We start from the raw sequence: 144,179 nt of genomic DNA on the forward strand, positions 1-144,179 counted from the left end.
ACAGGGCACAAAACACTGAGACCGTTCCCCACTCAGGTAGCGGCAAACGGCCGGACTGTCCCAGCGGAGGAAAGAACATGGAGAGACAAAACCACACAATGATAAGACTGTTCTTTAACTTGACATGAAAAGGCTCCAAGCGGCGGCAAGCCCTCAACGTGGCACAAGAACTACAGACAGAGGCTCTAGACTCAATCTGGCGGGTTAACTTGATGGGGATTCTGACGAGGTTACTGATGAGGATGGTCCAGCAAGGAATCACTGGACCCCAGAGCTATTTATTTTGCCGGCCTAAAACGAGAATCAGGTGCCTCAATTAAGGCACCCAATGGAACAAGGGAAAAACAAAATAACTGGAGTACAGAATCCATGGACCGGACCGTGAACCGGAATGCAGACTTCACGAACTGGACTGTGACACCATTAGGTGGGCTATTTCTGCTCTTAAAAGTTTCAATTTTGTTTTTTATTTTCTTCTGCCATATCGGTGTTCTCATTTCGTTACACAGTTTTGAATTTCTGTTAATGTGTACCTCTATTTTTGTAGCCATTGCTCTGCACTGCTGTTAATGCTGCACAGTATGTGTAGTTCTTCAAATGTTTCAAATTTTCCTAAATGTTGTGGTATGATAATGTTGTTGAGTGTACTAACAATTTTTGCAAATTTTGTTTTGGTATGAAGGGTCTTTTAGTTGGGCCAATTCTCATATGTTCTGTTAGTGTAGTGTTAAGTATTAAGATAATTTTGTCTTCATCATCAGCATTCTGTGGAAGCTCTGGAACTGTCTTACTGCTATTAACGTATAATTGTGAAGCAGTTGAAATAATTGTTTTTTCATCAGTGCTTTGGTGGGTTGCATCTTCATTATTTTCCTGTGTATTATTATTACTATTATTTCTTTTTTGTATTTGCACGGCTTGTTTTTTTGCATGTTTATTATTTCTCTATCCTTTTGGGTGCAGTCTTTCATTGATTCTATTGTGTATCTTAGCTTTACTGTGTATGCCTGCAAGAAAACAGATCTCAGGTGTCATACACTGTATGGATTTTGATAATAAATTTACTTTGAACTTTGCACTTTGACAACGACAGTGAATGTTGTCAGTTTGGAGATCCAGCTGTACAGATGCGTTTAGGATTCCATGATGTGGTCAGCCCTACGCAGCACTTTTTAAAATATTAAGGTGTTGCAAGCAAGGTAATAATTTATTGCCTACTTGAATTACAGCAACCTTTGTAGTGAAGGAACTCCCATAAAGTTTTCAAAAAATAAGTTCCAAATTTAGTCCCAGTAAAGATTCAAATTAGAACATAGATAAGTATGGCAGAGAAATGGGTCCCTTTTGGACCATGATGTTGTGCCAATGACACCTCCTCCCTTCTACCAGCACGTGGTCCATTTTCTGCATCACTATCTGCTTTTCGAAGACCGAGAAAGAAGAAATGTACATTTCCAAGTTAGGATGTGTGCAAGATTGTAATTCCTTCCTCACCTCCATCTCACCTGTCACCATTCTTTTTCAAGGACAAGGGTCCAAAATGGAAGGAGATGATTAATAGTTTCTCTGATGGTGCACGCAACAGAAACCTATGTGTTAGAGGGAATGAACACTTGCGTCAGTGGATGGAGTTCCCTCACAAGTACAAGACAGTGTAAACCAAAAGTGTTGTGCGACCTCAGTTACTCAGTTCTATCCAATAACTGCCTAGACTCTTAATTAATTTGGTGGAGGGATTCACAGTTGTTGAATCTCATGGACACTGCAAGCCTGATGAAGACTTCCATGTTGCTGTCATGATGCCATCACCCAGTCTTCCACAAATGCCAGACATAATTACGATTCAGCTGCATTGCCACGTCTGCTTTATCAGGTGGACCCCAATGGTTCATTTCATCCTCTGAAACTACATTCTTTCACTCATTCCTGTAGAAGAATAGCGTCCTTAAATCATGTGGCTTTCAATGAACTACACCAACACAGCCTGACATCACACACAAGGATCACAATCTTCCTTAACGGAATTAGTGAACCAGATAGACCTTTATGACAATTTTGTATTTTCATGTTCACCACTTAATTAGCTTTAATTCACTTGTTACTAAACCGACCCAATTTCAATTGGCCCAACAGACATGGTTAAATTTGATCTTATCACTTTAACTCATTAGATCATGGATTACTGGGCAAGTGCCATCCATCCTTGTCTTTACCAGTTTGAGTCTTTCTGCTTTGCCTTGAGGACTCCAGTAAATGAATAGTATTCCACACAAGTACAGCGGTGACTCATTTTGATGGCAAAACAATGTCTAGAATGGTTCCATTATAAATAGAATCCACAAACGTACAGAGGCAGTATTTAATTTTACATCTGCCACTATGTGTTTCCCTTTCTATCTGTCTGGTCATCAATGTGAAAATTTGTTTCCATATATGTTTTCTGTTGGGTTCCCATGGACTTTTATCCACTGTCTAGCACTCGTTCATCCCTCAGAAGTGCTTGGCATGGAGCATTTCAATGAGCAGGTTGTTACATGGCACGTCTCCATTCAAGTGCTTGAGGTAAAGGTACTCCTCCGCTTGCATGCTGATAGCTCGTATTTCCGGGAGCCGTAGGAGTAACTGCCCGAACTGGTCAACCTGCTGGGGGAAGCGCATGGTGTAGTCCATCAGAGCCCTGTTGACCTTCTCCTGGATACTTTCCACAAAGGGCTGGTTTTCTAGGTTCTTCACATCTGTGTACAGAAGAGTTGACAACTCAGTGGCTAGAAGCTTGTTAGATCTGTCATCCAAACATTCAGAAATCGCAATTTCTTGGCCTCAACAGGCTTACTTTCAAGGAGGAGTATTCAAAGGCCTCGATAGAGTGGATGTGGAGAGGATGTTTCCTATAGTGGAGAGGTCTAGGACTAGAGATAACAGCTTCAGAATAGAAGAACCCCCTTTTAGAACAGAGTTGAGGAGGAATTTTGTTGGTCAGAGTGTGGGAAATCTGTGGAATTCATTGCCACAGGTAGCTGTGAAAGCCAAGTCATTGGGTGAATTTAAAGTGGAGTTTGATAGATTATTGATTAGTCAGGGTGTCAAGGTTACTGGGAGGAAGCAAGGGAATAGGGTTAGGAAGAACAGTAAATCAGGCACAATGGAATGGCAGAACAGACTTGATGGGTGGAATGGCATAATTCTGCTTGTCTGTCTTATGGTCTTTACGCACTACACATCTTACGTTCTCAGTATTATTTTTTTATCTGTACAATTTGTCTTTTTTTTGAAGTTGGTTGTTTTGTCAGTCTTTGTTTATATATAGTTTTTCATTATATGTATTGAATTGTTTTTCTGTTGCATTGTCAATTACAAATTTGTTACATTTCTTTATTTTCCTGTAAGTGCCTGCAAATAAATGAATCTTTAAAGTAAATTTTTTATCTTAGTAATATGTATGTATTGTGACAATAAGTGTACTTTCTACTTAATTGACTTTGATCTCACAAGAAGATATTACCATTTTCTGCTCATTGTGGCCATTGTTCCAGTGACCCATCCGACCCATCCACTCACTGAGGCTCAGTCCCTCATTTCCCTTCAACTGACCTGGTTTTGTTGGTGTCCTTTCCAAGAAACTTAGCTCTTTCTGTTTCCTATACTCTCTTTAAATTAACTGGGTTCATTGAAATATTACTATGATTGCAAACCTTTTAGATTATCAATAAAATAACATCCGATAACGCAGAAAAGTAAAAATAAAAATAGCCCCCAAATTATCAGAGCTTTACTGTAATTGTTTACTGTGTGTTAGTGAGAGGCAATATTCATTGTCAATTCATTCTACTTCAGAAGTAGCTAAGAGTCAAACACAGATGCTGACGTTTAACATGGAGGTTAGCCAAGCAGGGCAAGGATTGCAGATTTGACTCCTGGAAGGACATCAGATCGAGGCACGACTGATGTGGATGTTAGCGAGTTAAAAGGAAGACAATTTTATAGAGTGGGCATCAGAATAGAGGGAGACAGAGTAGGAGGGCTTTGGCTCAATGGCACGTCAGCAATAACGGGTCAAGGCGAGGTAAGTTACCTGTGAAGAATAGAAACAAGAAGTAAGTGTGTCAGGCCGGTGTTCTGTACTGGGTGTCGGATGTGGGATGTCTGGGAGACTCCCAGCCTTCTGGATGGACACATCTGTGCCAGGTGCATCGAGGTGCAGCTCCTTAGGGACCGGGTTAGGGAAGTGGAGATGCAGCTCAATGAGCTTCGTCTGGTCAGGGAGAGTGAGGAGGTGACAGAGAGGAGCTATAGGCAAGTAGTCATACCGGGGCCTTGGGAGACAGATAAGTGAGTAATAGTCAGGAGAGGGAAAGGCAGGAGTCAGATACTAGAGAGTACCCCTGTGGCTGTCCCTCTTAACAATAAATACTCACTCCAGGTGACAGCCTACCTGGGGGAAGCAACAGTGGCCGCACCTCTAGCACAGTCTTTTCAGAGGGGGAGGGAAGGGAAGAGGATGACAGCAGTGATAGGGGACTCTATAGTTAGGGGTCAGACAGGCAGGAAAGAAACATGGATGATCATTTGCCTCTCAGGTGACAGGGTCCAAGATGTTTCTGATCATGTCCACGATATCCTGAAGTGGGAAGGAGAACAGCTAGAGGTTGTGGTACATATTGGTACCAGAAACATAGGTAGGAGAAGGGAGGAGGTCCTGAAAAAAAGACTAGGGAGGTAGGAAGGAAGTGGAGAAGCAGGACCTCAAAGGTAGTAATCTTGGGATTACTGCCTGTGCCACGTGACATTGAGTATGGAATAGAATGAGGTGGAGGATTGGAACGGGAGCAGGGATTCAGGTTTCTGGATCATTGGGACCTCTATTGGGGTAGGCGGGACCTGTACAAAAATGACGTGTTGCACTTGAATACGAGGGGAACCAATATCCTGGCAGGGAGGTTTGCTAAGGCTATTGGGGAGAGTTCAAACTAGAATTGCTGGGGGGTGGGACCCGAACTGAAGAGACAGAGGAAGGGTTGGCTCACAAATAGAGAAAGGTTTGAGACAGTGTGAAAGAGAGGATAGGCAGGTAATAGAGAAGACATGCGCTCAGACCGATGGTTTGAAATGTGTCTATTTTAATGCAAGGAGTAGTATGAACACAGTTTAGAGCGTGGATCAGTACTTGGAACTATGATGTTGTGTCCGTTACAGAGACTTGGATGTCTCGGGGCAGGAATGGTTACTCAAAGTGCCAGGCTTCAGATGTTTCAGGAAGGACAGGGAGGGAGGCAAAAGAGGTGGGACGTAGCATTGCTGATCAGAGATAGTGTCATGGCTGCAGAAAAGGAGGAAGTTATGGAGGGATTTTCTACTGAGTCTCTGTGGGTGGAAATTAGGAATAGGAAGGGGTCAATAACTCTACTGGGTGTTTTTTATAGACCACCCAATAGTATCAGGGACATCGAGAAGCAGATAAGGAGACAGATCTGGAAGTGTAATAATAACAGGGTTGTCGTGGTGGGAGATTTTAATTTCCCAAATATTGATTGGCATCTCCCGAGAGCAAGGGGTTTTTAGATGGGGTGGAGTTTGTGAGGTGTGTTCAGGAAGGTTTCCTGACACAATATGTAGATAAGCCTACAAGAGGAGAGGCTGTACTTGATCTGGTATTGGGAAATGAACCTGGTCTTGTGTCAGATCTCTCAGTGGGAGAGCATTTTGGAGATAGTGATCACAATTCTAGAACATAGAACATAGAATAGTACAGCACAGTACAGGCCCTTCGGCCCAAGAGGTTGTGCCAACCCTTAAAACCTGCCTCCCATGGAACCCCCCACCTGAAATTCCTCCATATGCCTACCTAGTAGTCTTTTAAATTTCACTTGTGTATCTGCCTCCACCACTGACTCAGGCAGTGCATTCCACACACCAACCACTCTCTGAGTAAAAAATCTTCCTCTAATATGTCCCTTGAATGTCCCACACCTTACCTTAAAGCCATGTCCTCTTGTACAGAGCAGTGGTGCCTTGAGAAAGAGGCGCTGGCTGTCCACTCTATCTATTCCTCTTAATATCTTGTATACCTCTATCATGTCTCCTCTCATCCTCCTTCTCTCCAAAGGGTAAAGCCCTAGCTCCTTTAATCTCAGATCATAATGCATACTCTCTAAACCAGGCAGCACCCTGGTAAATCTCCTCTGTACACTTTCCAATGCTTCCACATCCTTCCTATAGTGAGGCGACCAGAACTGGACACAGTACTCCAAGTGTGGCCTAACCAGAGTTTTATAGAGCTGCATCATTACCTCGTGACTCTAAAACCCTATCCCTCGACTTACGAAAGCTAAGCTTTCTTAATGACTACAGGCCTGTTGCCTTGACATCTGTGGTCATGAAGTCCTTTGAGAGATGAGTATTGGCTCACCTGAAGGACATCACAGGCCCTCTGCTGGACCCCCTGCAGTTTGCTTATCGGGCAAATAGGTCAATGGATGATGCAGTCAACATGGGACTGCATTACATACTACAACACCTCGACAACCTAGGAACTTCTGCGAGGGTCCTGTTTGTTGACTTCAGCTCGGCATTCAACACCATCATCCCAGAAATCCTCTGTTCCAAACTCACCCAGCTCACTGTCTCCCCCGCCATCTGTCAGTGGATCACAAGCTTCCTGAATGACAGGGTGCAGCAAGTGAGGCTGGGGAGCATCTCATTTCTAGCACCCGGACAATCAGTACCGGTGCCCCCCAGGGATGTGTGCTCTCCCCACTGCTCTTCTCCCTTTACACTAATGACTGCACCTCACAGGATCCATCTGTTAAACTCCTGAAGTTTGCAGACAACACGACTGTCATTGGCCTTATCCGAGACGGTGATGTGTCTGCATACACACAGGTGGTGGAACGGCTGGCCCTCTGGTGTGGTCAGAACAATCTGGAGCTAAATACGCTCAAGACTGTGGGGATGACAGTGGACTTCAGGAGGAGTCCCCCAATACTCCCCTCACTCACTACACTCAACAGTATTGTGTCTGCTGTGGAGACCTTCAGGTTTCTGAGTGTCACAATCTCCCAGGACCCTGAAGTGGACACCCAACGTGGACACTCTTATCAAAAAGGCTCAGCAGAGGTTGTATTTCCTACGTCAACTCAGGAAGTACAACCTGCCTCATTCTATTCAGGAATAATCCAGTCTGTTCTCTGTTCGTACATCACTGTCTGGTTTGGATCAGCTACCAAACAAGACAAGAATAGACTCCAAAAAACCGTCAGGGCTACGGAAAGGATTATTGGTGTGAAGCTGCCCTCGATCCAGGACTTATATGCATCTAGAGTCAGGAAGCGAGCAAGCAGCATCATTGTAGACTCACCACACCCTGGACATCACCTGTTCCAACTCCTTCCTTCTGGTAGGCACTTTAGATCATTGTATGCCAGGACAAATAGGTACAAGAACAACTTCTTTCTGTATGCCATCGGTCTTATGAACACTCGAATTTAAGTCTATTATAAACCAAGTCCACCTGTACATACACAGGTATACCTCATTGTATATAGTTCACAATTATTTACACTATTGTTTTGTTTGCTTTTTGATTCCGTACAGTGAGAGCTCAGGGAAACTGGCATCAAATTCCCTGTATGTGTCCACATACTTGGCGATAATAAAGGATTCTGATTCTGATTAACTACCCTATTTACCTGTGAGGCAACTTTCAGGGCTCTGTGAATTCTATCTCCTTTACCATATGATTAGAGAGGGATAGGAACAGACAAGTTAGGAAAGCGTTTAATTGGAGTAAGGGGAAATATGAAGCTATCAGGCAGGAACTTGGAAACATAAATTGAGAACGGATGTTCTTGGGGAAATGTACAGCAGAAATGTGGCAAATGTTCAGGGGATATCTGCGTGTCGTTCTCCAAAGGTGCATTCCAATGAGACGGAAAGGATGGTAGGGTACAGGAACCGTGGTGCACAAAGGCTGTTGTAAATTTAGTCAAGAAGAAAAGAAAAGATTCAAAAAACTCGGTAATGATAGAGATCTCGAAGATTATAAGGCTAGCAGGAAGGAGCTGAAGAATGAAATTAGGAGAGCCAGAAGGTGCAGACAGGATTAAGGAAAATCCCAAGGCATTCTCCCACCTGGCCTCTGGTCCACACGTCCCTCCCCACGGATCTCCCACCTGGCCACCACAACAGGGACAGAATTCCCCTTGTCCTCACCTACCACCCCACTAGCCTCCGGATCCAACACATTATCCTCCGCAACTTCCGCCACCTTCAACAGGACCCCACCACTAAGCACATCTTTCCCTCTCCACCCCTCTCCGCCTTCCGCAGGGATCGGTCCCTCCACGACTCTCTGGTCTACACGTCCCTCCCCACGGATCTCCCACCTGGCACTTATCCCTGTAAGTGCAAGTGCTACACCTGTCCCTACACCTCCTCTCTTGCCACCATTCAGGGCCCCAAACAGTCCTTCCAAGTGAGGCAACACTTCACTTGTGAGTCTGTTGGGGTCATCTATTGCATCCGGTGCTCCCGGTGCGGCCTCCTCTACATCGGTGAAACCCGATGCAGATTGGGGGACCGCTTTGTCGAGCACTTCTGCTCCGTTGGCCAAAACAGACAGGATCTCCCAGTAGCCACCCACTTCAACTCTGCTTCCCACTCCCATTCAGATATGTCCATACATGGCCTCCTCTACTGCCATGATGAGGCTAAACTCAGGTTGGAGGAGCAACACCTCATATACCGTCTAGGTAGTCTCCAGCCCCTTGGTATGAACATAGAATTCTCCAATTTCCGGTAATTCCCTCCCCCTCCCTTCCCCTAACCCTATGTCACTCTGCCCCCTCCCCCAGCTGCCTACCTCCTCCCTCTTGGTTCCGCCTCCTTCTACTACCCATTGTGTTTTCCCCTATCGTTTCTTCACCTTTCCTGCCTATCACCACCCTGGCTCCCTTCCCCCACCCCTTTATCTTTCCCCGTACGGTTTTTCACCTGGAACCTACCAGCCTTCTCCTTCCCACCCTCCCCCACCTTCTTTATAGGGCCTCTGCCCCTTCCCCCTACAGTCCTGACAAAGGGTTCCGGCCCGAAACGTCGAATGATCTTTTCCATGGATGCTGCCCGACCTGCTGAGTTCTTCCAGCGTATTGTGAGTGAAGAGCAAGAGGATAAGACGTGAGAGAATAGGACCAATCAAGTGTAACAGTGGAAAGGTGCGTATGGAACCGGAGGAGATAGCAGAGGTACTGAATGAATATTTTGCTTCAGTATTCACTACGGCAAAGGATCTTGGCGATTGTAGGGATGACTTACAGTGGACTGAAAAGCTTGAGCATATAGATATTAAGAAAGAGTTTATGCTGGACCCTTTGGAAAACATCAAGTTGGATAAGTCACCGGGACCTGATGAGATGTACCCCAGGCTACTGTGTGAGGCGAGGAAGAAGATTGCTGAGCCTCTGGTAATGATCTTTGCATCATCACTGGGGACAGAAGAGGTACCGGAGGATTGGAAGATTGCAGATGTTGTTCCCTTATTCAAGAAAGGGAGTAGAGATAGCTTGGGAAATTATAGACCAGTGAATTTTACTTCAGTGGTTGGTAAGTTGATGGAGAAGATCCTGAGAGGCAGAATTTATGGACATTTGGACAGGCGTAATATGATTAGGAATAGTCAGCATGACTTTGTCAAAGGCACATCGTGCTGTAAGAGCCCGATTGAATTTTTTGAGGATGTTTCTGCCAACGTCCTTTTCCAATCAATTTTGGCCGGCTCCTTTCTCATGGCCTATAATTCCCTTTATTCCACTGTAATAGTGATACACCTGAATTTAGTTGCACCTTCTCAAATTTCAGGATGAATTTGATCATATTATAATCACTTGTCCCTAAGGGTTTTTTTTTAAGCTTAAGCTATCTAATCAATTCTGGCTCACTGCACAGCACCCAATCTAGAATAGCTGATCTTCAAGTAGGTTCAACCATGATCTTCTCTAAAAAGCCACCTCATAGACATTCTAGAAATTACCCTCTTGAGATCTGGCACCAACTTGATTTTCCCAATCTAGCTTGTCTGGTTCCCACTGAACCAGACAAGCTGTTAGTAACAATCTCATAGTTTTATGGTTTCCCATTACAGTTACAGCACAATTTAATTAAAATGCCCATAATGGAAAACTGTTCATAGACCGAATTTTTAAACTCCACTGACATTATCGCAGTACCTTAACAATGCTGATGGAGGTTCTCGGCCTGAAAAGGCTACTGTTTATTCATGTCCACAGATGCTGCCTGAGCTGTTGAGTTCCTCCAGCATTTTGTGTGTGTTGTTTTCTATTTTATTCCTAATGTAATTGATTACTTGAAATTCAATTCTCAGTTACTGTGGTGAGAATAAAGCTCTGATCTTCATTTCAATTCCTCAGCAATCCGGACATTCATCCATTAACTGATCTAAAATCTCATCATACCCCACGTACTAGGAAGTTCCAGGGGAACACTGGAGAGCTGTCAACTACCAAGGTTAGTGAAGAGGAAGGAAATATATCTCCTGGATTCTTATGGCTTACCTGGGCTGAAGAGAACCAAGAATTTCAGGCAGACAAACTCATGACGATCTATCTGCAGGGACTGGAGCTTGGCTACCAATTCTTGAGTGCGGTTCACCAGATTATTTAATGTGGCGCCTGATTGTGAAACGATGGTTGAAAGGTCAATCTGAGAGCAGGCAGAGCAGAGTTAATCCATGCAGGAATATTGCAAATCATAAAATGTAAAGTTAAAGTACATGGTCATTTCCCCAAGTTACTTAATTACTCCAAATTTAAAACCCGACCTTCAGCATCTAAGATATTTGAGCTCTGGATTTACTGACATAAGCATTCCTACTTCACCTCTCCTTTAAAGATCCTTCTTATAACCTAAATTTTACACCAGGTTTTGACTTGATGTTGCCTTATTTAGCTCAGTCAATTACTATTTGACTTGATATTGTCTTGTCTGACTCAGTCAATCGTTATTTAATGTCATTCCGGTGAAGATGTTTGGGGGATCTTTTCTATCATAAAGGGATTGTTATTCCTATAAAGCTATTTCAACTGGGAAAAGTAATGCATCTCACTTCCACAGAAAATGCTATTCTTTGGAAAGTATCCTTTTCAATGGGATTCCACCTGGTAGATCTAAGGGAGTTTGTACAACCTGAAAAAATGATATTCCAAAGCAGATAGAAAAGCAAATTGAGAAGATGTTGGATGTTTGAAATAAAGAGACAAGACTCCGGAGATAGTCAGGATGTTTGGCATCATCAGTTGAGAGAGAAACAGATTTGATATCTCAGTTCAATAATTCCCCACCAGACTGGAAAGGTGAGAACACAAGCATGATTTATTGATTTATGTTACTCTGATTCATTGATGTGAGCAAGGGCAGATGACAGAGGAGCTGTGTGGCCTTGGACTAGACCTTAAGCCATGATGTCACCTGTTGTGGTCTATCGTGGTTGACTGCAGATTTCAGTGCCTTCATAAGGACCATAAGATATAGGGGCAGAATTGAATTATTTGGCCCAATCCAACTTCCACCCTGCCCTTAGATTTACCTGGTCCATTTCTGACACCGCCCTCCCTTTCTCAATCTCTCTTTCTTTGTATCTGGAGACAGCAAATCTACAGATGTCTATTATGTGCCAGAGGTCTTTGTGTGTCAGGGAGAAGGAGTGAGTGCCAGTGTTATTATAAAGGAAAACTCTAGTGTGTTAGTGTGGATAGGTTACCTGAACCAGATGGACTACATCCCAGAGTCCTAAGGGAGGTTGCTGAAGAGATAATGTATGCATTGGTCATGATCTTTCAAGAATCACTTGATCCTGGCATGGTCGCGGAAGTCTGGAAGATTGCAAATGACACTCCACTCTTTAAGATGAGGAAAGGCAAAAAAAAGGAAATTGTAGGCCATTTAGCCTAACCTTAGTGGTTGAGAAAGTGTTGGCGTCTATTATCAAGGATTAGGCTTTGAGGTGCTTTGAGACTAATGATAAAATAAGTCAAAGTCAGCATGGCTTCTGTGAAGGGAAATCTTGACTGACAAATCTGTTGGAACTCTTTGAGGAAGTAACAGGCAGGGTGGACAAAGGAGAGGCAGTGGATGTCATTTACTTGGATTTTCAGAAAGCATTTGATAGGATGCTACACATGAGGCTGCTTAACAAGATAAAATGCTATGATGTTACGAGAAAGAAACTGGCATGGATAGAGGAATGGCTGACAAGCAGGAGGCAGTGAGTGGGAATTAATGGGGACCTTTTCTGGTTGCTGCCAATAACTAGTGGTGTTCCTCAGGGGTCAGTGTTGGGACTGCTACTTTTCACATTGTTTGTCAATGATTTGAATAATGGAATTGATGGATTTGTGGCAAAGTTTGCAGATGATACAAAGATCGGCGGAGAAGTAGGTAGTGCTGAGGAAGCAATGCATTAGCTGTAGGACTTAGACAGGTTGGAAGAATGGGCAAAAACATGGCTGATAGAATACAGTGTTAGGAAATGTACAATAATGCACTCTGGTAAAAGAAACAATAGTGCGAACTATTATCTAAGTAGGGAGAATATTCAAAGATTCAGAAGTGCAGTAAACTTAGGAGTTCTCCTGCAAGACTCCCTGAAGGTTAATTTACAGGTTGAATCTATGGTAAAGAAGGCAAATGCAATGTTGGCATTTATTTCAAGAGGAATAGAACATAAAAGTAAGGAGATAATCCTGAGGCTTTATAAGACACTACTCAGGCCACACTTGGAGTATTATGAACAGTTTTGGGCTCCGTATCTCAGAAGAGATGTGTTGTCATTGGAAAGAGTCCAGAGGAGGTTCATGAGAATGATTCCAGGAATGAAGGGGTTAACATATGAGGAGTGTTTGGCAGCTTTGGGCTTGTACTCACCGGAATGTAGAAGAATGCTGTGGGGATCTTATTGAAACCTATCGAATGTTGAAAGGACTAGGTAGGGAGGATGTAGAGAGGATGTTTCCTGGTGGGGGTATCCAGAACTAGAGGGCACAGCCTCAAAACTGAGGGGCAACCCTTTAGAACAGAATTGAGGGGAAATTTTTTAGCCAAAGAGTAGTAAATCTGTGGAATGCTCTGCCACAGACTGTGGTGGTTTCCAAGTCCATTGGTATATTTAAAGCAGAAATTAACTGATTAATTAATTAATCACCAAAGAATATGGCGAGAAACCAGGTGTATGGGATTGAGTGGGATCCGGGATCAGCCATGATGGAATGGCAGAGCAGACTCGATGGGCTGAATGGCCTAATTATGCTCCTATGTCTTCTGGTCATACGTTCTTATAAATCCACTGGGGAGACTGCGTCGGTATTCAAATGGAGTAGCAGCAGTTTTGTGCTACTCTTAGTTTTGTTCCTCTCCCCCTAGTTTAAACTTCGAATTTAAAATTATCATTTGCTGATTCTTGAGGGGGAACAATATGTCTATGTCTACGAGGTGTGGGAAGAACTTGCCTGAACCTAGTGACAAAGGTAATGGGAAAGGAAAGATGGAAAAGGAAAGATCTGATAAAATGCCACCATGGGCTGAAGATATGGTTCGGACACTGAATTCAATTAAAGATCAGAATGGGTCAATTAAAGACCAACTGGAAAAGAATAGTAATGAAATGAAGTCATTTCTGGGAAAACTTAAAGACTTGGAAACTCAAGTTATTACACATGAAGAGGAATTGAAGATAACTAAGCAAAAATTGTTTGAAGCTACAACTCATTTGGAAAGATATCAAAATAAGATTACAGACCTGGAAACTAGGTCTCGCTGAAGGAATATACAAATTGTTGGGCTGCAAGAAGGAGCTGAACCTGGAGATTCAACTGTTTACTTTGGTAAGCTTTTTCATACCTTATCTCCTACCATATTATCACAGCCGCCGACTACAGAAAGAACACACAGAGCTTTTACTTCGAAATTTAAAGATTCAAATAAACCAAGGTCTGTTTTGGTTTATTTTCATCTCTTTAAAATTAAAGATCAAGTAATGCGACAGGCAAGAAAACTGAGAGTTTTTAGATTTAAGGAATCTGAGCTCTGTTTTTGAGGATTATCCAAAGGAGGTAATGGAACAAAGATCAAGATTTGCTCTGGTAATGAAACAGGCATATGATAAGAAACTGTTTCCTTTTTTGCGTTACCCGACAAGAATTAAAGTTTTTCCTCCTAACTCTCCTCCTCGTACATTTTTTGATCCAAAAGCTGCACTGGAGTTTGTTCAGACTATACATGCCGCTGCTACTGAATGAACTGTCTGAAAGGTTGTTTGGTTATCTGTATATTATTGGTATTTCGGAAAGAAGATTTATGAAGGTTACTTAGATATTTCATTGACAGACTAATAAAAGAAGATAAGGAGATTTGTTCATTATTGTATATTACTGGTTTTTTTTTAGAAAGAAGATCTATGGTTAACATGAAACCGGTCCGCACTGCAAAAAAGGTTGGGGACTCCTGGTATAAGGCATTGGTGAGGCCGAATCTGGAGTATTGTGTTCAGTTTTGGTCACCAAATTACAGGAAGGATATAAATAAGGTTGAAAGAGTGCAGAGAAGGTTTACAAGGTTGCTGCCGGGACTTGAGAAACTCAGTTACAGAGAAAGGTTGAATAGGTTAGGACTTTATTCCTTGGAGCGTAGGAGAATGAGGGGAGATTTGATAGAGGTATATAAAATTATGATGGGTATAGATAGAGTGAATGCAAGCAGGCTTTTTCCACTGAGGCAAGGGTAGAATAAAACCAGAGGACATGGGTTAAGGGTGAGGGGGGAAAAGTTTAAAGGGAACATTAGGGGGGGCTTCTTCACACAGAGAGTGGTGGGAGTATGGAATGAGCTGCCAGACGAGGCGGTAAATGCGGGTTCTTTTTTAACATTTAAGAATAAATTGGACAGATACATGGATGGGAGGTGTATGGAGGGATATGGTCCGTGTGCAGGTCAGTGGGACTAGGCAGAAAATGGTTCGGCACAGCCAAGAAGGGCCAAAGGGCCTGTTTCTGTGCTGTAGTTTCTATGGTTTCTATGGTTCAAGTATGACTGTTTAAATGTTTAATCGGACATTCGACTGAGAAAAAGAAGATAAAGGGACTTGTTCCTTTAACTTAATATCTGGTTTGATGTCTTTTTCTGTTTCTTTTTTAATTAATTAATTGGTAGTTTTTCCTACTAATGAGGCTTCTTTTTATATATATATTTAGGGGAGGGTTCAGTTACTTATGATATTACTAATTGGCATTTTTGAAGATTTTGTTGGGTTAAATATGCTATTAACTTTTTTTCTGCTTTATTATAGCATCTTACAACTAAATTTAAAGTTTTTTTTAGGGATTTAACGTTAAATTTTAAAATGGTGCTGTTTTTTTCTTTTTCAGAGGTAACATTATTTTGGTTCTTTCTTGTTTAAAAAAAGATTAAGTATACATATGGGATAGCTTGTAGATGCTGGAATGTAAACACTTTCCTTTGTTGAGACTTTATCGTGCCTCTTACAAGGTCAGTCATTTTTTTTTAACTGGGGGAGTGGGAGAGAATCTTTTTACATTTTTTTCTGCACAGACAGAGCGGTTCCTGGCTTCATAATCTATCATAGGATGCCTGCCTTTTTTCGGGCTTTGGGGGGAGGAGGGTGGGGTTCGAGTTAAGAGTTTTTTCCCATTGGGTGGTTCCGGAGCATGTGTGTTTCCTATGTGGCTGTATTCTTCATCGCCGCCATTTTTGATCATCCTGTATTGGTATGTGCTCTGCGCATGTGTAAAATAGAATAAAATTATGATTTTATTTTAATAATTTTGAAAAAAGATGGGGTTCATTTTGCTCATTATTATTATTTGAGTTCATTGATAGTTTTCCTCCATGATCTAATTATAAATTTTTGGTACATTTTTTTTTTCTTGCTGGCAGTTCGATGTTTATCTTTAGAAGCTTTTTGTATGATGCATGGCTCTGGGGTTGAACACCTAATGGGGTTTTTTCCCCACTTTTTCTTGCTTAGTAGGGTTTTTTTTAATCACCAAAATTTTTTCAATCTTTAAAATAATGTTTTTTTTCTTGAGACATTGTAAGTGTTGCTTACTTCGATGTACTGGTGATAATTTTGGATAATAATAATAAAAAGATTTGAAAAGGAAGAAAGAAATCCACTGACTCTCACAGCTACCTTTTCCCACCCTGTTCCTTGTAAAATGCCATCCCATTCTCTCAGTTCCTCTATCTCTACAGTACCTGTTTTCAGGATGGGGCTTTTCATCCCAGAACTAAGAGATGTCCTCCTTCTTCTAGGAAAGGGGCTTCCCTTCCTCCATCAACACTACCTTCAACCGCTTCTCTTCCATTTCACACACATCTGCTCATATCTCATCCTCACCTACCACCCCACCAGCCACCGCATGCAGCACATAATTCTCCGTAACTTCTGCCATCTCCAATGGGATCCCATCACCAAGCACATCTTCTGCTCTCCCTGACTTTCTGCTTTTCGCAGGAATCACTCCCTTGCCCATTCATCCCTCCCCAGTGATCTCCCTGCTGGCACTTATCCTTGCAAACGGAATTAATGCTGCACTTTCCCCTACACCTCCTCCCTCACTCCCATTCAGAGCCCCAACCAGTCCTTCCAGGTGAGGTGACACTTCAGCTGTGAGTCTGTTGGGGGTCATCTATTGTATCTGGTGCTCCCTTTGTGGCCTTTTGTATATCAGTTTGAGACCCAACGTAGATGGGGAGACTGCTTTGCAGAGCACCTACACTCTATCTAGCAGGATCTCCTACAGGCCACCCATTTTGATTACACTTCCCATTCCAACATGTCAGTCCGTTGCCTCCTCTCCTGCTGCGATGAGGCCACACTCAGGTTGGAGGAGTAACATCTTATATTCCGTCTGGGTAGCCTCCATCCTGATGGCATGAACATCGATTTCTCGAACTTTTGGTAATTTCCCTCTCTCACCTTATCTACTTACCTGCCCATCACCCCCATCCTCCCCCTTTTCTTTCTTCCATGAGCTTCAGTCCTCTCCTGTCAGATTTCCGCTTCTTCAGCCCTGTATCTCTTTCACTCAATTTCTCAGCTCTTTACTTCTCCCCCTCCTGGCTTCACCTATCACACTGTAATTCTTCCTCCACTCCCCTCCGCCTTCTCACTCTGACTCCTCATCTTTTTTTCTCTTGTCCTGATGAAGGGTCTTGGGCTGAAATGTCAACTGTACTCGTTTCCATAGATGCAGCCTGGCCTGCTGAGTTCCTCCAGCATTCTGTGTGTATTGCTTGGATTTCCAGCATCTGTAGATTTTCTCTTGTTTGGGTTTACTGTTCGGGTGTTTTTGATTCACTTCTTCGCTAGAATGGCACAACGTTGTGGGCTGAATAGCCTGTTCCTGTGCCGTACTGTTCTATGTACTCTGCGGACACTCTGCTGGTTGATAGCGCAAACACCACATTTCGCTGTGTATAATATTTTGATGTATAGGTGATAAGTAAATTTGAATATTGCTCTTGAAAAGTTATTCATCAGAAACCCATATGAAGCACAAACATCAACAGTAACCACCTTGGTCCATGATCTGTTCTTTACCTGTTGTCCAGTGATAAGAAGAATACTTGACTCTTTCCCATGAGCCAGCTGCCTGCAGATATGGTCCATGATCAGCAGTTCACTCCAGCAATTCTGAAGAAGTTTCATCTGATCATCAACCTGTTAAATACACAGTAAACAACGTTTCAGCAACATCAATTCAGAGATCAAGATTGAAGCTTCATTCATTCAGTTGTCCACTGCTCCCTAAAATGTGCAACTGGGAACCAACCCTGCCCTCCAAACTGTATTCTCCCAAGCATGGCAAAGAACACAAAAATGTCATGGGCTTGATGTGGTCAAACCCCACGTGTCCGTATTGAATAGGTCAGTGGGTCTTGTGCTGCATATCAGGGGTTTGAACTGTTGTAGAATTATGGGAAATTGATGACGTAGAGGGATTCTATCCCACATTCCAGAATTTTTGGGCAAACACTTCCCCACTTTATGAGGCAGTGAGTTTATATCCTACATCCTCAGGGTTAAATATGTTCTGTTATTGCTACTAAGTATTTTAAATCTATGCTCCATGGATTTTAACACCTTGCTACCCCCTTTATTTTATCTAGGCTCCTCATATTTAATTGATTCTGTCCTTAAACACCAAAGAAAGTAAACCTAAACCATCCAGGCTTTCTTCATACCACTATTTTGCATTTTTGGCAACATCTCCATGTTCCCCTTCCTCCCCTCTTCTCTCTTTTTACTAATCTCCATTCTGGATACTCTCCCACCCCTTTTCTTCTCACCTGCTCATCACATTCTTCTAGTTTCCTTTCTTCCATCAATCACTGCCCTCTTCTAAGAAATTTCTTCTTCTTCAGCCCTTTAACTCTTTCATTTTCTTAATTCATCTTCCAGCCCTACTCATCCACCTTCACCTTGTCTTCCCTATCATCTGGCAGCTTTTATTCCTTTCCCTCCTTCCACCAACTTATTCTGGCTCCTGTCCCCTTCTTTTCCAGTCCAGATAAAGGGGCTTGGCCAAAAACATTATTCTTCCCCTTAGAAGCTGAGAGAGGTAGATAGATGGCTGAAAGGTGAAGGGTAAAGGGTTACCATGAGGTGCAGGATTAAGGTTACTGCTCAAAATCAACATGATCTCATCATCTTATACACTTAATAAGTGTATAAGATAATGAGAGGCATTGATCGTGTGGATAGTCAGAGGCTTTTTTTCCCACAGCTGCAATGGCTTGCACGAGAGGGCACAGTTTTAAGGTGTTTGGAAATAGGTAAGAGGAGATATTGGGGGTAAGTTTTTTATGCAGAGAGTGGTGAGTGCATGGAATGGGCTGCAGGCGATGGTGGTGGAGGTGGATACGATAGGGTCTTTTAAGAGACTCCTGGACAGGTACATGGAGCTCAGAAAAATAGAGGGCTATGAGTAACCCAAGGTAATTTCTAAAGTAAGGACGTGTTCCGCACAGCTTTGTGAGCCAAAGGGCCTGCATTGTGCTGCAGGTGTTCTATGTTTTTATGTTTCTATCTTTCTGAATGGTGGGGTGGGCTTAAGAGTCATGAGGGATTCTCCATCTCCTCCATCTCCCAATACGCATGTTCCTAAGAGTCAGACAGTCACCTGACCTCAGACTGAATGAATAACAAGCTGTCGTCTCCACCTGCCGCATCAGACTCTAATCCCTGTAGGAAGAGTTGCTCACACAACACTACCTACTGTTGAATAATTCTTAAACTGTTGAGGAGGTTTAAGCAGAGAAGTTAGGAGTATCGGTCAAGTGCATCAAGTATTTGCACTCTGGTTGGTCAAAGCATATTGTTAAAGTTATACTGACCCCCCATTCAAGCCAGGAGATCATGGATGAAGAGAGAAACATGCACTGTGAAGCTTTACTTTATGAAGAATAAAATTCCAGCCGGGTACAGGTATCGATTATAATTGGCGTTTCAATGACAAACTCCACCATTGTCATCAGGAATCCTTTTTTCACCGACTATATGAAATTGGACAGTGGGCAGGAGAGCTGAAGGAAGCAGGATGGGATGCTGGCTGATGTATTACAGGGGCTTTTCCTGAATGGCTCTCCCTGGATTAGTAAGGAAGTAAGAGACACGTTCAGGCATCCACACTACACAAGTGTCCCATCAGAAAACGTGGGCATTTTCCTGTCATTTTCCATGCACAGTGTGTTGTGTTTCCATCATCCTGTTTGACACAATCTCTCAAACACATGCAGTTCTAAACAAGAGAGCCAACCAGTCACAGAGAATAATGAGAGTACTGTCAGTAAACAAGCCCTTAATGTTCTAACATGTAACAGTCTGGCAGAACTTTGCAACAGGAAATCAGCACATTGTTTACAGAGAAAGCACGTGTAGAAATGTCGCTGATAAATCTTGTAGCGTTTTGTCCTGTTTCTCCTCTCCCATTCCAACGATAACAATCATTCAGCCTTGAGCATCAATTAACAAAGTAACGTTCACACTCTGCCTGACATATAAAGCAATATTCACTCGTAAAAAGTACTCTTACTCAAGCTCTGGGCAATGCAGGATCTACCGAAAATATCTCCCATCTGCCATGCAGTGAACGACAAAAGTTACTGATCACAGTACTGGCCTCATAGGCAACAGATATGGAGGTTTTATGCAGCACTTTTCTAGACATGAGAAAGGACAATGTCCACTCAGTAGCCACTTTATTAGGTACACGCATACAACTACTATTTATAGAACATAGAACAGTACAGCACAGTGCAGGCCCTTCGGCCCACAATGTTGTGCCGACCCTCAAACCCTGCCTCCCATATAACCCCCCACCTTAAATTCCTCCATATACCTGTCTAGTAGTCTCTTAAATTTCACGAGTGTATCTGCCTCCACCACTGACTCAGGCAGTGCATTCCACGCACCAACCACTCTCTGATTAAAAAACCTTCCTCTAATATCCCCCTTGAACTTCCCACCCCTTACCTTAAAGCCATGTCCTCTTGTATTGAGCAGTGGTGCCCTGGGGAAGAGGCGCTGGCTGTCCACTCTATCTATTATGCAAATATCTAAACAGCATATTATGTGGCAACAACTTAAAGCATAAAAGCTTGCAGACATAGTCAAGAGGTTCAGTTGTTGTTCAGACCAAACATCAGAATAGGGAAGAAATGTGATCTAAGTGAAATTGATCATGGAACAATTGTTGGTGCCAAACAGAGTGGTTTGAATATCACAGAAACTCCTGATCTTGGGGATTTTCACGCAATCTCTGGAGTTTTCAGAGAATGGTGTAAAAAAAATCCAGTGAGCAGCAGTTCTGCGAGTGAAAATACCTTGTCAGAGGAAAACAGCCAGACTATTTCAGGCTGACATAAAGGCAACAGTAGTTCAAATAGCTACGCATTACAACAATAGTGTGCAGAAGAACAATATGCTGAATTTTGAAGTGGATGGGCTACAGCAGCAGAAGACCATGAACATACACTGAGTGGCCACTTTATTAGGTACAGGAGGTGCCTGATAAAAGTAGCTACTGAGTGTAAGTGCTTAATCAACAGTCCAGATTTTCATATTCCAGATGATGATTGCTTAGACAGCACACTGGACAGAACCCAGGGATCTAGATTCTTAAAAAGTGACCACCACCCACTACACAGTTCTGGTACTACATTCCTTTGCTTGGAATAATGAAGACCTGTTGTCCCATGTCCCCTTGCCATCCACAACACAAGGGTAAAATATGTTTCCTTCCTCCCAGTCATTCTCCAATTATACCTGTTACCCTTTCACTCTCTTCTGCAGCTCCGCACAAAGGGTAGGTACTACGTCAGGCTGACACCCGATTTTCTCTTGTGCCTCCTCTTACACTGGAGCTCTCTATTCCCATCTACCCCACAAACTCCTTCTCTTCACTCGCTTCTCCACCACCAACAGAGTGCAAGTGTTCACTTCCAGTGACCTATTTACACCATATTCCCCCTTCACTCTCTCCACCTCTACAGCAGAGGTACAGCACACCTCATATCCTGTCTATCTCACACACATCAACTCTTACTTTTTGTTTTCTCTCATCCCACCCACAAAGTGCACTGGGATGGAGGAAGCTGCAAAGAGTAGTGGACTCAGCCCAATACATCATGGGCACGTCCCTGTCCAACATCGGTCGCATCTTCATGAGGCGCTACCTCATGAATGCAACATCCATCATCAAAGATAGCCACTATCCGGGCCATGCCATCTTCTCACAGATACCATCATACAGGAGGTACAAAAGCCCGACGGTCCACACAACCCTGTTCAAGATCAGTTATTTCCCTTCAACTATTTGGTTCTTGAATCAACTGTCACAAACCTAATTACTACCTCAGTATACTAACATGATGACCACATTTGGCACTACAATGGACTGTTTTTGTTCTAATTGTGTTTCCTCTTTAAAAATTATGTATGACATATGTTTCATTCCTGTTCATTGTGTGACTATTAATTATATGGTGCCATGTACCTGAAATGTTGCAACATGTAATGTCTTTGAACAGAAAATCCTACAAAAGGGAGTAGGTTTCACCCAGCACATCTTGGGTAAAGCCCTCCCGACCACTGAGCACATCTACATGAAGTACTGTTGTAGAAAAGCAGTATCCATATCAAAGATCCTCACCACCCAGGCCATTCTCTTTTCTCGCTGTCTCGCTGCTACCATCAGGTAAAAGGTACAAGAGCCTCAGGACCTGCACCATCAGATTCAAGAACAGTTGCAACCCCTCAACCATCAGGCTCTTAAACAAAAGGGGATAAGTACACATCTATCCCACAACCAATGATTTCATTTTAAGGACTCTATCTTCTTATTTCATGTTCTCGTTATTTCTTGCTATTTATTTATATTTGTATTTGCACAGATTGTTGTCTTCTGCACTATACTTCATCTTTCATTGATCTGATTATAGTTATGAAACCCCTTTTTACCAGGTGTCTGTCAAGGTGCAGCTCCTTAGCCCCTCGCTAACAGCCACCGAACTGAGTTGTGAGAAAACCACCTTTCACAAACTCCATTCATCTAGGGTCGATATGACTTGGGTCCCACCATACCTGGAAGGTTGGGATGTCTCGCCCACCCGAACTCCAAAATGTGTGAATACTGTGTGGTTACTGCCCCATTGGCAAGAAATAACAAACTACACTGCATACAATTATAAATAAAGTATGTTTGCAAATTTCAGATATATCAAACAATTAGTAGGAAAAAGAAAAGAAAAAGAAAAAATAAAAAATAAGAAAAATGAAAAGAAGCCATTACATCTACCAAGGTGTCTAACTCACGCGCTGGATCCACACCACCTTCTGAATGTCACTCAAAATCGATCTCAAACAAAAAGACTTCCCCACGGGAGTATTGGTCCTTCCTCCTTGAACCCATTCATCTGCACCAAGCACCTTGTGCAACAGTGACGGCATCCTCAGCCATCTTCCTTCCTGTCTTCTTCCGGCTCCCGCCAAAAAGACCTCGACCCACACCAGTGTCCGTTCAAAACCCTCTCTGCCCTGCATTCTCTAGAACCTTCTCCCAATTTCACCATCCTGATAGGATGACACTATATTCGTAATAATGAACATCACAACCCTTCATCGTTAGCTCAAGCCCAAACAGGCTGAAGGCAGAACTGCTAAAATGAAATACCTACCGATTGGCAGTAAAAATCTTAACCAAGCTGTTACAGTCAGAGTTCGATAGATTTGTTGAGTAGGTCCACAAGAAAATGAATCTGAGGGTTGTATATGGTGACAGTCAGTTAAGTATTCTTGCCTATCTCAGCATGTGAAGACAGACTCCGGCGGGTTGAGCGGATGAGGCCAATGGAAGGTCCAATGGTCAAGAAGGTGGTCTCTGCAAGCGTCGTGGAACATATAGAGCAGGACAAGACACAGAAGACGCCCTGGTCATCCACTGCACCTAGTCCCATCTTCAGCCGTCTCGCCTCTTGTCTTGCCACTGGATCCAGATGGGAATTGGGAAGAGAGAGTGAGGTTGATGCTGCGCAACTCTCCCTCATTTAAATTCAAATCAAGCGCTAGTCTCGACACCATCAACTCCCAGGCACGCTTTCCATCCGTGCCAGGATGAGTGTCGAGCTAGCAACTCGACCTTGTAAAAAGTACTAATGGTGTCGAGGTCTTCATCGATGACAATGGACGAACCTTATAAGTACTCTGATAACAAATTTACTTTGACTTGATGTAAGTTTTATATTGCACACATACACATGACAATAAGCTCAACTTTGACATTGACTGTAGCAATCCACCCGCTCACACTGACCTTCCCTTCCACTCCCTCCTACTATCATCCTAACATAGCTCAGGTACTTCCCAATGACTCCAGTCACACTCGCTACCCTCTTCACTGTCCCCACACAGCACAAGTATTACATTTCGCTCATCTAGATATTATAGGGCCATGATTATCAAACATTCCACAATATGGCTACACAGTGCTTGGGTGTGGACACAATATGACCCATGATAGATAATCAGAGATTATGCGACCCAAAAACCTGAGGCTATTCACCTTTTCCACTGCTGACCCCTCAATGAGCACTAGTATGTGTTCTCGTGATGCCTCCATTTATTTATCAGGCCTGGGATGACATCTTATTGTTTAAATTCAGCTGTTTGATGAATGGACATTAAACTGTTCTCTAGGTACCTCGACTCCATTGATGTGGGTTCTCAGTGTAAGTCATAGGCCTTGTGTGAACTCTAGTGAATTCCATAGTGGTCATTAGGAATATACTTTGATCAAAGAAGCAAAACCCTGCAGATGTTGTAAATCTGAAACTCAGATAGACATTGCTGGTAATTCATGGGCTTAAAGTGGAAAATATTCCACCATACACGGCCACTGCGCAGATCTGGATTCTGGGACACTTGGAAAATATTCATGGGTGTGAATTCTCAGTCACTGGTCTTCATAGGTTTTACACAGCTCAAAAAATTTCTCTCTCCACAGATGGCATTGTCTTATTTTTGTTTTGGATGTCCATCAATTCCTGGATTCCATAAGAGAAAAGGCTCTTAACTTCAGGAAACTCAGTGAATGTAAAGAACCAATGAAGCCGCTTGTTCTCACTGAACAACAGAAACTAGCATTCCCATAAGCATATCTGTTGCAAGAGTGTATTTGAAGCTGCTGTGCTGCCCAATTACACCCATGTCACCAATGAACCTACAAAAGGTATTTGGAATGGTGTGAGGAAACCCATGTGGTCGTGGAGGGAACCTATAATCTCCTTACAGACAGTGGCAGAATTGAACCTGTGTCACTGATGCTGTAATGCTGTTGCACTTACTGCTAAGCTGCATGCCACCCCGATGATTTGACTCACTTCATGACTAATCAGTCTTTGAACTGAGTTTAAGCCAAATGACACGGTGTGACGGAACACTCTCCCCTCGCCTGGATGAGTGCAACTCCAACAACATTGGAAAAATTCAATAACATCCCAGTATAATGCAGCCCTCTCGCCTGGTTCCCCATTCACTGTATCTTCAGTATCTTCACTGTGGTCACCTGCCAAGGGTTGTTCAACATCACCTTGCAAAACCATCTCTGATCTGAGGAACAACAAAAGATGCAGAAATACCGATGACTTGTCAAGGATCCAAGCGCAGAACCTCAGAACATAGGGGTGTCCATTTAAAACAGAGATGAAGAGAAATTCCTTCAGCTAGAGACTGACGAATCAGTGGAATTTGCTGCACAGCGGTGCAAGCTGTTGGGTGTATTTAAGGCAGGAATTGATAGGTTCTTGATTGGTAAGGGGGTTAAGGGTATGGACAGAAGGCAGGAGAATGTGGATGTAAAAACCAGCCATCACTGAATGACGGAGTAGACTCAATGGATCAAATGGTCTAATTTGGCTTCTGCATCTTATGGCTGAAAATTCACACGCACTATCCTGGCTTGGAAATACACTATTGCTCGTTCAATACCCTTAGATCCAAATGATGGAACTCTCTACCTAATGGCACCATGAAAGCACTTTGATTGGATGAATTGCTGATATTTTGTAGAAGAAAAACCACTGATTTTTTGAGGGATGTGCAGTACTTATGGCCTTGGCAGCAATGACCACATATAGACAATAAATAACCCCCTGATTCCTGGTGAATGTCAGTTAATTCCATCAGTTCTTGTGCATCACTTGGCATGCGGTACATCATAGCTGTCATTAAGCCTGGTATGGAGACTTTAATACACATGATTGCAAGGAGCTGAAGAGGGTTGTAGACACAGCCAATTCCTTAACCAGCCTCCCCTTCATCAAGACATCTTCAAGATGCAATGTCTCAAGAGGCTGGTGTTCATTATTAGGGACACACCATCTAGGACATTTTTCTTCTCAATGCTGCCATCGGGGAGGTGTTACTGGAGCCTGAAGACACACACTTAATGTCTTAAGAACAGCTTATTCCCCTCCGCTATCAGATTACTGAACGGACCATAAATCTGTGGGATCTCTTTCGAGTTCAGTTCTGATTTTTTGTCTCTTTCTGCACATTGTGTGTTCAACAGTCTCCTTGTTTTAATGGGTTCTATGGGTTTTCTTTGTTTTGCGGCTGCCCGTAAGGAGACGAATCTCAAGACTGTATAAAGCAAACATCGATAATAAATGTACTTCGAAATTTGATCTACCTCACTTGTTATTCTCTTTTTGCACTAATTATTTTTATATTTCCTTTTGGTAATTTTTATGTATTGCACTGGAGTGCTGCTGTAAAACAAATTTCATGACATACGGCTGTGAAAATAAAACTTGATTCTGATTCTGATTCAGAGAAGTATACCAGGCAGAAATGGGATCAGTTTTCTCTTCAGTAACGTTTGGAAAAGCGTGCTGTAAACAGTAGCCTTACATTGGGAAGTGCCTTCAGTGGCAGCCTGGTGATAAAAAGACAGCATGAAGCAAAGAGATTCTCCATTCTCGGGAAAAACAGGACCCTACATCCTGTTTATTTGCATTGTAAGGGCAGTTCCTGAGAGGAGACAAGGCACCATCCAGTGCTGCGCAGATGAACCCTCAGCAAGGAATGCACTTCCTGTTATAACTCACTTCCGCAGCTTCCCTACCACATATAACTACTGCTTCCTAACTTCCCAAAAGAACAATGGTTGACAGACGACTGGCTTTTGATTTGGTTTGTTAAGGATATCACTGTTACAGATCACTGACAGCAATAACTTCCATTCATATCACACCTCATGAGTAGCAAAACTCCGTTCACAACGGGTTCATTACTTGGCTCTGAGCCACAGATGATGATTAAGAGCACTACCCTTGGGGCGTTTCAAGCTTGTTTCTGTTTCCATAATATCATAATGTATTTTGTATTCGTCTATGCAAGTAATTAATAAAAATATTGAAAAAGAAAGAACAGCACTACCCAAAAGGTTCGACCAGGGCTAAAGGATCAAGGGAGGTCAGATTGGAGGGGCTTGGGAATTCTGGATGTAGATAAGATTTTTCCTATAGCAGAGCAATCTAGGTCAAGAGGGCATAGCCTCAGAATAGAAGGAAATGCCTTTAGAACAGAGATGAGGAGGAATTTCTTCAGCCAGAGTGTGGTGAATCTGTGGAATTCATTGCCACAGATGACTGTGGAGGCCAAGTTATTGGAAATATTTAAAGCGGAGTTTGATAGGTTCTTGATTAATAAGGATGTCAAAGGACTTGGGGAGAAGGCAGGAGAATGGGGTTGAGAGGGATAATAAATCAGCTGTGACGGAATGTCAAAGCAGTTTCAATGAGCTGAATGGCCTAATTCAGCTCCTATGCCTGATGGTGCCTTGATACAGATTCATATTGAAGTTTATTTATCACGTGTACATCGAAAAATACAGTGAGATGCATTATTTGCAGTAACAACCAGCACATCCAAGGATGTAAGAACATAAGAAATAGGAGCAGGAGTAGAACATCTGACTCGTCAAGCCTGCTCCGCCATTCAATAAGATTATGGCCGATCTGGCTATGGACTCATCTCCACCTACCTGTCTTTTCCCCATAGCCTTTAATTCCCCCTGTGTGCTGGGGGATGCCCACAAGTATTGTCACACATTCCAGTGCAACTATGGCATGTCTCATAATGCTAGGCAGAATAACAAAGGACACACTGAAGCAAAGCATACCAAACAACAAAGCAATAACAGTGAAACAAGTCCCGTTCCTCTCTCATTCCTACCCACCCATGCACACAGCCCTCTAACCCCAGGACACACTGTCTTCAGCCACCAGACTTCAGTGGACTTATGGTTTTGCAGTGTAAAGTCCTTCGTGGAGAGATGTAAATTAAAGACAAGCATGACATTGAAACTGGAGGTAAACAGTGATGGTGGAGATCTAGAGAGTAGAAGTGGGGACAGACTATTCAGCCCTCTGAGTCTGTCCCACTATCTGATATCATTATCCAAATTCCTCCAGTTTTCTACTCTCCCTGGCCAAAAAATATTATTTAACTCCCTTTTGAATGCTTAATGCTCTGACTCGAACATCTTCTGTGGTAGAGTATTCTACGTGTTCACAATGTTCACAATCCTGACTCTGGATTTCTTAACCATCAGGAACATCTTTCCTGCAACAACCATGAAGGTTTATATGGAGGTTACAAGATGGTGGTAGAGGTAGATGTGTGTTGCTGGTGGTAGGGGGAGGTGAGGTGAGCAAATGAATGAAGTTACAAAGTTACTTTTTAAAAATTTTGAGGTGGGAGAGACGACACCTGTGAGAAGCATCTATCAGTAAGGGCCCCCACCATCTAGGCTATGCTCTCTTCTCACTGCTGCCATTGGGTAGAAGGTACAGGAGCCTCATGACTCATACCAGCAGGTTCAGGAACAGCTATTACCCCTCAACCATCCGGCTCCTGAATCAGAATGGATAACTTCACTCTCAACGATGGACTCACTTTCAAGGGCTCTACAAGTTCTCAGTATTATTTATGTACGTACGTATGTATGTATTTATTTATCTGTCCGCCTAGCTATTTACTTACTTACTTGTTTATTTTGTATTTGCATGGTTTGTCTCCTCATGCACATAGGTTGTTTGTCAGTCTTTGTGTGTAGCTTTTCATTAATTCTATTGAATTTTATGAAATAATGTGCACATTTGAAAAAAGTCACATTAACAACTTATCCAAGATATGAGTTCATATGAGCAATATCTGAGTGTTGGAGTTTATATTTTTTTTTACCTAATCTGATCAGAAAGCTTTCACTTTAAAAGGTTGTATTTTCCTGGATGGAGATAAATCAAATGTTCTGGCAATATATTGAAAGTTTGAGTTTGAAGTAATAAGTGGAGATATATGGGCTGTTAAGAGGTAATAAAGAACACTTTCTGAATATTGCATGTATGAATTCCTAAAGGCAAGGCACTGGCAGTTCTAAAGCTCATTAAAATGGATAAACCACTTTTGGCTGACCAACTGCATCATTGGTCCTTTTGGGAATCTAAGGAAGAAATTGCGGAGGTGTATGTGCTTGAGGAGATATTTGCTTCATCGTTAGCCACAGGTGAAGTTGCAGACTGCAGGGTTGCTGAAGTTGTAGTGTTATTTGAAAAGGGCAGCAAAGCAAAGCTAGGGAACTACAGGTCAATCAGGTCGGATGTCATCGGTGGGGATTCTGTAAGACAGAAATTATCAGCATTTGGAGAGACAAGGATTAAATAGGGATAGTCAACATGGCTTTCTGCATAGAAATTGTATCTCACAAATCTGTTGGAGTGTTTTAAAGAGATAGACAAAAGAATTGATGAGGATATTGACTATGTGGACCTTAACAAGGCCTTCGACAAAGGTCTCACTTGGAAGTATATTCTGGACGGTTAGATCTCATAAGATCCAGAGAGACCTAGCTAAGTGAATACATAACTGGCTTGATGGTAGGAAATAGCAGGTGATGGTAGAAAGTTATGACCAGTGGTGTGCTACAGGGATCAGTGCTAGGTCCATTATTGTTCATTTTTTGTATAAATGATTTGGATGATAAAGAGATTAGCTTTATTTGCTACATGTATATCAAAACATACAGTGAAATGCATTATTTGCATCAAATCATATCAGCAAGGGTTGTGCTGGGACAGCCCACAAGTGTCACCACGCTTCCGGTGCCAAGAGAGCATAGCCTCAGCTCACTAACCTTAACTTTGATCGGACGTTTTTGGAATGTGAGAGGAAACAATAGCACTCAGAGGTAACCCACATGGACCTCAGGGAGAAAGTACAAACTCCTCATAGACAGTGGCGGGAATTGAACCTCGATCTTACAGCAGGTGCTGTAAAGCATTGCAGTAATTGGTAGATTACCATGCTGCCCTCAATGTACAATGTACGAGGCATAGTTAATAAATTTGTAGATCCATTAAGACAGATAATATTACAGAAACTGAAGAAGGTTATCTGAAGTAGTAAGGGGACCTAGATCACTGGGTTAAGTGGGCTGGGTGACAAGTGACATTCAATCCAGATAAGTGCAAACTGTTGCATTTTTGGAATTTTGCTGTGAATATAGAACTGTACAGCACTGTACAGGTCCTTTATCCCACCATGTCGTACCAAACTCCTAACCTAGCCAAAATGTTCTATTCAAAAGGTTCAAAGAAACATCTAAACAAGCCTGATGCATTTTTGGACTGATGAATTTAAAATAGAACTTTTTAGCCATAATGAGCAAAGGTGTGTTTGGAGAAAAAAGGGTGCAGAATTTAATGAAAAGAACCCCTCTCCAACTGTTAAGCACGGGGCTGGATCGATCATGTTTTGGGCTTGTGTTGCAGTCAGTGGCACGGGGAACATTTACTGGTAGAGGGAAGAATGAATTCAATTAAATACCAGCAAATTCTGGAAGCAAACATCACACCATCTGTAAAAAAGCCAAAGATGAAAAGAGGATGGCATCTACAACAGGATAATGAACCTAAACACACCTCAAGATCCACAATGGACTACTTCAAGGGGCGCAAGCTGAAGGTTTTGCCATGGCCCTCACAGTCCCCTGACCTAAGCATCATCGAGAATCTGTTGATGGAGCTCAAAAGAGCAGTGCATGCAACAAAGCCCAAGAATCTCACAGAACTAGAAGCCTGTTGCAAGGAAGAATGGGCGAAAATCCCCCAAACAAGAATTGAAGGACTCTTAGCTGGCTACAAAAAGCGTTTACAAGCTGTGATACCTGCCAAGCGGGGTGTTACTAAGTACTGCCGTGCAGGGTGCCCAAACTTTTGCTTCAGGCCCTTTTCCTTTGCTATTTTGAAACTGTACAAGATGGAAATAAAAAAAAGTTTTCTTGCTTAAAATATTAAAGAGATGTGTCATCTTTAACTTTATGTCTTTTGGAAATCAGTTCATCTTTTACTTGCTCAGCTATTCACATTAACACCAAATTTGACCGGGGTGCCCAAACTTTTGCATACCACTGTAGTCTGCTATATATTACTCCAGAAAGGTGTTACCCAGGCAATCATTTCTAGCACAGTTAGGGGTAAACTTCTCCTTGTCAGTAGCCTTTGCATTCGAAGAACAATATGAGGTTAATTTCATGAAAATTCTTCGGGGTTGTGCATTACCTTCAGTTCCTTGAAGTAGATACTACTTCTGGCCCACTCCACCAGGGAGAACAAGGTCTGGTCAGCCATCTTGCACATAATTCCAAAGGTGTTAAGCCTTTCATGCTTTCCTCTGGAGGTCTGCTCTTGCTGCAGATAGTTTAAGATCTTCGCCCGGACCTGTGCCTCATCTGGCTCACATTTCACTAGCTCTTGCATCAACTGGGGGACGGTTGTGCTCGAGTTGGGCCTGTAGGCTATAATGTATGGGTTGCCAAGCAATGACTCCTGGGAGCCTGAGTAACTGGGGTCCATGTGCTCCGACTTGACATGACAGCCCGGGAAGGGGCTGCATAGCTGATACCCTGCAATGGTGCCATGAGCTGCGACTGACATATTGACCGGCAAGGAGCCAATGGGGCTGCCATCCTGGTCTCCCACTGAAGATGATAAGCTGTTGTAGCTTAAGGATAAGCACCTGGATGCTGAGTACAGACTTTCACTGCTGATGGGCCCACTCAGATCTGTCGGAACGCTTTGCATCATGTATGTGGTGGGGTCCAGTTTAACTCTGTTTCCATACACAAGAGCCTTCTTCTGCTGCTTTAACGCTCTGTCTTGCTTGTACAAAGGTCCAAATTTATTGCGGCCACCTCTCATACGATCTGCTCTCACTGCTGTAAGAGGAAGTGTAACCAGTTAGGGCACAGGTAAATACAGTTGTACATAATGTTGCAGCCTTATCTTCAGCTCTCGCTAAGCCCTGTATGGAATTTACATCCTAAACCTCTCCAGTTTCTTTTTCATATTTAACAGTATAGCAGCTAGTGTAACATTATTACAGTGCCAGTGACTAAGATTCAATCCGTCAAGAGTTTGTACGTTCTCCCCATAACCATGAGTTTCCTCTTGCTGCACCAGCGTCCTCCCTCATTCCACAGAGTTAGGAAGCCAATTGGGCACATTGTTGTAATTGAGTGGCATGGGCTTGTTGGACCAGAAAGGCCTACTACTGTGATAGATATAGAGAGATAGATAGATAGAGGCAAACAAACAAGCAAACGTATAAATAAATAAAATACCTCTCTGGTCAACAAGATAAATAGAACAAATTGATTATTTATAAATTAAGGTCATAATGTTTCTCGTAATAGGTTCCACTGAGTTTCCTCTTTCTCCTTTCCTTTCTTCCCATCTTCACTAAATGCTTCCTAGAGAAGGTCAGTGTGCGATAGCTCGTGATGTTTAGAGCCCAATCTAGTCTGTTCCAGATCGTCAGTCTTTAGAGCTAATTCCATCATCCCGTTGGAGGTGGTGGATCAGGTGGGATTGGATGTATGGACTCAGACATTAGATAGGACACTGACCACATCAGTCCAAGGTGGGATTTTGACTAAGAGGTGCTCAATCATGATCCCACGGATGGCAGCTTCAACTATTGGTTCTTCAGGCAAATTTATACCTCAAAAGTCTGAATCTATGTTCCAGTTATATACAGAGCTGGACTGCATCAGTACAACAGCACATTATCAGTAAGGTAAAATGAACCTGTCTCATGGTGGTCTAAAGCAGCCCAGATTCTGTTAGAGAATTACAGAAGGAGAAAGAGGAAAAAGGACATAATCCTACAGACTGTGAGATAAATGAGGAGAAAAATGTTCCCTTAGTTTATGGTTATCCTGTACTATCTAACACTTGAGGCCAAATGTCTGCCTAGCTGTATTATGCTCTTTAACATATGATTACTAAGACTCAGTTTATTCCTTTATAAGTACATAAGTCACCCGAACGAGAGGAACTGCACCCCAGGGTTCTGAAAGAGGTAGTGTTAGAGATTGTGGTGGCATTAAAAATGATCTTTCAAAAATCATTGGACTCTGGTATGGTGCCAGAGGACAGGAAAATTGTAAATATTACTCCACTCTTTAAGAAAGGAGGAAGGCAGCAGAAAGGAAATTATAGACCAGTTAGCCTGACCTCATGGTTGGGAAGATGTTAGAGTCAATTGCTCAGGATAAGGTGATGGAGTACTTGGTGACACAGGACAAGACAGTACGAGGCCAGCATGGTTTCCTTCAGAGAAAATCCTGCCTGATGAACCTTTTGGAATTCTTTGAGGAGATTACAAGTAGGATAGATAAAGGGGATGCAGTGGATGTTGTATATTTGGACTTTCAGAAGGCCTTTGACAAGGTGTCACACATGAAGCTGCTTGCCAAGTTAAGAGCCCGTGGTATTACAGGAACGTTACTAACATGGTTAGAAAAATTGGCTGATTGGTAGAAGGCAGTGAGTGGGAATAAAAGAAACCTTTTCTGGTTGGCTGCCAGTGACTAGCGGTGTTCCGCAGGGGTCAGTGTTGGGACTGCTTCTTTTTATCTGTATATAAACGATATAGGTGATGGAATAGATGGCTTTGTTGCCAAGTTTACAGATGATACAAAGATTGGTGGAGGTTTCAGGTAGTGTTGAATGTGCCGACTATTTTCTAAATGGGGAGAAAATCCAGGAATCTGAGATGCAGAGGGACTTGGGAGTCCTTGTGTAGAACACCCTGAAGGTTAACTTGCAGGTTGAGTCGGTGGTGAGGAAGGCAAATGCCGTGTTAGCATTCATTTCAAGAGGTCTGGAATACAACAGCAAGGATGTGATGCTGAGGCTTTATAAGGCACTGGTGAAGCCTCACCTTGAATATTGTAACAATTTTGGGCCCTTCATTTTAGAAAACATTTGCTGGCATTGGAGAAGGTCCAGAGAAAGTTCACAAGGATGATTCCAGGAATGAAAGGGTTATCATATGAGGAATGTTTGATGGCTCTGGGTCTGTACTTACTGGAATTCAGAAGGATGAGGGGGGATCTCATTGAAACCTTTCGAATGTTGAAAGGCCGAGACAGAGTAGATGTGGAAAGGATGTTTCTCATGATCGGAGAGCTCAGGACAAAAGGGCACAGCCACAAGATAGAGGGGCGCCCTTTCAAAACAGAGATATGGAGAAATTTCTTTAGCAAAAGGGTAGTGAATTTTTGGAGTTTGTTTGCCACAAGCAGCTGTGGAGACCAGGTCATTGGGTGTATTTAAGGCAGAGATTAATAGGTTCTTGATTGGACATGGCATCAAAGGCTACGGAGAGAAGGCCAGGAACTGGGGTTGAGGAGGAATTAAAATAAAATGATCAGCCTTGATTGAATGGCAGAGCAGACTCGATGGACCAGATAGGCTAATTCTGCTCCTATGTCATATGGTCTATGGTCATTACCTTCCAAAAAGGATACAAAGGTATCTTGCTTGCAAAAAGGATTTAGGATTGACCTGTGACTCTCTCTCCTTTCAGCAATCAAGTAGAGTGATAAGGGAAACTAATTTTCACAATGCTATCGCTTAGAGAAGGAATTGCTTCCAATCAGCTGTAATCAAATGGAAAGTCGGCATAGTTTTGGATGCAAATATAGATGGGTTGATTAGTAGATGTCTAAATGGAAAAACTGAGACTGTATAAGGCATTGGTCAGACTGCATGTGGAGCATTGTAAGCAGTTTTGGGCCTCTTATCCTAGAAAGGATATGCTGGCATTGGAAAGGTTCCAGAGGAGGTTTACAAGAATACCCTGGGAAAAAAAGGGTAATGCTTGGTGGCTCTGTGCCTAGGAAGTAAGTAAAATGAAGAGGGAGCTCATTGAAACCTACCTACTATTGAACATCCTGGATAGAATGGATGTGTAGAGGGTCTGTGACAGAAGGCACACCCTCAGAATACAAAACACAGTTGAGGAGGAATTTCCTCAGACAGAGTGTGGTAAATCTGCAGAATTCATTGCCACAGACAGTTGTAGATGACAATCATTGGGTATATTTAAGGCCGAGATTGATAGGTTCTTGATTAGTAATGACATCAAAAAGAAGGCAGGAGAATGGGGTTGAGAAGGATAATAAACCAGCCATGATGGAATGGCAGAGAAAACTTGATGGGCCTTGTAGCCTAATTGCTGTTCCTATGCCTTATGGTCTTATGGACATGAAAATTAGTACTCTTGTGACTAAGGAAGTTTGTCTAAAGCTGTAGCAAGATGTAGATCAGCTGGAAAGTTGGGCAGAATGCTAGCAGAATTAAATTAATCAAAAAGTATTGATTATTTGGGAAATCTAAAAGGAGTAGGGCATACAGAGTGAATGGTAGAGCATTAGGGGACATTAAGGAACACAGTGACCTTGGGATTCAAGCCTATTGTTCTCTGACAGTGACAGCACAGGTCTAAGGGGCAGGGAAGAATATATACAGCATGCTTAGCTTCATAGGTCATGGCATAGAACATAATGAGGCTCAGTGCTGGGATCCCAGTTGTTTACAATATATATTAATGACTTGGATGAGGGAATTAAGTGCAGCATCTCCAAGTTTGCGGATGACACGAAGCTGGGCGGCAGTGTTAGCTGTGAGGAGGATGCTAAGAGGATGCAGAGTGACTTGGATAGGTTGGGTGAGTGGGCAAATTCATGGCAGATGCAATTTAATGTGGATAAATGTGAAGTTATCCACTTTGGTGGCAAAAATAGGAAAACAGATTATTATCTGAATGGTGGCCGATTAGGAAAAGGGGAGGTGCAGCGAGACCTGGGTGTCATTATATACCAGTCATTGAAAGTGGGCATGCAGGTACAGCAGGCGGTGAAAAAGGCGAATGGTATGCTGGCATTTATAGCGAGAGGATTCGAGTACAGGAGCAGAGAGGTACTACTTCAGTTGTACAAGGCCTTGGTGAGACCACACCTGGAGTATTGTGTGCAGTTTTGGTCCCCTAATCTGAGGAAAGACATCCTTGCCATAGAGGGAGTACAAAGAAGGTTCACCAGATCGATTCCTGGGATGGCAGGACTTTCATATGAAGAAAGACTGGATGAACTGGGCTTGTACTCGTTGGAATTTAGAAGATTGAGGGGGGATCTGATTGAAACGTATAAAATTCTAAAGGGATTGGACAGGCTAGATGCAGGAAGATTGTTCCCGATGTTGGGGAAGTCCAGAACAAGGGGTCACAGTTTGAGGATAAAGGGGAAGCCTTTTAGGACTGAGATGAGGAAAAACTTCACACAGAGAGTGGTGAATCTGTGGAATTCTCTGCCACAGGAAGCAGTTAAGGCCAGTACATTGGCTATATTTAAGAGGGAGTTAGATATAGCCCTTGTGGCTACGGGGATCAGGGGGTATGGAGGGAAGGCTGGGGCGAGGTTCTGAGTTGGATGATCAACCATGATCATAATAAATGGCGGTGCAGGCTTGAAGGGCCGAATGGCCTACTCCTGCACCTATTTTCTATGTTTCTATAATCACTGGGACATCATGGTGCAAGTTTACAAAACACTGGTTGGACCAGCCTTGGGGTCTGGAATGTAGTTCTGATTGGACCACGTTTAGGGTCTGGAATATTGTTCTAGTTGGGCCCTCTTTGGGGTCTGGAACGTAGTTCTGGTTGTCACACTGAAGGAAGGATGTGATTGCATAGGGGGAGTGCAGAGAAGATTACTAGCAGGGGAGGACTTCAGTTATTGGGAAAGTTTGGATAGGTTGGGCAAAAAAGGCTTAGGAATGACCAGATTATGGAATATGTGATTATGCGATGCATATATAGGTATATATGATTATGGAATGCATATATAGGGGAGATATTCCCTATGGCAGTAGTACCAAAAGGGTATCTGAGGGTTGTTTTTTTTTTGCACGAAGAGTAGTTCATATTTAGAACACATTTCCAGGGGAGATTTTAGAATCAGGTACATAAAATTACCATATTTAAAAGACATTTGGGCAGATACTTAAGGGCAAGAGATAGAAGGATACAAACCTATTGAAGGAAAATGTGACTAATGTAGCTGGACAAGAGGGTCAGTAGGGAAGTGAAGGGGCAGGAGACCTGGTTCTGCTCTGCACAAACTCCATGTTGATAAATATGGCAAATTTCCTGGGAATTTTAACCAAATAATCCCATACCAATTAAAGGTTGAAAGAATTGTTTTTTGACATTAACTTCCAGATTTATTTAATTACTGGAGTTTAAATTTCCCAGTGATTCAGATCGCTGACTGTGTCAATGGTCCAGGACTATTGCTACTGGTCTGGCACCTAACTAATATGCCACCATATCACCGGTTACTGGTCTTCACAAAAACAAGAGTGAAATACATAAATACCTTCCAGCTTCATCCCCACAGTCAGACACTTCTGAAATCGACAGTAAGGACAACGTTTCCTCTGGGCTTTGTCAATCTGACAGTTCTGGTTTTCCACACAGGTGTAGTGTTTGTTGTTCTGAACTGTGCGCTTAAAGAAGCCCTAAAAATAGAAGAATACACATGGCTTCTTAATTTAGTTAATCGACAACATTTCCTTTGCGATGCCAGAGGCAGCTGCCTTTACAAGGCATGAATCAGGCAAGGAAGTTGTGCTCTGACCTCTCACTTCCAGCCGGAGATTCTGACTGCATCTGATGACCCATCATGGGGCATGACATAATTATTGGCCAAATCCTATGTGCTGATTTCTGCTCATAACCTCTCTACTCCCTACATTACCTGTAGGTGGTTGAATTAGAAACAATCAGCCATGGGTCTGTAGTAGATCACAATATAGGCCTTGCTTTCTTGGGATTAAATCATGCCTTAATTTGTGATAAATAGATAGATAGATAGATAGATAGACAGACAGATACTTTATTAATCCCAAAGGAAATTACAATGTCACAGTAGCATTACAAGAGTATGGATATAGAAATAGTAAAAAAATAAGCTTGCTTAAATATAAGAGGTACAAGATTTGTGAGTCAAAGATTACAAGATTTACAAATTCACTTTGATAAGGTAGCAATGCAAGAATTACTGTAATATTATACAGTAATGGGTGCACCTTCACACCTTCCAGATAAGAAGTGATGATGGTATTGCACAGGGTGTCCGTGATAGCAGGGTGTGGAAAACAGAGCTAAATAGAGCTTAAACAGATCTGTAGTAAACAGAAGTTAACAGGAGGGAGGTCATCACTTCCCCGGCTATAGATTGACTTATTATAGAGTCTAATGGCTGAGGGTAAGAATGACCCCATATAGCGCTCTTTGGAGCAGCACAGTTATCTTAGTCTATTACTGAAAGTGCTCCTCTATTCACCTAAGGTGGCATGCAGAGGGTGAGAAACATTGTCCAGAATTGCCAGGATTTTCCGTAGGGTCCTTTGTTCTACCACAGCCCCCAGCATGTCCAGTTTGACTCCTATAAGAGAGCCAGCCTTTCTAATCGGTTTATTGAGCCTGTCAGCCTCATCCATGTTGATGCCATTAACCCAGCACACCAATGCACCGAGAATTGTACTGGTGACAACAGACTGGTAGAACATGTGAAGTAGAGGCCTGCATACTCCAAGGGAGCTCAGTCTCCACAGGAAGTAGTGGCAACTCTGGCCCTTCCTGTACACACATTTGTGTTGGTGCTCCACTTAAGTCTGTCATCCAGGTGCACCCCCAGGTATTTGTAGGTCCTCTCCACATCCACATCCTCACTATCAGTAGTAACAGCAAGCAGTGCAGGCTTGATCTTTCTAAAGTCCTTACCATCTCCTTTGTCTTACTGATGTTGAGCTGCAGATGACTCAACCTGCAACATTTGAAAAAGTCCTCCACCAGGGCCCTATATTCATCCGCCTGTCCTCCCTTTATACACCCAACTATTGCTGAGTCATCAGAAAATTTCTGCAGATGACATGACTCAGTGTTTTGTCTAAAGTACAAGGCATACACAGTAAACAGGAAGGGAGACAATACTGTCCCCTGTGGGGCCCCTGTCTGACACGCAGCTCTCTGGCCATACAAACTGTGGATACAGCATTTCGGAGAAGAGAACTCAGAATCGGGTTTACTAACACCTGCTTTTGACGTGAAATTTGTTAACTTAGCAGACTCTGTTATTTTGTTATATTGATACGTTATATTCTTATTTCATGTTTATTTGTTGCTATTTATTCATATCTGTATTTTTACAGTTTGTTTACAGTGAACAGTTCCTGATGTTTACAGCTTACAGTCATTGTTCTATAGATTTGTTAAATATGACCGCAGAAAAAGAATCTCAGATTGTATGTGGTGACAAGTGTGTACTACTCTGATAATAAGTTTTACTTTGAACTTTGTAGCTGCTCTAACATCTCACTTTGCACTTTTTTTTACTGCCTTTGATAACTCCATGGTTCCATGGTTCAATTTAATATCAGAGAATGTATACAGAATACAACCTGAAATTCTTACTCTTCACAGACATCTATGAAACAGAACAATCCCCAAAGAATGAATGACAGAAACATCAGAACCCCAACGCCCCGCTCTTCCATCCCATGCTCAAGTAGCAGCACAATCATCGCCCCTCCTCCCACTTGCACCAGAAAAAATTATATATTATTCATGTTTTTTAAATATATCTGCTGGTAATGGTGCTGCAAGCAATGTTTCCATTACCCCATCCCCTGCCATACTTCTGCCTATAAAAATAAACTCAATCCTAATTGGCGGGAGGAAAGCGAAGCAGCACGCCGTGCGTGCGCAGCCCTTCGATAAAAAATGCTATCGTATGTATTAAATAGGGGCAGTGGACAATTCTGATTCGATGGAGATGGACGTGAAAGCACAGAGGAACATCCGGAAAAATTTCTGAAAAGCTCATTCGCTGCTGTCGTTACTGCGCGGTCCGGAATCTTTCAGAGGGAAGGCCTCAAAATCCCCAGCTTTGCCTGCTGTTGGCGATCGAGATGGAGGTCGAATCGCTCGGATAGAGATGGCACTCAGTACTCGGTGTCGGAGAGCTGATCAGAGCTCGAAGTTCTCAGATGACTCAGAGTCGGACCGTGGTCGGGTATGGCAGGGAAAGTTTTTCTTCCTTCTCCCGTTTGCATGAGATGTGGGACATTTGAGAGATTTGAACTTTTACTGTGCTCATGGACTTCTTCATCAAGTTATGGTATTGTTGCACTGTTGTAACTATATGTTATAATTATGTGGTTTTGTTAGTTTTTTTCAGTCTTGGTCTGTCCTGTGTTTTGTGATATCACACCGGAGGAAATATTGTATCATTTCTTAATGCATGTATTACTAAATGACAATAAAAGAGGACTGCGTGTCTTCATAACCTAATCTAATTGGCCACTGAACCATTTGGCTTTCTACACAAAATCACAGGGCAATTACGAATGTATCATGTTACACCATGTCCAGAGTCACATATAAATCAAGTAGACCAGCAGTTTTATTCCTCTCAAGCACAAACATAAATCAGCGATATTTGACAAACCATAATGATTACACCTTCTCTTCAGCTTCTTCAGATACATAAAGTGTAAAAGAGAGGCGAGAGTGGATATTGGACTCCTGGAAAATGATGCTGGAGAGGTAGCAATGAGGGACAAGGAAATGGTAGATGAACTGAATAAGTATTTTGCATCAGTCTTCACTGTGGAAGACACTAGCAGTATGGTGGAAGTTCCAGGTGTCAGGGGTCATGAAGTTACCATTAATAGAGAGAAGGTACTTGGGAAATGGAAAGGTCTGAAGGTAAATAAGTCACCTGGACCAGATGGTGTACATCTCAGGGTTCTGAAGGAGGTGGCTCAAGAGATTGTGGAGGCAGTGATAATGATCTTTCAAGAATCACTATTTTCTGGAAGATGGAAAATTGCAAATGTCACTCCAGTCTTTGAGAAGGGAAAGAGGCTGAAAAAAGAAAATGAGAGGCCAGTTAGATTGACTCAATGGTTGGGAAGATGTGCAAGTCGATTATCAAGAATGAGTTCTCAGGATACTTCGAGGCACATGGTAAAATAAGCTGTAATCAGCTTGGCTTCCTAAAGAAAAAATCTTGCCTGATAAATCCTTTGGAATTCTTTGAAGAAACAACAAGCAGGATAGACAAAGGAGAATCGGTTGATACTGTGTACTTGGATTTTCAGAAAGCCTTTGACAAGTTTACACACATGAGGCTGCTTAACAAGCTATGAGCCCATGGTATTACATGACTGATTGGCAGGAGGCAAAGCAGTGGGAATAAAGCAAATATTTTCTGGCCGGCTGCCGGCGACCAGTTGTGTTCCACAGGCTCTGTGGTGGTATTGATTCTTTTTAAGTTATATGTCAATGAGTTGGGTGATGGTGATTGATGGTTTTGTTGTGAAGTTTGCAGACAGGTGAAGAGGCAGGCAGTAGAGAGAAAGTAGAGAGGCTACAGAAGACAGGCGGATTCAGAGAATTGGCAAATAAATGGCAGATTGAATACAGTGTCAGAAAGTGTATGGTCATGAACTTTGGTAGAAGGATGCGCTGAAACTGGAATGGGTTCAAAGGAAGTTCATGAAAATGATTCCAGGATTAAACGGATTGAGTGGTGAAAGGCCTTGATAGAGTGGATGTGGGAGGATGTTTCCTATGATGGGAAAGTCTAAGACCAGAGGACACAGCTCAGAATAGAGGAGCATCCCTTTAGAATGAAGATGAGGAGGAATTTCTTTAGCTAGAGAATGGTGAATCTGTGGAATTTGTTGTTACAAACAGCTGTGGAGGCCAAGTCTTTATGCATATTTAATACAAAGGTGGATAGATTCTTGATTAGTCAGAGCATGAAGTGATACGGTGAGAGGGAAGGAGACTGGGACTGAAAGGAGAATTGAATCAGCCATGATGAAATAGTGGAGCAAACTTGATGGTCTAAATGGCCTAATTCTGCTCCTATTTCTTATGGTCTTATGGTCGAATATCTTTTATAATTCTAATTTAACAAAATTTTGAGGTGCCACAGTTAGATTTGAACTCCTGGACTCCAGACGGTCTGTTCGATCTTCTATTAATCGAGCACAATAGTCACAGAGCTTTTCAACATAGAAACAAGCATATTGGCCTAACTCATCCAAACAACAAAGCTGCCTACCTGTGGTGGTCCCATTTACCTGCATTTCGGCAATATTCCTGTAAACCTTTCTTAACCATATACCCGTACAAATGATTCACTAACACGCCGAATGGTAAACTTTCCACCTCCTGCTCTCTGATTTGGTTTCCATAACTCTAACCTCATTGTACTGTCTTGGTCCTGAATCATCTAAGGAACATTTCTGGAAGGATACAAGATCTAAATTCCTCTTGGGATCTTGAAGCCTTGTAAAAAAAATCATTTCAGCAGATATCTAAACGGTTGCCAATATGTTATTGCCTCATGAGTTTTTTTTTAAATGACCAAACTTGTTGATTCTCTGTTATTGTGGCAGTTTTTGTCACCCCATTATGGGAGGGATGTTTAAAGTCCATCACAGGAAAAGACTTCCCCACCATTAAGCATATCTACAAGGGGAACTCCCATGAGAAAGCAGCACATCATCCATCATAAGACCATAAAACATGGGAGCAAAATTAGGCTACTTGGCCCATTGTGTACGCCCTGCTTTCCTTCATGGCTGATTTATTATCTCTCTCAACTCCATTCTCTTGCCTTCTCCCTATAACCTTTCATGCCCTGACTAATCAAGAACCTATCAACTTCCAACTTAAATATACTCAAAGACTTGGCCTTTATAGCTGTGACAATGAATTCCACAGACTCACTGGAATTCCACTGGCTAGAGAAATTCCTTCTGATCTCTGTTTTAAATGGATGTCCCTCTGTTCTGAGGCTGTGCCCTCTGGTCCTAGACTCATCCACTGAAGGAAATATCCTCTCTATCTCCACTCTGATTAGGGCTTCCAAAATTCTATAGCTTTCAAAGAGACTCTGCCCACTCCCCCACCAACCTGCCCGATGCATTCTTCTAAACTCCAGAGAATACAGGCCCAGAGCTATCAAACACTCCTTATACATTAACCCTTGCATTCCTGGAATTATTCTCGAGAATCTCCTCCAAACTCTCTTCAAGGTGGTCTGACCAATGCTTTATAAAGCTTCAGCATCACATCAAAACTCTTTTATTCTATCCTCCCAAAATTAACGCTAACAGTGGATTTGCCTCCCTTACTGCTGGCTCATCCTGCAAATTAACCTTTGAGGAATCCTGTACAAGGACTCCAAAGTCCCTTTGCACCTCTATTTTTTTAATTTTTTGCCTATTTAGAAAATACGATAAATAATCTTCAAAGACACCCATAATCCAGGCCAGGCTTTGTTCTTGAAGCTGCCTTCAGGAAGGATGTACAGGGACCCTGGGTCTCACAATACTAGGTTGAGGAACTGTTATGAACCTTCAGCCATCAGGCTCCTGAACCAGCATAGATGACTTCTCTCACCTCAACAATGTATTGATTCCACAACCTGTGGACTCATCTTCAAGGACTTTACAACTTATATTGTCAGCATTAAATATTTATCTCTCTATTTATTTAGTATTTCCTTTTTTGTATTTGCATAGTTTGTTTGCTTCTTCAGGGTCTTGGCCTGAAACATCAACTGTTTACTCTTTTCCATAGATGCTGCCTCACTGTTGAGTACCTCTAGAATTTTGTGTGTATTATTTTTGTCTTCATTGTCATGGGTTCCTCACATCAGCAGCAGCAGATGTGACCCAAGGCCCAGTGTTGGAGCCTGACATCCAATAACCTGCAATATGGGGGTTCATGGGTGACACCTCAGTAACTACTGTAACCCATGTCCAAGCAAGATGGGTATGGAAACCCTGGACAATGTAGCTACCTGGGTGGGATGACCTTCAAGGCCAGGAAATCAAAATGCATGGTGATCAAAAAGGGCAAGGCTACTAGCAAGTTCAGTCTTCAGGTACAGGGAGAAGTCATTCCATCCATAGAGGACAACCCAGTAAAGTGTATTGGAAAGTGGTTTAATGCAGCAATGATGGACAACACCAACATTATCGACACTGTAAAGCAGACTGAAGAGTGGCTGAAGAAGATTGACAAAAATGGACTCCATGGTAAACTTAAGACATGGCTGTATCAACATGGTCTTCTACCAAGTCTGCTCTGGCTTTTCGCAGAGTACGAGTCCCCCGTCACCACTGTAGAAGGCATCGAGAGGAAAGTTAACAAGTGCCTCTGGAGGTGGTTGGGGATTCCCTCCAATTTTTCTTCAGTGGGGCTCTACATAAGATCAGGCTAGCTACAGCTCCCACTGTCATCGGTAGTGGAGGAGTTTGAGGTGACAAAGTGTAGAGTTGTGTTAACACTGAGGGGCTCCAATGACAAACTAATAAAACAAGCAGGAGTCACAACAAGATTGGGCTAAAAGTGGGACGCCAGCTCAGCCACAGATCAGGCTGTGAGCTCCCTGCAATTGAGAGACACCACTGGCAACCCATGCCTGGGACGACAAGGCCTCAGCTCGGCACACTTCCAGTGATGGACCAGTGTAAGTGCAAGGAATAGGCGTGACATGGTCCAGACAGAGGCACATAACCGTGAGGATGAAAGGCAGGTGCCTGGATGAAATAGGATCTTCCTAAGTGCAAGATTACTTGGGCAGAGCTTTAGCGACTGAAGCCCTTCTGCATTTCTTTCCTCCTGTGGTCTGTGTATGACACTCTCCCTGCACCATCACAGCTCCACACATGGGGGCTGAGAGAGGACCCTAACTGCAAGCTTTGTGGTCAGCGGGGTTCACTGGCATGCGTACTGTCTGGACGCAAAACAGCTTTAACACAAGGACGGTATAGGTGGCACTATGACAAGGTCCTGCTGTCCCTTGCTGACACAGTGGAGCAACAGAGGTGTAGAAAGAGACCAGCTGGCAGAGGGGTTAACAAAGCATCAAGGAGAGGGCCACGCCAGTCATAGTAACCAGGCTGAAATCCAGTCTGCTGCAAACTGCCAAATCATAGGAGATGAGGGTCGATGTGGGGAGGAAGCTGCAGTTGCCGGAGGTGATGCAAACCGCACTTCAACCAGACATCATACTATTGTCTATGACAAGAAAATCATCCTGATGGAGCTCACAGTACCATGGGAGGAAGGATGCGAGGAGGCTCATGAGAGAAAGGCCCTGAAGTACCAGCCCTTAGTCCAGAAGTGCAGGGACAAAGGATAGCAGATGTGGCTATTTCCCATGGAGACTGGCCGTAGAGGGTACCCAGCAAGGTTGGTAAGGAGGTTGCTGTCTGTGTTGGGCCTTGATGAAAAGAACAAGAACCAAGTAGCTTATAGGATGGGGAGGAAGCAGGAAGAGCTGCCTGCTGGGTATGGAGCAGACCAGAGGAGTTGAGCAGGAAGTCAGGAGCAGATGAGCAGTGACTTGGCCATCACTGCTGACCTGCTAATTGGAAAGTATAGTGGTTAAGGATTGAAACATTCTATGAAGGTTGAGCACCACCTGACGATATCTGCTCCTGGCTAAAGGCTACAGTTACCTCATCAGGTAACTGTAGAGAGCACCCTGGCATGTGATGCAAGGATTTCCATCATCTGCAGACTTTTTCATGTTAGAAATACTAGAGAAAATAACTCTAGGTAGGGTGAGAGGGAGAAAGCTTAAACAAGGGTTGCACAGACAAGTGGTGTTTTTGCAGGGAGAGTGGTAAGTGCCTGGAATGCACTGCCAGAGTTGGTGATGGAAGACAACACAATAGTGACACTGACAGGCGTTTAGGCAGATACATGAATATGAAGCGAAGATGTGCAGAAAGACAGATCTGGTTTAATTTGGTATCATAATCAGCGGGCCAAAAGACCAACTCAATGATGTAGTAATTACTAAGGTTACTTTGTGACCATTGACCTGTCACGAATGTCCCACGCAGAGAGTCACCAATAAGTTGCACACCACAGTAACTGGGGATGGGCTTCATGGTTCAAAACTGCTACACAGGTGACAATACTTCAGAGGCAGCTTTCACATTCTGCAACAGTTGTGAATCCTACATCGGGATGGTGGCATGTGTTAGGGGATGGTGGTCATTTTCCATCAGCTACTTACACAAACTAAAGCACTGCGAATTTTTGAACTTTTGTTAACATCCATTTTCACTGATGATAATTAAGTCATTGTAACCTATGATAGGCTTGGAATTTTTTGTTCTCTTCAGTATCTTGATTGTGACTGTATTGTTCAATGTCCTCTTACAGCATTATACAGGGATACAGAGGAAAACTGCCATATCTCCCTCTTATGAAATTCACAATGGCCCGTTCCTTCATAATCCCTAGTTCTAGAGATACAGTGGTGCTGCACATATTATTGTGGCACAGATGTATGGCACAGTGTTAGCACAAAGTAATGATAATGCACATCAAGATAGTGAACTTGCTAAATCCTGGAATAGCAACTTTGCTGATGGATATTGGAGGCTCCCTTGTGAAACTGATTTGTGCCTGACTACCAAACATCTCATTAACCCTGTGTAGCCAGTCACTGTCATAACCAGGCTTTCATTAGTGATTGCCACATCGGCATTGTCACTGGCACTGCCCCGGAATGAGTTTCTCAGCAGCGAAATGATGAAAAGGTTCTCTGTACATTGCAGCATACACTGAAAGATGTTACAGCAGCATGTAACCGTTTCCAAAGATCAGTAGTATCTCTCATCGGAACAAACGCATCAAACTAGCACAAGGTTTCCTTGTACCACACATGCAACATCTCCCTCAGAAAATATCATTTGTATTGTTATGAGAGAAAGTATACAACAAATTGCATCATAGACGCACTAACGTGAATTAAACACTGCGCAGGATCAGAAAAGGCTGCAGAGGGCAGTAGGCTCAGCCAGCTCGATGATAGGCACCAGCCTCAACACCATCTAGGACATCTTCAAAGGCAATATCTCCAAAAGGTAGCTTCCACCATCCAAGACCTCCACCACCCAGGACAAGCCCTCTTCTCATTAATACCATCAGAGAGGAGCTTGAAGACACACATTCAATGTTTTAGGAACATCTTCTTCCCTTCCACCATCAGAATTCTGAATGGACAATAAATCCAGCTATATTACCTCACCACTTTTGCTCTCTTGGTGCACTATTTATTTTTCTTTTATATATATATAGATAGATATATATATATATATATATATATATATATATATATATATATATATATATATATATATATAGATATATATATATATATAAAAATAAATATATATAAATATATATATATGAGAGAGAGAGAGAGAGAGAGAGAGAGAGAGAGAAGGCAAATGCAATGTTAGCATTTATTTCAAGGGGAAGAGAATATAAGACCATAAGACATAGGAGCAGAATTAGGCCATCTGGCCCATCAAGTCTGCTCCGACATTCAATCATGGCTGATCTTTTTTTTCTATCTCCTCAACTCAGTTCCCGCCCTTCTTCCTGTAACCTTTGAACCATGTCCAATCAAGAACTATCAATCTCTGCCTTAAGTACATCCAACGACCTGGCCTCCACAGCTGCATGTGGCAACAAATTCCTCAAATTCACCACCCTTTGGCTAAAGAAATTTCTCTGCATCACTGTTTTGAAAGAGTGCCCCTCTACCCTGAGGCTGTGCCCTCTTGTCCTAGACTCTCCCACCATGGGAAACATCCTTTCCACATCTACTCTGTCTTGGTCTTTCAACATTCAAAAGGTTTCAATGAGATCCCCCCTCATCCTTCTGAATTCCAGCAAGAACAGACCCAGAGCCATCAAATGTTTCTCATATGATAACCCTTTATTCCTGGAATCATCCTTGTGAACCTCCTCAGGAAACTGTCCAATGCCAGCACATCTTTTCTAAGATGAGGGGCCCAAAACTGTTCACAATACTCAAAAGTGAGGCCTTACCAGTGCCTAATAAAGCCTCAGCATCACATCCCTGCTCTTGTATTCTAAACCTCTTGAAATGAATGCTAACATGCCATTTGCCTTCCTCACCACTGACTCAACCTGCAAGTTAACTTTCAGAGTGTTCTGCACTAGGACTCCCAAGTCCCTCTGCATCTCAGATTCCTGGATTTTCTCCCAATTTAGAAAATAGTCTGCACATTTATTTCTACTCCCAAAGTATATGAGCATGCATTTTCCAACATTCTATTTCATTTGCCACTTTCTTGCCCATTCTCCTAATCTGCCTAAGTCCTTCTGCACCCTACCTGTTGCCTCAGCACTACCTGCTGCTCCACCAATCTTTGTATCATCTGTAAACTTGGCAACAAAGCCATCTATTCCATCACCTAAGTCACTTATATACGGTATAAAAGAAGCAGCCCCAACACCAACCCCTGCGGAATACCACTAGTCACTGGCAGCCAACCATAAAATAATCCTTTATTTCCACTCATTGCCTCCTACCATTCAGCCAATGCTCTAACCATGTTAGTAACTCCTGTAATACGATGGGCTCTTAACTTGGTAAGCAGCCCCATGTATGGCACCTTGTCAAAGGCCTTCTGAAAGTCCAAATATACCACATCTACTGCATCACCTTTATCTAGCCTACTTGTAATCTCCTGAAAGAATTCCAATAAGTTTGTCAGGCAGGGTTTTCCCTGAAGGAAACCATGCTGACTTTGTACTATCTTGTTCTATGTCACCAAGTACTCCATCACCTCATCCTTAACAATTAACACAACATCTTCCCAACCACTGAGGTCAGGCTAACTAGTCTATAATTTCCTTTCTGCTGCCTTCTTCCTTTCTTAAAGAATGGAGGAACATCTGCAATTTCCAGTCCTCTGGCACCACGCCAGTGTCCAATGATTTTTGAAAGATCATTTCTAATGCCACCACAAACGCTTTCAGAACACTAGGGTGCAGTTCCTCTGGTCCGGTCGATTTATGTACCTTTAGGTCTTTCAGCTATTTGAGCATCTTCTCTCTTGTAACAGTAACTGCACCCACTTCTCTTCCTTAATCCACTACAACATCAGGCATACTGCTAATATCTTCCACAGTGAAGAGTGACGCAAAAAACTCATTTAATACATCAGCCATCCCCTTGTCACCTGTTATTATTTCTCCTGCTTCATTTTTGGGCAGTCCTATATCCACTCTCATTTCTCTTTTACTTTTAACATACTTGAAAAAACTTCTACTGTCCACTTTGATATCATTTGCCAGCTTGCTTTCATATTTCATCTCTTCCCTTCTAATGATTCTTTTAGTTGCCCTCTGTAGGTTCTTAAAAACTTCCCAATCCTCTATCATCCCACTAATTTTTGCTTTGTTGTATGCCCTTTCTTTTGCTTTTACAATAGCTTTGACTTCCCTTGTCAGCCACAGTTGTACTATTTTGCTATTTGAGTATTTCTTCATTTTTGGAATACACATGTACTGTACCTTCCTCATTTTCTCCAGAAACGCACACCATTGCTGCTCTGCTGACATCCCTGCCAGCATCTCCTTCCAATTTACTTTGGCCAACTCCTCTCTCATACCATTCTAATTTCTCTTACTCCACTGAAATATTGCTATGTCAGACTTTACTTTCTCCCTCTCAAATTTCACGTTGAACTCAATCATATTGTGATCACCGGTTTCTAAGGGCTCTTTTACCTTAAGCTCCCTAATCACTTCTGGTTCATTACATAACACCCAATCCAGTATAGCTGATCCCCTAGTAGGCTCAATGACAAACTGCTCTGAAAAGCTATCTCCTAGACATTCAACAAACTCACTCTCTTGAGATCCATTATCAACCTGATTTTCCCAATCTACCTGCATGTTAAAATCTCCCATGACTATCATAACATTGCCCTTTTGACTCGCCTTTTCTATTTCCTATTGTAATCTGTGGTCCACATCCCAGCTGCTGTTGGGAGGCCTGTATATAATTGCCATCAATATCCTCTTACCCTTGAAGTTTCTTGACTCAAACCACAAGGATTCAACATCTTCCGATCCTATGTCACATCTTTCTACTGATTTTATGCCATTCTTTACCAGTAGAGCCACACCATCCTCTCTGCCTACCTTCCTATCCCTCCGATATAACGTGTAACCTTGGGCATTCAGTTCCCAAATATAACTGTCCTTCAGCCACAATTCAGTGATGACCACAGCATCATACCTGGTAATCTGTAATATTGCAACAATATTGCAACCTTATTTCTTATATTATGTGCATTTAGATACAACACCTTGAGTACCGTATTTGCTATCCTTTCTGACTCTGCATCCCTAATGATTTGATGCTCAGTCTGTTGGCTGCAACTAAGTCTCATCCCCTGCTTGCCCTTCCTGACAATCTGACTACACGCTATCTTTACTTTTTTACCATCCGTCCTTTCATGAGTCCCTTCACTCCGGATCCCACCCCCCCGCCACGTTAGTTTTAACCCTCCCCAACAACTCTAACAAACCTGCCTGCAAGAATACTGGTCCCCATCGGGTTCAAGTGCAACCTGTCACCTTTGAAGAGGTCATACCTTCCCCAGAAGAGATCCCAATTATCTGAGAACCTGAAGCCCTGCCCCCTGCACCAGCTTCTCAGCCACACATTTATCTGCCAAATCATCCTGTTTCTACCCTCACTGGCACGTGGCGCAGGCAGCAATTCAGAAATTACTACCCGGAAAGTCCTGCTTCTCAGCTTTCTACCTAGCTCTCTAAATTCACTTTTCAGGACCTCATTGCTTTTCCTCCCTATGTCACTGGTACCAAAACATCTGACTGCTCCCCCTCCCTCTCCAAAATGTTGTGGACGTGATCTGAGACATCCCTGACCTTGGCACCTGGGAGTAACATACCATCCCGTTTATGTGCACAGAATGTCCTGTCTGTTCCCCTCACTATCGAGTCCCCTGTCACTACCGCTCCCTTCTTCTCTCTCTTTCCCTTCTGCACCATGGACCCATACTCAGTGCCTGTAACCAGCTGCCATGGCATTCTTCCAGAAGGTCATCCCCCAGAAAGCTATCCAAAGTGCTATTCTTGTTTTTGAGGGGGAATGGCCATAGGGGTGCTCTGTTCTAACTGCCTATTTCCATTTCTCCTGATAGTCACTCATCTACTTGCTTCCTGCAACTTCGGGGTGAGTACTTCCTTGCAACTTTGATCAATTATATCCTTGCTCTCCCATACAAGCCAAAGGTCATCCAGTTGCTGTTCCAGATCCCTAACACGGTCTTCAAGGAGCTGCAGCCAGACACACTTCACGCAGGGAAGCATATAAAAGCAAGGAGACAATGCTGGCCCTTTATAAGACACTAGTCAGGCCACACTTGAGGTATTGTCATCAGTTTTGGGCCCCATATCTCAGAAACGATGTGAAGTCATTGGTGAGAGTCCAGAGGAGGTTCACAAGGATGATTCCGGGAATGTAAGAGCTAACATATGAGAAGCGTTTGACAGCTTTGGGCCTGTACTCAATGGAATTTAGAAGAATACATTGGGATCTCATTGAAACCGACTGAATGTTGGAATAACTAGATAAGGTGGATGTGGAGAGGATGTTTTCTGTGGTGGGGGTATCCAGAACTAGAGGGCACAACCTCAAAATTGAAAGGAATCCTTTTAGAACAGAGGTAAGGAGGAATTTTGTTAGCCAGAGAGTAGTGAAGCAGTGGAATGCTCATCTACAGAATGCGGTGGAGGCTAAGTCTGTGGGTATACTTAAGGTAGAAATTGACTGTTTCCTGATTGGTCAGGGTATCATAGGTTATGGCGAGAAAGCAGGTGTATGGGGATTGAGAGGGATCCAGGATCAGCCATGATGGAATGGTAGAGCAGACTCGATGGGCTGAATGGCCTAATTCTGCTACTATGTCTTATAGTCATATATTGAAAGAAATTGCAGAGGGCTGTAAGCTCAGTCAGAACCATTACAGGCACAACCCTCTCGACTATCGGGGGCATCTTCCAGAGACGGTGCGTCAAGAAGCACATCTATCACTCAAGACCCACAGAATCTGCAACATACTCCCTTCTCATTAATACCATTCAGGTGGAGGTATGGGAGCCCAAAGACCGACGCTGAATGATTCAGAACAGCTTCTTCCCCTCTGCCATGAAGTTTCGGAATATTCCATGAATCCTTGAACACTACCTTATTATTCTTTTACTTTACACTATTTATCAATTTCTAAATTTCTCATATTTTTTATATCTTTACTTGCACTGCTGCTGCAAAAAGGCAGGTTCCACATCAATGATAATAAATCTAATTTTAATTCTGATTTATGGAAATATTGGCTGATGGACCTGGGAAGAGCCTGTATCTGTATTTTGTCACACACCAGATTACTCCACAGTTAAAGAAAAATCACCTGCTGATGAAGGATCTCAGCACAAGGTGCCCACTGTTTATTCTTCTCCATAGATGCTGCCTGACTTGCTGAGTTCCTTCAGCATTTTGTGTGTGTTGCTTTGGATTTCCAGCACCTGCAGACTTTCTTGTTATTGTAATATATACACACAATATATATATATTCCTCAGCACTGGAGTGTTTTGCAAAGAGAACTGTCAATTATTTAACAAAAATTAATGAATGTGTCTTTTAAGGGCTGGTTTTAAGGCCAAGGCTTTCCAAATCCATCATGACTACTAAAAATGGAATTTCCTGTTTATGGTTTGACATGGTTTGACAGTGTTGTATCTCTTTCCACTATCTCTGTGTTAATTTGTCAGTAAACAAATCCTGTGTAGGTAGCAAAAGGCCCCCCCAGCAGCACCTCCTGGCCTGCTGCATTCACCAGCAACTTTTATGTGTGTGGCCCCTCCAGCAGCTTGATCCTGGATATGAAAACAGGTGTCACTGCCCATTGACTCCCTCCAACAGGAGATCAATAATGTCCATTCAATATGAGATCAATTTCACCAAATGGACTATATTCAAGAAAGGCAGCAATTTTTTGAGAGTAACTGGAATAGAAAGGAAATACTGATTCTTATTGCGAGACTGGTATTTGCTGAATGAAATAATATGATTGCTTGGAGATCTTAAAGAAAAAAATGGATTTTGTGTTCTTGGAATGTAGTTTGCAGCAAAGCAGTCAAATCACTGCACTAGCAATCTAATAGTCTGGAATTAATACCTAGAGATACAAACTGAAATCCCACAGTAATAATTGCTGAATGTAGATTCAGTTAATAATCTGGCTTCTCAAATAAGTAAAGGTTGTAAAAATCCCATTTACTTCATTAAATCCAGTTGACAAGACATCTGATCTCCTTTCCTAGCCTGCACTAGGCTACTCTAGACCCAACAATGTATTGGACTGTGAAATAGTCCATCCTGGTAAATCTTTCCTGCGCTCTTTCTAGTGCAATAGTATCTTTCCTGTAAGAGGATGATCAAAACTGCACACAATACTCTAAGTGAGGACTCACCAATATTTTATATAACTGCAAAATAACTTCCCAACTCTTGTATACTAAATGACCTGGCTGATGAAGGCCAATGTACAAATAGTCATCTTCACCACTTCTACCTGTTACCTAGCTACCTGCTTTCAGCAAAATATGTACTTCCACAGCGAGGTCCCTCTGTTTCACAGCACTTCCCAGAATTCTACTGTAAGGGGTTTCTTTTTTTTATGTCACTGCGTAGTCTAATTAAAATGGCTTCTTTTAAATGTTATGTTATAATTGAAAGGGCTTCTTTATGTTAACTGCTGAGAAAGTCCTCCCGCTAGCAGTTTGTTTGAATCACGTTACTGATAAGAAGATGTTATGAACCAATTGGGATAGTTGTTATGTTTTTGGTGTGTCTATAAGATACTGTATGCGCGGGGTTTTGCGGGGAGAAGGCGGGAGATAGAGACAGAGGATGGAGCAGGTGCTGTGAGTCCGCTAACAGGGTCAGACCCCGAGCGGGGCGTTCGGCGAGGAGAGGCGACAGAGACGGACTCATGTGGAGCATCTGGTTGACCACCACTGTTGGTCCCAGGCGGCCGGTCGGGGTGGTCCGAAGGGTCGCAGGGTGAAGAAGAAGGGTCCTGAGCTCCAACTGTTTGTGCACGAAGAGATTGAACTTTGATAAGTGTGGCGCCTTTGATTTTCCATTTATATTTTATTCTCTATTAATTATATAGTTTCAGTAATATCTATAAACTGTAAATCATTTAATCATATCCGGTGAGTTGTCTGTTATTTGGGCGGGGTGGGGTACATCACACAGCATCCACACAAACTGATTACCCAGTTTGACGGGGCCGAGGGCTGTTTCCCTAGACGACAGCGAGCCGAGCGACCCTGAGGCTGGCCAGGGGGGCTACACTATTATTCACTGTATGTCCTTTCTTGCTTTGAACTCCCAAAAGGCAATATTTCACATTTATCTCAACTGAAGGCCATTTGCCAGTCCAGAGCTACATACTGTACCTAGCTGATCAATATCCCTCTATAATTTTTCATAACCTTCCACACTATCTACAACACCACTGATTTCAGTAGCATCTGCAAACTTATTACCCATGTGTAACAATAGCAAAAATCACTGCTTAGAGTTCGATTTCAGCAACTGCCTGTAAGGAGTTTATACATTCTCCCGGTAATCGTGTGGGTTTCCTCTGGATGCTCTGGTTTCCTCCACATGAAAAACATTTGCAGTCGGGGTTAATGAGCTGTGGGCATGCAACGCTGGCACCAAAAACATGGCAACACTTGCAAGCTCCCTAGCCACAATCCTCAGACTGCGGACTGTGTTGGTCATTGATGTATTTCACTGTGTTTTGATCTTTCAATGTACATGTAACAAATAAAGCTAATCTTTAAAAATTTTTATCTTTATATACCATATCCAATTAACTTATATAAATTACAATCAAAAGTTCCCAGCACTAACACCTGTGATACACCGCTACACACAAGTTTCCAGTCTGAGAAACATCCCTCAGCTATCAAACTGTATCCTATCCCTTAGTCCAGGGGACCCAAACTTTTTTGCACAGCGGACTGCTTTAATATTGACAATACTCTTGCCGGCCGACCGACCGACCGGGGGGGGGGGGGGGGGGGGAGGAGGGTTGCCAACGAACAAGAGTAGCAGTCAAACGCGTTGTTTACCCAAAAGACTACAATGACCATGAAGCCTTGCGCTGGCACCAATGCACATGCGCGTTGGGACTTGCCGATTCCACCTCCCTCGGAGCAAATCCTTTTTGGCGATTCTGTTCGTGGGTGGGGGTGGGTGTTGATCACTACCGGAATATAGGTGATAAGTGGGTAAGACACTCAATTTTATTTCTAAAAAGGTTTATCTAACGAATTTAATATTAAACACAGAGCGCATATTTTCCTCGCATGGATATAATGATAAGTCAATTATCAGGGGAGCTTGAAGTAAGTATTGAACGAACTTCCAGTGGAAGTGGTAGAAGCAGGTTCGATACGATCATTTACAGAAAAATTGGATAGGTATATGGACAGGAAAGGAATGGAGGGTTCTGGGCTGAGTGCAGGTCGGTGGGACTAGGTGAGAGTAGCGTTCGGCACGGACTAGAAGGGCAGAGATGGCCTGTTTCCGTGCTGTAATTGCTATATGGCTATGTAGGTCACTTATAATCAATAGCATCATAACATTTTAAGTAATATTTGGATATTAAACGCACAGCAAATATTTTCCCCGTATGAATATATAAAATCATTGCAACACACCAATATCGCTGAATCAGTGAGAGCCCTGGGCTTGTTTCCCTGCAACAACACCGTCCCATTGAGGGGTGATGGGAGACAGCGATACTCGAAGGGGGTTCCTGATGTCCAGTCTATTTAGTTTTCGTTGCATTCATTGCAGAAAACTCCGCTTCGCAGAAAAATGTTGAAAATGGAAGCAACGTTTTCAGTGCTTTCGTGGCTATCTCAGGATATTTAGCCTTGACTTTGATCCAAAATGCCGGTAGAGATGTTATGTCAAACATACTTTTCAGCCCGCCGTCATTTGCAAGCTCGAGGAGTTGATCGCCTTCCCGCCCTGACACAGATGACGCGCAGGTTATGACCTCGCATGCGTAATGGCTGATCAGTGGCCGTGACAGGGAATGAGGAATGGTGCAGCTGACCAAATCATATCGTTTCCTCGCGGCCCGGTGGTTGGGGACCGCTGCTCAATTATGAATGATTTCCACTATCTCTCCTGGATCTCATGTGAGTTAAATTTCCAGCCTAGCCTGCTGGGCTTCCATTCAAAAGCCTTGCTCGAGTCCGTACAGGCAACAATCGTCTACCCTCTTATGTAGTTCATTTGAAGATCTTCAAGAGATTTGTCAGACCGGAATTCCTATGCACAAAGAATATGGCCCCATCTCTCAAAATGTTGACCATTAAGTATGACATAAAAGACCCCAGAACATGATCTTAGAGGACAAAAACAATCTCATCGGTGTCCTAATCAAAATTTATTTCTCATTTGAGGTCAGTAAAACAGAAAATATCATTGTAACTCTGATGTAACAGAGATTGTGGCATGTGACACGTGACACATTATTGTCTGGCCTGGGGTATTATAAAACAAGACATTGCATCCAGCACTTCTGCACCTATTTGGATATGTTGAAGAGTTTAATTTCCCCTGGCATTTTTGAGTAATATTCTTTCCTCCAGCTGTATATTCAAATCAGCCTTACCTCCATGGACTTTGCCTGTACTGCTCACTGTCTCCATAAAGCAGCCAACATAATTAAGTATCACCTTCCTCCACGGACATTCCCTTTTCTATCCTTTCCCCTTGGGATGAAGGTACAAAAGTTTGGACTTACGTACCACCAGGCTCAAGTACAGCTTCTATCCCACTCTTATAAGGTATCAGAATAGACCTCCTGTATGATAAGATGCACTCTTGACCTCAGGTTCTACTTCTACATGGCCTTGAACTTTATTGTCTGTCTGAATTGCATTTTCTCTGTCATTGCCTTTCCCTTGTACCAACTCAATATCCTGATGTGATGTAATGATGTCTACTGAAGGCATGCAAAACAATGGGTTGTCACTCACTGTACCTTTGTAGATGTAAGAATAATAAATCAATTTACCAATATTCCTTCTCCAGCAATTGGTGATAATTATTTTGCATATGTGGATGGGAACAACTCATTATTGAGATCCTTTCATATACACCACTTTATTAGATACACCTGTACACTTGCTCATTAATGTAAATATCTAATCAATCAATCAATCAATCATGTGCAGCATAAATGCATGCAGACATGGTCAAGAGGTTCAGTTGATGTTCACAGCAAACAGTAGAATAGGAAAGAAATGTGATCAAAGTGACTTTGACAGTGGAATGATTGCTGGTGCCAGATGAAGTGGTTTGGGTATCTCAGAAACTGCTGACTTCCTGGGATTTTCATTCACAACAGTCTCTAGAGTTTACAGAGAATAGTACAAAAAAAAAGACAATCCTGTGAGGGGCAGTTCTGTGGGCAAAATAAGAGAGGTCAGAGGAGAATGGTCAGACTGGTTCAGATTGACAGGCAGATGACAATAACTCTAAAGAGTATCTCTGAAGAGTTAACACTATATCTTGAAATGGACGGGCCACAGCACCAGAAGATCATGAACGTGCACTCAGTATCCATTTCATTACAAGAGGTATCTAATAAAGCAACCACTGAGTGTGTATTTTCCAGATTTACTGTAGATAAGGAACAGAATTCAAATTTCCTTTCATCTGCAATGAGGTTTGAACTTGGATTTATCAATTACTCATTGAGACATATGTTTTTTTTAAGCAAATTAATCCTTACAAAACCTTTGTTGTTGTATTACTAATCTAGTAATTAAAGTCCAGGGTTATTGTTCCTGTGGATAACAATAGCATATTACATCATAAGATCGTTGAAGGTAAGGAAATTTAATATCCACTTTTAGTCTGTCCATCATAAAAGATTTCAATGTTTCCCTGATGGATTATTACTGCCTATGTTGTGTGAAGGAATAACCTATTATTAACTTTGAGATTTCTTTTCACAAAATCATTTTTCTACGTGGGAGATCACTGCAGCAGTATTAGAAAACTCTAGCAAAATTTAGCAAATGTGCCAATTGCTTCACGAAATGAATCTGTTGCAATAGACATATAAGTATTAAATCAAGTCAACTTGTTTGTAACCAGCCACAGGAACATTGCGATCTAGGAAGACAAATAATAACCAGAAGCTTGTTGCAAACGCAAAAAGTCTGAGGATTTTCTATAAATATCTGAAGAAACTGTAAAGTTTGTTACTGCTATCAAATTTAACAAGGTCTTTGTCACAATATTATTCCCTTCTTGAAAATTACAATATCAAACCATTCTAAATCCATAATGAATAACATCTTGCTCAAGTGGTTACTCTGCTTTCAAAAGTCCCAACATCCCTCCTAAATGCTTTTGATGTGGTACTAAACTATTTGACCTTAAAAGGCACTACCTCCAATCCAGTGATTCATTCTATCAATATGGGTATTAACAGCAGGACGAGTGTTTAATATACATTACTAAGTTGTTCTTGAACTGAGTCACATTTAGACCAATTCAGATGTCACAAGAACAAAGGCACAAAACTGCCCGAAATAGAGGCAGAAATTGGTCACCAGCCTCTTATGCCTGGCACCATTCAATATGATCATATCTGATTTATGCTGTCCTCGACTCCTCACCCTGAATTCCTCAATATTTCAAATATTTGTCTATCCCTACTTTAAGTATGCCTAATGATCTGGCCTTCATCTTCTGGGGGTAGATTTCCAGAGAGTTACTACCCTATAAATTAAGAAATTTCTACACACCTCAGTTTTAAATGGCCACCTAACTTATAATGCAATAAGATATAGGAGCTGATCATGGCTGATCCATTTTTCCTCTGAGCCCCAATCTCCTGCCTTCCTCCCGTATCCCAATTATCTTGTAACTACAGTATGTTCCCTTGTTCAAGACTCTTCCACAAGTAGAAAAATCAACTGTTTCAACTGGAGGCAACACAGATTTTGGATAAGGATGACAGATTTTCTTCTCATGAATCCATGGGGAAACCAGAGTGGCTTTTACTAAATTTGTTGGTTCTATTATCATTACTGATTATAAACTTATCAAAGTTTGAAGTAAATTTATTATCAAAGTACATATATGTTACCATATACAAGCCTGAGATTCATTTTCTTGCGGGCATTCACAATAGATCAAAGAAACGCAGTAGAATCAACGAAAATCTGCATACGAGGACTAGCAAACAGCCAGTGTGCTAAAGAAGACGATCAAAAATACAATCAAAAGCAGATAGTAATAAATAAGTAAAATTCAGAACATGAGTTGCGGAGTCCATGAAAGTGAATCCATTGTTAGTTCATCAGCATCTCTAATCCTAGTAACTATGGTGGCATTTGAACTTCTATCTCTGAGAGCCGCCTTCCCATGTTTCAGAGGAACCACTGACACTCAACCAACCTTGGATAATAACTAGGAGGAAGTTGCTTGGCTGACATCTATGATCTTTAGATTAAGGTTTATTGTATTATTGGGATGTAAGAGTGGGAAATGTACTAAGGGTTGCTTTTAACTTTAATCCACCCTTGTTGAATGCTAACATTCCAACAGGTCATTAGATCAGAGCTCGCAGGGAACCTGAAAAGTGATCTTAAAGGGGTGTATAAAATTATGAAGGACACAGATAGAGGTGAATAGAAGTAGCCTTTTTCTCAGGTTTGGGAAGTCAAGATCTGGAAGGCATAGGTTTAATACGGGAGGTGAAAGATTTAATAGGTATTTGAGGGACAAGTTGTTTCTTTACACAAGGGGGGTATTTATGTGGAATGTGCTGCTAGAGGAAGTGCTGGAACAGGTATATTAACAACGTTTAAAAGACAGTTGGACAGGTGCATAGATTGTAAAGGTTTAGAAGGTTATGGGCCAAACACTGATATGTGGGACTAACTTGGATTGGCACCTTAGCTGGCCAGAGCAGTTGGACTGATAAGTCTGTTTCTGTGCTGTATGTCTGTATAAAACTATGATTCTGGTTGCTGTCACTTCTTTTTAGATTAAAGGCGATGGAAACCGTCAGATGCAGGATGAGGGAAGCATTACAAATGCAGGAATATACAAATATTAGAAGAGAAGTAAGAAAGAATAAACAATAAGTTACCTCAAACAGTCTAATGGGGTGTGTTGGGGGGGGGAGGGGTCGGTCATCACTTCCCTGGCTATAGGTTGACTCATTATTGAACCAAATGGCTGAGGGGAAGAATGACCTCCTGCAATGCTCTTTGCAGCAGCACGGTTGTCTCAACACAGATAATATGAAACCTAAAACTACACATCACTAGGCTCAAAGACAACATCTACCCCACTATTAGGAGCCTATTGAATGGTTCCATAGTAGACAGGACAGACTCTTGACCTCACAATCAAACTTGTCATGTTCTTACATTGCACCTGCTCTGGAACTGTAACATGATTTTCCTGTTTTACCTTCAGTTCATTGTGTAATGATTCGATCCATTTGAATAGATTACAAGATGAGCATTTCCCTGTACCTCAGTGCATGATAATAATAAACCAATTCCAGTTGCAAGGTCTCAAGAATTAGCTGACAACACTTCATACCTTACAACTTTCACATGTTAGGAGTCCATAGTGATATCCCGAGACCTTGTCTCCACAAATCGGACACAACTCCTCACACATTGGTACGAAGGGGTACTCCATTTTAACTTGGGAATCTGTGATTCAAAGAAGCAAAATGTTATTGATGTGTTCAAATTTGTAGTCTGTTCCCTCATCTGTCCCATAATCTCATGAATTTGCCCTGTTAAAACAATGTGTTTGAACAAAATCATTCCTGGTTGATTTTCTAAAGAGAAAATGAAAGAGGGAATAAAATTTGCATTTTATAGCAGCCCTCATCTCCTTTCAAATTGTGCAGATCATCTTACAGATAAAATGCCCTTTAGAAGCACAATATCTGAATACAGATGATTTCTATGCAGCAAGCCCCCAATAACAGAAGTAGGATAATGAAATGGTAATGAAGAGCTCTTGTCAGACTTGAACTCCTGCTCTTTTCCAGAACAATATCTACATTCGCCTGGGAAAGCAAAGAGGCCTCAAAGCTTTGCTTCCATCTTTTCTACGGCAGCATTCCCTCAGTACTGTAGTGAAGAGTTTTTGTGCTCTAGTCTCAGGAGTGTGAATGAACACAGTCTTCAGTCCCAGAGGGAAGAGCACTTCCCATCGAGAAACAACATAAAGCATAGAACAGTGAGTAGATTTAATATCTTCAATGGGAATCCAAATTACACTGGAAATCAGAATGAGAATCAGGTTTAATATCACTGACATAAACACAAGAGGTTCTGCAGATGCTGGAAATCCAGAGCAACACACACAAAATGCTGGAGGAATGTTTCGGGCCCAATGGCATCCTGGTAAAGGGTCTCAGTCTGAAACGTCGACTCTTTACTCCTTTCCATGGATGCTGCCTGACCTGCTAATATCACTGACATGTCGTGACATTTTTAATTTTGCTGCAATAGTAGCGATTAAGCAAGGAGCAATGTGATCGTTGCCTGAAGGTGAACTAGTATCAAGATCATCTGGAGTTTATCACTTTCTTACAGACACTGTTGGGTCCATTACTGGAACCTTAGTTTTCTGCTGCTGTTTATATTCAAGACTTCAGGGATCAGGTTGAAGAAAGTGAATACATCAGCAAGTTTCATTTATCCTGAACCAAAATGAAAATTGCAGTATTTGGGGCAGAGTGTGACCTTTTGTTTTGCAAAAAGTATAGTGAAAACTGTGCACGACCTTGGGGTATTTAAAGCATAGAAGGTAGCACAAATTTTCAATGTCTCAACCTCTGTCCCTTGCATATCCACATCAACATCTACTTTAGGTCCTTTGAAATCTCCCTCCTCTTCTCCTGATGGTACGTCAACATCATAGTCTCCTTTCAGTTTTGTATCTTTCAAACTGAGATCATAGTCAACAACTAGCTTCAAACTTTGGTCACTACTTCAGACTTTACCTCTTATAGTATCCTGCAGATCCTTAGATACCTACAGTACTGTAACTCTGTGGATACTGAGTATGAGTGACGACTATTGTCTCTGACTGTCAAAATTAGACTGGTCACTTCGCAATGGTGCATCAGTGCAGAGTCTCTTGAACTTCAATTGCAACCCATGAAAGGTAAAAAAACAATGCAATGCAACTGGATGATGAATTAAGCAGATGCTATATTTTGTGGGATATCTCAGATTTGCACAGTGTTGGTGACCAAAATCAGCCCATCAAGATTTAGGAAAGGAAAGAGCTTATGGTGATCGAATTTGAGTGTGAAAGGATATCTTAAGGAAGGGGGGAGGAAAATTTGGAGTGGCAGTGGTTTAGAAGTGAGTTTAGTCAGTCAAAGTAAATCAGATTGAAAGAACTGCTACAGGATTTTTCTTCTGATTTTTCTTTCAGCTTCACTTCAGTACCAAAGTGATGAGATAAAGAGACAAGAGATTCTTCAGATGCTTGAGGAACGCATGAAAAACACTGGAGTAACTCAGCAAATCAGGCAGCATATTTGAGGGGAAAAGATAATTGATGCTTTGAGCTGAGACCGTGCATCCTGTTAAAAGAATCAATGTAATGAATACTGTGGGAAAATGACACATGATCTTACCGAATGGCATGAATGGCATAAAAGATCTTCCTTCCACAACACGGATCAGCAAAAACAACTTTCAATCACCCTACATTTAGTGACTTAATTGTCTTCACCTCTTCATCATCTGCCCCAACCTCCCCCCCTCCCCACCCCAGATTTTACTACTCACCAACATACTCAGGGCTTTATCACCCACCATAGCTCTATTAAGGAAAGCACTCAAAGTTGCTGGTGAATGCAGCAGGCCAGGCAGCATCTCTAGGAAGAGGTACAGTACCCTGCAGGCCAGGCAGCATCTCTAGGAAGAGGTACAGTACCCTGCTTGGCCTGCTGTGTTTACCAGCAACTTTGATGTGTGTTGCTTGAATTTCCAGCATCTGCAGAATTCCTGTTGTTTATAGCTCTATTAATATGGGTTTGAAAAATCCAACACTCCAGCTCAAAGCCTCGTCACTAAACTGCCAATAATTAGCAGTGGAAGAACATAAGAATTGGAGCCAATCAGCCTCATGACTGTTCTGCTTTTCAATTAACCTACCAAACCGTACATATAGGGTACTTGAAGGGAATCCACACAGTCACAGGGAGAGGGTGCAAATTCAACACAGGCAAAATGAGAAGTCTGAATTGAACCTGGGCATTACTGTGACACCCTGCTGCATCCAGATCCCTTACAGACCGCACGTCCATCAAACTTTTCCAAAGCCAATAGGGATGGAATATTTACTTAAGTAAGTCCTGTTTTTAGTTTCCTTTACTTTATGCATTGCTATTGTTTCCCCTTTAAAAGCAAAATAACAGGGGATTATTAAAAAATGAAGAGGTTCGTCGAAAGAAAATATGTTGAGGTGCATGTTAAGTTTCAGAGCTCAAGGTACAATACAGAGGAGAGCAATTAAATTAAGCGATTAAATCTGAAATGTCTTTTAAGATTTGCATACAAGTGCACTCAGAGCTCTCTAAACTCAAATAGGTTTTCATATCTTTCAACTGTAAAAAAGAGTTTTGTCTTGCAATTTCTTTTGACTGCAGTGGATGGCCTTACGTCACAGGACGGAGAGGACGCTAGTCATTTGAGTGGCATTGCTCAATAACAGAGATAAGACCTTTCATGGGTGCTTTCAAAGGTGGAGTGAGGGAAATTAAAAAAAAGAATTAGTTGGTGTCTTCTGCATGATCCCCGTGTGTTGAGTTATGTGAGGAGGAAGGTTCTGTGCTGTGCTTTGTGTGTGATCAATTTAACACCACACAGAGCACTGTAACCATTTATTAATAAGCTTCAAGCTCATTCATTTATGAATAAGGGTAAAAACTATGGAAACATCCCATTGGTCCCCTTGGTTTTGTATTGAAAAAAGACACAACTTCTGTTGTTTTAGAAATAAGGGAGATGAACAGAGTGAGAAAGTTGCAATGTAACATGCTGATGTGCTTGAGAAAGACTTTCAAAACACAAAATCCCTTGCAGGTCAGATATTATGTGTCTCAGAGGGGAAAACTAATATCACTATAAGAGATTGGGGGAGAAACATCCCTTTACAAATGTGCTGTGGCAAACTACAAACAAATACCTGGAACGTTCCCTCTGTTCCCAAAACTGCAAACTTTTTCCAGAGATAACCGAAAAATACAGAAGAACACCAAGTGTATACAATGCCACAGGAATATTTGTGCAGAAGCTTCATCATTGATTGCTAATCAAAGTGATTTGTGTGTGTGTGTGTGTGTATATATACTTCAGGAGTTTGTCTAGATATTGTCAAATCCTCAGTGATCACCTTCCAAGCCTTCATCCAGTCTGACTCCAGAAAGCCATTAGGAATGAAAGTATTTTCATTACTGTGTATTAAAAAAGAAGCCAATTCATCCAACAAATAAATGATAGTGTTAAATTTGTAACAAATCTATTGGACATTGTGCCTCAAACAACACATCGTGCTGGATGAATGAGTTAGGAATTTTTGCAAACAAAATAATTTCTGAAGATGGAAATTTACCAGCAACACAGTTAAAAGGAAAGAAACACAAGTTTCCTGTACTCACTGTGTATCAACATTTGGTCTGATCCCGAATCCTGAATGTAGAGGAAGCTGTTCTCAGTGTCTATGTTTGGCAGCATTGCCAAAGCTGAGGCTGTCAGCTGTGAGCACGCTCCTGGGGACACACTGCGCCGTTAACACTAGAGGTGCTTTGTAGCGACTGTGGTGAGCAGGGAAAGCATCTTCACAGGAAGAGGAGGAGGGACAGAGCCGCTCAGTGGACTGACATGCTGACTGGCCACTCATCGATTGTTCCTTATCATCCAATGGTTAGGAGATTAAGTAACAGAAACGGGAGCTTACACATTAACCATGTCAGTCTTATCGTGGCTAGTTTACCATCATGATTGGACTGGTTTATTCAGCAGGCCTCTGACCTCACTGAACGCATGGGTCAATTCAGCACAGATCAGAGGGCTTTGCAATTTCACCATATGGTGTGTTTTAACCCACAAAAATATGGCTCAGAATGTCATGTCAAGAACACAGTTGCAAGTACAAACATAGAACGAAATGTGAAAAAGGGGCTAGAATGAGGGAACGAACTGCTTGGGGAAGCAGACAATACATGGTCAAGAACTGTTTAGAGGGATATGGAACCAGGTGTCACAGGCTTGGGATCCAGGGAAAGATTTCTAAGATCTGACTTAAGATCTTTAACACAGATTCAGCAGCCAGTGGGCAGATTGTTTTCACCACGTGAAAAATGGGATGAATGACTATCTGGGTCGGCATTGACCAGTTGGGCCAAAAGCCTTGTTACGATGCTGAATGACCCTTCAAGCCTGCTCAACACTTTCATATAATCATGGCTTATCTATCTCAATACTAGATGTTTCTCTCACCATATCCCTCTGTCCCTTGTGACTAGAAAATTCTAAGGATTCAAAGTACATTTATTATCAAAGTTTGTATGTAGTATACAACCCTGAAATTTGTCTCCTCCAGCCAGCCATAAAACAAACAAAACTATGGAAGCCATTCAAAGAAAAGAAAAATATGAAATCTCACATGCAAGAAAAATGTGCAAATGGCACCAAAGCATCAACCACTCTCACACAAACAACAAGTAGCAGAAAATGATCCCCGTCTTAAATTAAAGTTCAGTGACTTGGCCTCCCCTTACTTATTGTCATACGGGATTCACTGGATTCCATGGGTTCACAAAAGCAGCTGCTGGTGAACCTGTCTTAAAGAGCTTAACTGAATTCTGATAAATCATACACTGTATCTCAAGGCTGTGATGCAATGTTCCATGCACCCCAAACCAGGGCAATCTGAGCCTTGCCAAATTACTCCATGTGATCGTCCTGACATCTTTTGATCAATCCAGTGAATCTTCGTTGCCCTATCTGCAGCAAATATATTCTTTATTTCATGTGAGGAAACTAAAATTGCACACAATTCTTCAAGGGTCTATATTTGTAACATATCATTGCTCCTGCATTCCAAACCTCTACCAGTAGTTCATTTGGCTTCTTAACTGCTTGCTTCACCTGTATGTTTCCTCACAGTAACTGGTCTAGGAGAACATCAGTACCACTGGTACATTAATGTTTCCTGATCTATCACCATTGAGATATAACTCTGTCTTCCTGCTTGTCTGACCAAAGTGGGCAAGTTCACGTTTACAGACTGCTGGAAGAACTCAGCAGGTCTGACAGAATCTTGGGAAAAGAATAAGCAGTTCATGTTTTGTCCCCGTGCCGAGCCTGTCAATTTCTTAAACTTTGCCTCTAACTTACACTCCGCCCTCAAATTTATTTGGTCCTTCTCTGACATCTCTCCTCAATTTTTCAAACTCTGGAGAGACACTATATACTGTTATCTTTTAATAACCCTCCCAGCTGCATTGACTGTACATAGAACATGGAGCAGTACAGCATGGGAACAGGCCCTTTGTATCACAAGGTTGTGCTGAACCAGCTAAAAAGCAAATCAAAAACACCCGAACACTAATCCCTCCAACCTACAGTGCCAATAAAAACTATTCTCCACTTCACCACTCTGCCCCTGGAAGATTTCATGTTTTACTGTTTTACAGCATTGAATCACAAGGGATTTAATTTTGCTTTTTCGACACCGAACAACAGAAAAAGACTCTTTCATGTCAAAGTGAAAACCAATCTCTACAAAGTGATCTAAATATTTAGAAATATTATACACAAAATAATTGATTATATAGGTCTTCACCCCTTTAATGTGACACAACAATTCACCACTGGGGCACCCAATTGGTTTTAGAAGTCACATAATTAGTTAAATGGAGATCACCACTTTCAGTCAAGGTGTTTCAATTGATTGTAGTAAAAATACACCTGTATCTGGAAGGTCCATCTGCTGGTAAGTCAGTATCCTGGCAAAAACTACACCATGAAGACAAAAGAACACTCCAAGCAACTCCACAAAATGGTTATTGAAACACACAGGAGATGGACACAAAAAAAATTCCAAGTCAAGGCAAAGAGAAAGCCACTGTTGAATAAAACTCACATGAAATCTCAGCTTGAGTTTGCAAGAAGGCATGTTGAAGACTCTGAAGTCAGCTGGAAGAAGATTCTATGGTCTGATGAAACCAGAATTGAGCTTTTTGGCCATCAGAGTTAACGCTATGTTTGGCATAAACCAAACACAGCGCATCATTAAAAACACACCATCCCTACCCGTGAAGCATAGTGGTGGCTGCATCATGCTGTGGGGATGCTTCACTGCAGCAGTCCTTGGAAGGTCTGTGAAGCTAGAGGGAAAAATGAATGTAGCAAAATTAAAAGATTTGCCTTCCAGGAAGACAATGACCCCAAGCATAAAGCCAAATCTACAAGGGAATGGCTTAAAAACAACAAATTTAGATTAGATTAGATTAGATTTTGAGGACACTCAGTCCTCGTTTATTGTCATTTAGAAATGCATGCATTAAAAAATGATACAACATTCCTCCAGCATGGTATCACAAGAAAAACACAGGACAAACCAAGACTAAAACTGACAAAACCACATAATTATAACATATAGTTACAAAAGTGCAAAGCAATACCATAATTTGATAAAGAGCAGACCATAGGCATGGTAAAAAAAAAAGTCTCAAAGTCCTGATAGACTCATCATCTCACGCAGGCGACAGAAGGGAGGAACTCTCCCTGCCATGAACCTCCAAGCGCCGCCAACTTGCCAATGCAGCACCATTGGAAGCACCCAACCGCAGTGGACTCTGAGTCCATCCGAAAACTTTGAGTCTCCGACCAGCGACTCCGACACAGCCTCTCCGAGCACCATCTCTGCCGAGCGCTTCGACCCCGCCCCAGCTACTGAGCAACAAGCAAAGCCGAGGACTCGGGCCTTTTTCTCCGGAGATTCTGGATCACACAGTAGCAGCAGCAGCGAAGCAGGCATTTCAGAAGTTTCACCAGATGTTCCTCCGAGCTCTCACGTCTGTCTCCATCAAATTAGGATCGTGCACGGCACCCTACTTGACAAATAACAGACATTACCACCGGAGTGGCCGCTACGAACTGCATTGCGCCACCATCTTCTCCTCCTGCCTTCCCAGGAATTTAATGTCCTGGAGTGGCCAAGTCAGAGTCCAGACCTCACTCCAATGGAGGATTTGCAACTGGATTTTGAAAGGGCAGTTCACTTGACAATTCCCATGCAATCTGACAGAGCGTGAGCTGTTTTGTAAAGAAGAATGGGGAAAATTGCAGTACCCAATTGTGCAAAGCTGATAGAGACCTATCCACACAGATTCAAGATTGTAATTGCTGCCAAGGGTGCATCTACTAAATACTGACTCGAAGGGGGTGAATAATTACGCAATCAATTATTTTGTGTTTAATAATTGTATTAAATTTAGACTAATTTGTTATCACTTTGACGTGAAAGTGTGTTTTCTGTTGATCAGTGTCAAAAGAGCCATATTAAATCCACTATGATTCAACGTTGTGAAATAATAAATCTTGAGAAGTTCCAAGGGGGGGGGGGGGGGGGGCGGTGAATAGTTTTAAAATGCACTGTAAATGATGTCTGAAAGGCTCTTAAAAGCCTGTAATGTATTTGCCTCTACCACCGTAGCAGGCAGCGCATTCCAAGCATCCACCTCTCTCTGAGTAAAAACCTTGCCCCTCACATCCCCTTTGAACCTACCCTCTCTCACCTTCAATGAATGCCCTCCGCTATTGGAAACATTTCAACCCTGGGAAACAGATACTCTGTCTACTCTATCTCTGCCTCTCATAATCTTACAAGCCTCTATCAAATCTACCCTCAGCTTCCGCCACTCCAGAGAAAACAACCCAGGTTTGTCCCGCTCTGATGATAGTGCATGCTCTCTAAACCAGGCAGCATCCTGATAAGCCTCTCCTGTACCCTCTTCAAAGCCTCAATATCCTTTCTATAGTGAGCCAACCAGAATTGTATGCAATACTCCAGATATGGCCTAACCAGAGTGTTATAAAATTGCAATCTAACCATTTGACTTTTAAACTCAATACCTCGACGAATAAAAGCAAACATTCCATAAGTCTTCTTAACTACCTTATCAACCTGTGTAGCCACTTTCAAGGAGCTGTGAACTTGGATCCCAAGATCTCTCTGCTCAGCAACACTGTTAAAGGATCTTGACCATAACAGTGTACTGCCTCCTTGCATTTGCCCTGCCAAGATGCAACATCTCACATTTATTTGTGTTAAGCTCCATCTGCCATCTCTCTGCCCATATCTGTAACTGATGTATTTCAGCTGTATTCCTTGCCAGTCTTCTGCACCACCTACAACTCCACCAATCGGTATTATCTACAAATTATCTTTTCCTATACTGTCACTTGTGAAATGGATCAGTTCTCAGGACGAAGCTTTCTTCTTCAAAAGTATCTGAGTTGCCCTCCTTTTTCAAAGAACAGGGTTTCCCTTCTGCAATCATTGAAACACCTCCTCCATTTCCCATGTATCTGCCCTTATGAAATCCTCTCGCTGCAATAACAGGGGGTAAGGGTTCTCCTGTCCTTACCAACCACCCTACGAACCTGCATATACAGCACAACATTCTCCATGACTTCCACATCTACAATAGGATCCTATCACTTAGCACATCTTTCCCTCCAACCCTGTTATTGCCGGGGTCATTTTCTATGTGACTTTCTTGTCCATAGGTGCTCCTCACCATTCTCTCTCCTGGCAATTAACCCTGCTGGTGAGACAAGAGCCACACCTGCCCTATACCTCCTCCTTCAACATCATTCAGGGACCCAAACAGTCCTTCCCAGTGAGACAACACTTCACCTGCAAGTCTGGCAGGGTGTCTACTGTATACAATTCTCTCGGTGTGGCCTCCTCTACATTCAATTCAATTCAACTTTAAATGTCATTCAACCACACATGAATATCCATGAATACAGCCAAACAAAAGTGTTACTCCAGGGCCAAGGTGCAGAACACAATACCAACCGTCAAACAACACAGAAGAGCGCATATATGATAGGCGGCACATAAAGAAATCAATAAGATACAGCCATATCAGTAAAACCCAGACCCGAGCCATGAATGCCGCAGAAATCTGGAGATGACCAGAATTCAGCTTGTCTTCTGCTGAGCGAACACTGGGAGGCAGTGCTGTCTCCAGCCTACACTCCGTAGCACACACCTCACCCCTCCCACCGGTGGAGTGCACCAGCTCCAACGCCTTTTCGCCTCGTTCTGGCGGCTGAAAGAGGCAACACCGACGCTGAGACCCAGTCCTCACACATACAATATAGCAAGCACATGTAAGATATTAGTAAAAATACAACCACACAAAAAAATGTATATATAGTCCAGACGCAGATTCCATGAATGTGCAGAAACCTGTAGCTGTGCACGGCACAGCTTGTCTTCTTCCAGGCAACACCAACTACAGCGTAAACGCAGTACCACACCACCCCCGGTGCAGCACGTCTGTTCCGACACCTCTCTCCTAGACGCTTTAACCAGGCATTACCGTATTTGAGGTCTAGTCCTCACTACAACCGAGGGCACACAGCTCCCTCATCAGCTGCCCATGTTCTCAGCCAATAAATTAGTGAATCAAACTTGTAGTATCCCACGTTAACAATGTCCAAAAGGGTCTTGTGATCACAAGAGAAGTGACCAAGACAGTGTCTCGCTGTTAGAACTGCACGCCTCCTTTGACTCAGGCAGCAGCATGATGCACAACTCCTTCATTTTGGCCACCAACAAGCAACTTGCTGATGGGCAGACCTGCAGTACTTTAAGTTCCTATTGTCATTGGTGAGTTCTCAATGTTTTAATGTATGGTACATTGGTGAGAACCAGCAGAGATTAAGTGATTGCTTCCTAGAGCACTTTCACTCCATCTGCCATAAAAGGTGGAATTCCCAGTGGCTACCCATTTCAATTCGACTTCCAATTCCCATTCCAACACATTGGTCCATGGTCTCCACTATTGACACAATGACACCAAACTCAGGACAGAGGAGCTAAACTTTGTAATCCATCTGGATAGCTTCCAATCTGATGTATGAACATCGATTTCTCTAACTTCCAGTAATCTTGCCTCCCATTTTGCTCTTTTTCCCTTCCCCATTCTGGCTCTCCCCTCACCCCTCTAGTCTTAATGATGGGTCTTTTCTCAATATATTGACTGTTTAGTTCCTCTTCATTGATGTTACCTAACTTGTTGAGTTCCTCAAAATTTCCAGCACCTGCAGAATCTCGTGTGTCTTTAAATTCACATTTATCCACGTTGTACTGCATCTACTACAGCTTTACCCATTCAGTCAATTTGAGTAAGCTGCCTTTAAGCTTCTTGGCATCCTTCTCACAAGTCACAAACTCACCAGGATCTGTGTTACCAGAAATCCTGGAAGAAGAAAAGACATTTCCTGCATCCAAATCATTTTGAATATCTGGGGATGATTCACTGATTCTAAGGTCTCTTGCTTTTTATTCAGATTCTCCACACTTCCTGTCTGTCCGAGCTGACTTTACAGATAGATCAGTCATGATCTTATTGAATGGTGGGGCAGGCTCGATGGGCCAGAGGGCCGACTCCTGCTCCTATTTCTTATGTTCTTATGTCAACTAATTTTCAATCCATGCTAATACATTTACTCTAATCCAAAGTGTTTTCATTTTGCAAACTTATGTGTGGTAAAGTACACTTTTTGCACACTTATGTATAGTTAAGGATTGTAAAACATGCCAAGATGATTTCTGGGGTCTCTTCCTACCGCCTTTTTGTGACATATACTGAGGGAATTGTATAGGAAGGGCCTGAAACGTTGTTGAGGACCCCTCCCACCTATCCCACAACCTCTTTGATCCACTATCATGAGGAAGGAGACACAGGAGCATCACAACTAGGACTGGCAGCTTCTTTCCTCAGGCTGTAGACTAATGAATAACCTGACACCCCCAAGATCTCGTCACCAGGACAGTGAGCTGTTTACTGTTTACTCTATTGTCTACTGCATACTTCCCATCTATTTTTGAATTATATTTCATTAACTCATTTGTAGCAATATTTTGTTTTTGTGCTGTGTGTGATGTATGTATTGTGGGTGCACAGTAGTCTGGAAGAAAGTTGTTTTGTTGGGTTGTATATTTGTACAATCAGATGACTTGGACTTGAGCTTGAGTTAAATTAGAGGCACCACAGAGACTACAGATGTTGGACATCTGGATAAGCACACACAAAATGCTGGAAGAACTCTATGGGTCAGGCGGCTTAAATGCAGGACAAAGAACACTCAACCTTTTGGGCTGAGACCCTTCATCAGGTCTGGAAAGGAAAAGGGCAGAAACCAGAATGGATTCCTTCTTCTGTTTTCTTTCAGCTTCTGCCCCGATCCTTTCAAATCATGGTAAAGGCTCTTGGCACAAAACATCAACTGCTTGCATTCCTCAATTGAAGCGTGTGATCCACAGCATTCCTCTAGAATTTTGTGTGTCTGTTATTGTTAAATTAGATTACTGTCATATACATTAGGGTGTATGAAGTTCATAGAGTGACCAGTGTGAATGTGACCAATAAATTTAACAATGAATGCAAACCTGCAGAATCGTGCAAAGACTAATGCAATCTGAAGTATTTCCAAGAGGATGAATTTGTAAAATGTCTGCAAGATGGCTTTTTGGAAGAGCTCGTGGTAGAGCCCACTGGGGGATCGGTTATTCTAGATTAGGTGTTGTATAATGAACCAGAATTGATTAGAGAGCTTAAGGTAAAGGAACACTCAGGGGTACAGTGATCATAATATAATGGAATTCGCCCTGCAATTTGAGAAGGAGAAGCTAAAGTCAGATGAATCAGTGGAGTAAAGGGAATTACAGGGGCATGAGAGAGGAGCTTGCCAAAGAGGATTGGAAAGGGACACTAGCAAGGCTGATGGCAGAGCAGAAATGGTTGGAGTTTCTGGAAGCAATTCAGAAGGTGCAGGATAGATAGCTACCAAGAAAGAATAAGTATTCTAAAAGCAAGATGCCATAACCATAGTTGACAAGAGAAATCAAAGCTAACATAAAAGGCAAAGAGAGGACATAAAATAGAGCAAAATTAGATGATTGGCATGTTTTTAAAAACCAACCGAAGGCAACTAAAAAAAGTCACAAAGAAAAGATGGAATAAGGAAGTAAGCTTGCCAATAATATTAAAGAGGATACCAAAGGTTTCTTCAAATATATAGTGTAAAAAAGAGAGGCAAAAGTAGATTTTGAATTGCTGTAAAATGACGATGGAGAGATAGTAATGGGGGCAAGGAAATTGTGGATCAACTGAATAATATTTTGCATCAATCTTCACTATGGAAGACACTGACAGTATGAGTCTTGGGGCAGAAGTGAGAGAAGTTGGCATTGCTAGGAGAAGGTGCTTGGGAAACTCAAACATCTGAAGGTAGATAAGTCACCTGGACCAGATGGTGTGCACCCCAGGGTTCTGAAAGAGGGGACTGAAGAGATGCTGGAGGCATCAATAATGATCTTTTCAGAATCAATGGATTCTGGCATGGTTCCAGAGGAATGGAAATGTTAGTCCACTCTTCAAAAAGGGAGAGAGTCAGAAGAAATGAAATTATAGGCTTCAATGGTTGGGAAAATGGTGCAGTTGATTATCAAGGATGAGGTCTCAGGGTACTTGGAGGCACATGATAAAAATGGGCTGTAGTTAGCATGGTTTCCTCGAAGGAAAATCCTGCCTGACGAATCCTGCAAGAAGCAAAGAGTGGGAGTAAAGGGAGCCTTTTCTGGTTGGCTGTCATGATTAGTGGTGTTCACGGGGGTCTATGTTGGGACCAGTTCTTCTTACGATATATGTCAATGATTTGGATGACAGAATTGATAGGTGGACAGGCAGGAAGTTTTGAGGAAGCAGAGAAGTTGCAGAATGACTTGGATTAGGAGAATGGGCAAAGATATGGCAGATTATTTTGCAGAGAAGGTTAAGAAGGTTATTTTTCAGTTTGAGTCGGAAGTGAGGAAGGCAAAAGCAAAGTTTTCATTTATTTCAAGATGACTAGAATATAAAAGCAAGGATGTAATGCTAAGGCTTTATAAAGTACTGTTGAGGCCTCATTTGAAGTATTATGAGCAGTTTTGGAGTCCTCATCTAGGAAAAGATGTTCTGGCGTTCAAGAGGGTTCAGGAGAGGATCACAAGAATGATTCTGAGATAGAAATGCTGATTATTTGAGGAGTATTTGATGGCTCTGGGACTGTACTCACTGAAATTGAGAAAATTGAGGGGTGATCTAATTGAAATGTATCAAATGTTGAAAGGGCTTGATAGTGTGCATGTGAAGAGGATGTTTCCTGTGGTGGGAGAGTCTAAGATCAGAGAACACAGTCTCAGAATAGAGGGATATCCATTTAGAACAGAGTTGAGGAGAAATTTCTTTAACCAGGGTGTGGTGAATCTGTGGAATTCACACAGAGACCAAGTGGAGGCCAAGTCATTGGGTATATTTAAGGCGGAGGTTTATAGATATCAATATCTTATTCTCTTATGGTCCTACATCGTACTGTCTTATGGTCTTATTTATTAAAAAGGATCAACGATCATCTTTATTCACTATATACATTTACATGCATTAGTAAAATTTTAAACAGGGATATTTCATCTTTTTTCTTATCTGTTCATCAAATCCTTCCTCGAAACACACCAGTGGGTTTGTGACATGTCCTTTCCCTTTCATAAATGCAATCCAACTGATATCCTCTAGTTTTGCCATGTTACATGCTTTATAATAATCTGTCTTATTTCCCTTGCTATTGCTGTTAGTGACCTAGTCTCTAGATCCCTGTATTCTCTGTCCATTTTTAAACAGCATGGTGACATCTTCTACGCTCCAACCTGCCCCAGAATGTGTAGAATTTGAGAAGATGACCGTCAGTGCATCCTCTTTTTCCACAGTGCATCCGCTTTTAGTACTTTGGGTTGCAAGGAATTTATTGTGCTTCATTCATTTAATTTTTGAAGCACTTCTTTTAAAAACCACTACCTTTTAAATCCCCTTTATTTTTAAACAGTTTGGTTTTCTTACATTTCTGAAAATGTATTTGTATCCTCTTCTGCAAAGACTGAGCCAAAGAAAGAGGTGATATAGGATTGGAAGGTGCAGACTCTTTATGGGTTGAGCTAAGAAATCACAGGGGTAAAAGGACCCTGATGGCAGTTATTCATAGGCCTCCAAACAGCTGCAGTGATGTGGAGTACAAACAACAAGAAGTAGAAAAGGCTTGTCAGAAGGGCAGTGTTATGATAATTGTGGGGGATTTTAACATGCGAGTGGATTGGGAAAATCAGGTCGGCACTGGATCTCAAGAGAGAATTTGTAGAATGTCTGCGAGATGGCTTTTTAGAACAGCTTGTTGTTGGGCCCACTAGGGGATCGGCTGTACTGGATTGGGTATTGTGTAATGAACTGGAGGTGATTAGAGAGATTGAGGTGAAGGAACCCTTAAGAGGCAGTGATCATAACATGATTGAGTTCACTGTGAGATTAGAAAAAGAGAAGCCGAAATCTGATGTGTCGGTATTTCAGTGGAGTAAAGGAAATTATAGTGGCATGAGAGAGGAACTGGCCAAAGTTGACTGGAAAGGAACACTGGTGGGAAGGACGGCAGAGCAGCAGTGGCTGGAGTTTATGCAAGAAGTGAGGAAGGTGTAAGACAGGTATATTCCAAAAAAGAAGAAATTTTTGAATGGGAAAGGGATACAATCATGGCTGACAAGAGAAGTCAAAGCCAAAGTTAAAGCAAAGGAGAGGGCATACAAGGAAGCAAAAATTAGTGGGAAGACAGAGGATTGGGAAGTTTTTAAAAGCTTACAAAAGGAAACTAAGAAGGTCCTTAAGAGGGAGAAGATGAAATATGAAAGGAAGCTGGCAAATAATATCAAAGAGGATACCAAAAGCTTTTTCAAGTATATAAAGAGTAAAAGACAGGTGAGAGTAGATATAGGACCGATAGAAAATGATGCTGGAGAAATTGTAATGGGAGATAAGGAGATGGAGGAGGAACTGAACGAGTATTTTGCATCAGTCTTCACTGAGGAAGACATCGGCAGTATACCGGACACTCAAGGGTGGCAGGGAAGAGAAGTGTGTGCAGTCAAAATTACGACAGAGAAAGTACTCAGGAAGCTGAATAGTCTAAAGGTAGATAAATCTCCCGGACCAGATGGAATGCACCCTTGAGTTCTGAAGGAAGTAGCTGTGGAGATTACGGAGGCATTAGCGATGATCTTTCAAAAGTCGATAGATTCTGGCACGGTTCCGGAGGACTGAAAGATTGCAAATGTCACTCTGCTATTTAAGAAGGGGGCAAGGAAGCAAAAAGGAAATTATAGACCTGTTAGCTTGACATCAGTGGTTGGGAAGTTGTTGGAGTCGATTGTCAAGGATGAGGTTACAGAGTACCTGGAGGCATATGATAAGATAGGCAGAACTTAGCATGGATTCCTTAAAAGAAAATCCTGCCTGACAAACCTATTACAATTTTTTGAGGAAATTACAAGTAGGCTAGACAAGGGAGATGCAGTGGATGTTGTATATTTGGATTTTCAGAAGGCCTTTGACAAAGTGCCACACATGAGGCTACTTAACAAGATAAGAGTCCATGGAATTATGGGAAAGTTAAATATGTGGACAGAGCGTTGGCTGATTGGCAGGAAACAGAGAGTGGGATATAAAGGGATCCTATTCTGGTTGGCTGCCGGTTACCAGTGGTGTTCCACAGGGGTCCATGTTGGGGCCACTTCTTTTTACATTGATACCTCAACGATTTGGATTATGGAATAGATAGCTTTGTGGCTAAGTTTGCTGACGATGCGAAGATAGGTGGAGGGGCCGGTAGTGCTGAGGAAACAGAGAGTCTGTAGGGAGACTTGGATAGATTGGAAGAATGGGCAAAGAAGTGGCAAATAAAATACAATGTTGGAAAGTGTATGGTCATGTACTTTGGCAGAAGAAATAAACAGGCAGACTATTATTTAAATGAGGAGAGTATTCAAAGTTCTGAGATGCAACAGGACTTGGGAGTCCTCGTACAGCATATCCTTAAGGTTAACCTCCAGGTTGAGTCAGTGGTGAAGAAGGCGAATGCAATGTTGGCATTCATTTCTAGATGAATAGAGTATTGGAGCAGGGATGTGATATTGAGGCTCTATAAGGCGCTGATGAGACCTCACTTGGAGTACTGTGGGCAGTTTTGGTCTCCTTATTTAAGAAAGGATGTGCTGACGTTGGAGAGGGTACAGAGAAGATTTACTAGAATGATTCCAGGAATGACAGGGTTAACATATGAGGAACGTTTGTCTGCTCTTGGACTGTATTCCTTGGAGTTTAGAAGAATGAGGGGAAACCTCATAGAAGCATTTCAAATGTTAAAAGGCATGGACAGAGTGGATGTGGCAAAGTTGTTTCCCATGATGGGGGAGTCTAGTATGAGAGGGCATGACTTAAGGATTGAAAGGCGCCCATTCAGAACAGAAATGCGAAGAAATTTTTTTCGCCGGAGGATGGTCAATCTATGGAATTTGTTGCCACGGGCGGCAGTGGAGGACAAGTCATTGAGTGTATTTAAGGCAGAGATTGATAGGTATCTGAGTAGCCAGGGCATCAAAGGTTATGGTGAGAAGGTGGGGGAGTGGGACTAAATGGGAGAATGGATCAGCTCATGATGGAATGGCGGAGCAGACTCGATGGGCCGAATGGCCGACTTCTGCTCCTTTGTCTTCTGGTCATATGGTCTTATTTTTGGATTGATCCGCTACTTCTTTGTTCCAAGTTATAAATTCTCTTAATTCCAATTGTAATCCACAATTCAGAGATTTGAATGCAGACAGTGGACTGATATTTTCAGTGCAGTGCTTAGAGAGTGCTTGTGTGTATGTTCATGTCTGTGTGTGAGTATGCACACATGCATACAGGGCAAGGGTTGGAGGGATAAATGTAATCAGAATTAGAGTCTGGTTTATTATCACCGGCATGTGACGTGAAATTTATTAACTTAGCAGCAGCAGTTCAATGCAATATGTAATATAGAAGAGAGAGAAATAAATAAATAAATAAATCAATCAATTACAGTATACGTATATTGAATGCTGGAAATCCTGATGAAAGGTCTTGGCCCAAAACGTTGACTGATTGCTCCTCACCATAAATGCTGACTGACCTGCTGAGATCCTTCAGCATTTCGTGTGTATTAGACATGAAATTTGTTTTATTTTGTGGCAGTAACAATAACAATAACAAATAACAAATTACTGAAAGTTACAATCAAAATAATTAAACAGCGTCAAAGAGGAATAGTGAGGTAGTATTCATGAGCTCATGGACTGTTCAGAAATCTGATGGTGGAGGGGAAGAAGCTGTTCATAAACATTGAGTGCAATTCTTCAGCCTCCTGTACCCCCTCTCTGATAGTAGTAATGAGAAGAGGGCATGTCATCTGCTCTAAGCCCCAGATCTCATTCTGCAACAGTACTGTGGAGGTAACAATGCTAAAGAGACCGTAGAAGTTAAAGAAGGTGGAAAGGCCTTTGGCTCCTAATAGCTGGTTAGGCACAAAAATGCCGAAGGGCTTCCAAATCTGCTCAGCATTTTGATCTGAAAATTTTAAGATCATAACCAGTCTCACAAACAAGCTATATCATTCATTGGTCCTTCCCCTGACTATGCTGCACATGGTTTCTGATTAGCAAGGTTATACTTGCCTGGAGTTCAAAGGAGGAATTTTATCTAAAGTCCATAAATTTATCAGCAACTTTTCATTAGTTTGTGATAAGTTTAAAGAACTTAGTAGATAGAATAATCATCAGAAAGGAAAGTAGTCAATGATTTTTTAAAAATATTTTATTGCAATGGAAATAATGAACAATATTTTTCTTTGTCAATCCAGTTGGAAGTTCTTGCATTAATCCTAATTTAATACTTTCTTAAATACAGCCAAGCTAACACTCAGTGGAACAAAAGGGGGTGGGGCATGGTAGCATAGTGATTAGCATAATACTTTATAGCGCCAGTAATCCAGGTTCAATTCCCACCACTGTCTGTAAGGAGTTTGTACGCTCTCTCTGTGACCTTGTGGGTTTCCTTCTTGAGGTACTGTTTCCTCCTAATTCCAAAGATGTTCAGTTAGCTGTGGGTGAGTTATGTTGTCTCTGGAAGCATGGCAACAGTGGCAGCCTCCCATAACGTCTCCTCGGACTATTTTGGTTGTTGACGCAAACATGTATATTTTCGATGTACATGTGACATATAAAATCAATACTTATCTTTAGATAGCCAATAATATCTCTGTTTTTCTCTTTGTTATGTTGGCTGAGAATCTATGTGAGATTTTGGGTTATTTACTTGCTGTTGGTGTTTAGGGTAGCAATGAAAGTCCTCCATCTCTTGTCTGTATAGATGGATCCTTCATTGCTGTTTCTGTAGCAATTGTCTTTTGACCATTCAGGGTTGTTGGCCCTGAGCTGAACCTCTGAACATGGGGGGCCAATGGACCAGTCTTAGTCTGGCCACTATCCTTTGACTTGTTTGGCATGTGTGACCCTGCCAAGAGCCGAAGCATAATGCCTTGACTCCAGCTAACATACCTCTCTGGGTCATTGAGGCATGCAATCCTCCAAACCCTACAAAGTTGTGGTTGTCTTGGAAAAGATTTTGGGTTGATAGTGCAGAAATTTTCAACATTCAGATGGCACACTAAACCATATTCCTGCAGTGCTCTAATAAAAATATAAATTGCTGGAAATACTCAAAATATCGAGTAGCTTTGGAGAAAGAAAAAGTGTTACTGTCTCAGGTCAATAACCCATCATCTGAACTGACCTTTGTACAATCTTTGTGGGTGTAACCACCACAACCCCCACCCCAACAACAGTGTTTAGTAAATATATCTTCATCATAGTCATAAAGCATAGTAACAGGCCCTTCAGCCCAACTTATCCATGCCAACCTGAGCTAGTCCATATGCCTGTGTTTTCCCATATTAATCTAATCCTCTCCTATCCACCTAACAGTCCAAATGATATTTAAGCATTGTAATTGTACCTGCCTCTACTGTTTCATCTGGCTGCTCTTTCTATATTCACACCTTCCACTGAGTAAACAAATTGTCTTTCCCCTCTCATCTTCAGCCTTTGACTTTTAGTGTTGCACTCCCTACTCAAGGAAAATACTGTGATCACTCGCCTTATCTATGCCCATTATAATTTTATAAATCTGCATAATGTCAGTACTCAGCCTCCTACGCACTAGAGTTACTGGCCCCAGTCTATCCACTCTATCCTTCATCATTGCTGGGGCAAAAATGTTGCATCACCCTTCCCTACAGGAACTCTCTAACCGACAGGACTTTGGACATACCTTCACCCAGACAGCAGAAGTTCCAGGACAAAGCTCACTATCATCTGCTCAGTGCCATTGACAACACTGGTTCTAGTATCTTCACCATGTTGACTGCAGCACTTTATGAAGGCCGTCTACCTCCATCTTCTCAAGGGCAAGGAGGGATAAGCAGGAAATATTGGCTTTACCAGTGATGTCCCAACACTCCATACCAAGTGATAAGTGATCAGGCTCTTAATTGTACATTGAATTAAAATTGACATTCAATAAAGAATTAATTCCTATTCCATTATTTTTAAAACTAATAAGTGAAATGTGTTTATAAAATGAAGGCAACACAAAGGATTTGATTTTCTGATTTTCTTGCTCACACTCTCTTTCCGCATTCCCTACATGCTCATGATTTAAATTCTACAGATGTGGAAGTATATTATTTTGTTGCCCTGAGTAGTCCTGGGAGAAATCAACAAGGCTGTAACTGGTGGGAAGTCCCTTTTGATGATGTAAAATTGGTACTTTAATATGCCAGAAAAAGTCCCAACAATGAAGTACCTCTAAAAACCTTTGAGAATAACGAAAGCCCTGTATCCAATTTTATCAATTGTCAAAACATCAGTGTCTCTCTAAGAAGGGTTTGCAGAGCATTTAAAAAACCTATAACAATAAACATTTACTTTAAAATAGAAGGTAACATCTGTTAAAATATCTAAAAATATTAAATAAACATAAACCAGAGAAAATCTGCAGATGCTGGAATTCCAAGCAATATGCACAAAATGTTGGAGGAACCCAACAGGCCAGACAGCATCTATGGAAAAGAGTACAGTAGATGTTTTGGACTGAGACCCTTCGGCAGGACTGGAGAAAAAAAGATGAGAAGTCAAAGTTAGAAGGTGAGGGAGGTGTCCCTTTCTCCCCTTTCTCGATCTCTCTGTCTCTACTTCTGGAGACATTGATGTCTATTACAAACCGACTGACTCTCACAGCTACCTGAACTATACTTCTTCCCACCTGGTTACTTGTAAAAATGCTATCTCCCTCTCTCAATTCCTCTGTCTCCATCATATCTACTCTGAGGATGAGGCTTTTCAGTCCAGAACGAAGGAGGTGTCCTCTTTTTTCAAAGGAAGGGGCTTCCCTTCCTGCACCATCAATACTGCCCTCAACTGGATCTCCTCCATTTCATGCATGTGTATTCTCACCCCATCCTCCCACCACCTCACCAGGGATAGTGTTCCTCTTTTTCTCACATACTACCCTACCAGATTCCGTGTCCAGCACATAATTCTTCACAACGTCTGCCATCTCCAACGGGATCTCACTACCGATCACATTTTTCCTTTCCCCCCACATTCTGTGTTCCGCAGGGATTGTTCTTTACGCGACTCCCTTGTCCATTCATCCCTCCGCATGGATCCTCCTCCTGGTACTTATCCTTGTAAGTGGAACAAGTGCTACACCTGCCCCTACACCTCATCCCTCACTAACATTCAGAGCCTCAAGTAGTCCTCCCAGATGAGGTGACACTTCACCTGTGTGTCTGTTGGGGCCACCTATTGTAGGCAGTGCTCCCAGTGTGGCCTCTTGTTTATTGATGAGATCAGACATAGATGGGGAGACCGCTTTGCCGAGCACTTATGCTCCATCTGCCAGAAAATGCAGGATCTCCTGGTGGCCACACATTTTAATTCCACTTCCCATTCTCATTCCAACATGTACATCCATGGCCTCTTCTACTGTTATGATGAAGCCACACTCAGGTTGGAGGAGCAACACCTTATATTCCGTCTGGTTAGCCTCCACCCTCATGCCCTGAACATCGATTTCTCAAACTTCCTGCAATGACCTCACCCACCCCTGCCCCTTCACCATTCCCTATCCCTTTTTCCTTCTGAAACTTTATCCCCTTGCCTGCCCACTGCCTTGCATTGGTGCTCCTCACCTTTTTTCCTTCTTCCATGGCCTTCTGTTCTCTCCTGTTGGACTCCTCCTTTTCCAGCCTGTATCTCTTTCACCAGTCAACTTCCCAGCTCTTTACTTCACCCCTCCCAGTTTACCTATCACCTTGTGTTAAGTAAGCGTAGCTCCTTTTCCATTCCACAGCTATGCAATCCTCCTAGAAACTTAGTGCAGGAATTAGGGGAGATTCTTTAGGAGAGGTTGGGCCTCTGTACCTCTGTCTGCAACTGGATCGTTCACTTCCTTATTGAGAGACCATGGTCAGAGTGGATGAGTAATAATATATCCTCCTCGCTGACAATTAACACGGATGCACCTCAAGGATGTGCGCTTAGCCCTCTGCTCTACTCTCTGTACACTCACGACTGTGTGGCTAGGCACAGCTCACGCCATCTACAAATTCGTGCATGACATCACTGTAGCTAGTAGATTCTCAGATATCATTGAGGCAGCATATAGAAACAAGATAGATTGGTTTGTTGAGTGAAGTCACAATTATAATTTTGCACTCAGCATCAGCAAATCCAAGGAACTGATTGTAAACTTAAGGAAGAGGAAGCTGAGAGAACGTGCACCAGTCCACACTGAGGTGTCAGAGATGGAAGGGTGAGCATCTTCAGGTTCTTGGGCATAAACATCCTAGAGTCATCAAAGACTAGTAAATTACTACAGATGCATGGTGGAAAACATTCTGACAGGCTGCATCCCTGTCTGATATTAAAGCTCCAATGCACCGGATTGCAAAGGCTACAGAGGGTTGTAGTCTTAGCCATCTACTTCACAAGCACAATCCTCCCCACCATCAATGACATCTTCAAAGGCAGTGCTTCAAGAATCCATCCTTAAGGACTTTCACCAGCCTGGGTATGCCCTCTTTTCAGTATTACCATCAGGAAGGTGCTACAGGAGCCTGAAGATGCACAGTCAATGTTTTAGGAACAGCTTCTTCACCTCTGCCATCAGATTTCTGAATGCACCATGAATTCATGTTCACCACCTCAATATTCCTCTTTTGCTCTATTTACTTATTTTTGTAACTTATTGTTATTTTTATGCCTTACATTGCACAGCTATCACAAAGCAACAAAATGAACAATTTATATGTATCAGGGAAAATAAACGTGATTCTGATTTATAAAATCAGAATAATCTTAGGCAGATCACAATCTCCCAGGAAATGAATGGCCGAGCTCAACCAGTAAGATGGAATCTTCCACATTCAGTGAGAAATTATGTCAGTTCCATGCTCAAAGTCCATAAGACCATGAGACATCAGAGCAGAATCAGGCCATTTGGCTCATTGGGTCTGCTCTGCTATTCAATCATGGCTGATTTACTATCCTTCATAACCCCATTCCCTTGTCAAAACCCCATAACCCTTGACATTCTTACTAGTCAAGAACTTATAAACTTCTGCCTTAAATACAGCCATAGACTTGTCCTCCACAATGAATTCCACAGAATCACCTCCATCTGGCTAAAAAAAAATTCCTGCTCATCTTTATCCTAAAGTGATGACCTTCTATTCTGAGGCTATATCCTTTGGTCCTAGACTCTCCCAGTACTGGAAATACCCTCTGTACATCTACACTATAGCCTTTCAAATAGCTTTTAAATGTTGGTACTTTACCTCCATCAACCACCTCATCTGGTAGATTGTTCCGTATACAGTACATACCATCCTCTGTGTGGAAAAAGTTGCCCGCAGGTACATATTAAATCTTTTCCCTCTGACCTTACATCTGTGCCCTTCAGTTCTTGATTCCCCAACCCTAGGAGAATGTGCATTTGCCCTATCTATTCCCTCATGGTGTTTATGAAATCATCCCTCATCCCCCTGTGCTCCGATGAATGAAGTCCAAGCTCGCACTTTATTCATCATTGTTTGTGTTTTACCATATTCTACCTAAAAACACTGTGTAATAATCTTATTTGTATGAACAGTATGCAATGCAAACTTTTTCACTGTATCTCAGTACATATGATAATAATTAACCAATATCAATTCCAATACTCCCAGAACATAGCTTAATGCAGACAAACCTGTCAACACAGAAATATCCAGCCACTTTTATGTTTTCCTTCTGAAGGTGAGATGGTTTAGGCTAAAGCTTCACACTGTGCTCCTTTGCACAGGTGTGGTTTTATTCATATTATGCAACAAGATTTCTTTATCCTTATACTCCAGACAAGTGTAGTAAATAGCAATAAATCATTTACCTTGTGGATTACAATAGCAATGATGGCTTTCTGTGATTCATCAAGACCTTTGGAACACCGACACCACGGCTCTCTGACCTACACTGAACAGATATAGGTCAGAGAGCTGTGGTGTTAGTGTTCCAATGGTAGATATAGTTCAGTGTAGTATTCTCTCTACTAAAGCAGGCGGGCTTGCATTTTTCCACACCATATCCTACCTTCTACATTCATTCCTTCTCACTTAACCTATCCTTAGCCTCAGCAAACCTTGATACATTGCAGAGAGAAAAAGGCAGCCATGATTGAATGGTGGAGCTAACTCAATGGGCCGAATGGCCTTATTCTGCTCCTATACTGCAAGCTTTTATGGCATAGTCCCCCCTCTTTTGACTGTATATAGCCAGTGCCTACTTATGGTACCCACCAATATGATAATGACTTAGGTATTCATACTTGCTGTTGTCATAAATTATTGCCAAAAATATAGCAAATTCTTTATAATGTATCACAGATTAGTTTTGGGAACTGCATTGCTAAAATCACAAGATGTTGCAAATTGTTGTGAACACAGTCAAGTCGATGGCACAAATCTGCCTCTCCTCCAGTGACCCTAAAGTCTTCTGCTGGTCGGGGTCGACCATGGACATTATGTCCCAGCTGTCTACATGACAGACAAGCTAATATGCAAGCCAAACAGTATGATATGGAGAGCAAGCTGCTGCCTATTTCGCAGCTCCCCCTCCCCACACAGCTGATGATTTCTTTGAATTCATTTTGGTACCAGCAGCATCACAGGTGTTGCCAGTGAGCATTGACTCAGTGTAGGGACTCCAGTTCTAGATTTTTCCTTGAAATTTACTCCCAAAGCCTTCCCCTTGAGTGGGTATAGCTGCAAGGCAGTGGAGGTTTGAGATCAGAGAATTCCTTCTCCTAGACGAGCTGCCAACCCTGGCTGATGAGCCACATCTCCCCGAAGTGACTGGTTTTAAGGTTCCAGTATCCCGTCTTAGCCCTTTCTCCTCTCAGTAGAAACAATACTGCCAGGCTTAGTAGCTAGGCCACTCACGAAGGCCCGGTACTGAACATAGTTGTCAGAGGCTATTTGAAACGCATTCCATTTGGAGCATTTAATAGGTAACGGGAAATTATCCTCACTACCATCCCCGTCTATAACAACCTCAAGGAACCCAAATGGGGTTCCCAAATGATCTGAACTAAACCTAATAACTAGGCTTAAAAACCTACTCGCAAATAGTCTAAACTAAGCCTAATAACTAGGCCTAAAAAGAAACCTACTCCCAAATGGTCTAAGCTAAGCCAAATGGTAATAGTAATAGTAAAACACTTATCGGACCTATAACATTAGAGCTTTGATAATAGGGCAACACATTTCACCTTCCATGGATACATGTCCCATTGCCTCAGGAAAGCATCTAACATAATCAACTCCTTCCCAACCCAGTCACTCTCTCTGCTCCCATCTCTCACCAGGCAGAACTTACAAAACACCAAGGGTATGAACCAAACTCAAACACCGCTGCTATCCCATTGTCATAACACTCTTGAATGAAGCTCTCATATGCTAAAAGATGAATTTTTGATCTCCCTGTCTACGTCATCATGCCCCTCGTCCACCTGCAGTGCACATTCTCTATTGCAGCATCACGATATTTTGCCATCTGTACTAACACATAAAAATGCTGGAGGAACTTAGCAGGTCAGGCACCATCCATGGAAAGGAAGAAAGAGCCAATGTTTTGGGTGGAGACTCCTCATCAGGACTGGAAAAGAAAAGGGAAGAAGACAGAATAAAAAGGCAGGGGAGGAAAAAGTACAAGCTAGGAGGACAAGTGACAAGTGAAATCAGCTGAGGTGGAAAGTGGGTGGTTGGGGGGGGTGTGAAAAGCTGGAACGTAATAGGTGGAAGAGGTAAAGGGCTGAAGAAAAAGGAATCTGATTGGAGAGGAAAGTGAACCATGGGAGAATAGGGAAGGAGGAGGGGGAAAGGAAGGAGGTGATTGGCAGGTGAAGAAATGAGAAGGTGTAAGAAGGAGCCAGAATAGGGAATGGAAAAAGAGAGGGGGGGGGAGGGGGGAGAAATTACCAGAAGTTGCAGAAATTGATATTCATGCCAGGTTGGAGGTAACCATTTGTTTTCTTTTTAATACTTCAGTACATTAGGTGAATAATGAGCTGTCTACATAACACACAAAAAATAGTTTCTCTCCATATATCAGTACAATCACGTGAGTAATGATCTGTCTCCGTAACACGCAAGACAAAAAGTTTTCTCTGTATCTCAGTACAATCACATGAATAATGATCTGTCAACATAACACACAAAACAAAAGATTTTCCCTGTATCTCAGTACAATCATTTGAATAATGATCTGTCTACATGACATAGTCACAGTCATAGTCATAGTCATACTTTATTGATCCCGGGGAAATTGGTTTTTGTTACAGTTGCACCATAAATAATTAAGTAGTAATAAAACCATAAGTAATTAAATAGTAATATGTAAATTATGCTAGGAAATAAGTCCAGGACCAGCCTATTGGCTCAGGGTATCTGACCCTCCAAGGGAGGAGTTGTAAAGTTTGATGGCCACAGGCAGGACTGACTTCCTGTGACGCTCAGTGCTGCATCTCAGTGGAATGAGTCTCTGGCTGAATGTACTCCTGTGCCCAACCAGTACATTATGTAGTGGATAGGAGACATTGTCCAAGATGGCATGCAACTTGGACAGCATCCTCTTTTCAGACACCACCGTCAGAGAGTCCAGTTCCATCCCCACATCACTGGCCTTACGAATGAGTTTGTTGATTCTGCTGGTATCTGCTACCCTCAGCCTGCTGCCGCAGCACACAACAGCAAACATGATCGCACTGGCCACCACAGACTTGTAGAACATCCTCAGCATCGTCCGGCAGATGTTAAAGGACCTCAGTCTCCTCAGGAAATAGAGACGGCTCTGACCCTTCTTGTAGACAGCCTCAGTGATCTTTGACCAGTCCAGTTTATTGTCAATTCGTATCCCCAGGTATTTGTAACCCTCCACCACGTCCACACTGACCCCCTGGATGGAAACAGGGGTTACTGGTGCCTTAGCTCTCCTCAGGTCTACCACCAGCTCCTTAGCTGGTGAAATTTGTTATAGACTCATTCATTAGTAAACTAACAGAACATCCAGAATAATTGTCCATTTTCTATGTGATTTACTTTGACACAAGGTATTCCAATTTTGACATAACTTGGTTGCGGTTCTCCTGGGGTCTATTGATTTAGAGCATTAGTGAAGCACCATTTACTTTCTGATTCAGTCACTTGAGATGGTGCTTGTTATTCCCATCTCAGATGTGCTTCTCTTAAAGTGCTCTCACATGATCTGGAGAGTGGTGTACCGTATATTGAACCACCACTGCTTATTGCTATTGGTCTGATCTCTCCAACCCCCTGACTGGTCACTTTTTGTAGTAATAAGCCCATTTCTTTCAGTTTGCCACCTCTGCTTCTGGTAAAACTCCTGATGCCGGGAGTACAGTTCATCTACTCAGGTCTCTGCATAGAATTGCTTGTCATCCTTTAAGCTGGGGTGTTACAGAAGGCTAGGGCGCTCAGACTGGAGTAACCCACCCAAAACACTGGAGGAACTCAGCAGGTCAGGCAACATCTGTATGTGTATGTGTGGGGGCGGGGGTGGTGTGGTAGCGTGGGAGGGAGGAATGAATGGTTAATGTTTCAGGTTGAGACCCCTTACCCAGTTTTGGTGTGGTCTGAACCCAAGCTGTTGACTGTTCATCTCCCTCCATAGATGACATGACCTGCATAGTTCCTCTTGAGTTTTATGTGTGTTACTCCAGATTTACAGCATCTGCAGTCTATGGACCACTGGTCAGTCTGGACTAGATAAGCAAAGGGCCTGTTTCTGTGTTGTAATGCTCTATGACTGTCTGGCTTTTCTCTATTCTGATCAACAGGGTCCTCCGTCTCAGTTTATGATCCAACAAGGTGTGCTCCACCATTTTCCACTCTCCAGTACATTATCAGCTTTTGTCTTAACCGCATGTGGAACTCCAGGTGTAACTCCAAGTCTCGAGATTCCTCTGCCCATTGGTGATTTTGAATGGTACTCCTCTCCACCCAGTATATACCAATAGGTTGCTGAAGCAGATTAAATAATCTCTGCTCTTCAAGCTTTCCATGCCAGAACTCATTCTCTGCACTTAAGTACGGTATTTTTTTTTTTGCCTTACTCTGATTTGGCTAAACATTTTCTGTCATTGTAGAGCGATGACACTTCTTGAGATATTTATTAAAGATTGTTGTTACTGGACACTTTCTTAGGTTCCTGCTGATTCAGCAAAACACACTACACTGGGCCCCCAGGAAATAGGCATGTCTACTGCAACGTAAGAACATACAAAATAAACCATAAGACCATAAGATATAGGAGCAGAATTAGGCTATTGTGTTTGCTTCACCATTTGATTTATTTTCCCTCTCAACCCCATTCTCCAGCCTTCTCTCCTTTGACAGCTTTTCTAATCGAAACATATAAACCTCTACCTTAAGTATACCCAATGACTTGGCCTCCATAGTCATCTGGGGCAATGATTCGCCACAGTCTGGCTAAAGAAATTCCTCTTCATCTCTGTTCTAAAGGGACATCCTTGTATTCTGAGGCTCTGCCCTCTTGTCCTAGACTCCCTCACTAAAGGATTCATCCTCTTCACATCCACTCTATCGAGACATTACAATATTCGATAGGTTTCAATGAGATCCCTCCTCATCCTTCTAAACTCCAGCAAGTACAGGCCCAAAGCCATCAAACACTCTTCACACATTAACCCTTTCAAACCTCGGATCATTCTCGTGGACTCTCTCCAATGCCATCACATCTTTTGTTAGACATTCGGTTCAAAATTGCCCTCAATACTCCAAGTGCAGGCTGACCAATGCCGTATAAAACTGAGAAAGGGGAACAGAAAAGAGCCTCCACACATTGGAGCCCGCTCTTCCTTTCTTCAAAAACTTGGCTGATCTTCTACCCGCAAAATGTCCATGCATATCCCAGAAATCTGTCAAACTTTTATAAATGAAAATGTGTAAGTCTCTACATCCCCCCAGAGCTTTGAGGTCGAGATATTTATCATTCTCTGTATGAAGAAATTTCTTTTCTTAATCCTAAATAGGCTATGACTCCCGGACTGAGATTCCTGAGCTAGGGGTCACAGTCTCCCTGCCTCCGCTATGACAAGTCATTTAGATATTTACTGAGGAGAAAATCATAGTTGTTTAAGAGATAAGGGAAACTAATGTAGATGTTTGGGAGAAATTAATATTGCCATGAAAGAGGTACTTGCAACCTTACAGTGCATTTAAGATGGATAAATACCCAGGTCCAGATTCAATGCACCTTTAGACTTGGTGAGAGACTAAATTAGAAATTGTGGAGATATTTGTTTCATTGTTAGCCAGTGGTGAAGTTCCTGAAGACTGGAGACTGAATAAGGTTGTTCTGTTGTTTAAGCTAGGGATCTTTAGGGCAGACAGTCTGTTATCAGCAGTGGGAAAGTTACTGAAGTGAATTTTGTGGAACAGGATCTACCAGCATTTGGATAGGCAGTGTGATTAGAAACAGTATGCATGGACTTGAGCATGGGAAGTCATACCTGATGATTCTTTTAGAGCTTTTTGAAGACATTGAGAGTAGCACGATGGATATTGTCTATTTGGACTTTGGCAAGACCTGCTACAAGGTCCTGCATGGTTGCCTGATCTGGAAGAATAGGTCCCCATTGAATCCAGGGAGAGTTAGTTGGGTGGATTCAAACAGTAACCTGTTAGTTTTCTGATGTACCGTCTCAAAAACCAACCATGTGAATTCTTGCTGCGGCTCTTCTATGTCAAGTTCATCTTTAAGGACTTCTAAATGACACATTATAATCCAGATGCAGTCTCATCAAGATGCTACAAAATTCCACTAGACATTTGCACTCTTATTTTTACATCTTTAATTATATGTATTCATAATATATCAGACTATTTGCTTTCCTGCATACTTGATATTAATGACTTCCATCTCATTGGTTGGGAGCCACATGACAGAATATTCAAAGTGATATACTGGCTAATGTTTTAGCAATCAATATTACATACAACATAATAGTTACAGTGTCCATTAACCCAAAGACATTTTGATCCCCATTTCTGAAATCCCATTTTAAAGGAGGTGATTTAGGGTTCAATCACCAATGGATTTTTGTTACATTCTTTAACTAAAATGAGAATTCTGTTACAGCTCACAGCACTAAGGATTGCTCTGTGATTCACCACACCTGAAGTATAGCTACAAAGGTATAGCAAACAACAGAGACATTTTGTACTTTACCCCGGAGAGCTCATTTTTAAATAAACTCCTGCCATAAAATATGTGATATCAAATTGTTCCACAGATAATCTGTGCAGAGGAAGTATTAAAGGAGCTCATTTCCAAATAATGACTGCAAAAAATACAAGGCATTTTCAAAATATGCTTTACAATTTTATAACCCAGTTCTGGCTAAATTTAGATCAGATCGAGACAGGTGAGTCAGGCAGATTGACAAATAGGAGATTTTTAAAGTTCAAAGGAATTTCAAAGTAAAATATATTATCAGAGTACATATATGTCACCACATACAACCCTGAGGTTCTTTTACTGTGGGCATACTTAGCAAATCTATAGAACAGTAATTGTAAACTGTAAACATCAGGAACTGTTAACTGTAAACAAATTGAGCAAATGCAGATATAAATAAATAGTAATAAATAATGAGCATGAAATAACAATATAACAGTCCTTAAATGAGTGTAGCAATCTCCTTTTTTTCAAGAGCTTGATGGTTGAGAGATTCTTGAACCTGGTGGTGTGACTCCTGAGGCTCTTGTACCTTCTACATAATGGCAGCAGCGAGAAAAGAGCATGGCCTGGGTAGTGAGAATCTTTGATAATGGATGCTGCTTTTCTACGACAATGTTTCATACAGATGTGGTCAATGGTTGGGAGGGTTTTACCCATGATGTACTGGGCTGAATTCACTACCTTTCGTAGGATTTTCCACTCAAAGGCATTGGTGTGTTTCCATACCAGGCCGTAATGCTGCCAGTCAGCACACTTCTATAGAAATGTGCCAGGGTTTTCGATGGCATGCCGAACCTCCACAGACTCCTGTGGAAGCAGAGGTGTTGCCATGCTTTCTGCACAATAATTTTTATATGATGGGTCCAGGACAGGTCCTCTGAGATAGTAACACCCACGACTTTAAAGTTACTGACTCTCTACTCCTCTGATCCTCTGATGAGTACTGGCTCATGGACCTTTGGTTTCCCTCTCCTGAAGTCTACAATCAGTTGCTTGGTCTTATTGATATTGAGTGAGAGGTTGTTGTTATTACACCACTCAGCTAAGTTTTTAATCTCCCTCCTTTAAGCTGATTCATCACCCCCTTTGATACGGCCCACAACAGTGGTGTCATCAGCAAACTTGTTGGGGTGGCTGGGGTGATATGCTGTGTCCGGTGCTCCCGATACGGCCTTCTAGTAATTGGTGAGACCCGACGCAGGCTGGGAGACCGTTTCGCTGAACACCTACACTCTGTCAGCCAGAGAAAGCAGCATCTCCCAGTGGCCACACATTTTAATTCCATGTCCCATTCCCATTCTGATTTGTCTATCCACGGCCTCCTCTACTGTAAAGATGAAGCCACACTCAGGTTGGAGGAAAAACACCTTATATTCCATCTGGGTAGACTCCAACCTGATGGCATGAACACTGACTTCTCTAACTTCCGTTAATGCCCCACCTCCCCTTCGTACCCCATCCATTATTTATTTATTTGTTATCATTATTATTATTTTCTCTCTCCTTTTTTTCCCTCTGTCCCTCTGACTATACCCCTTGCCCATCCTCTCGGTTTTTCCCCCCCCCTCCCCCCGTTCCTTCTCCCTGGGCCTCCTGTCCCATGATCCTCCCATATCCCTTTTGCCGATCACCTGTCCAGCTCTTGGCTCCATCCCTCCCCCTCCTGTCTTCTCTGATCATTTTGGATCTCCCCCTCCCCCTCTCACTTTCAAATCTCTTACTAGCTCTTCTTTCAGTTAGTCCTGACGAAGGGTCTCGGCCTGAAACGTCGACTGAAGCTCTTCCTAGAGATGCTGCTTGGCCTACTGCGTTCACCAGCAACTTTTATGTGTGTTGCTTGAAATTCCAGTATCTGCAGATTTCCTCGTTTTAGCAAACTTGTATATGGTGTCGGAGCTGTATTTAGCCACACAGTCATACGTGTAAAATGAGTAGAGCAGGAGGCTAAGCACACATTCCTGTGGTGCTCCTGTGCTGATGGAGATTGTGGAGGAGATGTTTTTACCATTCCAAATTTTTTTAAAATGCTAATTAACTCCGGCATCTCTGCCTTACTCAAGAGTGTTCCAGGCCACTGATCAAAACTGCTACTTGATTGGTCAGTGTTCAAAGGCTTGGAATGCTTTTGTACCTCCACTAGCCACTTTAAATCGAGTGTAATAACTACAATAAGTTCTATGCCAATTTATCAGAGCTGAACAAATTAAGACTGACCTCAGGCTTGATCAGGACATGTGAAGGAGGAATACATGGCAGTTCTTAGTTTTTCCTTCTATGACGATTAAAAACACTAGATTTCCAGGCAGCGGAGGAGTCTACTTACTTGTGTCAATAGTGTGCTCTATTGCTGACGATCGATAAACCTCTCCAACCAAACAGGCCGACATAATTTATCACCTTGAGTCACACAACATACATAAATGAATCCCAAAAACATTTCCTTTCGGGGCAGAAGAGATACTGCTGTATTCAGTTGATGGAATATAAATGAGTTTATCTTTCATACATGGAACAAGTGGGACTTTGCCCCTTTCGGATTGCAGAGTTGGAATAAATTGTAACTCCACCTAGTGATAGGCTCAGCAATCAAACAAGAATTAAACCCACAGTTTTGTGCTTAGGCCCAGTTGCAAAGCTCACCAAGTGCATATTCATTTGAGCTCTTTGTGTGTGTGTGTGTGTGTGTGTGTGTGTGTGTGTGTGTGTGTGAAAGGCAAATAAGAGATAAGAGGTTGTTGACTGATAGTGAAGAGGGAAAAAATGATTAACTTGATGATTCTAAGTAATGGTATCAGCAATGCTGCATTCTTTGGGTGAAGATTTCTGCTTTTGAATAAATCTTTCACCGGGACCTTGAATGAGATTTGAAAGCAAGTGGCGGAAGCAGGTGGGATGGTTTTCTTCTGGGAATCAACAGAACTCAATGATTTTGCTGATTGCTGTCCATTTCATCATCAATTAAATGTGCATCTGTCTGGAAGAAGGTTTAAGCTTTAGGCTTTAGGATGGTAACAAGGAAGTAGCTTTATTTTCATACACTTGATGCTGTCTTTGTGAGGCTTCCATCTTTCTATTTTCATATCACTTTCGATCTTCTTGAAGGTTATATAACGTGATGGACTTGCAGGAGTTGGAGTCTCTATAATAGTTCAAGGGAAAGTGTAGAACTAGGGGTAATGGACTAGCCAATTATGACATAGATTATGAGGGATTTCTTTCAGAAGAGATTTGTGAATCTCTAGAATTCTCTAACCCAGAAAGCTGTGGATTCTCAATTGTTCAAAAGGCTACTTTATTGGATCTCAGGGGAATCAAAGGTAACAGGGATCAGGCAGAAGAGTGTTAAAGGCAAGAACAGGTGGGTAATGATCTTATTGGATGGTGAAGCAAGTACAATGGTCTAAATGACTGACTTCTGCTCTTATTTCTTAAGTCCTTGCATGTAGAAGCCTCCAGTAATTATCCAGCACATACGTGGAAGTCAGAAGAAAAGTATAACTTATATCCACTGGTATATCTGCACATTCAACTCCACTGACTGAGGACAAAAATTTCAAACACGAGGAAATCTGCAGATGCTGGAATTTCAAGCAACACCCGTAAAAGTTGCTGGTGAACACGGCAGGCCAGGCAGCATCTCTAGGAAGCGGTACAGTCGATGGTTCGGGCCGAAACCCTTCGTCAGGACTAACTGAAAGAAGAGCTAGTAAGAGATTTGAAAGTGGGAGGGGGAGGGGGAGATCCAGAATGATAGGAGAAGACAGGAGGGGGAGGGATGGAGCCAAGAGCTGGAAAGTTGATTGGCAAAAGGGATATAGAACATAGAATAGTACAGCACAGTACAGGCCCTTTGACCCACAATGTTGTGCCGACCCTTAAACCCTGTCTCCCATATAAGCCCCCACCTTAAATTCCTCCATATACCTGTCTAGTAGTCTCTTAAACTTCACTAGTGAATCTGCCTCCACCACTGACTCAGGCAGTGCATTCCACGCACCAACCACTCTCTGAGTAAAAATTCTTCCTCTAATATCCCCCTTGAACTTCCCACCCCTTACCTTAAAGCCATGTCCTCTTGTATTGAGCAGTGGTGCCCTGGGGAAGAGGCGCTGGCTACCCACTCTATCTATTCCTCTTACTATCTTGTACACCTCTATTATGTCTCCTCTCATCCTCCTTCTCTCCACAGAGTAAAGCCCTAGCTGCCTTAATCTCTGATCATAATGCTTACACTCTAAACCAGGCAACATCCTGGTAAATCTCCTCTGTATCCTTTCCAATGCTTCCACATCCTTCCTATAGTGAGGTGACCAGTACTGGACAGAGTGCTCCAAGTGTGGCCTAACCAGAGTTTTATAGAGCTGCATCATTAGATCACGACTCTTAAACTCTATCCCTCGACTTATGAAAGCTAACACCCCATAAGCTTTCTTAACTACTCTATCCACCTGTGAGGCAACTTTCAGGGATCTGTGGACATGAACCCCCATATCCCTCTGCTCCTCCACACTACCAAGTATCCTGCCATTTACTTTGTACTCTGCCTTGGAGTTTGTCCTTCCAAAGTGTATCACCTCTCACTTCTCCAGGTTGAACGCCATCTGCCACTTCTCAGCCCACTTCTGCATCCTATCAATGTGTCTCTGCAATCTTTGACAATCCTCTACACTATCTACAACACCACCAACCTTTGTGTCGTCTGCAAACTTGCCAACCTACCCCCACATCCAGGTCGTTAATAAAAATCACGAAAAGTAGAGGTCCCAGAACAGATCCTTGTGGGACACCACTAGTCGCAATCCTCCAATCTGAATGTAGTCCCTCCACCACAACTCTCTGCCTTCTGTAGGCAGGCCAATTCTGAATCCACCTGGCCAAACATTCGTGGATCCCATGCCTTCTGACTTTATGAATAAGCCTACCATGTGGAGCCTTGTCAAATGTCTTACTAAAATCCATGTAGATCACATCCACTGCACTACTCTCATCTATATGCCTGGTCACCTCCTCAAAGAACTCTATCAGGCTTGTTAGACACAATCTGCCCTTCACAAAGCCATGCTGACTGTCCTTGATCAGACCATGATTCTCCAAATGCCCAGAGATCCTATCTCTAAGAATCTTTTCCAACAGCTTTCCCACCACAGACGTAAGGCTCACTGGTCTATAATTACCCAGACTATCCCTACTACCTTTTTTGAATGAGGGGACAACATTCGCCTCCCTGCAATCCTCCGGTACCATTCCCGTGGACAATGAGGACATAAAGATCCTAGCCAGAGGCTCAGCAAACTCTTTCCTCGCCTCGTGGAGCAGCCTGGGGAATATTCCATCAGGCCCCGGGGACTTATCCATCCTAATGTATTTTAACAACATATGAGAGGATCATGGGACAGGAGGCCTGGGGAGAAAGAAAGGGGGAGGGGGGAAGCCCAGAGGATGGGCAAGGAATATAGTGAGAGGGACAGAGGGAGAAAAAGGAGAGAGAAAGAATATATACATACACACATATATATATATATATATATACATACATACATACACACACACACACACATATATATATATATATATATATATATATATATATATATATATATATATATATATATATATATATATAATAAATAAATACCAGATGGGGTACAAGGGGGAGGTGGGGCATTAATGGAAGTTAGAGAAGTCAATGTTCATGCCATCAGGTTGGAGGCTACCCAGACGGAATATAAGGTGTTGTTCTTCCAACCTGAGTGTGGCTTCATCTTTACAGTAGAGGAGGCCGTGGATAGACATATCAGAATGGGAATGGGACATGGAATTAAAATGTGTGGCCACTGGGAGATCCTGCTTTCTCTGGTGGACAGAGTGTAGGTGTTCAGCGTAATGGTCTCCCAGTCTGCGTTGGGTCTCGTCAATGTATAGAAGGCCGCACCGGGAGCACTGGACACAGTATATCACCCCAGCCGACTCACCAGAGGACAAAAATTTGTGTTGTTTCAAGTCAAGTCAAGTCAAGTCAAGTCAAGTCACTTTTTATTGTCATTTCAACCATAACTGCAGGTACAGTACACAGTAAAAACGAGACAACGTTTTTCAGAACCATGGTGCTACATGAACAATACAAAAACTACACTGACCTATGTAAAACAACACAAAACTACACTAGACTACAGACCTACCCAGGTCTGCATAAAGTGCACAAAACAGTGCAGGCATTACAATAAATAATAAACAAGACAATAGGCACAGTAGAGGGTACAGTAAGTTGGCGTCAGTCCAGGCTCTGGGTATTGAGGAGTCTGACAGCTTGGGGGGAAGAAACTCTTACATAGTGTGGTCGTGAGAGCCCAAATACTTTGGTGCCTTTTGCCAATGCTGTTTGCTTTATGGATGCAGCGTGTGGTGTAAATGTCTGCAATGGCAGGAAGAGAGACCCCGATGATCTTCTCAGCTGACCTCACTATCCGCTGCAGGGTCTTGCGATCCGAGATGGTGCAATTCCTGAACCAGGCAGTGGTGCAGCTGCTCAGGATGCTCTCAATACAACCTCTGTAGAATGTGGTGAGGATGAAGGGTGGAAGATGGACTTTTCTCAGCCTTCGCAGAAAGTAGAGACGCTGCTGGGCTTTCTTTGCTAAGGAGCTGGTGTTGAGGGACCAGGTGAGATTCTCTGTCAGGTGAACACCAAGAAATTTGGTGCTCTTAACGATCTCTATGGAGGAGTCGCCGATGTTCAGCGGAGAGTGGTCGTTCTGTGTCCTCCTGAAGTCAACAACCATCTCTTTTGTTTTGTTCACACTCAGAGACAGGTTGTTGGCTCTGCACCAGTCTGATAGCCGCTACACCTCCTTTCTGTATGCTGACTCATCGTTCTTGCTGATGAGACCCACCACGGTCGTGTCATCGGCGAACTTCATGATGTGGTTCGAGCTCTGTGTTGCAGCACAGTCATGGGTCAGCAGAGTGAACAGCAATGGACCGAGCACACTGACCTGGGGGGCCCCCGTGCTCAGTGTGATGGTTTTGGAGTCTAGTATAGTCTAATATAGTCTAGTACACGTAGATTACTGTAGTTTTGTGTTGTTTCAGGTAGTCTAGTGTAGTTTTGTGTTGTTTCAGGTAGTCTAGTGTAGTTTTGTGTTGTTTCATGTAGCACCATGGTCTTGGAGGAACGTTGTTTCGTTTTTACTCTGTACTGTACCAGCAGTTATGGTTGAAACGACAATAAAAGTGACTTGACTGGACTTGAAAAATCATGGAATAGTAACCCAGACAAAGTTAATGAGTGATATGGTTAATTAGGGGTGGATTGTGATAATTATTGGACTAATTTGGCATGTATGTTATACTTGGGTTTAAATTATTATACTTTGCCTCCATTTTCCAAAAATCTTAATTTTTCAGCTGATTTAAGAACACTTTTGAGTTTTCAATCCAGTTAGAAGGCCTAAAATTCCACAGTTGTAGTAAATATTCTAAACTACATCACTGGTTGGAAAAACACAAACAAAATACTGGAGGAACTCAGCAGGCCAGGCAGTATCTATGGAAAAGAGTACTGTCGACATTTAGGACCAAAACCCTTCCGTACCTTTTTCCATAGTTGCTGCCTGGCCTGCTGAGTTCTTCCAGCATTTTGAATGTGCTGCTTGGATTTCCAGCATCTGCAGATTTTCTCTTGATTGCCATTGGTTGGAGAAGAATGTTGTTGGATGTCCAAAGTACAACATTATGCTTTTACCCCATGGATTGAAGTTTTACAATAAGATATTACTCCAGGCTTCTATTAATAGAATTTACTCTACACCGTGACACGTCTGGCCATATGGATGATAGGAGAAGGACGTACAGAAGGAGAAAGCTGATCTTGTAGCACCAGGTAATGAATGGGGCATCAATATGGTGTGTATAGGTGCAATATAATACAACCGGGAATGAAGGTCAAATGTGCTTGATGCATTAGGAATTCAGTCTCATTGCCCCTTTGGTTTAACGTTTCCTATATTAGCTATTTGTTTATTCATTTAAGCTTTATCTTCTGTAGGTGAGAGGCATTTTCTGACTCCCCTTGGTGGTATTTAGGCAGAAGCCCACCTTCCCTGGCATCAAAGCACTATCATAAGGATACTGGTTAGGCCAGGTTCTTGTTAGTGAACTCCTGACCTAATACATCAACAGTTCATTTCTTGCTTTGAAAGTTGCTCGACTGGCTGAGTCCTTCTCTCCGTTTACTTTTAGCTCCAGATTCCAGAACTTTTATAGTCTCTTGTATCTCTAAACCCATCATTTTAACTGGTCTCTAATAGCCCTTCAGTGACACCCAGTGTAACAGAAAGCTCAGGGAGGGATATTGGAACCTATCAGAGGTTAATAGGTTCTTGATTAGTCAGGGTGTCAAAAGTTATGAGGAGAAGGCGTAGGTGTGTGAGATGATGAAAGGCATTGATCGTGTGGATAGTCAAAGGCTTTTTCCCAGGACTGAAATGGCTAGCACGAGAGGGTACAGTTTAAAGTTGCTGGGGAGTAGGTACAGAGGAGATGTCAGGGTTTAGTTTACTATGCAGAGAGTGGTGAGTGCATGGAATGGGCTGCTGGTGACGGTGGTAGAGGTGGATACGATAGGGTCTTTTAAGAGACTCCTGGACAGGTACACGGAGCTCAGAAAAATAGAGGGCTATGGGTAACCCAAGGTAATTTCTAAGGTAAGGACATGTTTGGTACTGCTTTGTGGGCCGAAGATCCTGTATTGCGCTATAGGTTTTCTATGTTTCTATGTTTCTAAGGCGGAAGAATGGGGTTGAGAGGAATAGTAAATTAGCAATAATGGAATAACAGAGTAGACTCAATCGGCCGAATGGCCTAATTCTGCTCCTATGTCTTATAGTCTTATGGAACAGGAAAGATGTCAATAAGATTGAAAGAGAAAAATTACAAGGATGTTACTGGGACTTGATGACCTGAATTATAGGGAAAGGTTGAAGAAATTAGGGCTTTATTCCTTGGAGCATAGGAGACTGAGGGTAGATTTGACAGAGGTATTCTAAATCATGAGGGGCATAGATAGTGTAAACACATGCAGGCTTCTTCCACTAATGTTGAGTGAAGCCTGTAATCTTCTAAACCTTTCCAACCAATGTACCTGTCCAATTGTCTTCTATAAATTATTAATCTGAGTTGCCTCAACCACTCCCTCTGGTAGCCTATTCCACATAGAAACCACCATTTGTGTAAGAACAAAGCTGCTCCTCAAGTCCCTGTTAAATCTTTCCCTTCTCGGTTTAAACTGATGCCCTCTGGGTCTTGGTTCCCCAAATGGGCAGTGGGGGCGGGGTGGGACGGGCAGCACAGGGAGACTGAAATCTTTCATCCCATCTATGCCCCTCATGATTTCATACACCTGGATAAGATCATCTCTCAGTCTCCCCAACTCTAAGGAATGAAGTTCTCATCTAACCTGCCAACCGTTCCCTGTAACCCCCAAGTCCTGTAAATCCTCCCTGCCCACTTCCAGATTAATAACATATTTCCTGCACAAGGGTGGTCAAACCTCAACACAATACTCCAAGTGTATCCTCATCACAGTGCTGTACAATCGTATCATCTTCCAACTTTTATATTCAGTGACCTGACTTTTGAAAACCAGTATTCCAAAAGCCTTTTTCACTAACCTCTCTACCTGTGACTCCACGCTCAGGAAAACAGTCCAAGGTGCCTCTGATCTGCAACACTCCTCGAGGCCTTGTCACAAACTGTGAAAGATATGCCCAGATCTGATTTTCTAAAATGCAGCATCTCAGACGCATGAAGTAAATGCCATTCATCATTCCTTGGTTCACTTACTTCAAGATCCCCTGTAATTTTGATAATCTGCTTATAGCTTGGTATATCACCTATTTTGGTGTTACTTGCATAGTCACAAACCATGCCCTGTATGTTCTAATCATGATTGTTGACAATGATGACAAACAACAATGGGTTATTCTTAATAATTTCTCCTTGGGCTCCTCCCACTTCCTTCAGACAAAGGGTGTATCCATGGGCACTCACATGGGTCCCAGCTACGCCTGCCTTTTTGTCGACTACATTCCAAGCCTACATCGATGGCTGTCCCCCAGTTCTCATATGCTACATCGACAGCTGCATTGGTGTTGCTTCCTGACCCATGCAGAACTCGTCGTCTTCAGCCACTTTGCCTCCAATTTCCACCCTGCCCTCAAATTTACCTGTCCCATTTCCAACTCCTCCCTCCCCTTTCTCAATCTCACTGTCTTTATCTCTGGAGACAGCATATCTACTGATGTTTATTATAAATTCACGGACTCTCACAGCTACCTGGACTATACCTCTACCAAACTTGTTACTTGTAAAAACACCTTCCCTTTCTCTCAATTGCTCTGTCTCCGTCACATCTGCACTCAGTATGAAGCTTTTCATTATAGAATGAAGGAGATGTCCTCCTTCTTCAAAGAAAGTGATATCCCTTCCTTAACATCAAAGCTGCCTTCTGTGCCCTCTCCCATATCTGTGCTGTGCAACTTGATCACTCGGTTATGAAGAGCATGGCAAAAAAGTACATTCTTTCCTTCAACACTTATGAGAACATTGCAAACATATCTAAAATAATCACAATTACAATCATTTAATAAATAATGAATAGCCACCATTTTTTCTTCCCATTTTGGGATAGTCATGGGAGATTTGGAGATAACCATGGTAATTGCACTGCAAAGGAAAATATCCTTGCTGCAGGAAGTTGACTTATTTGGAAATTCTAATGTGTAACAGAAGTTAAAAGCAAACATGACATGTTTCAGCCTAATAAACAAAGCAAGAATGATTACAATCTATGCTGAAGTATAGTATGATCCTAAAAGCACCAATCATATTGCTTGGTGACAAAATTGTACTTTGGATTATGGCACCCAGTGGAAGGCAATAGCCAGCAGCCTTGAGTTAATAACCCCAAGGCTAAATTCTTTGATCAATCATTATGTAGCGATTGCACACTTACTCCATTGATCAATATCACTGCTTTCATGAGATAGATTACCAATTTACAAATTCTTTCTTGAATGATATGAATCAATCTTGGCAAAATAGCTGCTGCTCTTCCCACTTTGCAGTAATAATCTCACGTCAAGAGGAAAAAACGACTTTAATGGCTACGTAGGGCTTCAGAGTGCATGGAAGAGAATATGGAAGTAATTGGAGAAATGCAAAACTGCTTTACTCACTATAGTTCTAAAGGACAAATAATTATAAATATGTTTTTTACAATCCCACAATTTGATTTATTGAAATAGTATGGTATTAGAATCTTTCTGTGGGATTATAGTAAGATAACCTTGAAGTACGTCTCTTGAATTCCTCCCTTTAGTTATTTAGGCGTGGCATTATCTCACTGAAACTGATCAAATTAGCACCAAAGTTCATTCCTGCACTAATTTAATGTAACAAATTAAACACAAGTCTTTATACAGGAGTACTGTCAGACTTGGAACAGAGATTAACTCCCATATTATTTGTGCAAAAGATTATTGATTTAGTCGAAGAATTAGGGTTAGAGATCTGGGTGAATGATTGGATAGGCTTTGCACCCTTCTAATGTCATGACAGCAATCACAGACTTAGCTGGCTGGACTGGATCTTAGAGGCAGATTTGTGAATTCACTTTTTCTCTGACTCACCTTTTGATGAAGTCACCAAGCAGTAATGATACTGGGAAGACATTGAAATATTATTACTGTTGTTGGGATATGTTTCAAACCATCGTGTTATGTTTTGTAACTTTGGAAACATTAAACTAATTCAAAGGAAGCCACGGGAGTCTGAAATGCTGTCTAGTTTCAAGTTTACTTTAAGGTGACGCATGCACATATCATGTGTTAGCATGATGACCTATGCAATTCACATATTTATACATAAAACCCATAATGAATTATTTAAATTAACAGGAATACTTAATCAAACAATATATATGCAAGATTACTCAAGTATTGTTGAAATATTAAATATACAACACGCCTCCCTGCTTAGCTGTAAACTCCACTCAGTACAGAATGCAAATCAACTTTATACACAGTACACTATGTAAGACAACTACTATACAGATATCCACAGCATAGTAAATTTAAATTGACCCATTCAGGCTTAAAGATTTAATTGCTGTGGAGGCTTTCTTACTATTGTGGGATAATGACTTTGCTAACAAGGGGGATCACTCTGTTCGGCAGGTGACACTAGTGGCTGTGAAATAATCTCAGGTTCTGGGGCCTCCTCTGTGGTGGTTGTAGGAGTTGATCCTGAGACTGCAGAAAGTGGTTCTGACAGTAGTAGCCACAATACTTCTTCTACCTTTTCCTATAGTTTGTGCATTTTGATCTTAAAAGTCCATTTAGTTCACTGGAGTATTCTCTTATTTATCTTTCTATTGTTCCTTTTACAATCTGATCTCTCCTCTTGGTTTCCTCATGCACAATATCACCTGATGAATCCTCTTTTTTCATATCTCCATTGACATCTTTCTTTTTAGTCTTCCATTCATCCAGCTGGGCTTTTGTCTTTGCATCTACTTTCAGCAACAGCTTTTTGTCTCCTACTTGAAGTTTGTGTAATAACTTTAGTGCATGCAGAGTGGATTCTGGTACTTTATACTCACAAAAGCCAAATGCTTGCAACTTTCCTGAAGCTCCTTGAACTCTCTTCTAACTGAAATCCAAGCCACATTTTGCAAGTAACTACCTGACTAACATATGAGCAGCATGGTCCTTCCTTGGTCCAATATGCTTTCCAAACAGAGGCCCAGAGGGTGGCACTAACACCTGTTTACCCTCTGTTGGGCAATGGTTCATGGTGTTCAGCATGGAGCCAGTTGTGTCATCAGCCAGTACCTTTCTTAATTTGTTTCCAGTTGATTTTATTGTAGAGAAAGTGGCCTGCAAATGGTGGATGGATCGTAGTTGTCTGAACAAATCATGCCCCAAAAAATGCTGACCCTTCTGTTTTAACCACATTCAAGCCCAATGTAGCTTGTTGGTTGTTGTATTTCACTGTTATGAATGTCATTCCCACAGTGGTTATCTTTTCTCCAGTATAATTTCTTGGCTGGATATCTGCAGTCTTCAGCTTAGTATCTTTGAAATGCTGTTCTAACTCATTTTGTGGAATGACTGTAACAGTTAAGCCGGTGTCAATTCCATTTTAATTCATTTGCTGTTCACTTCTGGCGTAAGCCACATTGCTTGTCCATTGTTAATTTTCATACTGAAAATCTCAAGACTACCCAATACTATGTCATATGCATCATTATCAGATTTTTCATCAATAGCTTGCAGATTATGAAACTGCAACTTGACCTTTTAGCTTTATCTCTTTCCTAAGCAGACAATTTGAGCCTGTACTCACTGGAATTCAGAAGAATGAGGGGTGACTTCATTGAAACCTATCGCATGTTGAAAGGCCTCAATACTGTGGATGTGGAGAGGATATTTCCTATGATGGGGGAATATAAGACCAGAAGACACAGCCTCAGATTAGAGGGTGTGCTTTTGGAACAGAGATGATGAGGAATTTCAGAGAGTGGTGAATCTATGGAACTCATTACCATTGGTAGCTGTGGAGGTCAAGTTATTGGGTATATTTAAGGCAGAGGTTGATTGATTCTTGATTAGTCAGGGCATCAAGGGATATGGGGAGAAGGCAGGAGATTGGGACTGAGAGGAAAAATGGATTAGCCATGATGAAATGGCAGAGCAGACTTGATGGGCCAAATGGTCTTATTCAGCTCCTACATTATATGTTCTTATGGACTACTTATTTTTTCTGCCCAACATGTTCTTTATATGTGACCTACTTTGTTGCATTTTCTGCAAGTTTCACCTTTCAACTTGCATTTGTTTGGTACAAGTGAACTGCTGCCACAATAGTAACACAATCTGTTTTACCTAGCTGGCTTCTGTTTAAATTATGTTTAGTTTCCATTGAAACAGTGATTTCAACTGTTCTTTGCAATGTAAGATGTGCTTCAGTTAGGAGGTGTTTTTGAATGCTTTCTCTTAAAGTTGCACAAACTAAATGATCTAAGTGTATTAAGCCCTTTACCGTACCGACAATGCTCAATCTCTTCAATTCAGCAACGCATGCTCAAATAGACTCGTCTTCTTTCTGATTCCTCTTATGAAACTTAAAGTGTTCTGCAATCAACACTTACTTTGGTTCTACATGTTCCTGCAATACTTTGACAATATCAGCAAAACTTATTTCTATTGGTTTGGTGGAAACAAAACCAAAGCAAACTGTATGCCTTCAAACCTAATGCAGTCTGCAAAATTGGCACTCGCTTCTCATTGGCTATTTCATTTGCTTCAAAATACTGTTTCAATAGCTCAGTAAATATGAGCCAATTACCCGTTGTGTCATCAAACTTGTCAATCTTTCCAGTGAAGCCATCTATTTCTGCTTTTTTATGATTATTATTATTATCCAATACTCACTCTTTATGACACATGAGTTCTTGTGCAGACCTAGGTTTGTACAGGTAAACCATGTATGATTTGAAAAGGGCTATTTCAAGAGTGAAGAAACAATTCTGAGTGAGGTTGGAGGTGATATCAGATGCACATCAACTCTGGCAGGGTTTATAGGACATTACTTACTATACAGTGAAATCCAATAGCGTGAATGGCAGTGATACACTTATACTTTATACTTTATACTTTATTGTCACCAAACAATTGATACTAGAACGTACAATCATCACAGTGATATTTGATTCTGCGCTTCCTGCTCCCTGGATTACAAGTCGATAGTAAATATTAAAAGATTTAAATTATAAATCATAAATAGAAAATAGAAAAATGGAAAGTAAGGTAGTGCAAAAAAACTGAGAGGCAGGTCCGGATATTTGGAGGGTACGGCCCAGATCCGGGTCAGGATCCACTCAGCAGTCTTATCACAGTTGGAAAGAAGCTGTTCCCAAATCTGGCCGTATGAGTCTTCAAGCTCCTGAGCCTTCTCCCGGAGGGAAGAGGGACGAAAAGTGTGTTGGCTGGGTGGGTCGTGTCCTTGATTATCCTGGCAGCACTGCTCCGACAGCGTGTGGTGTAAAGTGAGTCCAAGGACGGAAGATTGGTTTGTATGATGTGCTGCGCTGTGTTCACGATCTTCTGCAGCTTCTTTCGGTCTTGAACAGGACACCTTCCATACCAGGTTGTGATGTACCCTAGAAGAATGCTTTCTACAGTGCATCTATAAAAATTAGTGAGGGTTTTAGGGGACAGGCCAAATTTCTTTAGTTTTCTCAGGAAGTAAAGGCACTCGTGGGCCTTCTTGGCAGTGAACTCTGCTTGGTTGGACCAAGTCAGGTCATTTGAGATATTGACCCCGAGGAACTTAAAGCTTTTGACCTGTTTCACTTGTGCACCACCAATGTAAATTGGGTTGTGCAGTCTGCTACTCCTTCTGAAGTCAACAACCAATTCCTTCGTCTTGCTGACATTGAGGGATAGGTTATTATCTTCACACCATGCCACCAGGTTCTTAAATTCCTCTCTGTACTCAAACTCGTCATTACCCGAGATACGGCCTACAATTGTTGTGTCATCAGCAAACTTATATATTGAGTTTGATGGAAACTTGGCTACACAATCATAAGTGTACAGTGAGTACAGCCGGGGGCTGAGTACACAGCCTTGTGGGGCACCGGTGCTCAGGGTGATTGTAGAGGAGAGCTTGTCCCCTATTTTTACAGCCTGGGTCCTGTCTGTGAGGAAGTTGAAGATCCAGCTTCACTACAAGACGAGCTCAACACCTTTTACGCCTGCTTTGAAAGTGAGAATATAACTACAACTATGAATATACATACTGCACCCAGTGACACTGGGACACTGAGATACTGGATCTCTATCTCAGAGGCCTTATATGGAGGGTGAACCCTAGCAAGGCAGCAGGTCCTGATGGAGTACTTGGTAAGGCTCTGAAAACTTGTGCCAACCAACTGGCAGGAGTATTCAAGGATATTTTCAAACTCTCACTGCTACGGTCAGAAGTTCCCACCTGCTTCAAAAGGGCAACAATTCTACCAGAGCCCAAGAAGAGTAACGTAAGCTACCTTAATGACTATCATACAGTAGCTTTTTTTTTCCAGGTGATGAATGCTTTGAGAGGTTGGTCATGGCTAGAATCTACTCCTGCCTCAGCAAGGACCTGGACCCACTGCCTATTGCCATAATAGGTCTACTGTAGAGGCAATCTTGATAGCTCTTCACACAGTCTTAGATCACCTGGACAATATAAACATCTATTTCAGATTGCTGTTCGTTGACTATAGCTCAGCATTTCACACCATCATTCCCACAGTCCTGATTGATAAGCTACAGAACCTGGGCCTCTGTACCTCCCTCTGCAATTGAATCTTAACCAAAAGACCACAATCTTTGCCGATTGGTAATAATATCTCCTCTTTGCTGGCAATCAACACTGGTGCACCTCAGGGGTATGTGCTTAGACCACTGCTCTACTCTGTCTATACCCATGACTGTGTGGCTAGGTATAGCTCAAATACCATCTATAAGTTTGCTGGTGGGACAGAATCTCAGAAGGAGGCAATAGGACTTACAAGTGCAAGATATACGAGCTAGTTGAGTGGTATCGCAGCAACAACCTTGCACTCAATGTCAGTAAGAGCAAAGAGCTGATTGTGAATTTCAGAAAGCGTAAGATGAGGGAACACAAACCAATCCTTATAGAAGGATCAGAAGTGGAGATTTCAAGTTTCAAAATTTCAAAATTTTACTTTTCTCGGTGTCTAGATCTTTAAGGATCTGACTTGGTCCCAACATATTGATGCAGATATAAAGAAGGCAAGACTGTGGCTATCTTTCATTAGGAGTTTGAGTAGATTTGATTTGTCACCTAAAGCACTGAAAAACGTCTGCAGATGTACTGTGAAGTACACTCTGACAGGCTGCATCACTGTCTGGTCTGGTGGGGGTACCAGAGCACAGGATCGAAAGTAACTACAGAAAGTCATAATGTTAGTCAGCTCCATCTTGGGAACTAGCCTCCATAGTATCCAAGACATCTTCAAGGAGCCATTCCTCAGAAAGGTGGTGTCAATTATTAAGGACCCCCATCGTCCAGGACATATCCTCTTCTCATTGTTAATGGCAGGAAGGAGATTCAGAAGCCTGAAGGCACACACTCAGTGATTCAGGAACAGCTTCTTCCCTTCTGCCATCCAGTTTCTAAATGAACACGACCTCACTTTTTCATATTATTTCTGTTTTTGCACTATTTTTTAATTAACTATTTAGTACACATATATGTACTTACTATAATTGATTTATTAATTAATTTACTTTTCTACATTATCATGTATAACATTGTAGTGCCACCACTAAATTAATAAATTTCATGACATATGCTGATGATATTAAACCTGATTCTGATTCCATTTTCAGACCTCTTTAAAAAAAAGCATGATTGTGCCTTCCCTTCCGAAGAATATGTGCTGCCCTGCTGTTTAAAAAAAACTCGACCCATCTCTGGACATGCTGGGTTGCATTTTTAATTCACTGTGTTTTTTTTCCAGTTCAAACTGCTCGCATTACTTCAACAGGTCAATAGCTATCTCGGATTCATTTCAAAAATACCTCATTGCCAATGTTACGTTTCAGAACTTCAAAATATTGAACTAATTTAAAGGAAGACATGGGCGTCCAAAATGCGGGTCTAACTTTGTGTTTACTTTAAGTGAGGCAGGCATGTATCACACAGCAGCATGATGATGTATGCAATTAATATATTTATACATATAATCATAATAAACTATTATTATGAACAAGAATGCTTAATCAAACAATATTTATATTACTCAAATAATACTGAAATATTAAATACACAATATATTTGAACATTAAGCAATGTATTTGAAATTTAGCCATCTACATATGTAGATGTAGCAGCAGTATTTTCTCTTTTAATTCTGATACCTTTTACTAAGTTGGTATATGGTAATATTCATTGGTAGTTCTCCCTACAGAAATGCCCCGTTTTCTGAACAACTTACTGCTTTTCTGTATTGCACTTGATGCTTGTGATGAGGAGTCTTCTTCACTGACGAAACCAAGCCTAGACTAGGAGACCATTCAAGATTCAAGATTCAAGTACATTTATTATCAAAGAATGTATAAATGATACAACTTTGAGATTTGCTCGCTCACAGGTAGCCACAAAGCAAGAAACCCAAAAAAAAAAATTAAAGAAAAAATAATGAATTTTTTTTAGAAACCTACGCTCGATGAGCAAGAGGGAGAAAAGAATAATACAAAATGATGAAAACAATTGAAGTGAAGAACAGCACTCTAATCCAAAATTAAGCCCTCAGATCTGAACCCCGGAGCAGCCGAGAGTAGGCCTCACTTATTAGTTCATCATATTCGCAGTCCTGAGCACAGCAGATGGGATGGTCTTCATAGCCTCAGCGCCGTGGAGATGACAATTATGGAGAGTGAGCGAAATGCACTCTCATCCCAGATCCTGACACCCTGTCTTTTCAGTCTATCTGAGCCAATGTTTAAATTGACCAAGCAACGGAACTGCGAAAGGCTCTGGTGCCCTAGCGACCTGGAGAGTGGACAGAAGATTGCTGACAGTGAGCGAAATCGGCTATCCCCTCTGATCTGGGCTGGCACTTAAATTTGCTAAACAATGTAAGGTACCCCTCTAGGATCAGGGATGTCCTGGATTCTGTCCATGGTATTCTCAAGGGTGAGAGTGGGCAGACAGAGGCATATTGGCACCAATGACATCAGTAGACAAGGTGAGATTTCAGGGAGCTAGTAGAAAGCTGAGAAACAGGACCTCCAGGGTAGAAATCTTCAGATTGCTGCCCATGCCACAGAAGGCAAAAAATAGGTTGATTTGGCTGGTGAATGCATAACTAATGAACTGGTGCAGGGGGCAGGGGTTCAGACTTATATATAGACCCTCAAACAGTACTAAGCATGTGGTCTACAAGTTACAATGGGAGATTGAAAGTGCATGCCAAAAGGGCAATATTACAATAGTCATGTGGGATTTCAATATGCAGGTAGATTAAGAAAATCAAGTTGGTGCAGGAACTACCTTGAAACTGATGGCATCATGATCACTAGATGCAAAGTGTTCACCTACATAAACTTCTGTTACCTGCCCTGATCCATTCCTGAATAGGGCATCAATGTCGTACAGTCTTGTTAGGACTTCCATGTACTGATTAAGGAAAATTTCCCCAACATATTTGACTAGTTATGTTCCATCTAGTCCTTTTCCAGTATGGGAGTCCCAGTCAATTTGTGGAAAGTTATAATCACTGACAATAACAACCTTATGTTTCTGGGCAAACACGAGGAAATCTGCAGATGCTGGAATTTCAAGCAACACACATAAAAGTTGCTGGTGAACGCAGCAGGCCAGGCAGCATCTCTAGGATAAGGTACAGTCGATATTTCAGGCTGAGACCTTCGTCAGGACTAACTGAAAGAAGAGCTAGTAAGAGATTTGAAAGTGGGAGGGGGAGGCGACCAGTGGCCATGCATTTTAATTCCACGTCCCATTCCCATTCTGACATGTCTATCCACGGCCTCCTCTACTGTAAAGATGAAGCCACACTCAGGTTGGAGGAACAACACCTTATATTCCGTCTGGGTAGCCTCCAACCTGATGGCATGAACATTGACTTCTCAAACTTCCGCTAATACCCCACCTCCCCCTCGTACCCTATCCGTTATTTATTTACTTATAAACACACATTCTTTTTCTCTCTCTCCTTTTTGTCCCTCTGTCCCTCTTACTATACCCCTTGCCCATCCTCTGGGCTCCCCCGCACCTTTTCTTTCTCCCTAGGCCTCCTGTCCCATGATCCTCTCATATCCCTTTTGCCAATCACCTGTCCAGCTCTTGGCTCCATCCCTCCCCCTCCTGTCTTCTCCTATTATTTTGGATCTCCCCCTCCCCCTCCCACTTTCAAATCTCTTACTAGCTCTTCTTTCAGTTAGTCCTGACGAAGGGTCTCGGCCCGAAACATCGACTGTACCTCTTCCTAGAGATGCTGCCTGTCCTGCTGCGTTCACCAGCAACTTTTATGAGTGTTGCTTATGTTTCTGGGAACAGCCGGCAATCTCTCTACAAGTTTGTTCCTCTAAATTTTGCAGATGTTGGGTGGTCTAAAATATAGCCCCATTAATGTGGTCATACCTTTCTTATTTCTCTGTTCCACTCATAACGCCCCACTAAACGAGTTATCCAGTCTGTCCGGACTGAGCAGTGACATGACAGTTTCCTTGACTGGTAATGCCACCCCTTCCCCTTTTATCCTTCCTACTCCATCATGTCTAAAACAATGGAACCCCAGAGTATAGAGATGCCAGTCTCCTGCATCATGTCTCACTAACGACTCCAATATCATAATTAAAGGTGTTGGCCCATGCCCTGATCTCATCTGCCTTTCCTCCAATATTTCTTGTATTGAAATATACATCGTTCAGGATATTAGTTGCTCCATCTCAACCTTTTGCTTCCTGACTTTGTCTGAGGTTTTAACATTTGTCTCTGTAACTGTTCCACTATCTGTGCTGGCACTCTGGTTCCCATCCCCAGGCAACTCTAGTTTAAAACCCTCCTCCCCCGCTTTCACTGTGCAGTACTAGAAAACCTTTCTGCTGGGACATCAGACCCCTCCAGCTTAGGTGCAAACTGTCTATTTTGTACAGGTCCCAGATTCTCTGGAAGGGAACCCAATGATCTGGAAATGTGATGCCCTTCCTCCTACATCAGCTCCTTAGCCACATGTTAAGCTATATGATCTTCCTAGTTCTAGGCTCACTAGCATGTGGCATAGGTAGCAATCCTGAGATCACAGCCTTGGAGGTCCTGCCTCTAACTCCCTGAACTCACTTTGCAGAAGCTCGTCACTCTTCCTACCTGTGTCATGGACCACAACCCCTGGCTGTACACTATCCCACTTCAGAATGCTGAGGACTCAATCTGAGATATCCTGGAGGAAGACCTGGGAGTCAACATTACATTTGGGGATCTCGTTCTGATCTGCAGAACCTCTTTTTGTGTTCTCTGAACTGACACATCCTCTATCACCACAGATTGCCTCTTCTTCTTTGCCCCTTCCTTTCTGAGTCATGGAGCCAGACTCAGCACCAGAGACCTTGACAATTGGGGGGCAACATACCATCCTGGAATCCCATTCTCGTCCACAGACTAAACTGGAATCAATAACAGCTGTGGCAGGGTTTGAATGCTCTAATTTTCTACAAAGTTAAACCAAGCCACGCAGGGGAGAGCAGGGCTTTGCTTCCAGCTGAGCTCAGTGCCTTACTGATAGATGCCACCTTTTTGAGGCATCGTCTTTTGAAGACGTCCTTAGCGGCGGGGAGGCTCGTGCCCATGATAGAGCTGGCTGAGTTCACCCTTTCAGCAGCTTTTTCTACTCCTGTGCGGTGGCCCCTCCATCTCGGATGGCGATGCAACCTCTTACAATGCTCTCCGTGGTACATCTGTAGACATTTGGTGACGTACCAAATCTCCTCAAACTCCTCATGAAATATGGTCACTGTTGTGCTTTTTTTGTAATTGTATCAATATGTTGGGAGCAGGATAGAGCTTCAGGAATCTAGGAACTTGAAGCTGCTCACCCTTTCCACTGCTGATCCCTCAATGACGACTGGTGTGTGTCCCCTCGACGTCCCATTCCTGGTCTACAATCAATTCCTTGTTCTTTCTGAGATTGAGTTTAAGGTTATTTTTGCAACAGCACTCAATCAGCTGATCTATGTCATTCCTGTATGCCTCCTCACTATCATCTGAAATTCCGCCAACAATACTTACATCATCGGCAAATTTAGAGCTGGTGATGGAGCTGTGCATAGCCACACAGTTGGGGCGTAGAGAGAGTAGTGCAATGGGTTAAGCACGTATCCTTCAGGTGTACCAGTGTTGATTATCAGTAAGGAGGAGCTGATATTTATAATCTGCACTGATTGTAGTTTCCCACTGTGGAAGTCAAGGATCCAACTGCAGAGTGAGGAACAGAGACCCAGGTTTTGGAGCTTGTTGATTAGTCCTGAGGATATGCTGGTGCTGAACACTAAGCTGTCATCAACAATGAGAAGTTACTGTCCAGGTACTATTATTGTTCAGGTGGTCCAAGGTCAAGTGGAGAACCAATGAGATTGCATCTGCTGTAGACATATTGTGGCAATAAGCAAATTGCAATGGATTACAATCCTTACTTAGGCAGGAGTTGATTCTGGCCGTGATTAAACTCTCAAAGCACTTCATCACATGATGTGAGTACAACTACATTTACTGCTCACCCTGCACAACAGCTTGGTATGGCAACTCCTCTGTCAAGAACCTGCAGAGTTGTGGACTCAGCTCAGCACATCATGGAAACCAGCCTCCCCTTCAATAAAGCAGACAGCATAATCAAAGGCCCCAACTACCCTGGTTCTATATCAACGCACTGTGTAATGAATTGATCTGTATGAACACTATGCAAGACAAGCTTTGCTCTGTATATGTGGTAATAATAAACCAATTCCAGATCCAATTCCAAGCATAATTTCAATTCCTCCACAAAAGGCTACCATGAAAGGTATTGTTGGGTGGTTTTGAACGTTCTTTTTCTGCAGTTCGAGATACTGAGATCACAAACAAGAGAAACTCTGCAGATGCTGGAAATCTGAGCAACACACACAAAATGCTGGAGGAACTCAGCAGGCCAGGCAATGTCTATGGAAAAAAGAACAGTTGATGTTTTGGGCCGAAACCCTTCTTTCTTCTCCCTTCTTGAAGAGTGGAGTGACACTTGCAATTTACCATCTTCCTGAATCAAGTGATTCTTGAAAGATCACTACGAATGCCCCCACAATCTCTTCAGCTATCTCTTTCAGAATATTGGAGTGCACACCATCTGGATAGGTGACGTAACTACCTTCAGACCTTTCAGTTTCCCAAGAAAAAAATCACACATTTCATAGCACCTGATTCCTGGAACTTCCACCACACTGCTAATGTTATCCACCATGAAGACTGATGTAAAATATTCATTCAGTTCGACTGCCATTTCTTTGTCCCATTACTACCTCTCCAGCATAATGTCCCAGTGTTCCAATATCCACTCTTGCCTCTCTTTTGCACTTTATGTATCTGAAGAAACTTTTGGTATCCTCTTTACAATTATTGTCTTGCTAACTTTTGTATTCCATCTTTACCTACTTAATAACTTTTTCAGTTGCCTTCTGTTGGTTTTTAAAAGCTTTCCAATCCTTTAACTGCTTACTAGTTTTTGCTCTATTATGTGCCTTCCCTTTGGCTTTTGTGCTGGCTTTGACTTCTCTTATAAGCCATTATTATGTCATCTTTCTTTTAGAATACCCCTTTCTCTTTGGAATGTATATATCCTGTGCCTTCTGAATTGTTTCCAGAAATTCCAGCCATTGCTGCTCTGCCATCATCCCTGCCAGTGTTCTTTTCCAATAAATTCTTGCTAACTCCTCTCTCATGCCTCTGCAATAGCCTTTACTCCACTGAAATACTGATACATCTGACTTTAGCTTCTTCTTCTCAAATTTTAGGGCGAATTTGATCATATTATGATCACTTGCCCCTCAGGGGTCTTTTTACCTTAAACTCTCTAATCAATTCCAGTTCATTGCATAACATCCAATCCAGAATAGCTGATCCCCTAGTGGGCTCAACCATGAGTTGCTCTAAAAAGCCATCTTGTGGTCATTCTAGAAATGCCCTTGGAATCCTGCACCAACTTGATTTTCCCAACCTACCTGCATATTGAAATCCCGCATGACTATTGTAATATTGCCCTTTTGGCGTGCATTTTCAATCTCCCATTGTAACTTGTAGACCACATCCTTAGTACTGTTTGAGGGTCTATATATAAGTCTGAACCCCTGCCCCCTGCCTCCTGTCCCATGATCCTCTCATATCCCTTTTACTAATCAACTGTCCAGCTCTTGGCTCCATCCCTTCCCCTCCTGTCTTCTCCTATCATTTTGGATCTCCTCCTCCCCCTCCTACTTTCAAATCTCTTACTAGCTCTTCTTTCAGTTAGTCCTGACGAAGGGTCTTGGCCTGAAAAGTCGGCTGTACCTCTTCCAAGAGATGCTGCCTGGCCTGCTGCGTTCACCAGCAACTTTTATGTGTGCTGCTTGAAATTCCAGCATCTGCAGATTTCCTCGTGTTTGCAAACCATTACCACAAATTGTAAACACTAACCATCCAGACAGATTGTAAACAGTAACCATCCCCTTAGACTGTAAACACTAACTGTCCACACAGATTGTAAACACTAATTGTCCCCACAGTTTGTAAACCCTAACCATCCCTACAGGTCGTAAACACTGTCTTCTCCAGAGATTGTAAGCACTAAATGTCCCCACAGATTATAAACACTAACTGTTCCTACTATTGTGAAGACTAACCACGCCCACAGACTGTAAACACTAACCATCCCCACAAATTGTAAACACTGTCCCCACATACTGTAAACACTAACCGTCCAACTTATTATAAACCTTGCCTACTGCTGTTCAATTCGTATATGCAGATGACATTTGCCTTTAAATTTCATCCCCAGTTTAGGCAGTCTGACATACCCAGAAACGTATGGGTACTTAGGTGGGAAGTTTTGCTGGCTGCTGTATTGCTGCAGACAACTTCTGTAATAAGGATTCTCAAGTTGCTGACGCAATTCTGAACTGCAATCGCAATGTAGAAGCAGTTTGCAGGAACTGAACTCTTCTGTAACTTGGGGAGAATCAGTACGTTGCCTTGATTTTGTAGGTAAGTCAAAGCAGCAAGGCTGATGATTTGAACATTGCTCTTTGATTTAGTCTTCCTTCTCTTGAGGCCTTGGACCTGCAGTGAGAGTTTCCGCACTGACCAGAGGGCTGAGCCTTAGAGTACAAACACGCCTCTTAGTATGACCTCAGTGGTTGGGAAGATGTTGGAGTCAAATGTTAAGGATGTGATGTTGGAGTACTCGGAGGCTCATGATAAAATTGGCCATAGTCAGCATGGCTTCCTCAAGGGACAATACTGTCTGACAAATCTACTGGAATTCTTTTAAGAAATAAAAAGCAGGATAGACAAAGGAGAATCGATTGATGTTGTTTACTTAGATATTCAGAAGGCCTTTGACAAGGTGCTACACATGAGGCTGCTTAATAAGCTATGAGCCCATTGTATTACTGGAAAGATTTCAGCATGTATAAAGCAGTGGCTGATTAGCAAGAGGCAAAGAGTGGGAATACAGGGAACCTTTTCTGGTTTGCTACCAGTGATCATTGGTGTTCCACAGGGGTCTGTGTTGGGACCGCTTCTTGTCAATAATTTTGATGATGGAATTGATGGCTTTTTTGCAAAGTTTGCATATTATATGAAGAAAAGTGGAGGAGTAGGTAGTTTTGAAGAAGTAGACAGGCTACAGAAGGACTTAGACAGATTAGGAGAATGGGGAAAGAAATGGCAGTTGGAATATAGTGTTGGGAAGCGTATGGTCATATACTTTGGTAGTAGAAGTGAAAAGGTTGATTATTTTCTAAATGGAGAGCAAGTACAAAAAACTGAGGTGCAAAGGGACTTGGGGGTCCTTGTGCAGGTTTCCCTAAAGGTTACTTTTCAGGCTGAGTCTGTGCTTAAGGAAGGTAAATGCAATGTTAGCATTCATTTCAAGTGGAATAGAATATTAAAGCAAGGATGTAATGTTGAGACTTTTTAAAGCACTGATTAGGCCTTACTTGGATTATTGAGAGCAATTTTGGGCCCCTAATCATTGAAACGATGTGTTGAAACTGGAGAGGACTGAAAAGGATTTTCACAAAAATGATTCTAGGATTAAACATCTTGTCATACGAAGGTGGCTCTGTGCCTGTATTCACTGGAATTCAGAAGAATGAGGGGAGACCTAATTGCACCCTATCAAATGGTTAAAGACCTTGATAGAGTGGATGTGGAGAGGATGTTTCCTATGGTGGGAGTGTCTAAGACGAGAGGACACATCCTCAAAATAGAGGGGCATCCTTTTAGAATGGAGATGAGGAGGAATTTCTTCAGCCAGAGAGTGGTGATGCTGTGGAATTTGTTGTCACGGGTGGTTGTGGGGGTCAAGTGTTTATGTATATTTAGCGAAGAAGTTGATAGGTTCTTGATTGGTCATGACATGAAGGGATATGGGGAAAGGTAGGAGGTTAGGACTGAGAGGAAAGTAAATCAGCCATGATGAAATGGCAGAGCAGACTTGATGGGCCAAATGGCCTAATTCTGCTCCTAAATCTTATGGTCTTACCATCTCTTTAGAACAGCAATAAGCAGGAATTTCTTTAGCCAGAATTGGTGATTCTGTAGAATTCATTGCCACAGACAGTTGTAGCGTCCAAGTCAGTGGCTATTTTTAAAACAGTGGTTGATAGGTTCTTGATCAGTAACAGCATCAAAGGTTACAAGAGAAAGCAGGACAATGGAGTTCAGAGGGATATTAAATCAGTCATGATCAAATGGCAGAGCAGACTTGATTGGCCAAATGGCTAAATTCTATTCCTCTATCTTTTGTTGTTATAATCCTCCAATCATTTTGTGTTTTATTTATTTGTAGGATTTTGAAAAGGCCAACAGTTGAGTAATGGTCACTGGCACTATTTGAGAAAGTGGTGGTGAGTCATGGATGGTCAGTCCATGGCCTCCTCTACTGCTGTGGTGAGACCACACTCAAGTTGGAGGAACAGCACCTTATATTCCTTGTGCATAGCCTCCAACCTGATAGCATGAATATCGTTTCCTTGAACTTCCGGTGATTGCCCTCAAACTCACCCCCCCCCCAGCTTTCCTTCATCATTCCTTATTCCTGTTCCCCTCTCTCACCTCATCTCCTTACCTGCCCACCACCTCACTCTGGTGCTCCTCCCCCTTTTATTTCTTCCATTGTCTTAACCTCTCCTATCAGATTTCTCCTTCTCTAATCCCTTATCTCTTTCACCAATCAACGTCCCAGCTCTCTATTTCACCTCCTCCCCCTCCCAGTTTCATCTATCACCTGCCACCTTTTACTTCTTCCTCCCCTACCCCCACCTTCTTCCTCTGTCTTCTCCTCTTTCTTTCCAGTCCTGAGGAAGAGTCTCAGCTCAAAAAGTTGACTGTTCACCCTTTTCCGTAGATTCTTCCTGACCTGCTGAGTTCCTCCCAGTATTTTGTGTGTGTTGCTTTGGATTTTCAGTATCTGCTGATTTTGTCGTGTCAGTGGATTACTCTTAACTTCTGTACTCCTCCCGATGTAGGCACTCGCTTATCCTTTTGGGCAGGGAATTTAGGGACAAAGAATGACAGAATCAAAATCAGAATTAGCTTTAATATCACTGACGCGTGTTGCGAACTTTATTGTTTTGTAGCAGCAGTGCTCTTCAATACATAGGTACTATAAATTACAGTAAGAAATCTATACATATAAAATTATATTTGGGCACCGTGGTAATGTGGCAGTCAGTGCAATGTATTACAGCTGGCGATGTTCCAGAGTTCAGAGTTGAATTCGCACACTATTCTTTAAGGAGATTGTACAGCCTCCCATTGGAATGTATTGGTTTCCTCCCACAGTCCAAAGGTAGCAGGTAGGCTAACTGGTTGGTGTAAATTGTCCCATAATTAGACTAGGGTTAATCAGGTTTGTCAGGTGATACTGGGGCAGCATGGCTCACAGGGCATGAAAGATGCAGTATCACTGAATAAAAATCAAATTAAATTGACTAGATTGTGCAAAAAGAGAGCAAAGATACTAGGGTAGTATGCTGGGTTGGTTCATTGTCTATGCAGAAACCAGTTGGCAGAGGGAAGAAGATTCTGCTAAAATATTGAGTGTGTTTCTTTAGCCTGCCTCATGGTAGAAATAAGAAAAGAATGTCCTGGATGGCTGGGGTCCTTGATGATAGATGTGCCAAGTTCGTAGCATCGTGTTTGAAGATATCATCGATACTGGAGAGATTCGTGCCCATGAAGGATCAGGCTGAGTTTGAAACCCTCAGCAACTTTTTACGGTCTTGCACAGTGGCCCCTCCCCCTCCACACCCGATGATGATGCAACCAGTTAGAGGGCTCTCCACGGTACAACTGTAGGAATTTGCTGGAGCGTTTGGTGACAAACTAAGTCAGGTATTTCCAAATGAGGACGGCGTGTGTTCAGATGGGAACCTGGTGCTGCGGTGTCTCGTGCACCTTGTAAAGATTCTGAATTTGGTAAATGCTGACCTCAGCTGAGTAGAACAATGTCAGCAGCAGTGGTTAACAAAAACAACATGTTTGTTACATACAAAATGCAGGCAGAACTCAACAGGTTAGGCAGCATTTATGGAGCGGAATAAAAGTTGATGATTCAGGCCAAGATACTTCATTATGACTGAAAATGAAGTGGATAAAAGTCAGAATTAGAAGGTGAGGGAGGGGTAATGGTACAAGCTGCCAGGTGATAGATGAAAGCAGATGAGGGGGCTGATGGGTAAATGGGGAAGGGGGATGAGGTAAGAGCTGGGAAGGGATTGATGGAAGAGGTTAAGGACTGAAGGAGAAGGAATCTAATAAGAGAAGACAATGGACTATGGAAGAAAGGGAAAAAGGAGAGGAAACAGAGGGAGGTAAAGGGCAGTTAGGGAAGGGATAAGAGACTAGAATGGGGAATTGAAGAGAGAAGGAGGGAGGGGAGAAGAATTACTATAATTTGGAGAAATTGGTGGTCATGTCACTAGTTTGAAGGGTTCTCAGATGGAATATGAAGTGTTACTCCATCACCCTGAGTTTGCCTGATTGTGGCAGTAGACGAGGCCATAGACAGACGTGTCGGAATGAGTTGTTAGTTCTTGCACTGCTAGAATAACTTTCACATCAAACGTCTTGAACGTTGCTGGTGCTGTGTTCATCTCGGCAGGTGATAGAGCATTGCACGTTACTGGTGCTGCGTTCATCTCGGCAGGTGATAGAGCATTGCACGTTACTGGTGCTGCGTTCATCTCGGCAGGTGATAGAGCATTGCACGTTACTGGTGCTGCGTTCATCTCGGCAGGTGATAGAGCATTGCACGTTACTGGTGCTGCGTTCATCCCGGCAGGTGATAGAGCATTGCACGTTACTGGTGCTGCGTTCATCTCGGCAGGTGATAGAGCATTGCACGTTACTGGTGCTGCGTCATCTCGGTAGGTGATAGAGCATTGCACGTTACTGGTGCTGCGTTCATCCCGGCAGGTGATAGAGCATTGCACGTTACTGGTGCTGCGTTCATCTCGGCAGGTGATAGAGCATTGCACGTTACTGGTGCTGCGTTCATCCCGGCAGGTGATAGAGCATTGCACGTTACTGGTGCTGCGTTCATCTCGGCAGGTGATAGAGCATTGCACGTTACTGGTGCTGTGTTCATCTTGGCAAGTACAGAGCATTCCATCACACTCCTCACTTTCTGTCTGATAAGTGGTAGAAATGCTTTGGGTGATTGGAAGTCACTTGCCACAGGATACCTGCCCTCTGACCTCCTCTAGTAGCCAGAGTGTGTGCCTGACTTCAGTTCAATTCCTTTGACACACTTGCATAGTCTATCCGTCCTGCTTTTATTAGACCTGTGGATAGTACATGCAGACATGTTTATCAGGGAGGATCCAATGCACACAAAGAGGGTTAGCAAAGCGGAATCTAATGTAATCTTTTACAAAACGCGATATTGATATGGGCTTAATAATAGGATGTGTCCTTGAACTCTGCTTCCAGCTAACTTTGTGTATTCATTCCTTGGTAAAGAATTTACTCAAAATATCAAGGGAGATCAATTTGTTGTGTCGCCTATTTCCTTTATAGAATGTTTGTTAGGGAGAATTTGATTCTTTTGTCTTCAAACAATCTTACTCTAATTTTAATAAGCAGAGTCAATCGTCCAATGTCTGGAGCTGACAGGAACATTGCAATCTCTGTTAGAGCCTCATCTATTCAGATCTTTATTAGTATTTGCTGCACAATAGACTTCAACAAGATAACAACTCATTGGAAGCCATCCTGCAAGGGATCAAAAACACACTTTACAGTTAGGGTATTCTTTACCTCATTTAAAGAAATTAAATTCTAATTGTGAAAGAAGTATTATCTTTGAAGACAAGGGATTCCAAAAGGAAGGTTTTTGCCTGGTGCTTCTGATGCGGCTTCCTCTGCGTTGGTGAGACCTGTCATAAACTGAGGGGCCACTTCTTGAAGCACCTTTGCAGGATCCCCCACAAGCAGGATTTCTCAGTATGTCATGGTCTGTTCCATGAAGTCTGTGGTCCGGTTCATGGTCCAGTTCGTCGATCCTTATTCCAGGTTTTCCAGTTTTCCCTTGTCCTGTGTGTGCCTTAATTGAGGCACATGATTCTCATCTTGGGCTGGCTACATAAACAGCTCCTGGCTTCAGCTTCAATTGCTGGCGGGTGAGAGTGGATGCTGCTGCGAGCAGTACGTGGGCTTGTGACCCGGACGATTGAGTGTGTGTTGGAAGCAGTGGGTCGAGACGGCCGACTGGAAAATGGTGGAGAGAGAGAACATCAAGGAACGAGCCAAGCTGTTGAAGGAAGTTTTTGGCGAGAGTGGAAGTGAACTACAGTTGGAGGTCGGCGGGAAAGAGGAACGGAATGGAAAGAGGAAGAAAAGAAAGCAGAGGTACGGGACATCAAACTCTGAGGAGTCAGCGGATGATCAAAACAGGACAGAAAGAAGATGAAATCAAAGCAATTATAAAGCTAAGCGAATACGGGGCGTCTTTTGGTGATTGGAGCCCGACTCGTTTGACGAAGGTGCTCAACAAAATTATAGGTGAGATTAAAAGAGCAAAGATTTTATGAAATGGATCGCTATTAGTGATTTGTCTGGATAGTTCTCAGCAAGGCAAAGAGATAAGATTAAGTAAAATAGGCAGCAAACGAGTACAATTCTCAATACCCAACAATAGAAAGTGGACTAGAGGAGTTATTTCGGGGATACCAACAAAAGCTTTGTTTGAGGTAATGGGTTAGGATTGGTCATGGCCTATACCGAGCAGTTCCTTCATGAGAGGCATTGGGCCAGTGTTGGTCATGGATGTCCTGTTCACAGGAGAGATAAAGGGCTAGATTTGGTCTTGGCCTATTTCCAGGGAATTAGTGTTGGTCATGGCTTGTTCACAGGAGTTCCTCCTCTGCTCATTTTGTCACTCCTATGACTTTTCTCCATTTTGGCCTTCACAGACGTTGTCTGACGAGTTAACTATTACCAGCATTCACTGATCTTACTACTGCTTGGTTTGATCTACACTTCGATAAAGCTCATCAATAGTTTCACCAGCAGGACCCTGCAAATTTTTCAATCCATCCATCCCCATTCCTCCTCTTGCTCCCTGTACCCACTCAAATCTTCAGCCTGCACTATCTCACGTCTTCATATCTGAAAGAGGTAGCGTTATTGATTGTGGCGGCGTTAGCAATGATCTTTCGAAAATCATTGGACTCTGGCAAGCTGCCAGAGAACTAGAAAAATGTAAATGTCACTCCACTCATTAACAAAGGAGGAAGGCAGCAGAAAGGAAATTATAGATCGGTTAGCCTGACCTCAGTGGTTGGGAAGATGTTAGAGTCAATTATTAAGGATGAGATGATGGAGTACTTGGTGACACAGGACAAGATAGGACGAAGTCAGCATGGTTTCCTAAAGGGAAAATCTTGCCTGACAAACTTATGGAAATTGTTTGAGGAGATTACAAGTAGGATGGATAAAGGGGATGTAGTAGATGTTGTATATTTGGTCATGCAGAAGGCCTTTGACAAGTTAAGAGCCCATGGAAACACAGGAAAGTTACTCACATGGTTAGAGAATTGGCTGATTGGAAGGAGACAGCGAGTGGGAATAAAAGGATCCTTGTCTGGTCGGCTGCCAGTGACTAGTGGTTTTCTTTTGTACTCTATACAATGATTTAAGAATGCGAATGTTTCAAAAGCTTTCTTTATGACCCTAGCTACCTGTGACTTTCATTGAATTATGGACCTCTATTCCCCGATCCCTTTGCCCTCTCACACTCCTGGGTGCCTTACTTTCCACTGTGTAAGATCTACCCTGGTTGGTCCTGCTGAAGTGTAACACTTTGAACTATTCTTGTATTAAATTCCATCTGCCACTTTAAATGTTCGTTTTCTACCTGAATGAGATCCTTCTGCAAGCCATGATAGCCTTCCTCACTCTCCTATATGTCCAGAATCTTGGTGTCAACTGCAAAGTTGCTGATCAAATTAACCACATTACCATCCAGATCGTTGATATAGCTGACAAACAGCAAAGGTCCCAGCACCAATCCCTGAGGCACTCTCCTAATCACTCCACTCCACTAGTCACAGGCCTCCAGTCAGAGAGGCAACCATCTACAACCACTCTCTGGCTTCTCACACAAGGCCAATGTCTAATCCAGTTAAATATGTCATCCTGAATGCTGAGCGACTGAAACTTCTTGACCATACCCATACGAGGACCTTGTCAAATGCCTTGCTAAGTTCCATGCAGACAATATTCACTGCCTTGCTTCCTCGAAAAAAATGCTATAAGAGTGGTTGGACGTGACCTGCCATGTATGAAGCCATGCTGACTACCCTTAATCAGTCCATGTATATCCAAATACTTACATATCCAGTCCCTTAGAATACCTTCCAATAACTTTTCCAACTATTGATATCAGAATCACCAGCCTATAATGTCCTATAATGTCCTGGTTTATGTTTAGAGTCATTCTTAAACAGTGGAATAACATCGGCTATCCTGCAATCCTCTGATCCTCTGGTGCCTCTCCTGTCACTAAGGATAATTTAACTATTTCTACGAGGCCCTGGAAATTTCTGCACTTGCCTCCCATGGGTTCCAAGGGAAGACCTTGCCAGGCCTTGGGGATTAATCCACCCTGATTTGCCTCAGGAGCGCAAAGACCTACTTTTCTGTAATCTGTATAGGGTCTATGAAGTTGATGCCACTTTGCCTCACTTTTATGGACACTGTATCTTTCTCCTAAGTAAATACAGATGCAAAAGAATAAATGTAAGATCTCCCCTGTCTCTTTTGGTTCCGTATATGTATTGCCATTCTGATCTTCCAGAGGTCCAATTTTGTCCTTTGCAATCCTTTTCAAAGGTTCAAAAAGTTTCAAAGGTTTAAAGGTTCGTTTTATTGACAAACTATGCATGTACAATATAACTCTGATATTCATCTTCTCCAGATAGCCATGAAATACAAAAGAACCATGGGATTTGTTGAAAGAAAAGACATCAACTCCCTCCTCTGGCACAAAAAAGAAGAAGAAATGAAACTTGCAAATCCTAAAATCCCCCACCCACTCCCCACAGAAAAAAAACAATGACAATAACATCAAATCCCCACCCCCACAGAAAAAAAACAGTGACAATAGCAATCCCTGACCACCTCACTCACAGAAAAGAGCAATGACAATAGCATCAACATCCCTAGCCATCCCTAACACACAAAAAATTAACAGATCACCCATCCGCCAATCGGCCACAAGAAAGAAAACACTGGAAATGTGAAGGAGACCAATAGAATGAGCAGTCCAATAATCACATTAACCTCAGAATATCGAAAACATCTTTCCATCAGCGTATGAGGAGAGAGGCTGCACAAACTCAGTCCTTCCGTGAAGAGTATCTGTCACGCTGGGTCTGAATGCTGCCCACTCGGCTACCGACTGTTGTCACCCTGGTGCCTTCATTGGGAGCAGTGACAGACCCTCTCTGCATTCAGCTCCATGCTGTCATCTTCCTCACTGCTTCAAGATGGAGTTGCTCATGACCCAGTGCCCTTAATCTTAACCTATCTGTAGAATCCCTTAGGATTCTCCATATCCACAGTTGCCAGGAAAATAGAGGGCTATAGGTAACCCTAGGTAATTTCTAAAGTAGGGGCATGTTCGGCACAGCTTTGTGGGCCGAAGGGCCTGTATTGTGCTGTAGGTGTTCTACGTTTCTATGTTTTAAGTGTTCTCTGACATTGCCTATACTCCATAAACAGCTGATTTGTTTCTACTTGCCTATACCTGCTATGTATCTTCATTTTTTTCTTTACCAGGGCCTCAATATCTCTTTAAAACCAAGGTTCTCCACACTTGTTCCCTTATCTTGTATTCCGAGAGGCACATACAAGCATTGTGCTCTCAAAATTTCACTTTTGAAGGCCTCCCGCTTACCAAGTACAGTTAGTACACCTTTGCCAGAAAACAGCCTGTCCCAATCCACACTTGCCAGATTATTTCTGGTACCATCAACACGCTCCTGTCTCTAATTTAGAATCTCAACCCGTGGACTAGACACATCTTTTTGCGTGTTTACCTTGAAACTAATAGCATTGTGATCACTAGATGCACAGTGTTCCCCTACATAAACTTCTGACACAAGCCCTGTCTTATTCTGTAATAGCAGATCAAGTATCACACGCTCTCTCATTGGTCTTCTGCATACCGATTAAAGGAACTTTTCTGAATTCATCTGACAAACTCCACCCTATCTAGTCCTTTTACAGTATGGGAATCCCTGTCAATACGTGTAAAATTAAAATCACCTACTTTAACAGACTTGTGTTTCTTGCAACAATCTGTGATCTCTCTACAAATTTGTTTCTCTAAATTCTTTGTCTGTTGGGTGGTCTGTAGTATAGCCCCATTAATACAGTCATATAATTCCACACATAACACCTCTTTAGGCCAGTTTTCCAGTCTGTCCTGATGGAGAACTGCTGTAATATTTTGCCTGACCTGTATATACCCCTCCTCCTTTAATCCCTCTTGCTCTGTCACGACTAAAACAATGCAACCATGGAATATTGAGCTGGCAGTCCTGCCCCTCCTGCAACCAAGTATCACTAATGGCTACAATATCATAATTCCAGGTGTTAATCCATACCCTGATCTTATCTGTTATTCCTGTGATTTCTTGCCTTGAAATATATGCAGCCCAGGACACTTGTTGCACCATGCAGATCCTTGTGATTCCTGACCTTGTCTGAGGTCTTACCAATATCTGCCTCCACTACCTCTCCACTGGCACACTGGTCCCCATCCCCTTGCAACTCTAGTTTAAATTCCACCATGCAGCATTAACAAACCTTCCCACTAGGATATTAGTCCCCCTCCAGTTCAGGTGCAAACCACCCCTCTTGTGTAGGTCCTATTTTCACTGGAAAAGAGCCCAATGATCCAAAAAACTTATGCCCTCTCTCCTGCACCAACTCTTTAGCCACATGTGTAATGGTACCATCTTCCTATTTCTGGCTCACTAGCATGTGGCATGGTTAACAATCCTGAGATTACAACCCTGGTGATCCTGACCCTTAACTTAGCATCTAATTCCCTGATCTTTCTTTGCAGATCCTCGTCACTCTTCCTACCTGTCATTGGTACCTAGATGGACAACAGTCTCTAACTGTTCACCTTCCCACTTAAGAATGCTGAGGACTCAATTTGAGATATCGCTGACCCTGGGACCCAGAAGGCAGCATACCATCTGGGAATCTTGTTGTCGTCTGAAGAACCTCCTTTCTGTTCTCCTAACGAATCCTCGATCACCTCATCCTGACGCTTCTCCACCCCCCCCCCCCCCACTTCCCTTCTGAGTCGCAGAGCCAGACTCAGGACCGAGACCTGTTTGCTGTGACTTTCCTGTGCTAGGTTTTTCCCTGCAACCATATCCAAAGTGGTATACCTGTTGTTGAGGGGGAGGGCCACTCATTATTATCAAAGAACATACTGTACATCTCACCATATACTATCATTTTCTTGTGGGCACCCACGATAAATAATGCAATAGATTCAATGAAAAACTACACTCAAGTAAAGTCTAAAGTTCAAGGTTAACTTATTCTCAGGATTGTATATGTTACCATATACAACCCTGAGATTCATTTTCTTGTGGGCATACTCAACAAATCTGTAGAGTAATAACTATAACAGATTCAATGAAAGACTGCCTAACAAGGCATTCAAACAGAGTGCAGAAGACAACAAATTGTAAAATGCAAAAAAAAGAAACAATAACAATAAATAAATAAAAAATATTGATAACCTGAGATGAAGGTCACTTGAAAGTTCCCATTCATTGTGAGAACATTTCAGTGATGGGAAAATGAAATTGAGTGAAGTTATCACCTTTGTCAAGACTCTGATGTTTGAGGAGTAGTAAATTTTCCTGAAACTGGGAGTGTGAGTCCTGAGCAGTATTCCCTCTAAGGTGTATATGTGCGTGTGTGTGTGTGTGCACACATCTTTTGCTCCTAGCACACAAAGGAATCGAAACTGCACACAAAAGGTTGTCACCCTCTACTTCGCTGGCATGTTAAGTATATTTCATGATCATGAACAACATGTTGACAATGTGGAGTTTACGATGATTTGTCTGCAGAATTTAGAACTGGATTATTTGTAGTATTTTTATTGAAGAAATTATTGATTCACGATTATCAAATTCCAAAGAAGTAAATGGCATGAAGCACAAAAGAAATGCTACTTTATTTAAAGTAGAATGGCTTCATAACCATTTCAAACAACTTTAATAATGTGAAAAAGATTGATATTATTTAATACTTCTATACTTTATACTTTATTGTCGTCAAACAATTGGTACTGGAACGTACAATCATCACGGCGATATTTGATTCTGCGCTTCCCACTCCCTGGATTACAAATATTAAATATTAAAAATAGTAAAAATTAGTAAATATTAAAAATGTAAATTATAAATCATAAATAGAAAATAGAAAAATGGAAAGTAAGGTAGTGCAAAAATACCGAGAGGCAGGTCTGGATATTTGGAGGGTACAGCCCAAATCCGGGTCAGGATCCGTTCAGCAGTCTTATCACAGTTGGAAAGAAGCTGTTCCCAAATCTGGTCGTACTTTTGTATAATATATAAGAAAGAAGACTCATTGATGTGTGCTATTTTATTTATTTTAAACAATGACCAACAAACTAGACTGTAGCTTATTATCCTTAGAAGAGTTTCAGGTTTACTTCCACGTAAAAATTCAGTGTGCAGAATTTGTTGTCACTGGGTAAAGAGTTGCACAGCAGAAGATTTTTACACACACTGGTCATTACATATCAGAGGTAACGTTGGTCCTAAGGCTGTTGTACATTCATTCTGATGGCTGCAGCAAGAAGGGAGCATGGCCTGGATGGTGGGGGTCCCTGATGATGGATCCTGCTTTCCTGCAACAGTCTTTCATGTAGATGTGCTCGATGGTTGGGAGAACTTTCCCCATGATGGACTGGGCCAGATCCATTACATTTTACAAGCAATGTGCAAAAGACAACAAATTAGGCAAATACAAAAAGTAAAAAAAAAGAATAATAGTAATAGATAAATAAGAAGCAAATAATGTTTGGAAGAGGAGTTGTAGAGTCCTTATAAGTGAGTCGTAAGTTCCGGAATCAGTGGGACTTCAGTGTTGGGGTGAGTTATCCACTCGGTTAGGAGCTTGATGACTGAGGAGTAATAACTGTTCTGAACCTGGTGGTGTGGAGTTTTTAATCAGAATTTTCACCCAAGTTACCATCCTGAAAAAAAAGCAGAAATGTTTGTCATCCCATTCAAGCCAATATGAATAAAATACATACCCAGCCATTGCTGATGTGATGCATCAATCGGTGCTGCTGCCTCACATCTCCAGAGACCCTGGTTCAATACTGCCCTCTGGTGTTATCATTGTGGAATTGCTTCTTCTACTTATGACTGGATTTTCTCATTTGTTAGTCTGCACAGATATAAAATATTTACAAGGATAATAGCCAAACACGGGCAAATGGATTAGATTAAATGGATATTTTGCTCAAATTGGTCCGTAGTACTCTTTGACTGTAGTTTTCTCGCAAATCCCAAAGATGTATTGGTTAGGTAATCATCATCAAGGACCCTTACCCTAACCATGCTCTCTTCTTGCTGGAGGCTGCAGAGTTTGGGTCTTTGATTTTCTGACTGTCGTCTTCTGGGTGGGTGATTTGTTGATATTTGTGTGTGGGGGGGGTGGGGGTTTTGGGGTTTGATGTTCCAGATACAATTTTCCGTGGGGGTGATCTGTTGGTTTTTGTTCAAAGGAGTGGGTGGGGTTTGGGGTTTGTGACTTCTTGTTACTTTTTCTTTTTCATGCGGGGAGGGAGGTTAATGTCTTTTCTTTCAATGATTCTTGTATTTCATGGCTATCTAGAGGAGATCAGAGTTGTATTGTACTGTACATGCATTCTTTGACAATAAAAATGAACCTTTGAACTTCTGAATCTCCACAATATGTTCTCAGTATTGTTTATATATATCTGATTTGCACATTTGTCTTCTTTTGCACATTGGCTGCTTGTCGGTCTTTATTTACTGTACATATAGTTTTTCAAAATTCTATTGTACTATATTTCACATGGGGCCAGGATGGATCAGAGTGGCTGCAGGTTATTCTCAAGGGGGAGATTGAAGAGGCATATGGTGCATATTGACACCAATGATATAGGCAGGAAAGGGGAAGATGTCCCACACAGTAAGTACATTGAGTTAGGAAAGAGGCTGAAGAGAAGAACCTCCAAGGTAGTAATCTCCAGATTATGCCCTGTGTCACAGGCAAGTGCAGGTAGTAGAGAATTAATAGCACAGATGAATGAGATGGTGCAGGGAACAGGATTTCAAGTTTTGGGGTCATTGGAACTTTTTCACGGAAGAGATGGGTTGCACTTCAACTGGAAGGGAGCCAACATCCTGGCCAGGAGGTGTGCTCATGTTACTAAAGAGAGTCTAAACTGGTTTTGCACGGGGAGCTCCAGGTCAGTAAGGAAATAAGTGACTGGACTGGAAGGTAGCTGTCAGAGAATATATTGAAAGGCAAACTTGATATAACAGGTATGAAGGGTTGGTTAACTTGAAGTGTGTATATTTTAATGCTAGGAGCGTTGTGGGTAAGGGTGATGAACTTAGAGCATGGAGCAGTGCGTGGAACTACAATGTTGTAGCCAGTTCTGAAACTTAGTTGAGAGAGGGGTAAGAATGGGTGATTAATATGCCAGGTTTTTGAAGTTTTAGAAAAGATAGAAGATAGAGGAGGAGGTAAAGAGGGGGTAGATTTGCACTACTAATCAGGACAATGTCACAGCTGAACTCAGAGGAGACATAATGGAGGGGTCAGACTCTGAGTCCAATTGGGTAGAACTGAGGAATAGAAAGGGTATAATTGCACTGATTGTACTACGGACCCCCTAATAGTACTACAGACCCCCTAATAGCCAAATGGGGCATTGAGGAACAGATATGTAATCAGATTAAAGAAATATGTAAAGATAATAGAGTTGTTGTCATGGGGGATTTCAACTTCCCTAATATAAACTGCAGCCTTCTTAGTACAAGGGGTTTAGATGGGGAAGAATGTATAATGTTTATCCAGGAAGGTTTCTTAAATCAATATGTGGACGGTCCAATGAGAGGAGGGGCCACATTGGACCTGGTGTTGGGTAATGAGTCTGGACAGGTGACTGACCTTTCAGTGGGTGAACAGTTAGGGAACAGTGACCACAACTCCTTAACTTTCAGGATAGCTATAGATAAGGATAGGTATGGTTCTTGCGGGAGAATGTTAAATTGGAGTAGGGAAAATTATGAGAGCATTAGGCAGGAACTAAGAAAAGTTAATTGGGAGCACCTTTTTTCTGACAAGTCCACATCAGGCATGTGGAGGGTGTTTAAAGATCAATTGCATAAAGTGCAGGAAATGTATATTCCTTTTAGAAGGGAGAACAGGGATGGAAAGATAACAGAACCTTGGACATCCTGAGAAGTGATTAACTTAGTCAAGAAGAGAAAGGAAAAATATGTAAAGCTTCAGAAGTTTGGATCAAATGAAGCACAGGAGGAGTATAAAAAGCCGGAAAGGCCAGGAGGGGCCATGAAAAATCCTTGGCAAGTAGGGTTAAGGTGAATCCCAAGGCATTCTATAAATACATCAAGAGCAAGAGGATAACTAGGGAGAGTATGGGACCACTCAAGGATAAAGGGGGAGGGATCATTTGGATGTGGAGAACATAAATGAGGTATTTAATGAGTACTTTACTTCAGTATTTACCATGAAAAAAGATATGGAGGACCAGGAGATCAGTGCTGAGTTTATAAATATGTGAGGGTGTTTAGAGATCAAGGAGCAGGAAGTGTTGGGCTTCCTAATGAGTATTAAGTTGGATAAATCCCCAGGGCCTGATGGAATTTACCCCAGGTTATTGAAGGAGACAAGAGATAAGATTGCTGGGTCCCTGACAGGATCTTTGTGTCCCTTCTAGGCACCGGCAATGTCCAGGGCACTGGCGAATAGCTCATGTACTCTATTTAAGAAGGGAACAAGGGAAGATCCTGAATTAGACTGGAGAGTCTCACGTTAGCTGCAGAGAAATTGCTGGAGAAAATTCTTAGTGATAGGATACTTAAGCATTTGGAAACCCGTGGCTAATTAGGGAGAGCCAGCATTGCTGTGCACTGGACAGTTTGTGTCTTACCAGCTTAGTTGAGCTTTTTAAGAAGATGATGAGAGAAGTTGATGAGGGTAAAGCAGTGGATATTGTTAACGTGGATTTTAGTAAGGCACTTGACGAAGTCCCTCATGCGAGGCTAATCCAGAAGATCAAGATGCACGGGGGTCTGTGGCGTAGTGGCTCTCTGGGTACAGAACTGGCTTGTGCATAGAGGACAGAGGGTAATGTTTGAAGGGATTTATCCCAAATCAGAATTAAGTTTAATATGACTGGCATATATTGTGAATTTTTTTTAACTTTGCAGCAGCAGTACAACACAATACATGACAATAGAGAGAAAAAGAAAACTGTAAATGACTGTAAGTATATATTAAATAGCTAAATTAAAATGTAGTACAAAAATAGGAAGTTAAAAAGAAGCATTGAGGTACTGCTCACGGGTTCAATGTCCATTCAGAAATCAGATGGCAGAAGGGAAGAAGCTGTTACTGAATCACTAAGTGTGTGCCTTCAGGATTCCGTACCTCCTCCCTGATGGTAGCAGTGAGAACAGTGCATGTCCTGGGTGGTGGAGGTCTGGAGATCCGTAATTTGTGGTGTTCCGCAGGGATCTGTGCTGAGTCTGCTGCTTATGAAGTTTATAAACGACCTGATGAAAATGTAGATGGCTGGTTAGTAATTTTGCAGATATTACCAAAATTGGTGGAGTTGTGGATAGTGTAGAAGACCGGCAATGAATACAGCATGACATAGATCAGTTGCAGGTACGGGCTGAGGAATGGCAGATGGAGTTTATCCCAGATAAACGTGAGGTATTGCATCTTGGTAGGGCAAAAACAAAGAGAAAGTACACTGTTATGGGCAAGATCCTTAACACTGTTGTTGAGGAGAGAGATCCTGTGATCTAAGTTTATAACCCCTTGAAAGTGGCTACACAGGTCAATAATGTGGTTAAGAAGGCTTATAGAATGTTTGTTTCATCGAGGAAGTGGGTTTAAAATTCAAGAAATTGGGCTGCAACTTTATAAAACTCTAGTTAGGCCACATCTGGAGATTTTCATGCAGATCAGTCACCCCACTATAGAAAGGATGTTTATAGAATGAGTCCTGATGAAGGGTCTTGGTCCAAAACGTTGACTGTTTACTCTTTCCCATAGATGTGGCCTGGCCTGCTGAGTTCCTCCAGCATTTTGTGTGTGTTGCTTAGGATTTCCAACACCTGTTGATCTCTTTTTTGTGATAGAAAGGATGTTAATGTTTAGGAGGGAGTGCTGAAGAGGTTTACCAGGATGCTGCTTGGTTTAGAGGGCATGTACTGTCACAAAAGACCGGATAAATTTAGGTTGTTTTCTCTGGAGCAGCGGAGGTTGAGGGGAGATTTGATAGAGGTTTATAAGATTATGAGCAACATAGATAGAATAGAGAGGGAGTATCTATTTTCCAAGGTTGAAATGTCTAATACCAGAGGGTATGCATTGAAAGTGAGAGGGGTAGTTTCAATGGGGATGTGAGGAGTAAGTTTTTTACTCAGATTTATGGAAGTCTGGAATGCGCTGCCTTGGTGGTAGAGGCAACTACATTAGAGGCTTTTAAGGGATGTTTAGATAGGTACATGGATGTGAGGAAGATGGAGGGATTTAGACATTGCGTAGATAGGAGGGATTAGTGTTTGGGTGTTTTTGATTTGTTAGTTAACTGGTCAGCACAACATTGGGCTGAAGGGCCTGTTCCCGTGCTGTACTCTTCTACGTTCTAAGTTTTCTAAATACCTGCAAGAAAATGAATCTCAAGGTAGTCTATGATGTTACATATGTCCTTTAATAATACATTTCCTTTGACTTTGACTTTACTGATAGGTAAGTGGTAAAAAGATTGAATAGGGAATTAAAGATCTTCTTTCCAAATCTTGTTGGAGTTGTTGGTAATCTGCAATATGGAATCTGAAGTATTTTATCTAAAGAGGCTGTAGAGTACAATATTAGGCTAAAGAGATCCAGACCCTAGGGATTAAGGACAGAATTGTCATGTCACAACCATGGATTTGGCAGTGCAGCAAATACGGCAATTGCGCTCGTGAATAAATTCATGTCAGCTAATTATTATTTCATTGTGATGGTATTTAATTCCATTCTTTTTGTCCTAGTGCTTGTCGAGACATGTGCAAAGCACAGCAACATTTCACTGCCTGCTTGCATTTGGCCTTGCCTGAGAAACTGGACTGTTGAGTCAACTGACTCTGAAGACTTGTGGTATTTGTTTTATATTTCTTTATTCATGTCAGCCACAATGTTGGCTTTATTTTCCATTTAAGAGCTTAGTTAACAGCCCTGTCTGGCCTAGCATTTATAGTTTTCCTTTCTCTCTAACTCAGTTCCCATTAAGTCTGTGAACTATTGACCTCCTTCAGTGTCCCTCTCTCCGCACATATCCGACATGGTGACAGTCAGACACACATGAAAATACAAGTCAAAGGTACACATGTCCTTGTACCTGTGCAGACTTGGCCTGGCCTAATAGCTTATCAGGCTCTAAAGTACGTTTTTAAAAAATAGAAGTGATAGAGTTGATAATGTTTGAGTTATTGAACACAATCGAGAGACAGGGACTCTAATTTATGATGTAGACCAATTCCCCACTACAACAGCCTAAGGCTTGAAAGGAAAGTATTGCCAATGCTAGAAATGAAATGAAACTTGCTGTTTGACCTGCTGATATTCCCAGCATTTTCATATTGTACTGTAATTGTGAATTGATATTCAACCAATTAAATGAATGTGGAATTAAATAGCTAGTCTCAATATCACAGGGAGTGTTTCAAATACGTAAATGACACTGACACACTTAAGGTGATGCTAAACAAGTTTAAGAAGGGGAGGGACCTGGATGGTTTTAATGAGAGACGATTGTAAAGGTTTCAAAGGTACATTTAATTTCAGAGAAATGTATACAATGTATCCTGAAATTCTTCTTCTTTGCAAACATCCACGAAAACAGAGGAGTGCCCCAAAAAATGAATGCCAGTTAAATGTGCGAACCCTAAAGACCCCCAGCTCCCCCTCCCATGTGTAAGCAGCAACAAAGCAACGACCCCCTCTCCCCCACCAGCAATAAAGCATTGGCACCTCCTACCGAGCTGTCAAGCGTGCAGCAAGGTATCAATAAAGACACAGACTTGCAGAAACGCAAGGACTACTCATTAACCCAGTAATCCAACATACCACAGGCTCTCTCTCCCACTAATAAAGGAAAAAGAGGTGCCCCCGTTTCACAGCGAGAGGGGGGACATAACAAACAACTCGCTGATTTACGATGTTAAAAGTTGGCTGTGTCGCTTTTTCCGAGCTCTGAGCCCAAAGGACGTGGGTCTCAGGCTTGAACTTAGTGTAAGCGCCAGTATGAAGTGTTTGGAGTAAATGGTAAATAGCCCATGTTACCAGAATACCCTTCAGGCTCAGTAACTTCCTTCAGTGCTGTATATCTGCCACCCTTACATGGTCTGCCTATGATGGCTCGAGGCGTATCAATATAACACTATGCTTGACTTTTAGCTGTCTTCTGAAGTATCTCATTTGTCCCAAATCTGCTCTGAAGTTCACCAGATGCATTTCAGCAATTCAAGAAGATAGTTCCTAGCAAATAGTGGTCTTCTCAAGGGTACATGGAGTAGGCAATAAATATCAGTGATAATAGCATCTAGTAACATTGCTGTAGAGCATATTAATATGTTTGACTCTTACTTGCCCTATGAAGTATCTCTGTTATATCAAAACTGCCTTGATATTCAACACATTTATCAGATTGAGAAAAGATTTGTTACAGATATACAATATTATGAGGTGTATATGTAGGCCAAATGCAAGCAGGCTTTTTCCACTGAGGTTGGGTGGGACTACAACCAGAGGTTATGGGTTAATGATGAAAAGTGAAAAGTTTAAAGGGAACATGAGGGGAATCTTCACTCAGAGGGTTGTGAGAGTGGAATGAGCCGCCAGTGCAAGTTGTACATGCGAGCTCAATTTCAACGTTTTAGAGAAGTTTGGATAGTGGGGATACGGAGGACTATGGTCCCAGTGCAGGTAGATGGGAGTAGGCTGAAAGGCCTGGTATTCTGTTAACTTAAACATAATTTTGTAATGTCTCCTTTTCCCAATAAGCAGCACTCACTACTGACTATAGCCAGATGGTGCTCTTACTCCTGGAATTAGCAGAGAAAAGTCTCTAATCATTGTCTTTCGTGCTGAGAGCACATAAATCAGTAAAATTCATGTGACCCCCTGCATGACTCCCATTCCTCTACTGGACACGGCAGTCTACCATAATGAATATAATGTGAAGAGAATCTGGAATCTGATTATCCACCTTGTTAGCCTCCACATTCCTGTGTTTTCTTGTGTATATAGCATATGCTCAACCCTGTAATTGTTATGTTTCTCCATATGAGATGGGTGATTGGCAGTGATACTACATTTTAACGAGCATAATAGGAGCACTTTAATCCAACAGCAATTTAATGCTCCTTTTATCTCTGCCAAGGAGGTCACTAATTAATGGTAATTGTCTTGTGTTGAAGAAATGCTGTGAAGTTTTGTAAACATTGCAATTGATCGAGGGGTGATTGATAAGTTTGTGGCCTAAGGTAGAAGGAGTCAATTTTAGAAAACCTCGCACATTTATTGATTGAACACGAATGGCAATATCCCCAGAGTCTCCCGGGGGGGGGGGGGGAGGATGAGAGACTCAACGGGACAGTCATACCGGCAACAGCCAGGACAGGAAACATGACTACGAGGAAGCTAAAGCAAACAACACTGACTGGAGAGGAATTTGTGGTAAGGTGTAATTGCAGGAAAGTCTGCAAAAACATTAGAGGGCTCAAGATACACTAGAGTAGGTCTAGATGTGGAACAATGGTGACCCAAGTGCAGCGCACGGACTTAGTGTCCAGTGAGACGAAGGAGAATTCCAGCCAGGAAGCACCCCACAGAGTTGAAGATCTCTCCACACTTGAGTCGCCTCAGCACCAAACAGATCAAGTGAGCTCCTCTTCGGCTACCCCAATCCACTCGTCAAGGAAAGACGAGATCAAATGGCCTAGATCGTCAGACAATGTCGCCTGGATGCAGTTCGATGATGATCTAGACGGCATCCTGGAAGTTGCCTTAGCAGGTCCAGTACACAGAAAGATCGATTCACTCACAGCCATAGCGTACAATCTAGCTAAGGAACGATTTAGCCCAATAGAGCGGAGAAGCCAGCCCGAGTTACCACGGCAACCAAATAGGAGGGAAAGGGAGGTTCGTCGCTTCAGAGGCGAATTAAAGACATTCAACAAGATGTTTAAAACCAGCTCACCGCCTGAGAAAGAAGGCACCAAGAACTTAGCTAGTGTGCTGTGGGAAAAGCTGTGCAAACTCCGGAGGGCGGAACATCTACGACAGCAAAGAAGGAAGAAAGAGAAAAGGCGAGCGCAGTTTGTGAGAGATCCATTCAGCTTCACCAGGACTCTTCTTGGCCAACAAAAATCTGGTATACTATCCAGCTCGAAGCCAGAGGTAGAGGAGGTCCTGCGGGAGGCACACAGTGACCCACGGAGGGGTCAGAGACTAAAACCAATCGGGCTGTGCGTAGACCAGAAAAACTATCAATTGAGCTGAATGTGAAGGAGCCTACAAGGCAGGAAATCCAGGACATCATCTGGAAAGCTAAAGCATCAGCTGCCCCAGGCCCAAGCGGCATACCTTATAAGGTGTATAAGAAATGCCCAAAGCTGCTTCGGAGGCTGTGGAAGGTCATGAGAAACATCTGGGCCAAAGGTACTATTCCATCAAGTTGGAAATTGGCAGAGGGATGCTTTATTCCAAAGGAAGAGGATTCTTCCACAATTTCCCAGCTTAGGACAATTTCTCTCCTGGATGTGGAATGTAAGACTTTCTTTTCTGTTGTCGCAAGAAGGCTGACTTCTTACATTATGCAGAACCGCTATATCAACACATCCATCCAAAAAGGCGGTATTCCAGGCTTTTCGGGGTGTCTGGAACACACCTCAATGATTAGCCATTTGATCCATGAGGCCAAGCAGAAGAAAGGTGACCTAACAGTTGTCTGGTTAGACTTCACGACCGCCTATGGGTCTATTCTACATGACCTCATCCGAGAAGGACTTGACCACTACTACATCCCAGTGGCTATTCGAGACATGATCACCAACGACCTAGGAGGATTCAAACTCGGATTTACATCAGTCCATTTCACAACTAGTTGGCAGGACCTCCAGAAGGGGATTCCAACAGGGTGCACCATCTCCCCCACCCTATTTATTATGGGAATGAACCTCCTATTATGAGCAGCAGAAGATGTAACCCGTGGCCCAACACTGGAGTCGGGCATTGTTCAGCCGGCTCTACGAGGGTTCATGGACGACATCACTATAACAACTGTGTCACATGTCTAAGCAAGATGAATATTGGAAATTCTGGACAATGTAGCCACTTGGGCGAGGATGTCCTTCAAGGCCAAGAAGTCCAGCTATGGTGATTAGAAAGGGCAAAGTTACTAGCAAGTTTAGGATGGAGTCATCCCCTTCATCAAAGATAACCCGATAAAATGCTTGGGGAAGTGGTTTAATGTGTCACTGACAGATGGGGCCAATGTCGCCAAAGCTGTGAAGCAGACAGATGAATGGCGGAAGAAGATCGACAAATCCGGACTTCCCGGTAAATTCAAGACATAGCTGTACCAATACGGCCTTCTGCCCAGGCTTCTCTGGCTCTTCACACTTTATGAGTTCCCCACGACTGCCGTAGAGGACATCGAGAGGACAACCAACAAACATCTGCAGAGATGGTTGGAAGTTCCCCCAAGCTTCTCTTCAGTGGGCCTCTATATTCAATCAGGGCAACTGCAGCTTCCCCTGTCATCTGTTGTGGAGGAATTCAAGGTGGCAAAATGCAGAGCCTTATTAAGCTTGAGAGATTCCAATGACGTCTTGGTAAAGCAAGCAGGCGTTACAACCAGATCTGGGCGCAAGTGGGCAGCCAACGCAGCTGTGGAGGAGGCAATGTGTTCTCTGAAGCTGCGAGATATCATCAGTAGTCCCTGTGTCGGGCGGCAAGGCCTCGGCTCAGTTCACTTCCAGTAGTGGGGAAACGCAAGCATAAGGAACAGGCGAGACATGGTACAGGCAGAAGTACGGATCCGTGAGGAAGAGAAGCTCATGTCAAAGGCAGTGGAACAAGGGTCCCAGGGTGACTGGACAAAATGGGATCTGCCCAAGCGCAAGATCTCATGAGCAGAGTTATGGAGACTGGAGCCCTTCCATATTTCCTTCCTCTTGCGATCCGTGTATGACACCCTTTCTTCACCATTACATCTGTACACATGGGGGATGAGAGAGCACCCGAACTGTAAGCTCTGTGGTCAAAAGGGGACACTGGCTCATATGCTTTCCGCGTGTAAAACAGCTCTAACTCTAGGACGGTATAGGTGGCGCCATGATAAGGTGCTTCTGGCTCTGGCTGACACACTAGAGCGGGAGGGATGCAAGAAGAGGACGGCTGGCACAGATTTGAGGAAGGCCATCACCTTCATCAAAGAGGGAGCCAGGCCTTTCGTAACCAAACAACCAAAGCCCAATCTGCAGCTAACGGCCAGGTCCTGGGAGATGAGGGTCGATGCGGGAAGGAGGCTGCAGTTCCTGGATGTGGTGCACACAACCCTATGCCCGGTCATTGTACTGTGGTCAACTGAAGACCGAAAAATAATTCTGATTGAGCTGACTGTGCCGTGGGAGGAGGGATGGGAAGAAGCCCACGAGAGAAAGGCCTTGAAGTACCAGCCCTTAGTGCAGGAGTGTAAAGACAAGGGATGGCAGACATGGTTGTTCCCTGTGGAGATCGGCTGCAGAAGTTTCCCAGCCAAATCAGCATGGCGGTTGTTGTTAGCTCTGGCCTGGACAAAAGGAGCAAAAAACAAGCAGCTTGTAGGATGGGGGAAGAGGCAGAACAAGCCTCTTGTTGGATTTGGAGTAGGTGAGAGAAGGGGAGCTGGAAGCCAGGAGCAGATGGGCAGTGATTTAGCCACCACTGCCGGCCCACCAACTGGAGAGTGTCGTGGTTAAGGATCGAAACACTCGGTGAAGGTTGGGAACCACCTGATGACATCTGCTCCTGGCTGAAGGCTATGGTTACTTTATAAGGTATCTGGAGAATTCACCCTAACAGGTGTATCTAACAAGTAACAAGACAAGTTCAACATAGTCCCCTCCTACATTTACACACTTAGTCCAGCGGTCGTGGAGCATACGGATCTTGGACCTCCAGAAAGTGTCCACAGCAGGGGTGATTGATAGGTTTGTGGCCTAAGGTAGAAGGAGATGAGTTATTAACTTCAAACTTTCTGCATGACCACTCAAAGAGTTGAACTGCATGTGCATGTAATGAGAGCTGTAATAACTCATCTCCTTCTACCTTAGGCCACAAACTTATCAATCAACCCTGCTGTGGACACTTTCTGGAGGTCCAAGATCCGTATGCTCCACGGTCGCTGGACTAAGTGTGTAAATATAGGAGGGGACTATGTTGAAAAGTAAATGTGTTAGGTTTTCTAAAATTGACTCCTCCTACCCTAGGCCACAAACATATCAATCACCCCTCGTGTTATAAGAACGACGTTTTAAAATTGTTAATGGATCACTGAGTAGACTTCAAACATTGGTTTCTGAGAAAAATATTCTTTCAGTAGAAAATGCAAATATTTTATAACCTGCCCTTTAGATCTGTTAAAAGCCAGTACTGACTGGCAAATTGATAATAATTTTACATTCAACATTCCAGCCTGGCAGGGCTGCTGTCAGCAGTTCAAGTTTTGTTGACATTTTTAAAGAGCAAAAAACAAAGATGTTGCTATGTTTCAAATGTTCCTTGTTCAGAAGATCAGTTTTGGTTTATTTTTGAGTTTTGGTTCATTGGGATCGTAATAATACCAATTTTGTCAGGAGGTATCTTGTTGCAGAATCATCCCAATATACACTCAGTGGCCAGCAGTACAGGAGTGAACCTAATCAAGTGGCCACAAGATTGGAACCCGGTAAGGTCTCTTGCTACTGTAGCCCATCCACTGCATGGTTTGACATGTTGTATGTTCAGAAATGCTCTTCCTCACACCACTCCTGTGATGAGTAGTTATTTCTCTTGATGAATAGACAAACGACTATTTACTCTTTTCCATAGATGCCGCCTAGCCTGCTCAGTTCCTCCAGCATTTTGTGTGTGTAGCAATGGATTTAAAGTATCTGCATATTTCCTCGCGTTTGAGTGTATGTGATTACGAGAGTTACTCTCACCTTTCTATCAGCTTAAACCAGTCTGGCCATTTTCCTCTGACCTCTCTCTTGGAAAAGACATTTTTGCCTGTAGAACTTGCTGCTCACTGGACTTTTTCTCTGCACCATTCTCTACAAATTCTATAAGGCTATCAGATATCGGAACAGAAGCAGGCCATTCGGCCCATGGAGACTGCACCGCCATTCAATCAATTCTTCCAGTCATCCCCACTCCCCTGTCTTCTCCCCATACCCTTGATGTCCTGACTAAACAAGAACCTCTCTATCTCTGCCTTAAAGCAGAATCATATATCGCTGTGATGATTGTACATTCCAGTATCAATTGTTTGGCGACAATAAAGTATAAAGTATAAATACGCCCAATGAATTGGCCTTCACAGCCGCTCGTGGCAACAAATTCCACAGATATACCACCCTCTGACTAAAGTAATTTCTCTGCATCTCTGTTCTAAATGGACGTCCTTCAATCCTGAATTTGTGCCCTCTTGTCCTGGACTCCCCTACCATGGGAAATATCTTTGCCATATCTAATCTGTTCAGGCCTTTTAACATTCGGAATGTTTCTCAGATCCCCCCTCATTCTCCTGAACTCCAGGGAATACTGTACAGGAGCTGCTAAACATTCCTCATATGGTAACCCTTTCATTCCTGGAATAATTTTCGTGAATTTTCTCTGAACCCTCTCCAATGTCAGTACATCCTTTCTAAAATAAGGAGCCCAAAACTGCACACAATACCCCAAGTGTGGTCTCACGAATGCCTTACAGAGCCTCAACGTCACATCCCTGCTCTTTTATTCTATATCTCTAGAAATGAATACCAACATTGCATTCACCTTCTTCACAATCGACTCAACCTGGAGGTTAATCTTTAGGGTATCCTGCACAAGGACTCAGAAGTCCCTTTGCATCTCTGCATTTTGAATTCTCTCCCCATCTAAATCATAGTCCGCCTGTTTACTTCTTCCACCAAAGTGCATGACCATACACTTTCCAACATTGTATTTCATTTGCCACTTCTTTTCCCATTCTCCTGAACTATCTAAGTCTCTCTGCAGGCTTTCTGTTTCCTCAACACTACCTGCTTCTCCACCTATCTTTGTATCATTGGCAAATTTAGCCACAAATCCATTAATACAGTAGTTCAAATCATTAACATACTTCGTAAATAGCAGTGGTCCCATCACCGACCCCTGTGGAACTCCACTGGTAACCGGCAGCCAGCCAGAATAGGATCCCTTTATTCCCACTCTCTGTTTTCTGCCGATCAGCCAATGCTCCACCCATGCTAGTAACTTCCCTGTAATTCCATGAGCTCTTGTCTTGCTAAGCAGCCTCATGTGCAGCAACTTATCAAAGGCCTTCTGAAAATCCAAGTACACCATGTCTACTGCATCTCCTTTGTCTACCCTGCTTGTAATTTCCTCAAAGAATTTCAGTAGGTTTGTCAGGCAGGATTTTCCTTTCAGGAAACCATGCTGGCTTTGGCCTATCTTGTCATGTGCCTCCAGGTACTGCATAATCTCATCCCTAACAATCGATTTCAACAACTTCCCAACCACTGATGTCAGGCTAACAGGCCTATAGTTTCCTTTTTGCTGCCTCCCACCCTTCTTAAATAGTAGAATAACATTTGCAATTTTCCAGTCATCTGGTACAATGCCAGAATCTATCGATTCTTGAAAGATCATTGTTAATTCCTCTTGTGACTGTTGTGCATGAAAATCAGTAGCTTCTACAAACGTAGGATACTCAGAGCACCTCGTCTGGCACCAACAATCATTCCACGGTCAAAGTTACCTGGATCACATTTCTTCTCATTCTGCTTTTGGTCTGGACAACAACTGAAACCTGTGACCATGTCTGCATACTTTTAGGCATTGAACAGCTGCCACATGATTGGTTGAATTGATATTTGCATTAATGAGCAGGTCTAAAGGGGTACCAAATAAAATGGCCCTGCGTGTGTGTGAGTGACTTACAACCAGTTTCAGCCTTTGGCTCTGTGGGTTGCGATCAAGCCGCATGGTTGAGAATTGAAGATTTAAGCTCCACTTCATTGGTGTTGAGAGATTTTCCTGCTGCTGCACATTTTGGAGGTGAAAAGAGAATAAGCGAGAGACCCAGGAAACTGTACAGATGCTTGAACTCCACGGCATCGCGCACACATGTGGGAGGAACTCAGCAGGCCAGGCAGCATCAGGAAATCCAGAGAAACCCACGTGAAATGCTGGGGGAACTCAGCAGGGAAGGCAGCATCGGAGGAAGGGAATAAAGAGTTGATGATTTTATTGATGTCACTGACAAATAAAGTGTTGACATCAGCAGTTCTTGGGCAGTGGGTGGAAACCAGAGCATCCAGGTGAGACCTATATAGTGATGTAGAGAATTTTCAAACTCCACCTGAGGTCAGTGTTGAACCTGTGTCCTGTGTCCCTGCACCATGCCCATCTGCTTTATATGGTCCTTAGACATCCCCTTGCCCCACTTGCTTGCACCTAACTGGATTCTTAATCTTTCCTTCCCTCACATTTAGTTGGTTTTCCCTCCATTGTATCTGTACAGTACTGAACCTAGAAGAGAGCAGCATGGGAACACGCCCTTCAGTTCACCATGCCCACGGCCACCCCCACCCAGTATGAAGAGTGATGACTCACTCAGGAATATCCTGGTGAGCTTTCTTCTGGGCTTGGCCAAGTTGTCCATTCATGGGTCAAGGTGGCAGGCAGCTGAAAGTTCTGCCCGGTCTCTTCCAGGGTTATGTCTGTACCCAGGTGCCCCTGTAGAAGGAGGGTGTGCTTTCTATGGGCACAATGAGGGATTTCCATGAATTTCCCAGGGAATAGAGTGTTTTGCAGATAAGAGTAACCATAGTTTAATTTGTAATTGTTAACAGTTTTATGGAGTTCTGATCATTGTGTGCATTTTGCGACTGAATATACTTTCATAGTTTTGTTAAAATAAATAAACAAATCCATACAATGCTAATTTAAAGTGCACACCTGCCTGCATGTGGTCAATTTCACTCTATTCCCTGACTGTTTCTGTATATGTCTAAATGCCTTTTTAACAAAACGCACTTGCCAATAGCTCTTCAATTCTGTTCACCAAATGCCCATGTTCTACATTTCTAGTCCTGGGA

The 144,179-nt window shown here is 42.4% G+C and overlaps 1 protein-coding gene across 1 annotated transcript; it reads right to left on the reverse strand.

Annotated features, from left to right (window-relative positions):
* Nucleotides 1-1,403: 1,403 nt before the first annotated feature.
* On the reverse strand, nucleotides 1,404-64,860 carry LOC140191265 (nuclear receptor subfamily 5 group A member 2-like). The gene is made up of 7 exons (XM_072248520.1): nucleotides 64,721-64,860; nucleotides 60,625-60,740; nucleotides 37,371-37,512; nucleotides 31,207-31,862; nucleotides 17,627-17,746; nucleotides 10,566-10,713; nucleotides 1,404-2,735 (listed from the first exon to the last, which is right to left on the reverse strand). Exons 1-7 carry the CDS (start codon nucleotides 64,794-64,796, stop codon nucleotides 2,491-2,493), a joined length of 1,503 nt encoding a protein of 500 aa, XP_072104621.1. The 5' UTR covers nucleotides 64,797-64,860; the 3' UTR covers nucleotides 1,404-2,490.
* Nucleotides 64,861-144,179: the final 79,319 nt, after the last annotated feature.

The sequence above is a fragment of the Mobula birostris genome, chromosome 32 (genome assembly GCF_030028105.1).
Source record: "Mobula birostris isolate sMobBir1 chromosome 32, sMobBir1.hap1, whole genome shotgun sequence".
In the NCBI taxonomy this organism is placed as follows: Eukaryota; Metazoa; Chordata; class Chondrichthyes; order Myliobatiformes; family Myliobatidae; genus Mobula; species Mobula birostris.

Bases quoted from the DNA above. Each gene is read 5' to 3' on its own strand.
- LOC140191265 (XM_072248520.1), bottom strand. From the start codon at position 64,796: ATGCTGCCAAACATAGACACTGAGAACAGCTTCCTCTACATTCAGGAT. The intron at 37,513-60,624 runs GTATGAAGTGTT...TTCTATTTTTAG, and splicing joins TAACATGTGAAAGTTGTAAG to GGCTTCTTTAAGCGCACAGT. The intron at 2,736-10,565 runs GTAAGCCATAAG...TTCTGTACACAG, and splicing joins CTTGGTTCTCTTCAGCCCAG to ATGTGAAGAACCTAGAAAAC.